The sequence below is a fragment of the Sarcophilus harrisii genome, chromosome 2 (genome assembly GCF_902635505.1).
Source record: "Sarcophilus harrisii chromosome 2, mSarHar1.11, whole genome shotgun sequence".
In the NCBI taxonomy this organism is placed as follows: Eukaryota; Metazoa; Chordata; class Mammalia; order Dasyuromorphia; family Dasyuridae; genus Sarcophilus; species Sarcophilus harrisii.
The window spans coordinates 147,364,447-147,508,625 of NC_045427.1; the positions used below are offsets into that span (position 1 = coordinate 147,364,447).

At 35.8% G+C, this 144,179-nt stretch overlaps 1 protein-coding gene and 1 long non-coding RNA gene across 7 annotated transcripts; both read left to right on the forward strand.

Moving 5' to 3' along the window:
* Nucleotides 1-48,362: 48,362 nt before the first annotated feature.
* FOXA2 (forkhead box A2) lies at nucleotides 48,363-55,711 on the forward strand. 6 transcript variants are annotated; one of them, XM_031951031.1, is made up of 4 exons: nucleotides 48,363-48,709; nucleotides 50,503-50,718; nucleotides 52,374-52,443; nucleotides 53,736-55,711. In XM_031951031.1, the coding sequence occupies exons 3-4, from the start codon at nucleotides 52,375-52,377 to the stop codon at nucleotides 55,047-55,049; spliced, it is 1,383 nt and encodes a 460-aa protein (XP_031806891.1). In that variant the 5' UTR covers nucleotides 48,363-48,709; nucleotides 50,503-50,718; nucleotide 52,374; the 3' UTR covers nucleotides 55,050-55,711. The 6 variants fall into 6 exon arrangements, with proteins under 6 accessions (XP_031806891.1, XP_023350619.1, XP_023350618.1 ...); XM_023494851.2 differs by lacking the exon at nucleotides 48,363-48,709 and having other exon boundaries at nucleotides 49,090-50,766; XM_023494850.2 differs by lacking the exon at nucleotides 48,363-48,709 and having other exon boundaries at nucleotides 49,090-50,718.
* A 2,902-nt stretch (nucleotides 55,712-58,613) lies between these two features.
* Nucleotides 58,614-107,546, forward strand: LOC111718644. The gene is made up of 4 exons (XR_002769173.2): nucleotides 58,614-58,885; nucleotides 73,247-73,305; nucleotides 101,230-101,282; nucleotides 107,231-107,546. It is a non-coding gene; the product is annotated as an uncharacterized LOC111718644 (long non-coding RNA).
* The last annotated feature ends 36,633 nt before the right edge of the window (nucleotides 107,547-144,179 follow it).

Below are 144,179 nucleotides of genomic sequence, written 5' to 3' on the forward strand. Positions count from 1 at the left end.
GTTTGGACGTATTTTGAAAAATAAAAGGTCATTATAAAAAAGGAAGATATGAGTTCAAATCTCATCTCTGGCACATACTAGCTGGGCAGATCACTTGGCCTTTCAAATTCTTCCAAACAACTCTCTAAGCCTTTAATTTGTGAAGAAGTTTCTAGGTTCAGTTGGAGTATTTTCTCATAATTCCCTGAATTAGATAGACAATTCTGGGAAATTACTAACCCAGGCCCACTGCTCAAAAAGTTCTATTAGCTCCTTATTTACATTCAATACTTTCTAATCATAAATGAACAAGTAGTATTGAGCTGAGAAAAAAAAAAACTGAATAGATAATCTTGGCTCTAATGACTTCAAGTTGCATTATTCCTTCTTCCACCAACTTGTAAATAGAAAAATGACAACAAGGATTGCCACTGAGGTTCGTGGGCATCCAAGTTTTGATCTTTCACACGAGGCAGCTATGTGTCTCAGTAAATAGGGTGCAGAACCTGGGAGTTGTGGAGATGTATATTTGAATCCTGCCACAGATTCTTACTAGTTGTGTTACTCCTTGGGCAAGTCACTTTTCCAGGCTGCCTTAATTTTCACATCTGCAAAACAAGGACTTTCCAAGGATTATTTGAGGTAAAGTGAAGTAAATCATTTTGCAAATCTTCAGACACTTAGTAAGTCCATGCTATTATTCATTGATGTCTGTGAATTCCTTGAAAGCTGTAGCTTTTTCTCAGTCTGGCTTTTGCATGTTAGTGGTAGCTGCTGCTGTCCTTCACACTGTTAAATACAAGGTTCTCCCAGTAAGGCTGAGCACAAAGGTGCATGGGAGAAAATGGGGGAGGGAGCAAGTAGAGCATAATAGACATTACGAAATAGCCTTCTGGAATGAAAATCATCAGTTATGCCTACTTTTTTTTTTTTTTTTTTTTTTTTTTACCAGTTTAACATCCCTGCTGAGAAATGGTTTGTTTGCATATGAAGATAGGACAAGTTGAATGATGGAGACAAACAAAGAGTCATGGATTGTTAAGAGTTTCAAAAAATCATTTAATTCAAACTCCTAATGTTACAGATGAGGAAACTGGCCTGAAGAGATTAAATTACTTTCCTATCATGAAAGATATAATAATATATTGAAAGCATCTTCAAGACACTCTCTGATTCAGCCACTTCATTTTACAGTTGAGGAAAATGATTGCCTGGACAAGGAAATAAATTTTCCAAGATCATACAGGTAGTAAATATCAGAAGTAGGATTTGAACTCAGGATATCCCAATTCTAGAGTCAATGATCTTTCCACTAGGAAGCAAGATTTGGATTCCTATCTGCTTAGCATGAATCCAGATTTTTACTATACTCCAAATCACACAAGCACTTAATGGCAAAGCCAGTGATACCCAGAGCTCCTGACTCACAATGTAATCCATTACATAATGCTGTTTCTCATAAAGTGAGACTTGTCCAACTTTAACCCTTCCCCTCTTCTGCTATTAACTCCATATAATATCCTAAATTTATTTGTAAAATTTAGACAAAATGTACATTAATTTAATTCAATAAAAATTTATTAAGTACCTACTGCGTGAGAAGCATTGATCTAGGCCTGGTAACAAAAACCAAAGTAAAAAAGTATTTACCATCAATGACCTTACACAATCAGTTAAGAAAGGTGAGAAACATTGAGTTAGAATCTTTAAATTTGAGGGGTTATAGGATAGAAGAGGAAATATGTAAAGAGTAGAAAACTGAGAATAGAAGGCTCATTTCCCATTTCCAATGCTAATGAGATTCCTGAAGAATTTGGAAATTTTTCATTTTGCCCCTCCCTACAACAGAATCTGTAACAAAATCCAATTTATTAAAATTCCAGGCAAGGTTTCCAACTTTCAGTATTGGAAGGACTCAAAAAGTTTGAACAAACTGGCAGCAAAGTTGGCCTACAGGTTGTCTTTGGCAAACTTTGTGCAGTATTTCCTTTCCCCTGCCCTTAAGAATTGTTGAAGAGAAGGAGAGTTAGCTAGGTTTAGTCTGATCACCTGCCCCTTGTATAGTCCAAGGTTTCCCAGCTTGTAGTACATGGCTCCCTCCCCATTTCCCGCTAAAAATTCCATTCCTGCCAACACAAAATTATTCAGGACATGGAGAAAAGTACAACTACCTGACTGTCCATTTTATTGACAGGCAGGGAAAGAAAGTATGTATAATTGGAATTTACTGATCATCTCAATCACTTATTTAAGAAACTATTTAAAATCAATACTGTCATCATCTTTCAAATCACTTCTTAGACTTTAGAGACAAAATCTATCCCTTTTGTTTTATAGATGAGTAAAACCGAGGTTCAGAGTAAAGTAACTTGCCCGAGATCACCCAAGTAGCAAGTATCAGACTTCCCACAAATGAACAAAATTATATCTGTTTTAGATATTCTACTCATTTTTGGAAGAAGTAAAAAAGAAAAGAAGAAAAAGAAAAAATAAGACCCTCAAAACATTAGGATTTATTGAAATTCACATAAAGAGAACCTGAAATATACTTAAGCCTTTATATACCCAAAAATCTTCATTTTCTCCTCTAGACCTGTGTTAAAATGCTGTTAAGTTTAGCAGTTTGGACAAAGTCCAACTTAAACTCTAACTTAGGATAGGCAAACAGGTTTGGATAAGAACTGACTTTCATCAACTCGGAGACTTTTTTTTTCCCCGAGGTTATAAAAGTTCAGCTAATTTTGTTTGTCAGTTTGCATTTTTCATTTCTGGGCAACTTTACACTTCCTGGTTTTAACCAGACCTGGCAATTCAAGCCACCTGATCCCACAGAGAGGAAGCTTTCTTGTGGCGTGGTCAGCTCCAGCAGAATCTGGATGAGAGAAAATACCCTCAAATGTTGAATCTAAAGAGGTTGCCACATCGTTGAGTAAATGTTAGGTCTGGAACATTCAGAGCAGTTAATGAATGGAGCTTGGGAGTTGAAGTCAGACAACCTGGGCCGAATTGCTAGCTGGTCTATTGTGGCCATCTTAGACAACTCATTCCACTACTCAGTGCTAATAATGGGCTGATGATTTGCAGTCTGCAGACCTCAGAAGCGTATTTGGTATGGGGGTGGGGAAAGAGAGCTGATGTCTGAAAGTGCTTTAGTAGAAAGGTCTGCACTCCTAAGAATCTCCATAAATGTTGTTGACTGACTGCCTGCCTAGCTTTGACCCTCTCTGAAAAGGGGCTAAATAAACTCAAGGTATTATCATAATAATACCTGCCTGCCTACCAGGAATGCTGTGAAGATAAATGAGTTCTCTTTGTATGGCATCCCGAGCCCCCTGAAAGAATGAAAATGAAGTTTAACATCATTTGAGTGAAACTTTATGTCCCTTATAGTACCCCCTGATTCCAGATCCAGATAGAGGCCTCCCAACCAAACTTGTTGAGGCTTTTGAGCCAAAATTTGACCTATCTTGACACTGTTGATTTTGCTGTCTTCCAATTATCCTAGAATCATAGGAATAGACTACATCTGGAAAAGTCTTCAACAAGTCTACTCTCTAAGGAAAAATAATATCTAAATCATATAGAAAAGGGACTATTACATTCTTTCAGGGCCTCGAAGAGGAAAAAATTGTCAGCTTTACTTTGTAACTCATTCCAGTATTTCTCAGCTTCACAGCCAGAATGATCTTTTTTTGTTTAATCAAAATCCCTCACAGCATACCAAGCAGTTAATTTCCCCTTTCTTTTCAACATGTTCTTAATGGAAATAGAATTGGGGATGTATTTTCTGCATTAAAACAAAATTTTTAATGCAGAATGTGTATTCTGCATTAAAATTGGAGAATTTAAGAATCATTAAAATAGAGCAAAAAGAGACTTATTTTAAGAAATATTGTGGGCCAATCCTCTTATATTACAATGAAGAAATTAAGACTCAGAGTGAAGTAGTCTTGTCCCAGATCACATAGGGAACAAGTAGCAAAGTCAGGATTCAAATCTAGAGTCTCTTTGGACATTCTAATCCCTTCTAAAGCAATTCTAGCTCCTCATCTTAAAAATAATTTTTTGGGGTGTCTAGGTGGTGCAGTTGGTGGAGCATCAGCTTTAAAGTCAGGAGGATCGGAGTTCAAATCTAACCTTAGACACTCAACACTTACTAGCTGCATGATGCTGGGTAAATCACTTAACCCTGATTGCCTCAGCAAATAATAATAATAATAATTTTCCCCACCTATCTGCAAGTTTTCAATAATGGTTGTACATAAATTACTTATTAACTGTATTCAATCACATATTTAACTGTATCATCCCAATGGAGCTATGAACAGTGTTTTGCAACAAGCATAACAGTAACATTCATAGTTTGGAAATCAGATACAGTGAACTATTAAGGCATTATATACTTTGTTATGTTGTATTATTGGTTTGGGTTGTTCTTGGGGCTTGGGAACAGAGGTTATGAGAATTTGGGCATATATACTACAGAATAATGCTGTGCTTGTATGTTTAATGATTATGTTGTTTGTCTAGTGAATAATAGTCCCACACTGCAGGGTGTGTATATCTTTTTGGAGAAGCCTATGACTTTGTGATACATCTAAGAATACCCGTTCCAGCAGATAAAAAAATGAAATGTAACCAATTTCTCAGGGTTTTAAAAAAATACATTATTATTAATGGTAATAACAATTTGTCAAAATATATAGAAAGCTAGCCTTGAAACCAATAATACTCCAGTTCATAATAAATTTCTATAAACATATGTCAGAGCAAGGTTTGAATTCAGATTTTGCCTTGATAGATGCATATTAGCTGAATGTCCCTAAGCATGTCACTAAACTTTATAGTTCCACAGGCAACCCTCTTAAAACTATAAGTTATAGATCAGTTTCTAAAGTATATCATATCCAAAACAAGATTTGCCTATATGGGTGCAATCACAAATTTGTACTAAAAATGACAATAATAATAAAATGGCTGAATTTAGTAGTTAATGAAAATGTGTTTCTTATGAAAATTCAGGACCAAGCCAGTGACATCAGAAATTGTAAAAGGAATGTGATTCAGTGAACAATTTAGATAATATAAGGTAAATAGTAGATATTCTGCAACATCAATACAAGTTACAAAAAATAGCACTTACTTGGCAAGATATTTTTATATGAGAAATTTACTAATTTACATGAAATGACATATGACAAATGCTCACATAACAAATACAGACTTTAAAATATTCCAGAGAACTCAACCAGTAAACCACATTGGAATTCAATCATTTATCACAGAACAATCTATTGTCCACAACTCTCTGAATATAACATTAATCCACAGAAATTTAGGAATTGTGACAAAGAACTGGAAATTAAGAGGATGCCCATCAATTAGGGAATGATTGATAAAGAAGGGCATATGCGTTAATGCCATAATCTTTTATTATAAATAATAATGAAAGGAATGGCTTCAGAGAAACCTGTAAAATGTTTTTTGAAATGATACAAAGTGAATTGAGCAGAACTGGATAAACAATTTATGAATAAAAATAATGTGAAAAAAGAAAACATTAAAAAAAACTAAACAACTTTGAAAGTCTTTATAAAATCTGATCAATACGATGACCAATCATAATTCCTGAGTACTCATAATGAAACTGCTACATTTAGAGGTCCCTCCTCCTCTAAAGAGAGGTAGATAGATACAAAGATAGGTGATAGACTTAGAGTAGAGATTGAAGGGTTTTTTTTTTGTTTTGTTTTTTGGACATGGTTAATATGGTTAGCATGACCAAGCATACTTGTAGTAGGTTTTATGTTTCTTGCTTTCTCCTTGGGAATGAAGGGGAACTGAGAGTGAGAGAACTGGAAATAAAAAGAAAATATATTTGAATTTTAAAAATCAATACACTTAAGAACCCAGACCAATACAGTGATCAACTGGGATTCCGATGGGAAAATGATGATGCAAACTATACACCTCCCAAAAGAAGTGATGTACTTAAGGTTTAAGATGAGACATATTTTTAAAAATATGAACAATAGGGTAATTTGTTTTGCATAGCTACTTATTACATACTTGTTACAAGGATTTTATTTTTTGTTTTTGTTTTTTTTTTTTCTTTTTCAAAGGGGAAGGAAATGGGAGGAAGATAAAATGAATTTTTAATTAAAAATTTGTGCCAAAATATCTTACAAGAATGTTGAAATTTTCATTTTAATAAATGATGCCACACTATATTTTCCTAATTTCCAAGCTATATGTAGAGAAAAAAAAATTTTAATAGAGACCTTTAGCAGAGGAGATCAACATGATAACAAGTTGATGCTGAGTTACACATCATCCTTTTTTTTTTGTCCTCTGTGTTACAAATTTCAAGATACTTTCATAAGTCTAAAAAACCTGGGATTCTATTGTAATACCTTTATTTCATCTTTATTTATTTTTTAAAACAATAATTTTACACACTTGTTCATTAACTCATATAAATAATATATATATATAATCAAAAGTTATTATAAATTAATACTAGCAAAAAAAAATCTGAGGACCATTTCTATTTGCTGCCCACAGGAAAAAAAAAAAAAAAGTTGATAATAGTTGTTATCATAAAAATAACTAGAGTTACTCTGAGGATGTTTTCAAAAAGCCAACAAAGAAAGAGCTTTATTATCATATATTATTATATTATTTTAATTATAATACATTAATATAATATATATAATTAAATATATTATAGTATTTTATAGTATTAATTATTATAATATATTATTATAACTTAAAATATAAATTATTCATCTAAAATGTGTTTTCCTGATCCGTGCAATAGCCCATAAAACATTAAATGCAAAGGAATAATATCAAAATAGGGACTTGTCTCAGCAATGTTTGTATTTGTAAAAGATGGCAAGAATGTGAAGATAATACATTTCCATAAGGGTTCCAATATTAGTATACATTGTAACCCTATGTAACAGGCTCCCTTCTTGCTCAAGGGGCCAGATACATTTGGGGGAATTAATTTCTTTTTTTTTTTTTAATTCTTCATTTGTTTAACTGACTGGTTCTATCCAGTTAATAGGGGGATTTCTGAATCTAATATTCCTTTGCCCCATAAGAAGGTCATGACAAGGGCATAAACAAGTTTTGTAAGTAAGGAAATCAAATAGAAAACCATCAAAAGTCATAGAAAATAATATCACCCATCCTTCTCCCAGAGGTCCGCACTTTTTCTTTCATATGCATGGCTCCCTCCACAGTTAACCTTCCTTAACCTGCAGCTGCTTTTTTCTATAGCTCATGACTGCAGTAGCTTATAGCTGCTCAATCTGAAGGTTCTTTTTTCTGTCCTGTATTGCTCTCACTGAAGGTCATAATCTTAATAGCTAAAGGGTTTAGTAAATACAGTTCTGGATCCAGTGTCAGGAAGATCTAACTTTAAATCCTGTCTCAAACATTTAGTAACTTTGTAACTCTAAGTAAATTACTTAACCCCTGTTTGCCTCAGTTTCTTCAACTGTAAAATGGGATAATAGCAGCATCTACCTCAAAGGGTTATTGGGAAGATCAAATGAGTTAATATTTGAAAAGGATTTAGTGCCATGATTGACATATAATAGGCAATATATAAATGCTCATTCCTCCCCATTCCAACCCAAAAAAAATTCTTTCCAGGAAGTAATAGTTTTCCAGTTCCCCACAGAATCTGTTCTCCATCTACAGAATTGCTAACAACCTGTGTCACAATTTTTAAAAATGTAGCACAATTTCTGAAATCTTTCCTTGTTTGGAAAATATTTCCTTGAAGAAACAAGTTTAGAGGGTAAAAAGAGTACTCAATTTGCTAAATGACAGGAAACTTATTTGAAGTTTAAGATAAAAACTTCTAGAAAACAAAAATATAAAGACTTGACAAAGTCTAATTTATATATCTCACATATTAACAACATGTCTGAATTACAAGATTTTTTAAACTCAGAGCAAAAAGTTCATTGCAGAAGCTTCATGGGAAAGTTTAGTGACTTAGGAGCAGGGAATGCAAAGTAAAATACTATTAATGACTTTGGAATCTTCCATTACCAGCAAAAATCTGCCACAAGAAATTTAGTGTAGTCAGAATGTGCTGTTTTAGAATGTTTTGCTGCTAAAGGTCTCTCCAACCTTTCTATTAAAAGTTATGATTCTCATTGATTCTGTTAATATTTTGTATACTAAGCTAGTATTTATGAATTGTTACTTTTAGTATTTCTGAACCAGTAAAACGCTGGTTTTGAATAGAGCCACTTTGATTTCTAGTCTAGACAAAAAGAGAGGTATATCAGAGCAGTTCCATAAACAACAGCAACTCTTATGCATCTGGATCTTTCCCAAAAACATTCAAGTTAGCACAAGGTAAAGAGAACAGCAAAATGGCAAATTATTTCAAAAGAACATTATAATTATATTCAATATATATTTATTAAATTTCCCCTGTATGCAAGTCTTATGAATGCAATACATACCTAAATGCTTCATTTATCTTTGTATTTATATCCCCAGCATTTAGCAGAGTGCTTAGAACAGAAGAGATCTTCATAAAGGCTTATTGATTGAATTTTCTTCCTAAAGTAAAAGCAGTACCCTCCCTGTTTTCAAGAAGATTATAATCTTTCAGAAAGACATACACAAACAAAGATTTCCATTGAGTGGACAATCCAAACAAATTGTGGTAGATAACTGTAATGAAATAGTTCTATCCTGTAAGAAACTATATAGGCACATGAAGAATATCAGGTGGCATGGAAAAACTTGTAGAAATTGATGATAAGTAAAGTAATCAGAACCAAGAAAGTAATATGCACAATGACAACAAAAATGCAAATGAAATGTAAAACCAAAGAATCAATATTCTATAATTATAATGGCCAAACTTGTCCTCAAAGAAAAGAAATGAAAAAAAAATGCATTTTCTTCTTTTGGGAGGATATAGAACATTTCAATATTTACAATGATATTTGATGAGATGATTCATTTTGTTGAACATTTTCATTTTTTTTTCGTATTTTGTTTTTATTGTTCTGAGGAATGGTGCCCTGAGTAGGGGAAAAACAAATAATTTAGAAACAAATTTTACATATTTTTTAAAAATCAATAAAATTAAATTGGTATACATAAATAATTACAATTGTTTAAAGTGAGGTAAGTGCCAAGAAGAGGACTGGAAAAAGCATTATGAGAAAATTGAAGAGAATATTTTCATCTGATGAAAGTGGAATGTTAGAGAAACCTTCATGGAAAGGAACAAATTTGAATGGACAAGGACAAGAATTTCAAAAGCCAGATATGAAATGAAGAGTCAGTTCTAAGCATGGCGGACTATGTTTACAAAGGCAAGGAGAAAGAAATAGACATGATAAGAATAGAAGAATTTGGCTTTACTACTTGCATGAAGCAGAATATTGAGGAGACACTGTTTAGGCAAATGCAAATCAATAGACACTTATTAAGCACCAACTGTGAGGTACCACAAAGACGAAAATAAAATAGTCCATGCTCTCAAGTAACTGACATTACATGGAAGAGTAAAAATAAGAGATATATGAATAGACGACCAAACACAAAGTATGTGCAAAGCTATTGCAAGATGTCTAAGCGTTAACCACTGAGTGAATTAAAAGAAGTCTCATGTAGGAGGAGATGCTACCTGAGATGGAATTGGAAGGAAAGTAGGGATTCTGAAAAAGAAAGATGATGAGCGGAATACATTACAGATATGAGACCATCCATACAAAAAAGATAGAGACAAAACATGAAATACATATCAGCAGGCTGATTTGGCTGGAATAGACTACATAAAAAGAAATAACAAAAAGTCATATTATGCAGATTTTCCAATGGTAGACATATAATTTTATACTTTATCCTAGAAGTTACAGGAGAATTTGGAGTAGGGAAATCTTGTGTTAGATCTGTGTTTTTACAATGTCAAATATAAAAGTTTTAGAATTACTTGGAATTTTATTCACATAAATATTGAAAGAAAGAAAAAAAAAAAGATCACCATCCTTCACTTTATCAAAGTTTCACTTCTATGACTTATCAAAATTTCCTAGCTGATATGGGTCATCACTTTTTGTTTGCAAAGTGCTTTGTAACTTTGGAAAGGAAGGCCAGCACTGTGGAGCCCATTGAATTGATAAGGAAATTGAAGCAGGAGAGTGAAAAATCATTTAGCAGAACAGCACCAACAGTAAGTGGGAAGAGATGAAAAAGCCTCAATTTCTTTATCCAAACTCTTTGTTCTCTTTCTGCTTCTAATACCTACAACTAAAATTTATATATGATAGGCTATCCCTATTTTTACAAAGAGTAAAACAATGAACTAAGATTATGATGGATTTAGTTGAAGCCATTAATGAGATACAAAGGACACTACCCCTCTCTGGTGTTTGTTATGGGCCAGAACTCTGAACTTAAAACAAGGTACTAACTAAGTGGAATTGATGATACAATGGTTATCTAGTTTAGCATGATGTTTAATAGTTCTTTAAATTCAGTATGATTGATTTAATCTTACAACAAATAACAGTTTCCTGTGATATAATGATTGGTTTATACTCAGTGTAAAGCATATACGCTAGGAGCCTCAGCTAGGTTGGAGAGAGGCAGAGAAGGCAAGAGAACTGGAGGCAGGAGCTTAAGCTCTCTGACTGAGAAAGATTTCAAGACAGAGACTGTGATGGTGGTCCTCCTGCCTCCCCCACAGAAACTAAGACCTTAAGAAAGCTGGCTCAGGCCCCAGGCAAGGAGACAATAAAGAATTTGGACTTTGGATTTTAACCCCTGGCTACTCTTGTGGTGATTACTGAACTGAAACAAAGGCTTCTCCCCAAGACCTCAAGAGACCCCAAGATGCTATTCACATAAATCCCAAATCCTTTTGAGCAAAACATAGTAATGCTTAATAATTCAAAAATTATTAAACAGTCTTCATTTCTAAACTGGATCATCCCCCCATTGTGGAATAAATGGCAGGTTGAAAAAAATATTAGATTTGCAAGGAAAACTTGGCTCTATTATGAGCTTTGTCACCAACTCGCTTTGTGATGTTTGGTAACTCAGTTAAATTACTTGAGTCTCAATATCTTTAAATACAGGCAGTTGGATTAAAAATTCTGTAAAGTTCTCACTAACTCTGGCATTCTCTAAGTCTGTTATTCACTGTAGGATAATGTGTATTACTAATTTTAGGGCTTATAAGGAGCCATTTGCCAGGTGTCAAAAGAGAAAATAAATTAGTCATGAGAATGCTGATTTTATTGATTACTTACTGTCTGTTTGGGAGGGCATACTGGTTTTTTTTTCACACCAGTAAAGTAAACTTGTTCTGTAAGATATACAACAGGTATTTTGACAAAATATGAAAAGAGAGGTATATAAAACCACACTTGCTATATGATTAGATGATTTTAGCTTAGATAGCACCATCTATTCATTGGAAGAAACTCCAGAAATCTAGTTAACAGAAGGTTACATATTTGGCCCAGAGCAGCTGAATCATGAGCAAAGGACTCTGATTTGAGGCATAGCAATTAAGGGAATGTTAAAATAGTCTCTGATATGATGGGGGAGAGGGAGCTGCCATTGACAAGGCAGGTCAAGAACTTCAGAGTGTCAAGATAGAAGAGAAGTGTGTGAAATAGTATTTCAATGACATTCCCAAACCTATGAGTTGCAGAAGGATTCTAACAACTCTAGAGTCCAGGAAAAAGCCTTAAGCCAGCCTGTAAAGACTCCTGAAGATCTCCTTTTAGCTAATAACACAGAATTCCCTGAGGAAAATTTTAAATATTTGTTTATATTTGTGCATAGAAGACGGAAAACAATCTTGATGCTTTTGTTATTGTTATTCAGTTGTATCAGTGGTGTTCAATCCTTCCTGACCCTGTTTAGGGTTTTCTTGGCAAAGATACTTAAGTGGTTTACATTTCCTTCTCCAGTTAATTTTACAGATGAGGAACTGAGGTAAACAGAATTAAGTGACTTGCCACATAATTAAGTGACAGAATCATACAATAAGTGTGATAAGTGTCTGAAGCCAAATTTGAACATAGGAAAATGAGTCTTCTTCACTTCAGGCCAAAGAAACTATCCATTGTACCATCTAGATGCTCTGTTCGGCTCTATCCTCTTGTTAATTACTGTATTATTCTATCTTCACTAAATATGTTATTAATTTTTAGTTCCTGCCTAGATGAATGGGAATAGGATTTATAGATGCAATTTGAACAATTACCCTTACTCAAAATTCCTTGAACTGAACCTATAGTTATAAACAAGTTCCAAAACTGAGACCCTTGTGATATATCTATATAAGTATTTTTTGAATATTATAGTAAAAAGGTTTTTTAAATTTTCAATAGTATTTTATTTTCCAAATACATGTAAAGATAGTTTTCAACATTCATTTTTGTATGACTTTGTATTCCAGATTTTTCTCCCTCCCTCTCTCACCACCCCCCTCCCTAAGAGAGCAAGCAATCTAATATAGATCAAACATGTGCAATTCTTTTAAACATATTATCATATTTGTCCATGTTGTGCAAGAAAAATCAGACCAAAAGGGAAAAATCCATTAGAAAGGAAAAAAAAAACAATAAAAAATTGAAAATCACCATGCTTCAATCCACATTATCTCCATAGTTCTTTTTCTGGCTGCTTTCTGGATGAAGTTGCCTTGAGTCATAGCATTGTTGATAAGAGCAACATCCATCACAATTGAGCATCACATTTGTTATTAGCTAGTAAAGATTTTTGTTGAATAAAAAATGCAAAATGTTTTCCATCATATTCTTATCATTTTCTAGAACTGACTAACAAAATATTCTTTTCCTATACACAATTAAAATAATTGTTTTAGGTTTATTTGCATATCAGAGTCAAGGAGACCTGAGTCCAAATCTAGCCACAGACATTTACTAGCTGTGTGACCCTGGGCAAGTAATTTCACCTCCACTTGTTTTAATTTTTTCAACTACAAAATGAGGGTAATAATAACCATCTCACAAGGTTGTTGATAAGATAAAATAAAATACTTGCTTAACACAGTTTTTTGGGACATGGTAGGAGATATATAAATGCTAGCTACTGTTATTGTTGTTACAAATAACATAGAATTTTTAAATAGTTTTTTCTAAAATTTCATGTCTTTGCTATTCAGTAATACCATCACCACCACTCCAGTTTCCAGTAGCATTTTGAAACCTAATTAATGATTCTGCTCACTATTATCAACAAACATTTGCAGAGTATCTATTTGTGCAAATCACTGTGGCTAATTCTAGGATTAAAGAGGCATAAGGTTTAGATCCCATCTTCAATTCAATTCATTAAATATTTATTAAGTGTTTGTTGATTTCCAGGCCATGGTGGAAAGTGCTGGGGAGCCAAAGCAAGAGGGGGAAAGAGAGAGAGAGAGAGAGAGAGAGAGAGAGAGAGAGAGAGAGAGAGAGAGATGTGTGAAGATAAGAAAGCATGGCAGTTTTGCTGGAATATAGAGTATATGTAACAAGGATAATATGTAACCAAACTAAAAAGGTAGATGGCTACATATTGCTAAAATCTTTAAATGAAAAGTAAGAACCTTGCATTTTATTTTGGAAGCAATGGGGAGTCACTGAATTTTCTTGAATGAAGGAGTTATATGATCACAACTATACTTAAAATTTTTTAAAACAATTAATTTACCTCTGTATGGAGGATGAATTAGACAAAGGAAAAGACAGATCCAATGTTTTCTGAACTCTGTTTAGACTTTGTATACTTATACTTGTACTTTCAAAACTATTAAATTTGTTATTCACATTTGTTCCCCAATGTGAAAAAATAGATTAGTTGAACATATATCTTTATAGATAGATAGATAGATTAGATTATAGAATTTAAAGGGGACAGTAGAAATACAGAATGTTGTTTCTAACTCTGAAAATTCTTACTTCAATATAGATTAGAAAAAATAAATGTAAAAATTCATTCCAATACTATCATACTGTGAACTGGCTTTTCACCCCTTCCAATTCCTGCCCCAGTTTTGGGATTCACATGGCCCAATATTGATCCTGCAGGCCAGATGCTCAAGGAATCGGTTTAATTCAGGAAAAGCTTTGGATTAATGTTGAAGCTCATGTCTAGGACTTCCCACAAGAGTGTAACCAGCAACCCTTCCACTCAATGTTCAATATAAGTATCAAGTACAAAACAGCTTTTATTTCACCCAGATCAGAAAAATTCATATGAAACACAAAGCTTTCAGGTATCCATGCATAAATGTAAAAGCAGAAAATCCTCACCTAGTGCTTTAGTTTCATTTAATTCTTTTCTCTTTAATTCAAAGGCTAAGTACTTTGTGGGATCCTGAGATTCTACAGTGAGCTAGTCCAGAGATTACACTGTTTCATCTTGTATCAGCTCATACAGGTTTTTTCATTCTTCTTTGTATTCAACACTTCCATAATTTCTTACCACTTGATAATATTCCATTATATTTCTGTAACATAACTAGTTCATGAACTCTCCAATCTATGGACATACATTTTGTTTCCTGTTCTTTGCTAGAAGGTGAGGGGCCCTTTAATTTTTAGGAAAACCATTGCTCCTGGTTTTGCTATCTAAAGATAAACTGGAATAATCTAATATTGTACCCATATTGCAGCTTTTCATATATTTGAAAAGACCTTTCATGTTCCCTGTGAACTTTCTCTTCTTCAGGTTAACTATTCTAAATTCCTTCAGTTACCCCTTATATAACTTGCACTTAAGACCCTTCAATACCTAGGCTGTTTTCCTCTGAATGTTCTCTAGCTTATCAATGTTCTTCTCGAACTATAGCATACAGACTTGAAAACAATAACAATAAAATAATGACCAAGTCAGACTTAAGCATGTCTATCATCTTCTTATTCCTGAAAACTATGTTTTCATTAGTCTAAGTTTACATTAGCCATTTTTGCTTCTATATCACTTTAAATTTCTAGTCCCATTAAGATTATGATTTATTGAAACCCTAGATTTCTGTTAAACAAATGGATTTGAACCTCACAACAATCCTATATTATGATGTGATTATATCAATAGATGAATAAAAAGCTTTTGATAAGATACAGCATAGATTTCTATTAAAAACAACAGAAAATAAAGTACCAATGTTCTTTTTCTTAATGTAGCAAGTAGTATCTGCTAAAACACGAGACAACATTAATGGAGATAAGCTAGATACCTTGCCAATAGGATCAGATAAAAGCACAGATGACCATTATCACCACTATTAATTGACATAATGTTAGAAATGCTAACTACAGCAATATGACAAAAAAGAAAAAATGAGGGAATAGTTACATAGGTGGGAGATAAATATCTTTTTGTAGATGATATGATGACTCAACTAAAATAATTTTGAAAATTAATAATTTCAATAAAACTGTAGGATAGAAAATAATTTCACAGATAGCATTTTTAATATTACCAAAAATATCATAAAAAGAGAAAGATAAATTCTGTTTTAAACAACTGCATATCTGAGTCACTATTGATCAGAGAAATACAAATTAAGACAACTCTGAGATACTACAACACACCTCTCAGATTGGCTAGGATGATAGGAAAAGATAACAATGAATGTAGGAGGGGATGTGGGAAAACTGGGACACTGATACATTGTTGGTAGAATTGTGAATGCACCCAACCATTCTGGAGAACAATCTGGAACTGTGCTCAAAAAGTTATCAAACTGTGCATACCCTTTGATCCAGCAGTGTTACTACTGGGCTTATATCCCAAAGAGATCTTAAAGAAGGAAAAGGAACCCACATGTGCAAAAATTTTTGTGGCAGTCCTTTTTTGTAGTGGCAAGAAACTGGAAACTGAGTGGATACCCATCAGGTGGAGAATGGCTGAATAAGTTTTGATATATGAATGCTGTGAAATATTATTGTTTTGTAAGAAAAGACCAGCAGGATGATTTCAGAAAGGCCTGGAGATGCTTACATGAACTGATGCTAAGTGAAGTGAACAGAACCAGGAGATCATTGTACATGACAAGAAGATTACACAATGATCATTTCTGATGGATGTGGCTCTCTTCAACAATGAGATGATTCAGACCAGTTCCAATGATCTTGTATGAAGAGAAAAACATCTGCCCCCAGAGAGAGGACTATGGGAACTGAATGTGGTTTACAACATAACATTTTTATTCTTTTTGTTGTTGTTTGCTTGCATTTTATTTTCTTTCTCATTTTTTCCTGTTGCATTTGATTTTTCTTGTGCAACAAGATAATTGAATAAATATTTCTATCATGTTTCACATATACTGGACTACTTGCCATCTAGGAAAGGGGATGGGGGATGTTGGGGGGGTTGGAATACAAGGTTTTGCAAGGGTTAATGTTGAAAAATTATCTATGCATATGTTTTGAAAATAAAAATCTTAAAAAAAACTGCAAGATGTTTAAAATACATAGTAGAATATTTATTTATACAGAGTGAAACTATATGACTACAACTACAAAATATTATTTGTTTCTTCAATTTATTTTATTTTTAATTTATGGAATAAAACAAGCATTTCTGTAACATTAAAAAGATAATTGTACATGAAACTTCAAATCTATTGTGTACAACTTCTTATTCCTTTTAAATATATAATAAAGTGGGGCAGCTAGATGGAACAGTGCTAGATAGCATGCTCACCATGAAGTCAGGAGGAAATGAGTGCAAATCCAGCCTTAGATACTTAATACTTCCTAGCTTTGTGACCCTGGGCAAGACATACATACACACACAGACACACACACACACACACACACACATATATATATATATATATATATATATATATATATATGTATATACATATGCATATACATATATATATAAAGTTATAATGTAAATTTCTTCATTTTTCTTCTCCTCTCTACTCAAGAGATGGCTACCATTACATGCAATTATCCACACACACATACATATGCACACATGCACTTACACAGATATATGTTTTATATATATAAATCATTTTATACGTACTTCTATTTATCCGTTATTTGTTTGGATGCAAGATAGTATCTTCCTTCACATGTCCTTTATAGTTAATTTGAGTATATATCATAGTAAAATGACAGTCACTCAAAGTTTTTCTTAAAACAATACTGTTGAAGAGAAGATCTAACTCAGTTCCAGTTGATCAATGATGGACAGAAGCAGCTATACCCAAAGAAAGAACACTGGGAAATGAGTGTAAACTGTTTGCATTTTTGTTTTTCTTCCCAGGCTATTTTTACCTTCTGAATCCAATTCTTCCTGTGCAACAAGAGAACTGTTTGGTTCTGCACACATATATTATACCTAGGATATACTATAACATATTTAATATGTATAAGACTGCTTGACATCTAGGAGGGGGTGGAGGGAGGGAAGGGAAAAGTCGGAACAGAAGTGAGTGCAAGGGATAATGTTGTAAAAAATTACCCAGTCATATGTTCTGTCAATAAAAAGTTACAATTAAAAAAATACTTTTGTTATTATATACAGTATTCTTTTGGTTCTGTTCATTTGCTGTTTGTTATTTTTGCTAGTCTATCCATGTTTTTCTAAGATCATCAAACTCATCATTTCTTAGGCATAACAGTATTGCATCATAATCATATATCACAACTTTTTTAGCCATTCCCCAATTGAAAGGCACCCCCTACAGTTTCCAGTTATTTGTTGCTATAAATATTTTAGAACATATAGGTTCTTTTCCTTTTTACCTAATCATTTTTGGAGATATTCCTACTAGTGATATTGCTAAGTAAAAAGATATAAGAACTTTAATAACTCTAGGAGCATAAGTTCAGGTTGTTCTCTAAAATGATTGGATCAGTTCACAATTACTCCAGCAATGAATTGGTGTTCCAATTATTCCACTTTCCCTGCAACATTTGTCACTTTCCCCTTCACAATCATTTTGAACAATCTGATAAATGTAAAGTGATACTTCAAAGTTGTTTAACTTGTATTTATCTAATCAAAACATTATATCTTGAAATAAAGATGCATCTAAATAGTTGGGTACATATTAATTAATCATAGATAAGTAAAGCCAACATAGTAAAACTGACAAAACTTCCTAAATGTATTACCAACTCAACTAGCTCTCTGAATTACTCTACCTCCTCCCCAGTGGCCTTACCCTTCCCAGCCTCTTTCAACTCCTTTTTTTGCTTCTGTTTTCTGTTATTGGAAAATAATACTCCTTGAGAATAGGCACTGTCCTTTTTTTCCTATTTTTGTGTCCTCAGCACTTAACATTTTCTGAAACATAACAAGAATTTATGAATGCCTTATATACTTAAATTATTTATGCAATATCATACCAATCAAACTATCAAATTGTTACTTATATAGAAAAAAATAAAAATTAATTAGGAAAATCAAATGATCAAGAATTCAAAAAGAATGATAAAAAAGTGAAAAGGAAGGTGGGGTAGCAAGACCATATCTTAAACTATGCTATAACCATCAAAATTATATGAAATTGCTTAAGAAAAAAGAAAGTCCATTCAGTGGGACAGATTAAGTATACATACAGTATACAGAAGTATACAACAACACTATAGCCAATGTTTGATAAATCCTGAGGCTCCAATGGCTGGAGTATGAACTCACCCCTGGACAAAAGCTGCTGAGTAACCTAAAAATAGTCTGGGAGAAATAAAGTTTAGACCAATGTCTTTGTATATGAAGGAAATTTCTGAATGGCTACATTACTTAGACATAAAAAGTGACATGTGTCAACAGTATGAAAAGCAAGTGGTTATTACCCTTCAGGCTCAGGAATAGAGGAATAAATTATAACTCAACAAAGGATAAATAGTATCATGGGGAGGGAAATTAGAATATTTTAATCACATAAAATTATAAAGTTTTTATACAAACAAAACCAATGTTAAAATTAGAATCAAAAGAGAAAAGTATGGGGCAGATAGGTGGCGTGGTGGATAGAGCACCAGCCCTGAAGTCAAGAGGACCTGAGTTCAAATGTGATCTCAGACACTTAACACTTCTTAACTGTGTGACCCTGGGCAAGTTACTTAACCCTAATTGCCTCAGCAAAATAGAAAAGTATGAGGAAATTTTTTACAGTAATTTATCTTGGATAAAAGTCTCATTTCTCTGTTATTTAGAGACTTGATTCAAATTTTTAAAGATAAAAGGTATTTCTCAGGTGATCAAAAGATATAAACAGATAATTGTTCTAAGTAACTAATAATTAGAAAAATAAAAATTAAGACATCAATGAAATTTCATTCCCAGAAGATTAGCAAAGATTAGAAAGATGGGAAGATGGCAAATTTTAGAGGGACTGGTAGGTAAACAGGTACTCTAGTACACTTGTATTGGATCTGAAAATTGTTTCAGCCATTCTAAAAAGCAATTTAAAGCTATGTTCAAAAATTTACTAAGCTGCAAATACTTGCAAGAACACCTCTAGACCTAACCTCAAAGATAGAATTTTTTAACAAAGGAAAAGGACTCTAGTACATAAAAATCTCTAAAATGGTTCTTAAACTGGCATAGTGCTGAAGACTAAAGAAATATCCATTTATGGGAAATGCCTGAAAAAAAATGTTGTTATATAAATGTAGTGAAATGTTCTTGTATTGTAAGAAATGATAAAAGGGAAAATTTCAGAAAAACCTAGGAAAACATGTCAAGTTGGAATGAAGTTAGTAGAATCAGAAGAACAATTTATATAATGACCACAACACAAATAAAACCAATTTGGAAAGACTTAAGAAATCTGATCAATTCAGTGACCAACCAGAAGATTTTTAACATGGTCAAAACAGGTATTTGTTTTGCTTAATCATGCATATTTGTTAGAAAGTGTTTTTTGTTTTTATTTTTATAATAGGGAGAGAAGAGAATAGATTTTTATTAATTGAAGTAAAACATTTTGTTCAAAACTCTGTGAATTAGGACTACAGGTACAGGTATCTCCATGTTACAGTGGCAAATTAAAGCTCAGAGCAATCAAATGATTTACCAGTATTCAAACAGCTAAAAAATGTCAGAGGTGGATTTTTGAATTACACTATTCCTGAGTCTAATTCCATTATAAATATGGCTCTCCAGACAAATGAGTATTTACATATATGTGTGTATACACAGACACACATATATGCATGTGTATATACATATATGTATATGTGCATATCCATATTTTATGTGTATAAATCCATATTATTTTCATGCTCCAAAAATGTGAAAACTATATAAAACATCTTTCTTAGCACAAAGGATAAATAAGCCACCCTCCCTTAGAAGGCTTCTCTCTTAAAAGAAACCTGATAGTAGAAAAGATTTGTTTATTTCAATCAGAGTATAATGTTCCCCTATGCATGACTACCTGAGAGGAAACTAGCTAGATGGCAATTCTACTATTGCTACACCCTTGTTTCTTACTTTACACACCCTGGGAACATATTCCCATTTGGGATTGCTAAAGCCTCTTATACCTAGAGCAAAGTTTTCTTTCTGGCATTAGGCAACCTTTTGTGTTTATATAACAACCCTAAATGTTACTATTTCTTATGTGAGATACTGCCTAAGATCTCTCTTCCCTACTCTCTGCTTCAGTAGCATAGAGAAATGAGGGCTTAGCGTGCAAACCCATTTATATAAAGACTACATTATCTGTCATATATTACCCCCATAATAATTACTGAATTTTTTTTAAAAATCATAAAAGGCAAATTTCCAACCTTAGATTGATCCCCAAGTGATTTAATTTTCTATGCTAAAAGAACAGAGAATTGAATACAGATTCTTAAAGTAGGAAAGGTCTTCTGTCATCATGAAGTTTAGCTTGTAATTATCAAAAATCCATTATATAACAAGTTTAATAAATGGTCATCTATTTTTTTTTCTTAAAGACCCTAATGAGGGGAAAGTGATTCCCTACTGAAGCAACCAAATCTCCTTTAGACTGTCTTCATTGTTCAATTTTCCCTTTATATCAGATCTTAATTCACCTCTCCAATTTCTACCCATTGTTCCTAGCTAGACTTTATATCAGACTTTTATTCATCTCTGTAACCTCTGCCTATTTCTATTTCTGCCTTTTGTAGCCTAATAGAAAAAAAGAAATCTAATGTCCCCTCTATAAGTCAGCTCTTCAAAAAAATAGTTTAAAACAATTATTATTTCAACCCTTCTACCCCAAGTTTCTCTTCTCCATTTTTTACATTCTCACTTCATTCAACCAGAAACCATTACAATAAATGTTCCCTCACACTAGATGTTATTCTGCCTACCGATGTCTTTCTTAAACATAGTCCCTAAACTCAACCAACACTCCAGGATTGTTGTATGCCTCCTCCTGTATCTTATTCTTTTTTGAGTGCAATTTAATATTGTTTTGAATAATAGGTAGTTATATAACACTGTCAACTCACACAGGTCTTGAAATCCATTAAAAACCCAAAATTTTTTTCAGGGAACTTCTATCTAATCATAATTAAACCTATCTTATTCTTATAAAATAGTTTTTTGAAATAAAACTCAAAGAAACTAGGTCAAATAAAATATGCCAGATTTAGATTAGTGGAATATCACAGCCTTTTAAAAAATATCTTTCTTCTAAAATATCATTATGCTAGAGTAATGAAAATTGTATTGGCATAATGAGTCACACAAAGCAAATAAAAATTAATGGTAAGAATTAAATTTTTGAATAATATTCAGAAAATTCAAATATTAGAAATTCATTTCTTAAAAGCCTACAATATTTCTTTGTCAACTTACCAGACGAGTTGAATGAAGATTTTTGATTACACATAAAAGGCTAACCCTTTTAATTTTAACACAACTACATCACATTTTTAGTAGCAGCCTTTCTTAGCTCAGTAAGTCACAGGAGCCTTTTGAAATAGTTTTCATTTTTGTTCATTTTAATAACTTGATTTAGACATCCACTTAAATAAGATGGGGATAAAGGAAAATAAGGTTTAAATAATTTCTTTAAGTGGATTTGGAAGTGGAGGCAGTAGCTCCTATCCAAAAGTACATGCCCTTACGACTAACATCAACAATAATTGAGCTGAATGCAATAGGAGAAACATTCTTTTTGTATTACTGATTCTGAATATCTGTACTGATATCCAGGATCTGCCTATCAATGGGACCAAAAGATTTTGATCTCTTTTTACAAGTCCTTATTCTAGGAATGGGAGGTAAACAGCAATTCTCACAGAAATAGAATCATAGGATGTTAAACTTGGAAAAGACATCAGAAAACCATCTGAACAGACCTGAACAGAAATTCTTTCTTTTGCTGTTCACAATGTATTATGGCTTTTCTGTAACTGGTTTTTTCATGGGAAAGGAAGTCAAGTTATTGGATACAGTTTGGAAAACTCCTTGATTAAAAGAGAAACTAAGACAAACACTATTTAATGAGAAAGATAGATATAATTCTAGTTCAATATCTCCCCACTGAGGAAAGCACCATAGAACAGCCTTATGGACATAATCTGCTGCTTCTCTCCTGACAGGAAAAATCATCCCTAGAGAGGAGTAGGGGAGTTTCTAGAGATATCTATATATCCCTTCCTTTAAGCTGAATTTTGAGAGATTTTTCTGGACATATACATAATCTTAATGGGCATCTCACACACACACACACACACATATATATATAGTGTAAATATATTTGCATGTGTCATGTGTATATATACCTTACACCTAACTTATTGCCTCTCAGGGATACTTCAAGCATGCTTCTTTTTCAATTTGAGACATAAGGAACTTTTGATGAAGAAATTCTCTACTCAATGCATGTCAGCAACTTCTCTGAAAATTCATGTCAGAGAGATGACTGGGGTACTGAGAATATAGTGACCCCAAAAGAGTCATTCAACCAATATGTATCAGTGGCACAATTTGAACCTAGGTCTTCTTGATTCTTAGACTGGCTCGGTGATCACTCTTTGAGAATACTTTAAGTGTGGTCTTACCTGAAAGCAAAGAGAAAGAGGTACAAATATCTCAAAGTCCATTCAAGGACTATGATTTTAAACTCTGAAGCTTAACTCCAGTGGAGGATGAAAAGCCTTACTAAAAACCGTTCTTTAAATATTATTGGGTGTCCAATGGGAAGAAAGTTCATCGCCAAGTTTTAATAGCTTTCTTTTTAAACTACATGGAGCCTCCTCATTACTTAACCTGTTTGTTCACATACCTGAGAAGTCACTGATACTAATGTAATATCACAGTGGAAGCAGTGGAATTAACTATTCAATTCTGAAAGTCACAGGAGACGCTTGACCAATGACAAGAATTTTTTTATTACTATTTTTGTAATGAAATGGAACCACAGGCATCTACAAGTTGCCTCCCCCACTCCCCTCCCAAATCTGGCTGGGGCATGAAGAGACCCTTCTGGGACTGTAATTTAGGAATTGGGACTGCTTCAAGGTGAAAGTTTTTTTAGCCTCTTCTTTGGGGAATTTTTTTCCCTCCAAAGGACACCATGTGCCTGTCTTTCTCTCCACCCTCTCTTCTGGATGTCCCAAAATACAAATCAAGATTCAGTTTTCTAAAGACTAAATGTCTGTTTAGTATATTTTGGTTTTCTCACAGCGATATTTCCTACCTTTGCCAAGATAAATGAGTGTGTCCATTTATTTTTTAAAAACCTCCTACAAGTCCCGGTGGGTCTTTTGGCATGAAATATTCATAATCTAGCTCCAAATTACAGTTTGGAACATAACCACCTGAATTACTTTTAGTCCAAATTCATTTTGGATTCATATATGAGGGGGAAGAAAACCTGGACGACACAGAGTGTCCTTTGAAGGAAAGAAATCCTGAATGAAGAAGTAGGTGGGAAAACACTCTCTCATCCCAAACCAAACCAAATTCCCATGTTGTTTGTACCTCCAGACTCATTTAGGGGAGGAGGAACAGGGTTTGGCAGAGAGAGGGGATACTGAGAGTCAGAGGCCAATGAGTATGCTTTATTTTTCTTCATTAATGCTAATTTGGGTAATTAAGGTGAATAAAATGCTGTAACTATGATAACTATGCTTCATCTATAAATTTTAAAATTATTCAGATTTTTCAGTTACTATTCAGATCATTTGGTCACATTAAGACATGATGTATAGTTGATTGGTTTGATTTTAGATTTGGGAATTTAGAAGAGGATCTTTCTATTCAAAACCTACTGTTTGATGTCGCTGAAGTGTTACCTGGCTGATCTGTTTGCAAATCTATTTGCAAATGCAAATCTATTTCCCAAAAGGTATTGATTTTTTGTCTAATTCGGATGTAAATAATTTTGAGAAGCAAAATATTGCTTCTCTATGCACTTTCTAGAACTTGGATCCAAATACTACAATAAAAATTGTTAGAAAATCAAACCAATTATCTGTATGTATCTCAGGAAATGAACTCCTGACTTGGATTCACACTGAACAAAATTATACTAGGGATAAAGGGATTCCCAGAGAGAAGAGTCAGGTTTTTATCACATTCTCTAAATTTTTATGTGCCCAATTCAGAGTAGAATTCCAGGGAAAAAAATTTCTAAAATAAAGCCTAGGAGTGATTCATGTTGAGGGTCACCCTAAAGTTAATAATCTCTAAAATATGGCTACAGCAAAGCTATTTATGTCCTTTGCCACAAATGAAATGCTTTTAAAAAAGAAGACATATAATATACAATTAAAAAAGCTTAAAATATAAAGCAATAAGCCCTCACCATCATTATATAGTCTGTAATAGACAAGGTACTTTGTGTGACTGCTGAGCAGGTATTTCACTTTTGCTGGGCTTGCTTGACAAATCCACTCACAAAATTCTTGTCTTCTGGCTTGCAAGACAAGGCTCTTGAATTATTTTAGGTTAAAAATGAAACTTTCAGTGGATATTTTCTCTGAGAAAAATGTATAGTTGCTGGAAGTATCTCCCATTAGCTAACTGGAACAATTCAATAATTCTGGAACTCCCAAACTCACAAGGGAGATATCAAGGATGGGAACAACAGAGACACTTTAAGAATTGGTAATCACACATCATTTTCGATCAAGAAACACAAAGTCAGAAGAAGGAAATTAGAGGCTCAGGCTCATCTAGGCAAGCATAAGTTTTACAGATGATGAAAATGACCATTTAAAAACTGACACATGAATAAATGACTGGCATAATGCTTAGATAATTATAAAATTGGTATTAGTAACATATCCATGATGTTTCCTTTGCAAATAAAATAGCAATGTTCTAATTGCAAGTGTGAAGTAGATGATAATCGTTTATTCTGTCACCCATCTTTCAGAAGCTCTTCACCTCCTCTTTTGTCCCTTTAAGCCTGCTTTCAATAAGTTGTCAAATAATACCTGCTGATTTTGAGTCAATTTGTGACCTTTATTATTTCATTTATTCATTCACTAAAGGCCTAAAGTAAGAAAGGAAGAATCTCACAGAATCTTAGAATGGGAAGGAATCTCTCATTCTAAGCCAACATGAACTTACAAAAGAAAGACACAGAGTCTGCTTGAAGATGTCCAATTCCAAGGGAGCTGATAATAGGTAATTCTAATTGTAAAAAAGGAAAAAAAATAATTCTTCCTTATATGCAATCTAACTTGCTTTGTAACTTCCTTTCATCTTTCATAGTTCATCCCTTTCAAAACAAACAGATCAAGTCCAATTCCATCAAATACTTGAAGATAGCTCTTATGTGCCCTCACCTTCCATTTTCCACATTAAATTTGGTTCAATCAAACCTAATAATTAGTGATCTCAAGCCCTTCTCAATACAACTTGCAGAGTAAAAACAGCAGTGGTTCTATAATTGAAATACCTAGGTTCAAAAGACATTTGTGTCACTTATTACCTGTATAACACCAAGTAAGCATAGTTTTCTCTTTTATAAAATTATACAGTTGAACCAAATGTTCTCTAAATTTCCTTCCAGGCCTAAATCTATGTTTCATAAGTTGTGGGAGGATCAATACATCTCTAACCTTTCTAAGTGGAATCCTCTCTTACACTAAATTTACTTATGTCATTACCATGGGAAAAGTTATTAAATTACCAATTTTGTTATTACCTAGTCTTTATGCCAGTTACTTAATCATTTGTGTGTTTTACCATCTGAAAAATGGGTATGATCCCTGCCCTCTTGAAACTTTTAATCCTAGCAGAATAGAACACATACTCAAATACACAAAGTCATATAATAACTATAGTACAGAATAGACTAACATATGTGTAAGAGTATACTAGATAAGTTTAGAGAAAGAAATAATCATCTGAGACTTGGACTAGTCATCAAAAAGTAACTCCTAATTGATGCCCATTCTATTTTCAGGCATCAAAACAGAAAGCAAGGTAGAACATTTTGGGTAGTGACCTAATGGCCCCATCAAATCATGACATGTATGATCACCTATTCCACCAGTCATACTTGAAGCCTTGTGTATAATTGTTGTATTTAATCTCTTTTCCTGAACTGACTCACTCATTTCTAATCAGTCACAGATTTCTAAACAAAATGAGCCACCTCCTATATCCTTACATGCAACTGATGTTGGTATTGCTTCTCAACCTGAGAAGTGAGATATCACAAGTATTTTAAGAGAAACTATATACTTCTCTTTCTTTAATCCAAAACTTTTGATCCATGAAAGCAGAAGCTCAAAATATTTTAGCAGGATTCATGGCATTAAATTTTAAAGTTAGATTGGTATGCTGAACATAAAATAACTGATAAAATAGAAAATTAGCAATGAGGTCATAGAATTAGATAGGATAAAGCATTTTAAAGGCAACTAATCTCAACTCTTCTAATATACAGATAAGGAAATTGGGTCCTGAAAGGATAAATGATTTGCCAAGGTCTTCCAAATAGCAAAGCAGAATCAAAATCAGGATTTGAATGCTGTTCTTTAGCCCCCAGACCCAATTCTCTTGTCATATACAATGCTGACTTCAGCTGTAGCATCTCTCTTTCTCCAGTCTTTATCAGAATCGTTCGATTAATAGTAGAACACTAAAATGTTAGAACTTGAAGAGAATTCAGAGATTATATAGTTCAGCCTTTTCATGTTACAGATGAAGAAACAAATGCATCCTAGAGTGAAGTTTTTTTTTTTTTCTTTTCTAAGGCAAAGAAGACCTGCTGAAATTTTAAAATCTTTACAAGTAAAATAAGCTTTAAAATAATACCTTTTAATGAAAATGTAAAAACAGCCTTGAAAATAGCATTTTCTGATTCATCTAAGACCATTCTTTCTCAAACTGGAGAGAGAGTAGGAATTTAGAATCCCAGCTTAGTGTTAGGCATTACTCATTCAGCAAACTTTTCTTCTCTGAAATTCTGTCAACACTATGAGCAGTGCCTTCCTCCCTTACTTACTTATCACCATCTGCTGTCTGGTGGGCTCTATTCCACCCCCCTATTCCCTGATTATCAACTTGTTCCTGACTTGTCCTCCCTTTCAGTCCTACATTAAGCCATCCATTATAACTTTTCCTTCCTGAGAGAACGCAAATCTTCAAGACAAATTCCCCAAAGTTGGTTCAGGTTTAAAATAAAAATATTTATCAATATCTAATATCAATATCCAAGGATCCATGATTTCACCATTCCTTGCATTGATCACATGCCAGAAGAGGAGTGTAATATAGTTATAATGGAAAAAGAAGATAGAGTTCAAGTTAGCAGAAACCTATATTCAAATCTAGGCTTACCATTTGTGTGACCATGAGCAAATTACATAACCTCTCTGAGCATAAATATTCTTTTCTGTTAAATTCCTAGCTGTTAGTGTCTTCCTCTCCAATTCAATTTGTTGTGTGCGCATCTATCTATACATTTCTTTCAACTAGATTACAGGCTTCTTAAAGGGCAGAGATTGGTGTTTTATTATTGCTGTTGTTTAATCCTCATCTTTGTATGCCAAGGTCTACTGAAATGCCTGGTACAAAGAAAGTGTTTAATAAATGCTTTTTTTTTAACTAACTTACTGATCAATTAGTATCTCTCTGACAGGGTTATTAGGGAAATGAATGAGAATACATACATAAAGCATTTTGAAAACCTTGCAGTGCAATTATTAATATCATTCTATCTCAACTTTAATACACTGTTTTCATTAAGCCAGCCTTCTAGTGATAGACCCCTCTAAATTTAGCTAGACTAATGCTTGGATAATGTATGGAATCTGTGTGAATTGCATATTTTATCTCCCTTTCCTATTGGCACGTGAAGCTTCTTTTGTTGTCAGCCCATTCTCATAAAATTTACTGAAGACAAAAATTAACAAAAGACCCATGCAATTCCCTACTTATATAGCATGAAACAAAGATAATAAATGAAATTTCAAATATTTATAATAAAAAATCTATTAGTATATTTTATGGAGAACAATACTGTGAAAAAATAAAAAGAAACTTAGATAAGAATTCTTAAATGGTAGAGGCTAAAGTCTAGTGGAAGATATTATTTACACAATACCTCAATAGCAATAATACAAAATAACATAAGACAAATGTATAGAAGTAAAAAGCAAAGGTTTCTTTAATTAGATTGGAAAGACATTGTCAATTGGAATTATCTGGTAAGACTTTACTGAGGAAATGATTTTTGTGTTTAAAGCAGGGGTCTGTAATCCAGGAAGAGTCAATTTCAAAGGATCCAGGATCTTAGATGGGAAAAACAAACATTTTATTTCAACATAGTTTCCTTTGTATTTGTATGTATTTTATTTCAAGCATTTAAACAAAACACTGTTCCAAAAATGGATTCATAGGTTTTAATCAGACACATACACACACACACACACTCACACACACAGGCTGAGAACCTATGCTTTAGAGTATAGATAGAAATTGATCAGGCAAAAAAAGGAAAAAGGATGTTCTAGGACAATGTGAGGGAAGATAGGGAAGAAAATGGTAATATGAATGAGAAAGGGAAAAGAGTAAATAGTTTATTTGACTGAAATACAGAATATATTGCAATAAAAAAGATGGGCATTTATGAAGTTGTCATTCATGAAGAGGATAGATAAAATTATAGGTGACTTGCTTGTGAACTGGATTTAAATGAGGCAGAAGTGAATAACATCATCAGCCTTACTCTCTCTTCCAGAGTCTCTGAAGTACAGTGGCAAAACAAGTCAAGACAAATGGAAACGGCCAAGGATGCAGTGTATAACCTTGGTGTTTTCACTGTCTGACCAAACAGTAAACACTCCATATGCTTACTTTCAATTGTTTTCACAACCATTGAAATAAATTATTCTCATCCATACATTCCTCTTGGGAAAGTCTTCATATGTTTGGGGTAGACATCTCCCTAATTCACTGATGGGTCTGAATCTTTGTTGGTTATTCTCAACCAGGTTTAACCCAACACCTGGACAGTTTACCAGGGTGTGGTTACTGTGCATGCTATAGCTTCTTGGAGCCACAGGTGACAGTTGGGTAAAGATGAATGTCAAAGGCAGATAAGCAGCCCTGAAAAAGGCTCATTAAGCTCTAACCTCAGAAGTGCTTTATCACCCCATAGGAAAAAGTAGGGTGGTGCCAGATTGTGAAGTGCATTGAATGCTAGGCAAAGGAGTTTTAATTTTATATAAAGAGTCAGAGAATATCTCTGAATAGAGGCATAGCATAATCAGATCGGTGAATGAAAAATATCAATTTGATAGAAGTATGGAATATGAATTAAAATAAAAGAAGGGGACAGACAAGATTACCTTTTAGGAGACTCTTGTCATAATCTAGGCAAACGACAGTGAGAGCTTGGAATATGATGTTAATGGTAGAAATAGAAAGGAGGAATCATAGAATCACAGAGCTAGAAAAAAAAACTTTAAGAATTATTTAATGTCTTGGTTTTCTAGATAAGTGAACTAAGGTAAAGGCAGGTTAAATGATTTTCACAGAGCCACACAAATGACAAAAGACAGAACTAGTGATCTGATTCAATATTCACTGAATGAAGTGAAAGTGTCATATATTGTCAAGTTATAAACAAGAAGACTATACAAGTGATTAAATGTGAGTAGTGAGAAATAGGAAAGAGTCAAAGATAACTCTGAAGTATCCAATATGGAAGCTGAATAAATGTCAATATGTCATTTAGAATTTGTGAAACTAGAAGACTTCATTTGGGGGCATGATTAACTTGAGCTTATATCAAATTGTCCAGGTGAAGATATTGTGGGAAGTTGGAAATATAGGCCCAGAGCTCAGAAAAAAAATAGACTAAATACATAAATTTAGTAGTTATACTAATGATTATTGAATTATTGATTATTGAAGCCCCCAAAATGTAAATGACTGACAAAAAAGAGAAAATTTAGAGAAAAAACATCAAGGACAGAACCTCAGAGAATTCACTCCTTAAAAGATATATAAATTCAGTCATCCCAAGCCATCAAATTATAGAGAAGAAAAGTCACAGAAGTATAGATCTATAGCTAGAAGGGAATTCAGAAGCCATCTAGCCCAACCTGTTCATTTTATAGTTGAAGAAACTGAGGCACAAGAAATCTAAATTTCTCAGAGTTATGCAAGAAATAAGTATAAGGGATTTTCTTCCTCAAGTGATAGAATTCTTAATAATCTTATTGCCTCCCTTCAGTGTCCTGTCCATGAAATTAAAATATTGTGAATTTTTTAACCATTAGGTATTCAACAAGCCCTATATCAAAATGAAACAAGAACCTATAGTTTTATTCTTTTCAACTGGGTCCTTCTGATCATTTCCATTTGATCCTTTTGCTCAAAATTAAAAGAGAATACAGAAATAGTGGCTGAACACAGTGATTTAAATGAATTCCAAGTCACCACTCCAGAATCCCTGGAGAATACATTATTTGGGTTTGTTCCCTGGAAGTACTATTTTAAGCATGCAAATCCTGTCAGTGTTTCTGTATTTGTGATCGAATTGAATATGAATCAAAGGCTTAGGCCATCTTTTTCATTCTTCTCAGATTATAAAGTCTGAAACGGCTAAAAATGTTTTACCCCATGGAAGTTTAGACTTTGCTTGTATTCATCACTGTCACAAATGAGCTCAGGGAAAGAGAAAGTCCTGGCCCATCAGATGCTATCTAGATCTGGAAATTAGAAATTAAAATGATTAATGTCTAGAACATAAAACTCAATTATAGAAGAGGTCATTGGGGTAGTGATAACACACAGTGAGAATGATGGGATTACATACAAATTCTGAAGCCTCTTGTGACTGATTTTTAAGTCATTTTATCCTCATGGGCAACTAATCAAAGAATTTCTCTTTTAAAAAAGCTCCTTTGACTCTTGGTTGAGATTTCTTGCATTGTTAGAAGAAATTCTATCAGTGCATTGTTGAGATGACTTGGTGTCCTGTGGAGAGCTCTTCTCACACTTCATCTGAATCATCATCCTCACTAAATCATTTTACACAATATTGTAGGACACATTATTAAATTTCCACCTCTCTAAATCAGGCTGGCTCCTCCTTTAAGTACCTGACTCTTGTTTCCTGGTTTCTGTTGTCTCCAGAGCACAGCATTCTAACATTCTTCTATGTTTGTCCCTTGAAACCCATTTAATGTGGGGGTTTTCATGACTTAAGATTTTATCCACAGTGTCCATTCATTTTAAGTGAGTCACCTTACCTGGAATCTAAAAACCCTCCCTCTATCCAAGAAGAGAACAGAAGTAATTTATCTTTTGTTTAATAGGGAACAAAGTTCATCTCTCAGACTTAATTTGTTTAAGTATTTGGAATACATAGGGTCCAAAATATTTTTATCTGCCATTTTGAAAGTATTATAAATATACTTCTGGCCAAATAGGCAAAGGAATGGATCTTCAAATTCTTTTCATCCTCTGTTGGTCTTGAGTCGATTAGTAATGTCTGGCATTTCATGACCTGTTTAGGGCTTTTCTTGGCAAAGATATAGAAAAGGTTTGTCATTTCCTTCTCTAGCTTCTGAGGAAACCAAGACAAACAGGGTTAAGTGATTTGGCCACAACCACACAGCTAGGAATTGCCTGGGGCCAGATTTGAACTCAGGAAGAGGAGTATTCCTGACTCCAGGGATCAGTGCTCTATTAACTGTGCCACCTAGCTGCCCTTCCATCCTCTTTCTATTAGTAACTTACTGAGTGACATACACTTCAATATGCCTTTCTACTCATCAATAAAATAAGGGACTATATTAATGAATTAGGTTGAGTCTGTGTTAAATAATTATAAAATAAAAAATGTTTTAAAACATTTCAAGAAAAAAAAATCCCTGTAAAATAATAAATTTGATTGGCTCATGAAGGTGCATTCTTTCCTTTGGGGAAATGCAATCTTATTGCCATGTAGCAGACAAATCAGGGAACTGAAAATCCAATGTGGAACAATAAAAAGGACATTTGCTTTGCAATGAGAAGAACTAGGTTTCAAGTGCCATTTTGGTCACCTACTACCTGGGTGATTCTTGACAATTCACCTCCAGGGACCTCCTTCTGTTTACAATTCAAACACATGCATCTACCAATAACTGCAGGAATGGGGCTGAGGTTATATACTGACGAGGTATTCCAATTGGCTTGCCACCTAGTGAAACCAATAACTTAGGAAGCTCTAAGAAAGAACTGAGTCTGAATACAAAGTTTAATGTGATTGACCCTCAAGTAACTCTCTTCTGAGCTTTTCCTTCCCTTCAGCAAGTGAAACGGCACATGAAATCCAGGTAGAAGAATAATAGCTGCCTTATTTTCCACCCAACTACTATGTGTATAAATACAGGTGTCACTAGGTTTCTATTTCTTTTGTATGTTTTTTCTCCAATCTTAGATGAACATGTATGTGGAAATATAATCAACCAGCTTTCATCTTATTAACTCTGAAAGGTGGAAGGTGCCATTAGAAGTCTTCCACTCTGATTCAAGGCAATACCAGTAGACTTGTGATAGAAAGAGCTATCCACGTCCAGAGAGAGAACTTTGGAGACTAAATGTGGATCAAAATATAATATTTTCATCTTTTTTGGTGTTATTGCTTGTTTGCTCGTTTTTTTTTCTTTCTTGTGATTTTTTTCTACTTCTGATCCAATTTTTCTTGCATTGCATGACAAAAATGGAAATATATTCAAAAGAGTTGCATATGTTTAACCCATACCAGATTACTTGTTGTCTGGGGGAAATGGGGGAGGAGAGAAAATTTGGAACACAAGATTTTGTAAAGGTGAATGTTGAAAACTATCTTTGCAAGTATTTGGAAAAATAAAAATGTATTATTTAACAAAAAATAGAAATTTTCCATCCCCTCCTAGCAACTGTAGTTGGAAGCAGTCTACCAGAAATGGTAGTACAGCTTAATGTCAGAGGAAGCTCCTGATGATAAAAGTGGAAAGACAATCATCCAAGGACCAGCAGCAGCATCAGAGTTTTGACAAAGAGTTAACTATAGTCTCTCTAATTGCACAGGTAGTTGATTCTCAGTCCTTTCTTCCCCAAGAAGTATACTTAAGGAGACTATGATAAGTTCTTAAGAAAGAAAGAAAATTGCCCCACTCCAGGGAGTGGAAAATGACTCCCGTGGGCCCTGACTCCATATTAGTTACCTGTATTTAAGTTTAATCATGCTTTCCTCAGGTATCTTATGAATGCAAAGGGAGAGTTTGTGCCTCTTGGTTTGGAAGCACTCTTTCCTAGAAGTTAATTGATATTTTATGGTTGATTGATACTGGGGAGGATGTCTAATGGGACCTTATAATAAACAATATTAGAAGACACAACCACTCAGATTTACTTTCTAGGAGTCAAAGTAGGGAGAAGTAGGAGGCATTTTCCTTCAAGAATCCAACTTATTACTATGATTGGTGAATTGGAAGCATGAACTCAGGAGATGCTATTCTACTGCCAAATGAAAACCAAAGAGTCCTCTAACATCTCTTGGGGATTATATTTTCTTTTATAAGGTCATTTGACTGGATATCTTGGATAGAGAAGAGATTTTCCTTTACTGTGAGTGAGATTTCAATATTCCTATGGAAATAAGTAGTTACAACCTTCATCAAGAAAGAGACTTTTCAATTTTTTCTGAAAGTGATCCAAGAGGAAGTCTTTATCAAAATGAGTGAAACTTGGCAAGAGGACTATCACTTAGGGCAGGTCCACCAAGTTGGACTGAATTCAAGATAGCAAAGTGAAACTAGATGGCAGAAGGAAGATTGGTAAAGCTAGCTCAAAATTTTGAAGACAAATGTACAAAGACAAATGTGGGTGGACAGAGGGCTGGTGGGTAACTTATATAGCATATCTCCCAGGGACAACTATTTAGCAGCTGGGAGGACAAGTGAAAAAAACTTTAAAAAGTACTTTCAAACTTTACAAATTATTGGGATATTTTGGTTGGGGGAGTTCAAAAGTTTTGAGTCACTGGAAGAGGTTGGGTATCTATTGCCAGTCAGGATACTCAATACAGGAAAAACTGAAACAAAAGGAGACCAATTTAGCATATTATCAATGGTAGGGAGTAAGGAAGATCCAAAAACTGAAAGAGGTTAAGGGTTATTATCATTAGGAAAGCTGAAATCATACATTTAGCCTTCAAAGGGTCAGGAAAAAATAAAGTAGAACATTGAAGTCAAAATGTTTTCTAAGAAGGGTGGTAATTGAGCAGATCCTCTCAGCTTAGTTTAATCTAGTCTTTGTCCTAAAACTACACATGACTGTGCTCTCTGTTACAGAGCCTGAGGGTAGGTAGCTCTTTATAGTAAAGAACTTGTCTATTTATAACACATTTCTTCCAAAAAAGACCATGCAAATTAATTACCACCTATTAGAAATATATGGAAAACTACATTGTTCAAATTTAGATTGAGAACAAAAGGAGAGAAAAGAAATTGAGTAAAAATTCAGGATTTTTAGGATTTTCAGGATTCAGGATCTCCCAAGTAGCACTAAGATAATAACCCTACTCTTTCAACTCCCAGTGCTATAATAATCCACTAGACTAGATAATAGAGTAAAAACTCCACATAGGAACTGATTTTTCAGCTTTATGCACAATTAATTTGAAAGGTGGTTTGGCATAGTGAGAAGAAAGGCTTTCCTCAAAGTCAGAAAAGCCTAGATATAAGTTTTGCTTCTTATGAACACTTGCTATTTGATTGTGGACGGACCATTTAATTTCTCAGTAACTCAGACAATTCTGTAAGACTTAAGTTATTGAGAAAAAGCAATATGACTTATGACTAAGTCAGGAAGACTAGAATTTGAATCCTGTCACACATTTAACCCATCTATCTTCTTCAATAATTAGTTTGTCCATCTGCAAAATAAAAAAAAAAATAACACCTGACACAGTTGTTGTGTAAAGCACATAGGATATGATTTGCAAATCTTAAATTGACACCTCACTATCACCTTTTATTATGATCTGCTTTGGTGGGGGAAGTTTCCACACACAAGATGCTGACCATCCTAGTGAAACTTCAAGTTCATACTAGGGATGTGCTGGAGCCAGCTCCTACTGATTTTCTAGAGTATGAAAATTTACACCTCTATACAAATCAGGGCTTGATTTTTTTTGTTTGTATATGTTGATTTTGAGATGTAAGAAATAATGAAGAAATAATAATGCAGATAAAACTTAAAAGTTTGATATGCATAGTTTGTTTGAAGAGCTATAAGACAAACATTTATCAGAATACTCCTGGTTTCCACTGTATTTTTTAATACATGCATAACCCCAGAACCTGGGGAACTAGGTGGCTCAGTGGATAAAGTTCCACATCTGAAATCAGGAAGACTCATCATTCTCACCATTCTTAGCCACTTCCTATCTTTGTGGTCTCAAACAAGTACTTAACCCTGTTTGACTCAGTTTCCTTATCTGCAACATGATCTGGAGAAGGAAATGACAAACACTCCAGTATCTTTGTCAAATGGGATCACACAGAGTCTGACTTGAACTGAAAATAACCAAACACCAACAACTTAGTCCCAAAACCCAATGGTATGGGTACTCTTTGTAATAGCATCTATATCATTAGCAAATTAAAATTCAGTCACAAGGTCTTGGCAAGCAAAAAGTGCCAAAGAGATGTCTGAAAGTAATTATTCCCTCATCTCTTTTGGCGATGTCAAGAGTGGGATTTTCATCCAACATTAAGGACTAAAACCAGGTGAGGAAAAGAACTTAAGTTGTAATCAATGGTGAGGGCTCACTTCCTGCCTCTGGATATGTCTAAGCCCTTCTAACCAAGTCCACAGCCTGTTTGAAATTATACCATTTGCTTTATTAATTTTGTTCTGCACCCATAAATATTAATTAGGCTAAAACACATACAGCTTGTATTTCAATTCTCAAACTTCATGAGGATTCTAAGTAATTAAGATCTCTTACAATGCAAGAATTAGGATACTTCTTCAATCTTCAGTCCTTCAATCCTCATGTTCCTATTTGTTAAATTGGGTTAAATCAGGACAATCTTAACATTCTACTGATTTCTAGTGACTTCCAACATGTGATTTTATCTTGAATACCTTGTTTTTTGTGTAAGCTACTAGAGGACAGGAATCACCTCTACGTTTGCAAAAGTACAAAGCAGTACTAATAAGATTGATAGGATAATATAGAGTTGGAAGGCACTTTTAAAGCCTTTGAAATCATTAATTTATCCCTCTCATTTTTCACAGAAGTGAAGATTGGATAAAAGATTTGTACAATCACACAGTTACTTTAAATGCCTGAAGCAAGATTTGAATGAAGGGCTTCCTTTCCACTAGTCCAGTGCTTTACCACTACACCATAAAATCTGTACTTAAACTATTTCAATTCAACAAACACGTGTTAATTGCATACCATTTGCAAAGCACTACCCTCTCTAGAAGCTCAACAGTAAAAGTAAAATGTCAGTGCTTTCATGAACTTTTCATTCTACTTGGGATATAACATGTACATAAGTAAATAAATACAAAATGTATGCAAATAAACTTTCAAGATCACAGAATTAGAGTAGATGCAAGTTACAAGAAAGGGCATTAAAGGGCATCTGGTTCAACCTCCCCACACACTTTATAATTAAGGGAAATGATGACTTGGTACAAAATATCCTTGCCTATATTTCCACAGGTTATGTCAAAAGGAGTGTTTGAACACCAGCCTGCTGAATGGAGACTGTTCTTTTTCCACAGTATCATAACCAAGCATAAGGATCCAATGTCTTATAGAATGTGTTATCTTTAGAGTAGAAAAGATTATCTCTCCCTTTTTTTGGAACTCAAATTTATATAACAATTAAAGATAGGCAAAACTCTTTCCTTAGCACAATGCTGTGGAATAAATAGTGCAAGTCATTTTACAGATGAAGAAACAGAGGTTTTAGAAATGATTTGTCCATGGCTAAGCAGTTAGTAAGTATCTAGTAGGATTGGAAGCTGGGTCTTCTGACAGATTCCAAGTATGTTGATACTTCTCAGCAGATGATGGCAAAATTTATACTTTCACTGCTGACCTGGACATTTAACCCCTAGGCATTTTTTTTATCATTACCATCCAAGTCACTTCTTCATCTATCTGTAATTCCTATACTTATTTTTTTTGTTTATAAGTTAGTAACTGTAATGATAGTATGATTTTTAATGCTAGAATGTATACTTGTTAATCAAATTATTTTGCTATGTGGACTGTGAGTGGAAAAGAAGCTGGGTAATAAGTGATCCAACTTTTTTTTAGTAGTATATTATTTTTCCAAATACATGTAAAGATAGTTTTCAACATTCACTTTTGCAAAACTTGATGTCCCAAGTGGTTCTCCCTCTCTCCTTCCCTTCCCAAGACAGCAAGCAATCCAATATAGGTTAAACATGTGCAATTCTTCTAAATATATTTACACTAGAAACTGTGTGAATGCCCATCAGTTGGAGAATGGCTGAATAAATTATGGTATATGAATGTTATGGAATATTATTGTTTTATAAGAAACTATTAGCAGGATGATTTCAAAAAGAACCGGAGAGGCTTAAATGAACTGATGCTAAGAGAAGTGAGTTGAACCAGGAGAACACTACACACAGCAATAGCAAGATTGTAAAATGATCTATTCGGATGGGTGTGGCTCTTTTCCACAGCAAGGTGATTCAGGCCACTTCCAATAGTCTTGTGATGAAGAGCGCCATCTGCACCCAGAGAGAGCACTATGGGGACCGAGTGTGGATCACAACATAGTATTTTCACTTTTTTGTTGTTGTTTGCCTGCATTTTGTTTTCTTTCTCATGCAGCATGATAATTGTGGAAATATGTATAGAAAAATTGCACGTGGTTAACATATATTGGATTAGTTGCCCTCTAGGGGACGGATGGAAGGTAGGGGAAAATTTTTGGAACATAATGTTTTGCAATGGTGAATGCTGAAAATTATCTCTTAATTTGTTTTGAAAATAAAAAGCTTTAATTTAAAGAAAAGAAATAAAAAATAAATTAATGTATTTTCATATTCGTCATGCTGCACAAGAAAAATCTGACCAAAAGGAAAAAAAATAAGAAAGAAGAAAAAAACAAACAACAAAAAAAGTAAAAATGCTATATTTCAATCCACATTTGGTTCCCATAATACTCTCTCTGGATGCAGATGGCACAAATCTATTGGAATTGTCTTGGACTACTTCACTGTTCTTCACATAATCTTATTGTTACTGTGTGTAGTTTTGGTTCTTTTGGTTCTGGTAACTTCGTTTATATCAGTTCATGTAAGTCTTTCCAGGCTTTTCTGAAATCAGCCTGCTCATCATTTTTTATAGAACAATAATATTCCATTACATTCATATTCACCCATTCCTCAAGTGATGGACATACACTCAATTTCCTGTGCTTTGTCACTACAAAAAGAATTGCTAAAAACATTTTTGCACATGTGGATCCTTTTCCTTCTTATGATCTCTTTGGGATACAGATCCAATAGAGACACTGCTAATAATCCAATCTTCTTACAGAAGGAAGACTTCTCTGCTCTGAATTCCCCTGTGCTTGACAACTTGGAGGAACAGATTTTTGTTTTAACTTAGAAATAGGGTCTGGCCAACAGTTAGCAGCTATTTTAGAAAGACATGTCCATCAATTGGGGAATGGCTGAACAAGTTGTAGTATATTGTTGTGATGAAATACTACTATGCTATATTATGCTAAGAGAAATGATGAGTTTAATTATCTTAGAAAAACAAGGCAAGACTTGCAAAACCAAGAAAATATTGTATATTGTAACAATAATATTATTTTAAGAATGATTTTGAATGAATGAGTCATTTTTCTATTATAAATACTTCAATTAACCATAAAGGAGATATAAAGAAAGACCCTATATGCATCCAAAGAAAGAACTGATAAATAGATGTACAGAATAATTTTACATAAACACACACATATTTGCATCTAATGGTAACTAAAATGCGAGGGGAAGAAAAAAAGAATTGTATATGATAACCTTATATATTTAAAAGTAATAAGTCTTACACAATTGATTTGTAGTTTCATATGCCATCATCATTTTATTATACTATGTTATGGAAAAGCCTGTTTTGTTCCACAATTTTTAAAAGACATATGATGTATCTGTTCATCTAAGACTATTCTGTGACATCTTGAGTAAGAAAGATTTTTGTTATTAAAGAGTTTTTCCCCTCTTTTTCAGGGAAAAGTTCAATGTATAAAATATATCTGAAGCACAAAACCCTGATTTTTTTTTTCATAGACACTAACAATTCCTTCAGCAATTTTCATTCTTTGAAAAGGATCCACATCATATGTTTCTTTTTTATTATTTATTTAATAGCCTTTTATTTACAGGTTATATGTATGGGTAACTTTACAGTATTAACAATTGCCAAACCTCTTGTTCCAATTTTTCACCTCTTACCCCCATCTCCTCCCCCAGAGGGCAGGATGACCAGTAGATGTTAAATATATTAAAATATAAATTAGATACACAATAAGTATACATGACCAAAACGTTATTTTGCTGTACAAAAAGAATCAGACTCTGAAATATTGTACAATTAGCTTGTGAAGGAAATCAAAAATGCAGGTGGGAATAAATATAGGGATTGGGAATTCAATGTAATGGTTTTTAGTCATCACCCAGAGTTCTTTCTCTGGGCATAGCTGGTTCAGTTCATTACTGCTCCATTGGAAATGATTTGGTTGATCTCACTGCTAAGGATGGCCAGGTCCATCAGAACTGGTCATCATATAGTATTGTTGTTGAAGTATATAATGATCTCCTGGTTCTGCTCATTTCACTCAGCATCAGTTCGTGTAAGTCTCTCCAGGCCTTTCTGAAATCATCCTGTTGGTCATTTCTTACAGAACAATAATATTCCATAATATTCATATACCACAATTTATTCAGCCATTCTCCAACTGATGGACATCCATTCAGTTTCCAGTTTCTAGCAACTACAAAAAGGACTGCCACAAACATTTTGGCGCATACAGGTCCCTTTTCCTTCTTTATGATCTCTTTGGGATATAAGTCCAGTAGTAACACTGCTGGATCAAAGGGTATGCACAGTTTGATAACTTTTTGAGCATAGTTCCAAAATACTCTCCAGAATGGTTGGATTCGTTCACAACTCCACCAACAATGCATCAATGTCCCAGTTTCCCTGCATCCCCTCCAACAATCATCATTATTTTTTCCTGTCATCTTAGCCAATCTGACAGGTGTGTAGTGGTATCTTAGAGTTGTCTTAATTTGCATTTCTCTGATTAATAATGACTTGGAGCATCTTTTCATATGACTAGAAATAGTTTCAATTTCTTCATCTGAGAATTGTCTGTTCATATCCTTTGACCATTTTCCAATTGGAGAATGGCTTGCACATCATATGTTTCAACATTAGGTTCAAGAGAAATAACAATGATGTTAATTTAGTAGTTAATAGAATGTCTTGTAAGAAATCTGACCAGTATTAAGCTCTGAAGAGTTTAATACTATTACTTTGAGAACATTATTAATTCCCATACAGTTGGGAGAAAATGAATTAGAGAAGCATTCTCTATTCCCTTTAAACAAGGTAAAGATGAAAAAAAATGACAACAGAACTAGGAAGAATTCAATGTGAGAATCCTTTCAAGAAGGATTCTCACATTGAATTCTTCCTAGTTCTGTTGAATTCTTCCTAGTTCTTATTTAAATTTCCCAAAGGAGAAATGGATTGGTATAAATAACAGAAGCAGCAAAAAAGAAAAAGGGCTAAGAGAAGAGTGAGGGGAATGCTTATTTAAAATTCTAAAAGCTACTATAGTTTTACATAAAAATACAAGAAATGATCCAGATTCTTTTGTACAGATGGAATTTTAATGATTTATAGGGAAAATTCTGTAGTGAAAAGAGTGAAAGACGGAAGATAGTTGACTCTGTAGTCAAAGATTCTGGGTTTCTTATTACCCAAGTAATCTTGGGCACATTTGACTTCTGTCCTGATGCTAAAATTAGGAGATGGGAATAAATGACTTCTAAGGTCCTTTCCAAACTAAATATATAATTATATTAAGACAATCATTATTGTTTAAAAACTGTGAAAATTTATTTAGATTTCAGGGTGGGGAGAAAGAGCATTATTTTTTTCCTCATGGTTCTAGATATATGTATCTCCTCACTACTATTAAGGATTCCCCTCTATATCTTAAGATGTCTAAGTTCTTTCAAAAGAGAAAGTTCAAACTTCATTTGAAATATGAATTCATAACCAAAGAATAAGTTTGTCTTTTTTCAAATGCACGATGGGATCTATCAAAAGGTATAGGTAACATTGAGGAGATATCCATTATAGACGTCCTTCACTTGTCAACAGAGTTCCTAGAGCTGCTTTTATGGACCAGCATGAGAATAAATATTAGCATTTTCTACTCCCAAGAGGACACTTCCTTAAGAAACATTTTTGAAAGAACTTGATTGGACATTTCCTGATAAATCTGTTTTTCATCCAACATGTTTTTCATTTTCTTAGAAGATAATTAATTTCTGGCTTCTAATTTATATCATTTCAGCACCATACCTTGTTCCCACCTAAAGTCTGGGAGGTCATAAAATCACTGTAGCACAGAATTAGAAGAGTCCTTAGAGACAGGATTTTTTATTTGGAGTTCATTCACTTTAAAGATAAGTGAGAGATAAAGAGAGACAGAGACACAGACAGAGATACAGAGACATAAAGAGAGAGACAGACAGAGACAAAGAGAAAGATAGAGACAGAGAAAGACAGACAGACACAGACAGAGACAGAGATAGGCAGAGACAGAGAGAAACTATTTCAATATCATTGACTTCCTTTGTAAACCTATATATTTCCATCTTTGATACTGATTTCGTACATCTCTGCTTCACTCAAATTCAATTCATTCATAAGTCAAAATATTTCCTTCCCAATGTCATTGGTCCTCTTCAACAGCCAAGGTCAGACAATAACAATATTTTACCTTATACATTTAAAAACATTATTTGTATTAAGATGTCCATAGACTTTATTACCAAAGGAGTTCCATGACACAAAACTTGGCTGTAGAATTAGTCTACTTCAACTGCCTACCTCCAGTAGAATCCAATGTACAAAAAATGTATTGGTAACAACACTTCATTTATGTAAGAGTATTTAGATTTACAAAGATTAAATGACTCACCCTAGATCATAATGCCAAAAGTGATAGAATTAGAACTGAACTCCATGTTTTTAGACTTCTAATTATTTTGCATTACTTTTCAGCAACTTGATGCTTACTTATATTTTTCCCAACATAGAGTTAGTTCCTTGAAAAGAGGAGTTGTTTCATTATATTGCTATCTCCCCATACCATCTGGTACCTTGCATATAGTAGGCTCTTAACAAATGTTTTCTGAATGGAATTAAGTTGAATTTTGACTTATGTTCTTATGGTTACCTATTAGATACAGAGACAGAGTGATAATAGCAAAAGAAGGATAGACAGCAAAATACTTGCTAGCTTAAACTCTTTAAGCCTCAGTTCTTTCATCCATAAAATGGACCAGATAGTCTTTAAAAATCCCCTCCAAATCCATATTTCTATGTAATCTTATAATCAGAGATCTACAGAATGAAAGTATTTTGGTTTCTATCAGCTTTTAACAGCTGAGAAAAAGATCACACATATAATGAAAAACTACATTCAGAAAGACCAAGCATCCACTCATTTCTGGGAACAAGGCCTGAAACAGAAAATGTGGAGATTTATTTTGAACCTTCACTTAGCCAAAATTAATAAACATCCCTTGTGACCCTGAAAAAATGAGGATCTTGCTCTCTCAATGTCTCTCTGACTCTGTCCTTCCTTCCATATTCTGTTAGCCCTACCCTACCTCTCCCTCTTCTCTCTTTATGTATCTCTGTGTGTGTCTCTTTTTGTCTGTTTCTCCATTTCTGTCTCTTTCTATGTCTCTCTCTCTCTCTCATAATTTCCCTCTCAGTGTCTATCTCCCAGGTCCTGTCTCTGTCTCTCTGTTTCTTTCTATCTCTGTCTGTCTGCTTGTGTCTCTGTGTATGTCTGTCTTTCTATATCTCTCTCTCAATCATTTCCCTGTCTCTCTGTTTCTGTCTCTGTCTCTCTCTGTCTCTGTCTCTCTGTTTCTGTCTGTCTCTGTCTGTATGTCTGTCTGTCTCTCTCTATTTCTCTGTATGTGTATGTGTCTCTTTTTGTATCTCTCTCTCTGTTTTTCTGACTCTGCTTTTTTCTGTCTCTATCTGTCCATCTGTGTCTATCTATGTCTCTTTCTGTTGTCTCTATTTCTCTCCCTTTATGTGTCTCACTGTGTCTCTTTCTGTCTGTTATCTGTCTGTGTTTCTCTGTTTCTTTATCTCTGCCTCTGTTTCTGTCTCTGCCTCTCTCGAAATCTGTCTCTCTGTCTCTGTCTGTCTCTGCCTGTGTCTCTGTGTCTGTCTATAACTGTGTGTCTTTATCTATCTGTGTCTGTGTCTGTCCCTTCTCTCTCTCTCTCTCTCTCTCTCTCTCTCTCTCTCTCTCTCTCTCTCTCTCTGTCTTATTCTGTTTTTTCTGTCTGCCTTTGTCTCTCCCTCTCCCTTTTCTTCTCCCCCTCCATTTCTCCTTTTCCGTCTTCCTCTTCCTCTTCCCCCACACCCTCCTTCTCTTTCTCTCCCTTTCCTTCTCCCTCTCTCTTTCTCTCTTTCCGTCTCTCTTCCTCTCCCTCTTTCTCTCTCCCTCTTCCTCCTTTTCTTCCTCTCTCTCTCTCTTCCTCTCTTGCTCCCTCTCTCCCTCTCCCCCTCCCTCTCTCCTTCTACCCCTCTGTTTTCCCCTCCCATACCTCCCTCTCTCCTTTTCCTACCAAACCTTCCCCTCCCCCATCCAAACTGCCTTCACTGTAGTACTCTTTAATTTCCCCTATCCTCTGCCTCAGTCACAGCTATGGGAATAGCTCCTTAACTCACACAGCTGGAAGCTGGGGCGGGGATTTGAGGTGATGGTATTGAGAAGGGGAGACAATGATGATTGAGATGCACAAGGTGGCACGTAGCCAAGATACTACATTGCCCTCAGAGACAATTTACTCCCAACTATATGTAAGAAGAAAGGAAGACTTGTTTGGGGATAAATTGAATATAAGGAGTAAAAGGCAGCTGTGGAAGCATCCCTTAATCCTTAAGAAAAGGGGAAAGGTACACACACATACACACTCACACCAGAGGAAAGGGAAACCCTTTAGTTTAAATCAATTCCTTGGGGTTACATGTAGAATGGATTTGACAATCAACAATCCCTGCTTCCTGGCTTAAGATATTCAAAATATATGATATTCCCAAGGAATCTCCTATCAGGATAGTCTGGAAATGATACCTGATTTATTTAGGAGCTTCAATAAATAATCATCTTGAAACTCATCTTATAATAAAATCTGTCTTTTTCTCTTTAAGATACACTCCTGTACTTGAAATCAGAACATTAGAACTCCCTAGGTCTTTGGAGTTTGCAAGGGCTAGAAGTATAGGAATATAATCTGAGAGAGTGGACTGCACAGTGGACACACTCAAAAGACTTTAATTCTAATGTTTCACTCTTTGAGAGTCTATAGATCCATAAATGAAGTCCATAAATTACTTGATTCAACAAACATTTATTAAACCTTTGCTGTATACAGGACATTGTGTTAGACCCTAGGAAGAAGACACAAATGAAATGCTGTACGTTCTCAAGGAGCTTACAGGTTTATTTTGAGAATAGGGGAAGAGAATAGCTATTTACCTACTATGCCTACTCTATGCAAGGCACTCTATTAAGAGCTTTATAAACATTATCTCATTTTATCCTCACAATAACTCTGAAAAGTAGGTGCTATTAGTTCTCCATTTTATAGGTGAGAAAACTGAAGCAGTTTTTATATGATTAACTTAGAATCACACAACTAGTGTCTGAGGAGAGATTTGAACTATCTTCCTAACTTTAAACCTAGCACCCTATTCGCATTATATATATGGGTGGGGGGGATATCCCAGACCAGTTGGACTAGCTGTCCAAAGTCTAGCTGAACCTCAGTGGTAAGGTATCATTTGTTAAGTAAGGATAAATTTGCAATACTTCTCATATAGTTTTATTATAAGGAATTTGATTTTGAAAGTGCTATATAAATGAGTTACTTGGAATTGCAAGGAAACTCAAAGTTTTTTTGGATCTTTAGGCTAGCACCTTAAAAAAGAGAGAGAGAAAGAAAGGAATCACATCCTATTCTGATCATTTCCCAAAAGTACAAGAAAATACATTGTTTTAACTTATTCTTAGGCCCGGTTTCTCTCCAAGATGAAGAAAAAGAATTAGTCGCTTCCAGCACTAAGTATTCTGAATGAGCTAGATACAAGAGACATGACACATCCTTTGATATTCGATGAGAATACCTGAATTTCTTATTTGAGTTAGAAATCTGCTTTTCAATCAGTCCAGTGTTGAAAAGCAAAGATGCCTCAGGTAAACCTCTAAGATATCCTGCTTCTGCTATGCATTTTAGACATCTTAATGAATCCTTCTAACTTGGTGCAATAAAAATAAATAAGTAAAATGAAAATTGGTGGATCTTGGTTTCCTATTCCAGTTTTGCCACTTTCTACCTGTGTGATTTTTGGTCATGTTAATTAACCTCTCTACACCTCAGTTTCCCCAAGAAAATGAAGACTTTAGACTAGATAATTTCCACTTCCATCACCCTCTGGTCTTTAGTAACTTAAGTTTAATTTAAAAAAATAAAAATTCAGTACCTTGTATGTTCCAAGACAACATAGTAGGCACTGGGGATGTAAGGACAAAATGAAAAATAGTTCCTTCAAAACTTAATATTATATACATATATATGCATGTGTGTATATGTATATATGCAAGAATATACACACATACATGCATACATATATAATATAGAGATATATATTTCTTGTACTTTTCACAATGAATCACATAAACACAACTACTCTGCTCAACATTTTGGGCTCTACTTTACTGACATGCGATAAGGAAATACTTTTAGTTGTTTCTTTTCTAGGGAAAAAAAAAGCCTCATCGATTGAGGCTTTATTTGTCTATTATGAAACTTTTCTGTTTTGTTTTTCAGTCATTTCAGTCCAGCTCTTCATTTCAGGTTGAAAAAAGGTACTAATGAGATTTTTCAACTCCTTCAACTTATTTTACAGATGAAGAAAATGAGGCAAATAGGATCAAGTGACTTGCCAGGGTCACACAGCTAGGAAGTGTCTGAGGCTAGATTTGAATTCAAGAAGGTAAGTCTTCCTGCCTCTAGATCCACACTCTATTTTGCCATACAGCTATATAATTTGCAATGAAAGGATTTAATAAACACTCAAAACAGACAGAAATAGCTACAACTATAATTTCATCAGACTTTTTCCAAGAGCCAATTCTAAGTGAATGAAATTGTTTGGTACCACAAGTGAAATTAATAGATAATTTTGATATCTGTATAGATATCATGCAACTTAAGCCAACACAACTTAACATTTTATTATTGCTTCCTTGAGAGTCAGTCAACAATCATTTACCAAACACCCAGTATATGCTAAGCATTATGCTAAATTCTGGAGATACAAAGAATGGCCAAAAAGTCCCTGACCTCAAGGTGATTACAATACTATGTCTAGTTCTTGATTTTAACCTTTTCTAATTTTTCTAATTATTTACTAGAATTGATTCACATATCCAGTTGTGCACAAGACTTCATGGAGAGATGGGCATATGTCACAAATATTCCATAAATACTTGCCAGAAAACTAAGTCATGAAGGAATAATATTATGCCATTGTTATGTGCAGAAAGGTAGTACTCAAAAAAATATTTTCTCTCTTTCTACTCAAAATGAAACCACATCCTACTTTAAGTGTCCAATTGTCAAACAATGTTTATTGGAAAGTTTGAAGGTGTTTTTCATGAGAATTCAGCAAATTATTATTGTCTTCTTTGCCTAACATCAACTGCAGAAGTGACAACCATAAAAGTGCCTCACTATCTAAAAAAAAAAAATCCTTCTGAAACTTCCAATAACATTTTCTTGAAATTTATTTATCTATCATTGATCAATAGAAATTATTTGAACAATGTTTTAAGTAATTATATCCTGCAAAAAGGCTCCAGGAGCAAAGAGATAAAAAAGAATGATAGATATTTTTATTTACAATGTAGATATAAAATGAGATGTTATCTCATAAGTTCTTTGAATTTATGGGAAAATTAAGATTGAAAACATATAAAATCATGAATATAGTCAGTTCAGTGTTTCCTCTAAGGTATTGGATATTATAAGACATTTTGGAATTAATTAGAATAGAGAAGAGAAGAAAAATGAAGGAAGGGAGGGAGGAAGGAAGGAAAGAAGGAAAGAAGGAAGGAAGGAAGGAAGGAAGGAAGGAAGGAAGGAAGGAAGGAAGGAAGGAAGGAAGGAAGGAAGGAAGGAAGGAAAGAAGGAAGGAGAGGAGAGGAAAGAAAGAGAAAAGGCAAGTGGAAAGAAAGGAAAGAAAGAAAGAAAAGAAGTAGGTAGATTAGTCACTCTGAACAGTAAATAAGGTGGGGTAAATTTGTCTGTTCATTGCTTACTTCCAGAGAAATATTTCCTGGATAGAAAGTCGATGGAGGAAGTCATTTGCAAGTTTCAGACAGAGACTTTCGAGCCAGACACTGAATAAAGCTTCCGAAACCAAAACCAGAGAAAGGGGGAGTAGACTACCGTGAAAGACTGTCGGTTCCAAAAACATAGTGTATTTGGGGAAGAAACAAGGTTCAGAACTTTTTTTTCTCCTCCCTTTCATTCACACGAGATATTTATTCCCTGAACAGCATTCATTAACCAACAACCTTGTTTTCCTTTAGGAAGAGAGGATACATTTTATTACCTCCCTGCCTGCTCTGCTTGCCGGCGGTAACCCTCAGGACTCAAGGTCCCCTCTGCCAATTCCTCCACTGCAGGAGGGTGGAGTAGGGTGGGGTGGGGGCTGGAATTCCCCTGGCCACAAGAACCGCCAGGAGGGTTCTGGTTCTGGCCTGCACAGGATTCCAACAACCTACAAAGAAGCACCAGGAAATAGCGGATATCTTAAGAGCCTACGAAAGAGAGCTGATCATCTTGGGTGGGAGGAGCCGGTCCCCCCACATAAACCTAATCAGTTTCCCTAAACCAGTCTTCAAGCCAGTAGCCAGTGGTGAGTATGAAACACTGTGTCCAGAGAGAATGGACGAAAGGGGGCGCTAGACCTCTATTTTTAAGCCTTTTTCTCTGGGGTTGCTGAAAAATATCTGCCCTGGGAATTCAACAAGACTCCCAAAGAGCGCCGAACTGGTAGTGGTCTGTTCCTTCACTTCTGAGTTTTCTTTCGTAGTGCCTCTCTTCATGACTCCTTCTCTTTTCTAACTTATAGGATGTAGGAAAGAGGTAGAGGGAAGGGGAAAATCAAAAAGCGTTCCCAAATAGAGCAAATGGATTTTGATAGGGGTAGGCTTTTTTTTTTTTTTTTTTTTAACTAGAAGCCAGTAAGAAAAGTTTAGCAGCCAATTTTAAGTAATTATATTTATTTTCTTTTATAAGAGCGAGTCTACTAATGTTTCAAGTTTCTGAATACACAAGCATAGTGTAATGTAAAGAGAAACTTTGTCTGGGAGTCGAAAAATTCGGAATTGTCTTGATTCTGATTGGTCCAAGAAGCATTATTTTCTCAGTACCGGGAGACAACTCTCCAATTTTGAATTATAGAGGAGCTGCAAGTGTGCATACTTGGAGGGAGTTTCCTCAAGGACAATTCCCTAAACCAAAGACATCATTTACTTACTGAGAGCTATGCATATAACATGGCTATGTTTAGCTAGGTTTTCATCACGTGTATAAATATTATGTCATCTCACCATTTTGAATCCTTAACACACATTGTTATCCATTCCCTTTCAAAATTCTTTGGAGAGGCCCTATGATTCGAGAATAACACAAGGAATCCCCAAAGTGTTAGTGCACCTTTAAGAGCTAGTGGCTCCTAACTGCACTAAAGATTTTTGAGATCCCGGTACAGAGCTTTTAAAAGTACACCAAGCTCCTGCATGTGCATTATTTTATTTGTTCTCACAATCTAATGAGATAATACCATTGTTCCGATCTGACAGAAGAGGAAATTAAGACTCGGGGAAATTAAGTGTCTTTTCCCATGGTCACATTACTTGCAAGTGTATCACAAGCGACATTTGGATCCAACTTTGCCCTGACTCCAATTCCATCATCATTTCCAGTAGATCTCCTGGTTTCACTCTTTAACCTCTGGTAACTGAATAGTAGGAGTGTGGCTATCTGTTCCCTTTCTGTTCTCCAGCCATCCACTCTAAAGGGTCAGCTAGTGCCATCCCCTCTGGCACTCCCAGGCTCGGGGAAGAATGCCCAATGCTAAGGCTGCAAAGAGAGTCGCTTATCCGCACAGCTTTAGAAGGGACCTTGGACTTTTCTGGGGCCAACGGATTGGTCCTCGCCTAGCAGCTCTCCTAGAAATGTACGCAGATGTTCAAATATACTGGGCAAACTGCATTTGGTTTAAATATTTCCGACTGCAAACTTGTCCTGTGGCAATGGTGTAGGTCCCAAGTTGACTAGGATCTGTACACTGCAAGCGGGAGAGCGGTTAAGGGTGTGTGGGTTGAGCAGACGAGTATTTGTCCTTCTGCTTTTGCTGGCCACTTGGCTTAAGGGCTTTTCTCCGTGTCGTCCTCTTGTCCGTCTTATTTTCTGTTCATCTATATACAGTGTCTATATCTAGCAAACCCTCTTTTTTATCCACCATCTGTCTGACTCTACCTCTGTGTAACCTACTACAGTATATCTGTCGGTACTAGCTGTACACTTATATCAATGAGATGTCTCCCAGTTCGTCTGTCTGCTGGCGTCTGTCTATCTCTTCACCTGTCTATCTCTTAACTGCCTATCACCGATTGATCTCCATTTGTCTTCGACTCTTGGCAGGGACTGCAGAAATTGGCCGCGACGACCATAGGCGGATTTTCAGACCTTGGGGTTCTGGGAGGGGTGGATGTGAAAGCAGAGGCTTATGAGGAATCCCCTCTTCCTCGACTGGACTGTAGTCTGGACTCCAAAGAATGAGTTTCCGTGGACTGGCTGAACTGGGCTGGTTCCTGCTACTCCAGGGCTGACTGTCTGACCTGGTAAACCTAAAGAATAGTACGTACTGCCAAGGGTCGACTGGAACAGAGAGCAAAGAAGGCGTGTGTAAGAGAGATCTGGGTGTTTTTCTTTCTTTCACTCTCTCTTTTTAATCTCTGTTGGTTGGAAGGGAGGAGAGAACACCAGAGGGAAGAACATTCCTATGGCCCCAGTCTATTTCCGTGAGATTTGTTTGCTTATTTATTTATTTCTTCCCCTTGTCGGTTTGTTTTAGTTACGAAACTCTGTGGGTACCTTGGTTGTAACTGGGTAGTAACCTTGCAACCGACTTTTCTGAGTGTCAGATTCAATCGAAGATTCCAAAACCCAGGGACTTTTGCCTCTCTACCCAGCACCAGACCTTTCCCCCTGGCCTTCTGCAGCCGCCGGGTTCCGAGGCAGAAAATGTTCCCACCATGCACCATAAATGGCTGCTTGGGGTCTTAATTGTAATAGGGAGGTCCCTCCAAGGAGCAGCAGCAGGAGAGTTAAAGGTGTGTAAACAGTTTTTCTAAATATGACAGGGCTTTGCAAATTTACTCCTTAGTCGGGTTGTTTTGACAGGGAATGATCGCCCAGAGCAAAGAAACCCGGAATAAATAAATCCAGGGTTTATAAGCCGCTTCTGAGAGAAGCCCGGGAGCCAGTCTCTGTGGCTGGCAAGCGCAAACCAGCCGTGCCAAGTAGCCTAGAGAAGCATGACCGTGGAACTGCTGCCCAGGGACCAGACACTAGCTCCCGGGGGCACTGACCCCCCTTTTCCCGCTACCTTGTCCCCTTATTCACAGCCAGCGTACAAATGGAGAGGGAAGAAAGAAAATGGGCAGTCAAAATTTTTCTCTCTCTCTCTTTCCCTCTCTCTCCCTCTCTCTCCTTCCCTCCCTCCTTCCCTCTCCCCCTCTCTCTTTTTCCATTTCCTCTTGATTATCTCCTCTCCCCCTCTCTTCTTCCCCTTTCCTGCCTCTGGGATAGTTCCTTGTAGCAAGGAATGGTGTCTGTTCAGGCGGTCCGGTTTTTGCGAAGGGGCAGGTGTAGGATAGGGGGGCAGAAGCTCTCAGCCTCACGCCTAGGTGTGAGCTGATTATTCAAATAGGCTGCCGGGGACCTGGGGATTGGAGGCCAGCCCCAGCGCGCTGTGCTATATCACCAGGCACTAACGTCACTGCAGCACTCGTCCTCCTCCTCCTCTTTCTACACCTCCTCTTAGTCCTCCTCCTCCTCCTCCTCCTCCTGGTCGTCCTCCCCCTCTTCATGTAGAAGGTTTTCCGTCGCCTTAGGGCATCTTTTCACTGCTAGCCACTGCCACCCACCCAGGCAGCAGCAGCAAGAGCCGGGAGAACAGCAGCAGCCTCAATACCTACAGCAGCACACTTCCCCCCCCCCCCCCCACTTTCCCCCTCCCCCTCTTCCTCCTCCTCTTCCTCCTCTCCCTCCTCCACCCTCCCTGCTAGCCCACCCCTCCCATCCCCTTCAAACCACCACCTCCGGCAGAGGGAGAAAGAGGGAGTGAACCAGAGAGAGTGTGTGTGTGAGGGAGAGGGAGGGGAGGGTGGCTTGCCTGTGTTTTTTTTTTTTTTTTTTTTTTTTTTAGGGGTGGGGTGGGGGTGGGGGGGTGATTGCTCGTCGTTTGTTGTGGCTGTTAAATTTTAAACTGCCATGCACTCTGCTTCCAGTATGCTGGGAGCTGTGAAAATGGAAGGGCACGAGCACTCAGACTGGAGCAGCTACTATGGAGAACCCGAGGTAAGAACTTGTCTCCTCTCTCACACTTTTTTCTTTCTTTATTTTTTCTTCCTTTTTTGGATTCTGTGGGATGGTGGTAGTTGCTGGTGGTTGGTGGCGGTGGCGGTAGTGGTTTCTTTTCCCAATTTAGGCGGCTGCCGCCACCACCACTACCTCCACCCCCCTTCCCAGCCTCCCCCACCCCCAACTTCTCGCTACAGCCTCCTTTTCCTCCCTTCTTAGGCTAAAATGGGTCTCTTTTTTATACGACACTGTGTTAGCCTTGAGATAATATTAACTTTGTGATCAAATATTGACTTGTGGCGCCTCCAAATCCTCTTCCGTGGCTGAGCCACACTATCCTAACAAAGTTGTGTTTGGCAGAGATCGGTTGGGGAGGGGGTGGGAGGGTGAATAAGGGGAGGGGAGGGGAAGGTGGGTAGTTGGAAAAGAAAAGGACTGGAAGAGGAATGGAGAAAGAAAAAAAAAAGAAAGTTTTAAGATTTCTAAGTAGAGAAAGAGTTCGCATTATTCACCATACCCCGGATTAAGTGCAATTTGATTGTTTTCAGATTTGAATTATCTAACTTCAACCCCGGGGGGAGGGGGAGAGGAGGGGAAAGACTTCGGATTGTTTCTAAATCAGGTAACCCCAAATCTGTGCTTGTGGCCCCGGCCAAGTGGCGTTTTGCAGGCTTCCGTTGCTGGGTAGCGAAATGTGAATCTTCCCCCTTCCCTCTCCCCCACCCCCGCCCAATTCAAGTTGGGAGCCGAGTTTCTAGATGTGATTCAATGAGTTTGGGGCGACTTTAAGAAGAGGAGGAAATGTTAAAAGAAGTTTAAGTGGGAAATAAAGAATCTCTGTGCTAAATTTGGGGCGATTGGCCTGACCAACCCGAAGTGTAAAAAGTCTCAGGCCACTGCTCGCGGCTCCCACACCTCTCTCCACACACCACTCCCGGGCGATCAAGGGACGCTTTGTGGGATTGAAGTTGGAGAAGCAGGTCTGGAGGTGGCTGCCCTAGATAGTCGCCTAGCATTCTTTCTGGGCTGGAGGAGAGGGAAGGGAAGGGAACTGAACGCACGGAACCGGGAAGCTCAACTGCCTAGTTGGCACTTTACTTAAGTGACCTGGGGTGGGGAGGGAAAAGGGTCCTTCTAGTGCTGTGGGGGAGAACATCGCCTGTACAGTCCATTTCTGTGTTAATACTCTGTCCCCTTCTCCCCCTCCCTCATTTTTTCTTCATTCCTCTATTCCCCTGTTCTCTTTATCTCCCTCCCTCCCTCCCTGCCTTACCCTGGTGTCTCCACAGGGCTACTCCTCGGTGAGCAATATGAATGCGGGCCTGGGCATGAACGGCATGAACACTTACATGAGTATGTCGGCTGCCATGGGCAGCAGCTCGGCCAACATGAGTGCCAGCTCCATGAATATGTCTTCTTATGTGGGAACTGGCATGAGTCCCTCCCTGGCAGGCATGTCCCCAGGGGCTGGGGCCATGGCAGGCATGGGGGGCACAGCCGCCCCAGGGGTTACTGGTATGGCTCCCCATCTGAGCCCCAGCATGAGTCCACTGGGGGGACAGGCCCCTGGGAGCATGAACAGTCTGGCTCCCTATGCCAACATGAACTCTATGAGTCCCATGTATGGGCAGGCCAGCCTCAACCGATCCAGAGACCCCAAGACTTACCGGCGGAGTTACACACATGCCAAGCCTCCCTATTCCTACATCTCCCTCATCACTATGGCCATTCAGCAGAGTCCCAACAAGATGCTGACACTTAGCGAGATCTACCAGTGGATCATGGACTTGTTCCCCTTCTACCGACAGAACCAGCAGCGCTGGCAGAATTCCATTCGCCACTCACTCTCCTTCAATGACTGTTTTCTGAAGGTGCCTCGCTCACCCGACAAGCCTGGCAAGGGCTCCTTTTGGACTTTGCACCCAGATTCTGGTAACATGTTTGAGAATGGCTGCTACCTGCGTCGGCAGAAGCGCTTCAAGTGCGAGAAACAGTTGGCACTGAAGGAGGGAGGGGGAGGCCCAGGGGGTGGAGGCAAGAAGCCAGGTGGAGGAAGTGGTGGAGCTGGAGGGCAGCAAGCACCATTAGGGGAGGGCAGTGGGGGTTTGCCCCCCACTAGTGGCTCTGACAGTTCTGCTGGCACAGAGTCCCCTCACTCCAGCGCCTCCCCCTGCCAAGAGCACAAACGAGGTGGTTTGGGGGAACTGAAGGGCACCCCCGCAGCCCTGAGTCCTCCTGAGCCTGCCCCATCCCCAGTCCAGCAGGCACACCTGCTGGGTCCACCCCACCACCCAGGCCTGCCCCCAGAGGCACACTTGAAGCCGGAGCACCACTACGCCTTTAATCACCCCTTCTCCATTAACAATCTCATGTCATCTGAGCAACAGCATCACCACAGCCATCATCACCATCACCACCACCACAAAATGGACCTTAAGGCCTATGAACAGGTGATGCACTACTCTGGCTACAGCTCCCCCATGCCTGGCAGCCTGGCCATGGGCCCCATTACGAACAAAGGGGGCTTAGAATCCACACCCCTGACTGGAGACACAACTTACTATCAAGGGGTATATTCTCGGCCCATTATGAACTCTTCCTAAGAGTTGGGGTTTGGGGGTGGGCAGAAGGACCTCTGCCTATGGAGGTGGGAAAAGAAGAGAAGGGATGACTATGGACTTTTTGGTTGTTTTCTGAGAGGAGAAGGGTGGAGTGGGAGAATCAAGGACATGTTGTCCATATCTGCAGAGAACACCAGTTCCTGTCCCCTAGCTTTTGGCTCCCTGGCTCCCCATTATTGTGTAGGGAGGAAAAGGAAAATGTTTTTAAAGTCTCCAGTTTTCCACTACTGTTTAGACGCCCCGTTTCTCCCAGCATCGTTTGAATTTTGATTTTTGTTGTTGTTGCAGGGAAGTCTTACCTGTTTTTTCTTTGTGAGAGAGTGATGATAAAAAAAAAAAAAAAAAGCAAAAAAAAAAACTGATTTTGGTGTAAAAACTTGTAGTTTTAACTAAGAACCAAAAGGTTGTGCCTGTTGTTTTGTTTAAAAAAAAAAATAGAGGGAAAAAAAAGCAAATAGAAAAAGTAAGGGTCTGTTGTTGTAATTGACCCACCCCTCATTCATGTTCCTGGGAGAGTGAAATACAGTACTTGGCTCTGATTAATTTATGGTTTCTGTATGCTTTATTTATGGCTTATAAATGTGTATTCTGGTGGTAAAGAGCCAGATTTTTCATAAATCTCTATTAAAGTGTTATTGCCAGTTTTCCCCACTGAATTTTTTCTTCCCCCTCTTCATTACATTAAATAAAATTTAAATGTTGGCATCTAGAAATAAGTTTTTAAAGTGTTGGGAAAGAAACAAGGAGCGCCTTTTTAATCCTGCACTCATAATCTGTGCCAGTGCTCAGGTGTACACAATACCCTAGCAGCCCAAAATACCAACAACAGAAAAGGACAACCACATCTATAGATTATTTGCCAGGAAATTGTTGGGGGGGGGGGTATTTGTGTGTGTATGTGTTTTTAACCGGCCAAAGGCTATTTAAACATGTCAAAGCCACTGAGCACTAAATGTGGGAACCTTTAAAATATTTTTAGATAGAAGAAGGCTCGTTTATTTTTTGTTCATCTCAGTACATAAAAGAGAAAGGCTGGCAAGTTTTAGACCATCTTATTTCCCAGTTCATTTATTACAAAGTTGGCTTAGCATATAGGGAGTTTTAAAGGTATGGTTGGAAAGTAGACTCCCCTATTCTTCTCCCCCCTCCTCCCTCCCCTCACTATCCAAAGGAGTCCTTTTATTGGGAGTGAAGCTAGTCAGATCTACCGAATGTCCACCAGGTTAAAAAAAAAAAATTCAAAGACCTTTGTAAAACCCTGACTCTCAGTCTTGCTGGCGCCAGGATGAAATTTCGGAGCTTTCTCCACATACATCTCTCCCTTCTTACCCCACCTCCCCAATTCTCCAACTATCACAACCTTGAAAGTATTGCTTAGTCTGGGAGGGGAGAGGTGACTGATGCAAATCCTGTTTTGCAATCCCTCAAACGATTAGCCTTGAGAAACCGAAGTACTTATTAGAGTCATTTCGGTTGGAGCACAATGAATTGATGACTTTGATTTTTAAATAAATTTCGAGAAATATTGATAAAAATCAACTTCCTAATAGTAGATTAAGTGGGAGAGTGGGGAAGAGGTATTTGCCTATAAACCACCTAAAAGATTACAATTGGGTAGTTTCTGGATTTTACTAAAAAATCACCAGGCATCCCTGAGTGTGGGGGTGGGTGGGCGGGGACGATGGGGAGAAGAGGGAGAAGAATTGATTCCAAAGACGATCAGAATTTGGCTTTCCTCTTCAAGACTGGATTACATCAGATACCTGGAATGGGCTTTCGAATCCCCTGAGAGAGTAGACTGGCTTGCGAAGATACGGGAAAATAGTAGGGCATTCTCTGTTCCTGATTCCAGAAGTCCAAACGGATCATAATGAACAAATCCTTACAAATCTGCTCTGTTACCTCTAGACACACAGCCCTAGGGGAAAGGAAAAAAAAAAAAAAAAAAAAGATTGACTATATTTTGAGCTGAAAAATGAGAGCAAACTATGCCCAGAATCCTTTTAGCTGCCACTAGCTCGTTTCTGCTAATTTTGGGCTGGTGAAGGGAGAATTAGTGCTAAGAGATATTATGGTTCTCTTTCAGAACCCAATCTTCTTGCATGTTTCTTGGAAACAGAGAAAAGGTAGGTGTTTCTGTTTCTCCACTGTACCCATACACTGGGGCTACCATTCTAGCATTACTTCAGTTAAGGCCAAATCTCAGAACTGACTTTTATCAAGTCTCAGAAGATTGTCCCTGTTACAGACAGGACAGTCAGCAAAAATCTGAGTAAGAAAAAACCTTTTTCTTTTATGTCCTGAGATGAGCAAAAAATTATGTGTGGTAATCACATACATCAATCTAATGATAAAAGAACCGAGGCAGCAGACTTAAAATCAAGACGTAGGTTCAAACACACTCTTGTCATTTGCTAGTTGTGTGATCCTGGGCACATCATTTAACTTGGGGGGGGGGTATTGCTTTCATCTGGAATATGGGGATCAAAATAGCTCTCACGTTCTTACTTTGTTGTGAGACTCAAATGAGATGACAAAGCACTATGTATCCTCCCTTATTAGGATTTGATCCTCTGAGCCAGTTTTAATTGAAAAGAAGCCAAAGACTTAGTAACTTTACTTTCTTAGATTATTCGAAGGTAGGCCTTAGGTCAGTTTCTGAAAAAGCTGGGCATCTCAGTTCGTAAGCCCAATTAAGTGACTACCTCTGTAGTCAGAAAAAGAGAAGACTCCAGCTCTGCGCCCAAACCCCTTCTTATGTTCCCACGCGTTTAGGGGGAGTCCTAGCTCTGCTGTCCCCCAAACCACCTTTAAATCCCTTCTTAACATGCTACATTGTCCTACGAACAAGGAAGGGAAAAAAATGTAAAAAGGAGGCTCTAGCCAGAAATCTGTCCTGTCTCTATATGGCAAGGACACACACGTTGTGAGCCAAAGCATAAAATGTGTTTCATTATCACATAAAAGGCTCCCGTGGCGAAGCAGCAGAGAGGCAGGGAATGGGGCTGATTTGGAAACAATGGGGCCTGAATGCGATGCTCTAACCTGCTATGTTCCATATCACAGGCCCATTGTTGGCTGGCCGTTTTAAACTACTTAGTGTTCTCCCCTCCACTGATCCCAGTAGATAAGATATAGTTGGACCCTAATACATAAAAAGGATGTCATTGGGGATGGCTGCCATAGAAGCTGAGCTTTTTCTGTCCCTGTTGTCTCCTTATTCACATCCCCCCAAGTCCCTACACACCCACATATCCACAAACCATCTCCCCTTCCGTTTCTTCTCCTAGCTAGAACGCACTCTAAAAATCTCACAGATCCAAAGACTACAGGAAAATAATTTCAGCGCCCTTCCCCCCCCAAAAAAAAATTTTACTCCATGTATTGTTTGGGGGTGGATTTTCCCCCCTCCAAGTGCTTTCTGCCGCTGCCGGTTTAAGCAACCGTGATCTGTGAATAAACAAAGTCAGTAAACAACGAAAAAAAAAATCTAGATCCGAATTCCAGGAGGGTAAACTTTGCAGCCACGTCACACGTCAGCAAATTTGCACAGATATTATATTGCCTCCCCCCCTTTTTTATTTTTTTTTCGGAGCCCATTGTACTTAACTGAATTTTATAACGCTGATCGATATCTTGGTAAAATATTCATTTTTAAACTAGCGGGCAGTGAAATCTTTGCTTTGTGTGCTAAAGTCAACAGTCGCACAGTTCGGGCTCCAATAAATGCGGCGATGCTGCGGCTTGGAGCAGTCAGGGCGTCTCCCAACGCAAGACAGTCCTCGCCGGGCCGTGGGCTGAGGAGGGCCCCGCACCAGGTAGGGATCGCGCCCACCTGCAGGGCCAGCTGAGAACTCCGACGGGTGGCGCCTTTATTCGGAGCCGCGTGGCCCCCACACCCTCGCCCTTTCCGCCTGTGCGGAGGGCCTGGGCTCTAGGGAGAGTTGAGGGCCTTGAGGAGCTGGGATTTGTGAAGAGGTTAGGTGTAGGGAGCCCTAGACTGAAAAGTCCCTTGAATTTCGGTGAGGAGAAGGAAGGAAGAGCGCGCGTGATGTGGGGGGGGGGGGGGGGGGGGGGGGGGGGGGGGGGGGGGGGGGGGGGGGGAGCGCGAGAGGAGAGGGAAGAGTTCGAATTTCTTACTAAAGGGGGGAAAAAAGGCGGTTGCTTGGGTCCAAAGCTATCTAAAAGCAACCCCGAGCTAGGAAGGAGCACTATTAGGAGCCGTGAAGGCCAGAACTAGCGAAAACCGGTCATTCAGCTGGCTTGGGAAAACTCTAAAAGGGCAAGAAGTCTCTGCAGAACAGGCCCGAGGCTGAGGTCCCGGAGACTTCCCTAGAATGGCACTGCCAGTTCGATTGGGAGGGGCAAGGAGAAGGGACCTGATTTAGTTTCCGAAATCGTCTGGGCAAGTTATACACTGAGCAGGTTAAATCGTTTGGGGGAAACAGGCTTGAATTTAAGGACTAGCTGAGAGACAAAAGGTGCCCCATCCTTCTGCACAAACCGAAGTCCCTTGCCCCTCCCATCTGTTGCCCAAAATCTAAATCTTCGCTGTTGTCTTTGCCCCAGTAGTCCTGGGTCAGTTCCGATCTGCCTCTCAGGGGTCAGGATTGCCTAATTTGGGGGAGGCGGGGAATAGATCCACTGAAACCCGAACCGAGAGGGTTCTGAACCCTTTGTTAGAAATTGGGGGAAAAAACCCGACTGCCGCCCTAACTAGACCTTTACTGCTGGGTTGATCGCTTCACTTATGTCTGGGCCTCGGTTTCCTCACCTGTAATATGAATAGATCAGACTAGATCATCTAAATCCTCTAACGTTCTAGATTCTTTTTCACCTAGACAAGTTATCAGATTGTATTTATAAGAGATTGTAGGATTCAGTGCACTCCCACCACTCCCTATTTTTCCTCTTTTTATTTTCATTTAGCAAATAAGCTCAGTGTGCAAAATTCCTTTTCCTCCTTTCTGCAGGTTAGTCAGAGCCCTGGGGCTTAAATATAGTTCCGTCATTTTTCTGCAGCCCCCACAAGGTTTGAGGGCACACTTTTTTTTCTGCATTCTCTTCCAACTAAAATAACATAAAAGGTGACTCCCTTCTCTCTTCCTTCCCACATCTTCAACACTCAGGAGGAGCAACTTAATACTAAAGGATTCTGGGTCTGAATAGGAGCAGGTGCCTGTTTTGTGGTCACAAATGACACCCACAAAGGCACATTGCAGAAGAGTTTTGCATAGTCTTGTATATCTCCCAAATGATAAAGAAAAACCCGGCAGGGTGATAGGTAGAACCAGCTACTAGGATAATCCGACTCTGCAATTGTTTCTCATATTAGATTAAATAAAGGGAGATATCTTCCCTCCCCCCCATCCTATCATTATCAGCAGCTCCCTTCACCCCCACCTCCATTCTCTTCTCTCTGACACCACCACTCCCAAAGCCTCAATCCTTAAAGAGAATTCCTGACTTTGGGGCAGCTGGGACTACTTTTGGAGTGTGGAAAGGCTGGCTTTTCCTGCTAATCACTGGTTTGGAAAGCGAATTATCAGTAACAAGAAAGAGAGGTTCTGTTTGTTATATCCCTCTGAAATATGAGGGTACTGTATTTTGTGATTGAAATAGTCTTCTGGTTGGTTTGGTTACCTCCTCCCAGTAACTGGAAGGTGGGAAAGCAAGATGTTAAAATGTTAGCTTTCTTCCTGGAAGGACATAGTAGAGGCCATATGGTCCAATTCCCTTAAGTTTACAGATAACAAAACTAAGGCCCAGAGGGTTATGCGACTTAACACTGGTAGTAAGTGAGCAAAGACAGAGAGATATGAAACCAACACTTCTGACTCCAGACACAACACTTACAGTTCCACCAAAGCACTCCTGCCTTCCACTCCCTTGTTACCTCTCTGAGGGAGGGGTAGATGTGCAGGTATGAAAAAGTTATAGCCTCGTGTGTATACTAACCTCCACAGGCATCCAGCTGTGCTCATGGGCCCTTGGTCAATGGATCCTGTGTATTTTTTCCTGAGCTCTCAGAAATGGCCATGAACGTGCTCTGCAGAAGCTAGGGAGGGAGAGAGGGCAAACTGCAGGGTGGCTGGTGGCTGGCCTGGCCACTCAGCTCCCCATCTCTGCTGCCTCGACAGGTTATATGTATTTCCCGAACAAGATGGAATCTGTGCAGGACACACAGAAAGGCTAATCGTTTTTAAATAATTAATACCTTCCTATTCCCCTAGTAATGCGAGGCCGGGATTTGTCAATTACTTGTCATTAAATGAGTGTCTTTCCTTCTAGGCTTTTGATAGGGGTTGGGGTGGGGGTGGGGGAAATAACCTCTGGCAAGTCCACTCCAAGTCTAAATTCAAAGCGGATGGCCTTTTGATATCTAGGTTCAGAGTGGCTGGGGGGGGGGCTTTAATTCAGTAGGACTTTTGAAAGAAAGCTCGGCGTGTTAGAGAGATGTAATCTGCCAAATGACCAATTTAAACTCCTGATCTTTATCGTTTGGGTGCTCTTTTAGTTTATAAAGAATAGGAGGCGTGAGGACGGAGTCGGGGTGGGGAAGTGGGTGAAGAAAGTCAACCTTTCCTCGCTCACAGCTTTGCAAGATCAAGGAGTGGAAAATGAGTTGAAACCGTTTCCATTGTGGACCACCTCGTCCAAAAGCTTCTATCTACCCTGTGGAGACTTTGGAGTCGCCTGGTGAACTGGCCTTGGGGATTGAGGTTGGATGGCTATAAATTGTGGGCTCTTTTATAGATTATATTAAAAAAACAACAACAACAAAAACAAACAACAACAAAAACCCAAGTATCCGGATGATTGAGGTGTGGTGAACTGGAGTTCAAACGGATGGACCAGGGCTTGGAGGGTCGGTGGGATCAGTGATTAGATTCTTCACTGGGCTAGAAGAAAAAAAAAATTTCCCAGTGTATCAGCGACACTGCTCCCTCGTCCCCCCTCCCCATTTTCTCTCTTGTCCTCTCCCAAATAGAAAACAGGATTGCAAACCTGCAATGATTAGTCTGGTTTAACAAACTCAAGATGAGACAGCCCGGGTCTCTTTTTACACCCCCTCACACACGCACACAACTCCCCCACTCAACTCTACCCCCAACTCCATCCGTCTCCCTCTGCCCCAGCCCCCCACCCGCCCGGCCTGAATTAGACAGTGAGTTCACAGGCTGCCGGTGCCGCCTCCGCAACTGCAGAAGAAAAAGGTTTCAAATGTCACCTCGGAGCCCCACATGCCTTTGGTGTGGGTTGGAGTACATCACCCACGGTCGCGTCCCCAGCACCATGGCAACCCAGGCCAGCACTGGACTAGCAGCTACCAGGTTTTTGTTTTGGGGTTTTTGTTTTTGTTTTTGTTTTTTGTTGTTTTGGTTTGGTTTTGGGTGGGGTTTTTGTTTTGTTTTATTTTTTTTGTTTTGTTTTGTTTTGCTTTGTTTTTTACTTTGTATCTCAATTTAATTACATTTCTTGCCAAATCCCGCTTCCTCTCTTCTCAAATTTGCATGATCTAGTAAACACAATCTGGACCTCCCCTATCCTTTCTGCCTTCTTTTGGCTGAAACAATGCCGGATATATTTAACCCTGTTTGACTGCAGAGCCACCTCCCTCCATGAGTTCAGTAGGAGCTTCAAAACAAGATTTTTGCTTTGCCACCTCCTCTGCCACCCACTCAGAATCTTAACAAGCTCATTTTATTCTTCGAGAAGGGAAATTTTTTTTTTAAATTCAGAGAAGTGGGGAAAAGATGGTAGATAAACAAAAGGAAGTAACAGTAAAAGAGAAAAAAAATTGAAGAGGAGGATTTCAGTAAAGGGGATATTGTGAATGTTGTGGTGAGGGTATACAAATATCTGAACTAAGCTTTTAGAGCAGCCTTAAGTATTAACTTGGTTTGCTAGAAACCCTTTTGGTTCCTATACATTTTGTGATTAGTAATCTTTGAAAAATGCCTCAAATAACTTACCATTATCATCTAGAAAGACATCAAAGAAATAAGATGTGATCCCTCTACCTGTGGTGGAGTAGAAAAGTGGTCAGAGAACCCTCCCCCCTTTTTAGGTCTGATCGTCACCACCTAGTACAGAAGGAAGAAGCAAATCATATTTCTCTAGGTTTTGATTACTAATATATAAGATAAGGGGGGGTGTGCTGGTGGACTAAATGATCTTTATGTGAGCTAAAGCTCCTATTATTATAAGATGACACCTCATCTCCTGTCCTCAGTAGACCTAACCTTGCCTCTTCTGCCTTGAACAAAATTGGCATCATCATTATACTCTGTTTATCTAGTACTTTGTGTTAAGCAATTGCCTCCCCCTTCCCTTCATCATCTTCCTGCCTACTGTTTTATCCTTCCCCCCTTTCTTCCTTAAAACAATCATATGGAGGGAGAGAATGCATGTGTTGATGACCTAGCACACAAATGCACACCAAACACACCCCCCACATACAAAACCAACAACAACTTGGGAAGGGAGGGGAGACTAATTATTACTGCTGCTAACAAGGCCTGGAACACCCAAGTAGATCCGAGCTGTCTCCAGGGAGACTGATGGAGTCCTATTTTACAAGCTGTAATTCTGTCTTAGTCCCTATTGCAAGAATCCAGGCCGTTCACACTCTCCTGATTTAGTCCTCCTCTCCCCCCACCCCATCCCTTTTCAACCTTCCTAATATTCCTAATCCTAAATTTCATTCAGTTGGAGAAGCTGCTACCCAGAACCAGAAGGCACTTCTAAAATACAGGTGGAGGGGAAAAGAACATGTCTTAGAAATCCCAAATTTAAAATCACCTTTTCTCTTTTTTCTTTTGGGAACTCTGTAATTAACCTTCAGATAAATAATTATTCTGTCAATTTTCTGAAATAATTTATGTGAGCCTGTGGCTCTGTTATTGATTTAACAGTAGGGATGACTTCTCTTCATTCATGCTTCCTGGAAAGGAGGTGGTCAGTTTTGTCGCATTTCACTTATCCTTTCTCCTCTTCTCCTTTTGACATAAATTCTCTTTGAACCTCAGAGTACAGAAAGATTTAATAAATAAAAAAGAGAAGAAATTATTCTGATCTATATACTTGTATTTTAAATGCCATAAACAAAATACACACACACACTAACACACACACACACACACACACACACCACACCACACAACTCAGCTGAACTCCAGAATTGAGAACCACTTGGATTTTGACTCTTTCTGCCTTTTAGGCCACAATAAAGTAAGAAAATTTCCCACAAAATGCCAGTGGCCAACTCTTCCCTCTTCTTCTAATCAATTATTGAATTTTATGGTAGGAATGAAATTTTATGCTCATATAAACTTTTTGGAGAAAGGAATACAGAACAAACTATAAATATATGTGAAAGGGAAATTTTATTTGGTTATTTTAATGAGATCTTTTTATGTTATACTTTCTCCTACACATGAATACTTTTAAATTCATTTACTTTGATAGTTCTACTTGATTAAAATAATTAATGAACAGAGCACTTTTGTGGGGAAAATAGGCAGAGAGGCTATTCTTTCCCAATACCGTTTCATAGAAAGTAGCCACAAAAATAAGCAAAATGAAAGTCTCATCATATTAATCTGGCATATTAATTAGTGAGATCAGATTTGGTAGATCGCTTCTTCACTCAATACATTTTTACTCTGTCCTTCCTTTTATGCAACTTAATAATGGTTTTAATCTGATAGAATATTTGACTTACTGCAGGGGAAGGGGAGAAGGGGAGAAGAAAGGGGGGTTGGAGAGAGAAAGAGAGACAGAGACAGAGAGAGACAGAGACAGAGAGACAGAGAGAGACAGACAGAGAGAGACAGAGAGAGAGAGAGATCAACTATGTTGAAAACACATGAGTTGCAAATATAATTTAGTTCTGATGTCTTCAATATAGGTGAATGTGAGAATACACAAGGTGGGGGAATTAAAAATAAATGAAAAACTACTGAGAATTTGGGAATTGAGAAATATTTAATTACATTTCAGTGGGGAGGGGCATAAAGTTAGAAGAAATATGGATATGGAGCAGTTGTTGGAAGGTTGAATGTAAGGTAGGATACTAACTCTGAAACAAAAATACTTCACTCCTATTCATTTTATACTTTTATACTTTAAAACCTCATCTTTAGAAACAAATAACGAAAATAACCTCAAGAATACCTTTTTTATGCATTTAGCTAAACTCTTTCCCCAATGATGATGTCATACATTTTTATGGATTATCTTTTTCTTTCAAAGGACTCATATTTTATCATTGTTTACATCCACTTAATATTCATATTCCATTCATTTTAGGATAAAGGTATGTTAGAGTTGAAAGGGATTTTATTTGACCTGTCTGAAGGAAGTTGGACCAAATCATCTATAAAGACCCCTCCAATTTATGATCTTCTGATCTCTAAATGATTTGTCTAAAGTCATATAAGTGTTAAATAGAAGAGCTACAGCTTCCTATTCTAAATCCAGAGCACTTTTTTGCTGTAATCTGTTGTTTCCCTCCATTTCTTCCCCTACACATACCCAGGAAAGGAGACAATCAAATATTTGGGTTCAGCAATTTATCCCCAAAAAGTGAGTTAGGTTCTCAGAAAACAGGTCATTATTTTCAGGCCCATTTCTTTCGTTCAAGTTTAGATATAGTTCAAATAAGCAGTTACTGAGCACCCAATATTTGTCAAAATTGTTTAAAACATTAGACAAAATGAAAGACAAAAAAAGACAAAGATGGAGGAATTTCTGCCTTTTAAGGAGCTTCCATCATCATGGGGGAGGTGGGGATGACAATTTCCGTGTGTGTGTACATACATTATATAGATATATTAATTCTGGAAGGAGATGAGTAACAACTGGGAGAAGAAAGATTCTTCGAAGGAGGAAACATTTGAAATTTATCTGAAGGAAACTAGGCTAGATATGCCATGAAATGGAATTGAATACAGTGAGTATCCTAGATATGGTGGACAGCCCATACAATGACATAGATTTGGTAGATGGAATGATAGATATAGGAAATAGTAAGTAATCTATATTTGGTCAGAATGTTAGGATGTGTGAAGGGTAGTACTGAGATAAATTTGAAAAGATTGGTTGAGGCCAGTTTGTAAAGGGCTTTAAAATGAAAGGGTTTCATTGTATTTAAAAACAGCATCATCAACTACAACAATACTTAAAGCCTCTTTTCCTCACGTTTGTTTTTTTCTCAGTGCCTTCCCTTTCCATTTTGCCTATCCTGGTTCCAAACTTAGAGGACCAAAAGAGCTAGAATTTATCTAATAATTTATTTCAGCCTCTTTCTCCAGCTCTCCCCATGAAAAGGAAGCGGTGGCTAATAGAGATGGAATGACTTGCTTCATATTTTACACAAGCAGTAAATAGAAAACATAGGGTTGGAAATAGCAAATCCAGTGATTTACACTTATTTATTTCTATCCAAGTCAAGAGTTCTTCCAGAAACTAAAATCATCTAAAGAGTTGATTTGTTTTGTTTAAAAAGGAAAAAAAAAAACAGGTTCCAAAGACAGAAAGCCTAATTTCTTCCAACTAAAAGAACTAGATCTGACAAGCTGATCTAAGCCATGTATTAGAGAAAGTCAGAAAGCATTGCTAAGAGATCTGAAGGGAGACAAGGTGTCATTGTGAGAACAAGTGAATGAATCCCATTCTATAGGATACAAGACAGCATGACTCCTGGCTTCTAAGAAGACTGAGGTAATGTAATAGGCTAGATTATTTCTCTTCATATTTTTGTCCCTTTCTAGACTGGCCCACTGCTAATTCTTATGATTGACTCATTTCTGTCTTAAGAATCTCATCCTTATTCCTTTGTGAAATTAGCCTTATTTCTGGGGCTACTTAGGAAAAACTCCCAGGTATTCTGGACAGAGTTCTGTCCCTGCTTCTGGGGAGATCTTTGACAATAGGGTGATTGGGGAAGAGATAAAATACAAATCCATATTAATAAAATGGCCTCAGAGTGATTTTTGCAACAAAGTGCAGGACCAAGGAAAAGTTGAAGGAGAGAGGAAAAGATAGTCTCTACCTTTCCTTTGGAGCAGGAACAATCACATTTTAACTATACATGAATGAATTATGTATTCAATACATGCTTTTATTTATTAGGACTAAAGGAAGGTTTTAGGTCAATTTGTTCCTTATATCTAATGGAATTTGTTTTAATAAGTGACATGAAAGAACCTTGCCTCTGAACTCCCCCTGACCTGCACCTGAAGGGCTGGACAAACCGAAGTCATACCTTTTGTTGGAGTTGCTAGAATGAAATCTCTAGCTAACTTGCACTCCCTCCCCCAATACGACTTTCTGTTAATTCCAAGGTATACACTGTTTTTCTCATAGCATATATGCATGTACTTGTCTGTTCATACATCTGTCTGTATGAATATATATATTTATATATTCATTGTATGAACACTAACAACTTGATACAAATCAACAACTAGACTAAAAGAATGGTGTGTGTACTGGAATGGGGGGGGGATAACAATACAAAATAACAAATCAATTTAGCATCTTGAAGATTCTAAACCCCATAAAAATGAATTAAGGACAAGTAAAGGCTCTCACTTGCACATCATTCCAGCTGGATTCCCTCAGGCACAGGTTATTCTCAAGGTATTACCTTTTTATTTTCCTCCCCAAACCCTTAAAGAATAGAACTCCTTAGTCCCTTATCACTACTGTTTCAGTCATCACTATCATTTAAAGTATACAAATTTCTGCAAAAACTAGTCAGTCCCACTATTTTCCCTCACAAGACCAGTATTTATTTCAGGGACTAAATTCTTAGTATTAAAGATTTGGATAGAATCTTTTTTACCTTGGTTTGAGAAATCAAAGTTTGGTAGCTTGAAAAATTATTGATAATTTGATAGTCTAACCCTGGGCTAGAGATGAATTTTTAGAAATAATCTCTTTGGGGTGAGGAGAGAGACTAAGAGTTTTCAAGTATATCAATAATTCTCTTTGTGTTTTTTTTAAACGGGAGTTTATACAAGTATTTTTCAGTATATAACTTTCTTCCAAGCTCAGCTTTAATGAACATTCCACTCTTTCTTGCTGTACAGCCCAGGCTCCTTCTATTTCTTCTATTTCCTTAGACATAAGTACAGGGGAAAGGCAATTAAGTCTCCCTTCAACAGCTCCTGTACAAGGCGCTTCCCTATCTCTAAGCATCAAGCCATTTGGAGGAGTTTATCTCAGGTGCCTAACCTGCAGTTATCAGAATGCCAGACTAATTTAGGGAGCTCAGCTCTGTAACCCAAGGCGATCCCTTCATTGATTGTTTAAAGTGCTGTTTAGATTCTGCTCTTCCTTGGTAAACAACTAAAAGTAACTGCCCTTATTTGTGGTCCCTTGCACACAAACCCTATTAAGTCATTCTCTCCCTCTCCCTCTTTCTCTCCTCTCCCTCTTTCTCTCCCTCTCCCTCTCCCTCTCCCTCTCCCTCTCCCTCATCCTCTTCCTCTCCCTCTTCCTCTCCCTCTCCCTCTCCCTCTCCCTCATCCTCTTCCTCTCCCTCTTCCTCTCCCTCTCCCTCTGCCTCTCCCTTTCCCTCTTCCTCTCTCTCTTCCCACTCTCTTGCTTTCTCTCTTCCTCTCTCTCCTCATCCCCGATTTCTTTATCCTTCCCTCTCCTTTTCTTCCTTCCACTCTATTCCTCCCCTACCCTCCCCCATGTTCACTTTGATAGACTAAGGGAAACTGAGATCTCTCCATGACATCTTCTTGGAATGAGACTGCAGTATTATTAAGAAATTTGAACATCTGAGTCAGAGATTGGGCCAGTGATTGTCAAATCCCCAATTCCTCTGTGTGGCCAAGAGATGCTACACCTTCTCTAAATCTGCTTTTTTTTTTCCTTAAAGAGATTGCCATAGCAATCAGTATTATATTACAAAGATCTCTCCTAGAAGATTTACTTTTCCTTTATGATTTCCACAGTTGCAGTGCATTCTTATAGAAAGGCTAATATTATAACTAGTTATATGGCATGGGGCATTCTGCTTTCTTCTCTCCTTTCTTCAACCTACCTTTTCTTTTTTTTACTTTCTGCATCCCAGCCACAAGTGCTCTCACCAACTCTAGCAGGTGACCCCAAAATGAAATGATATTTCTTATTTAAAATTTTATTCTGCTTTCCCCCTATTCAGAAATACAAATAATTTTATTTTTAAACCAGAGTTAAAAGAGAGAGAATGTATACAACCTGTGACTCAATCTAAAGTGACCTAATATTAGGGGAACAAAATCTTGATTAATAAATTATAATGGATATACCAGAATTGGAAGATTTTATAGACTAAGGGGCATATTATATTGAATAGATATTTTATTGAAACATTCTTTTAATGAAGTTTGTAATATTGAACTAAGGAATATATTAATACACATCTGCATGCACACATTTCACTAAATACGTAATATATGCATAATATATACATGTATGTCTTTCAGATATTATGATTTATTACTTGTTTTATATTTATAAAAAATGAAATGTGAAATTATGGTTAACCTGTCTTTTTTGTATAAAAAATTTTAAACTAATAATTGTTTATGCTAATTGGAGAAGAGAATATGAATCCCTAATATTTTATACTCAACAAATATATGCAGTAGCTAATTTAAAATGGTAGGCAGAGAAAGGCTAGATTTTACAGAGTGGTATTATTTCTGTTTTTAGAAATCACTTTTAAAAGCAGCCTTTTCTTTTAATGTCTTATTTCAAGTGAAATTTCTTTATTATTTGTCCTTAGGATTCCATTAGCTAGATAATATTTTGAAACATCATCTGAATTTCTAAATCAATTCCTTATTACCTTTGTCTCTTACCCGTCCATCCTCTCAAGCTAATTCCAGGAGCTTCCTTTACAATTTGATGTCACCTATCTCTCGCTCTTGAAAATAAGAAAATGCATCAAAATCGAACGAATTAAATCTCCGTAGTACTTAAGCGCGAAGGGACTAGAGGTTGAAACTTTTTCTTCATTTTGGTGCTGCAGAATCTTCTCTTTTGGGGAAGTAAGGAGGAGAAAGCCGGGAAGCTATAGACTAGAAGGATTTGTTAAACCTCAGGGAAAGAACTGAAGGGTGTAAAATGCAATTTGATTATGTAATTTCCCCAACACCAGTTCCCAAACAAACCAATAAAAACTCACCTGTCGTTTTCCCTTCCTTTTCTAATGTTCTTTTGCAAAGATTTTATGTACAAAATCACATCTGTCGGAAATATTATATTTATCTTTTACAAAACAATCTACAGATTTGGTGAGAATCATTCATAAGAACAAAGTAAAGATTATATTTTTTATGAAGGATACTGAGAAAAATGTAGAAAAATAATGGTCACGAGTATTACATATGGGCTGTTGATTACTATGGACTGTTAATATCAACTAAGATTTATGTTCGTCATTCTCATTATTAACATTGTTGCTTCAAATATCAAAATGAATGTAATGCAATCCAAAAGTTATGCAAACTTCCACTGTTATTATTTTGTTCATTAAGAGTGCTGCTTTCAACTAAATCATACTCGAATTCATATATATATATATATATATATATATATATAAAGATTCCAGCGGTGGAGAATTAAGGGAATAAGGAATATTGACGTGAAAGTGCCAATTTAAAACGTCTTCCGATTTTGGATTATTTCTCGATATTTCTTAAATTTTGTTGTGTATTTTATTTCTAATCATAATATTAATTACCTTAGAAAATCTCTCTCATAGAGGAAGGTAAAATCTTCCAGTAGGATTTGTATTGTTTTGAAGTTGTTAATATGAAGAAGAAAATATTCCTGGGTTCTTGCGAGATTCTACACGGTTTGCACCTGAATTGTTTCTACGTAGAGACGGCATTCATTTAACTCTCCGCCTCTGCCCACATATGGATTAAGTGTGGTTTTACCCTTTTTATATATATCCAAATCTCATCATTATTGACTAATGAGCAGAGTTAATGCCAGTGTGGAGGAGGGTGGGGAAAGTTGGGGACCAGTTTGAATGTGCTAAATTTTCAGGTCTTCAGTTAACTATTCGATTCGTGTGTGCCCGTTGTTCCTTAAGCTCAAATCCCCGAGCTCGGGCTCGGGTGCGGGTTCACATTCATACTCACAGGCACGGCCCACGGTAATTCGGGGGCAGGGTGGTGATGGGGGTTAGGTGTGTGTTATGTATGAGAGAGGTAGGGGCAGAGAGGTCTGGTGAAGGGAGAAAACGACCTAACGGTATTTACATGTGTATTCAGCCATGAAATTGAATGTTACCAAAGTTGAAAAAAAAAATCAAATTAAAACCGGTAAATTGTCTTTTGATTTGCAGTAGCGTTGGGCCCACAAGTGTTTGCTTAGAAGTAGATTTTTTTTAATTAAAAAAAAATCCAGGGGAGGGGGGGTTGTGTAGATCCAAGGAATAGATACTCGCTCTTTAATTCCAGATTAAAACGTTTGGGGACGGCTCTTCAGCAATTCTCAGGATCAGATGAAGTATGAAAGCAATCATTCCTTTTCATGCATTTCTCCCTTAATTCACCGAAATCAAGAGACCTTTTAAAACTTCTTAAGTTTTTGCGTTAGGGTTTCTCCGGACGGCATGGACTGGGCTAAAAATGACTAAACTTTTTTTTAAAAATTTATTTATTATTATTTTTAAAATCTAATCCTCTCTCCAATCCGCAGAGTTTTTAATCCTTATCCAGTTATTATAGGAAAAGCTACGAACAGAAAGTTCAACTCAGTCAGCTGTAGCTTGGGGATCTTCCTCTCCCAGAACCCCAGTTCAGAGCCTGGCTCCGCAAAGGACATTGCTACTTGGAACATGGGGAAAGACCGGTCCCAGAGCATTGGTTATTCTTTCACGCAGTCAGCCAAGCTCCCGAGAGCCTTAGATCTCTAGGTGCAACAGCCTGGAGGTGGGGGTGGGAAGCAGAGTGTAGTTAGTTACGCCTGCTTTTCAAAACTGGTTCCTCTTCTAATCTTCTCTCACTCCCTTTGGTCCTAAACTCCCAGAGTGCGTTTGTGCTCAAAATACAATGATGTATGTCAGGTGATTCACAGGTCTGCAAAGAAGCTGACCCAAATGTGGTCCTACACTACTAACATTCTTCCCTCCCCATGTTACCATAATTTCTATAATTCGGGAAGTGGTAGTCGAGGGGGAGAAGGATGCAGTGAAAAAAAACCACGGTATGATTTATATTTTGTGGTTGGGGAACTCAGACTATCAAACCCACCACTAAGCTTTCAGTGTTAATGGCAATATGTCTGCATTTTGAAGAATCTTCTCCATTCATTCTAAATTATTATCCTTCCTTCAGCCCACTACATCGCCCAAATCGAAATCCAACCAAAGCCATCTGCTTTTTTCGGATACCAACATTTGTTCGTACTGGAATGGACAACAGGTTTAACCAACCTACCCTTAGGTCCAGACCAATGGGGAAAGGGGAAGGAGGGAGGAGAGCCAGTAGAACAACAAGAAAAAGAAAAATAACAACAACAACAACAATTGTACTCCTTGAGGGAAACAATTTGGTCATGAATGGAATAGGGCAGAATTCTCAGTATAATGTAAGGATCTTAAACTCCTTTATTTTGGGGGATTTTGTCTTTTCATCCCCATATTCTTTCCCGATGCTTTGCACGTAGTGGGTACTTAATAGTAAACATCTGTTGAATGGATCCCAATTGAAACGATAAGAAGCAACCTTAAGGGGGCAATAAAACTCAGGCCAGAAATGTCTGCATCCAAAAACCTCTAGTTACTTTAGAATATGGAAGGCATTATTCCTGTTCCAAGGAAAGGAACGCCTGTGAAATACATTGTTTGACAAAATTGGTAGGGAGAATTTGTCTGACTTGGTTAGATTTTATTTTTTTTTCCTTTGAGTGGATTTTTTGTTCAATTTTTCTATTGCTATTGCTCTTCACTGCTCCCTCCATCCCTTCCTCTCCTCCCTCCCCTCCCCATTTATGGAGAAAGTGAGAAGATGCTGAGGACAAATTTACTCAGCATTAATCTGTGTTCCTGTCCTGTTATTTTTCTCAAAGAAGCAATTCAATCACCTTAGCCCAGGATTTTGAAATCCAGCAGAAAGAAAATCACTTTTTGACTCCCTTTCCCCATTTTTCTTTTCCAGGCACCTACTGGTAAGGAGCAACCTATTCAGTAGTCGGATAATTGTGGCAGCAAAACAAGGTGTGCTGTGATTTTCATATTCCACCTTGGGCTACATGGGGTGTAAGTTTTTATTTCAGGACAAGGTTTCGTAGGATGAGAGAAAAGACTGGGGCATTGGGTGTGTGTGTGTGTGTGTGTGTGTGTGTGTGTGTGTGTGTGTGTGAGAGAGAGAGAGAGAGAGAGTTCTGCTGCTGTTTTAGCTTTTAAACTGTTGATTATTAAATGCAAAGAAAGATAGCAGCAAATTAAAATGAAATATAAAATATACTTCTTCACTTACCATGTTGTCTGTGATTTCTTGAACAGGCTCCCTGGGGACCCACAATTTTCCCAAGCCTGTTAACGGGTGACAATGAATGAGTGCCTGGTTTAATTTAATTTTCCTGTCAGACTAAATAGAGCTACTTTGTAAACCTTAGATCTACTCCAGCAGATAGGATCTCCTTGTTTTGCCATTTGCACCATAAAGACCCCCCAAAAGGGACACTGTATTGTGACCTCTGGTCTTGCATAATTCAAGAACTTAATGACATTTTCCATTTAAAAAAGGGAACTAATTGCTACTGATGCATAGCTTGTGACCTTATTCCAATCCAGTATGAGAATGTAACCATCTGCAGAGGAATAAAGGCTTCAGGGAAAGTAGGTAAAAATAGCTAAGTGGAAAGGAAATGGGTGATACCACAGTGAACATTGCACCATATATCTGGTATTCAAATAGAGCAAACATTATGAAAAGTTTCTTGGGGTTTCTCTTTCCGCCAACCTACAATCCATATTCCAGATAGCAATCCCCCCCTTTTTTTAAATCACGTAGTCCACTTTGTAAAAACAAGAAAACAATTTGAAATTGTGGCATCTGATAACCTCTTTTTTTCCCAAAGTTATGAAAAAATATTTATGATATGGCAAGCAGAATAATTCATGAGGAGGTTAATTTTTTCTTTTTTGTAAAATTGATCACTTTCTTCTGGGGAGGGGGACAGGAAATCACATAGCAGAGAAACACCATTTCAGTGTTTGCTATTTGAATCAGTCCGATTTTCCAGGAAGGTGATGTTGACATTTGTTCCCTACCAGCATTCTCACTCTTCAAATTAGTTGAAAATTGAAGCTTATCAGGTGTTTTTATTTTTCCCAAATAAAAATGGTCAGCAGCAAAGACATTGTTACTTCATCACTTAGAGCTCAGCATTATCTCTAAGAAGAAAATAGAAAAAGAAATTAGGGAGAATAAAAACAATCACCACTTTCCATGATAAACACAAAGAGCGAAGTCCTCGGATGTTCTCATCATATTTCCTAAACTTTCTGAATGAATCCACAACCAATTTGCACCCTTTAAAGAGCGTGAATGAAGTTAGGAAGTTAGGGAACACAACAATTTCCTGTCCTGTAGGTTCAAGATATTTCCTCTGCATCTCCTAAATGATACTTGGTGGCAGGGAGCCTCATCTCAGCAGAGAATTTGTTCATTTAAATGACATCCATAACAGACATACTTGTGCTTAATGAATTCATTAAACATCTCTGTGTATTAGGCTGGAAAAGTAGTCAGTCCTGCCTTGGGAAACGTCTAGAAAACAAAATACAGGATATTGGAATACAATTCTTTCTAAAGACATTCTCATTATATGAACAATTTTGGCAAAATTATAAAAACATTTCTGAATTACTGAATAATGTGCAAGTGAAAATGGAGATCCCATTTGGTGTAATTTGATCATATTTAAGAGAAGATTTTTAAAATAATCATAAAATGTTCAGATGTAAGGAAACACAACTTCAATGCTCTAAATTTTTTGGAAAAGAATCTCCTTTTCCCATTTTGACTTGTGAAAATTAACATGACAGAAGAAAGAGTAATGAAACATCATGCATCTTCTTTTAAACATTCCTTTAGCACATATATGCAAAAGAATACAAAACTGAAATGATATATTCTTACTCAGAAATAATATTTTTAGGACAAAAGAGAAAAAGGTCAAAACTATTTTTGGCAGATAAAGATATTGACATATACATATTTATAGAGAAGCATATGTAGAGAAGTGAAATCAATCCTATTAGAGATTTTTATATGAACAATGTCTTCTAAATAAATTCTCATATTTAGTTTTATTTGTCTCTGCTCATACTTACATGTGAATAGTTTTGATGGAAAGCAAAAAGATTCTGAAAAAATAATACCAACTCCTGCCATTGAATGTCTCTGTTATTTATCAATTTTATTTTCTTTCCTATTTAAATATAACATTTCTTGCTGCTTTCCTCTGTTATTTTGGTCAATTAAATTTCTCCCCTTTTCTCTCTCTCTCTGTCTCTCTCCCTTTTTCTTTGCATAACAAATCTAGGTCAATAAATAAGACTATCATTGAGTTTGTTCCAAATTGTTAGTTATTTTTCACAATTTTGGCTGGAAAATAAATATTTAAGATAGTATCAGTGACTTAAAAGATGGAAAGAATTATACTTTCAACATTGCTGTCTAATTATTACACTTAAACTGCTACCATGGACAGGACTCTGTTTCTCTCTCTCTCTCTCTCTCTCTCTCTCTCTCTCTCTCTCTCTCTCTCTTTCTCTCTCTCTCTCTCTCTCGCTCTCTCTCTCTCTCTCTCTCTCTCTCTCTTTCTTATTTCACCTTTTTCACCTCTTGGGGAAATTTTTATTTTAATTCATATGGAAAATTTAAAGATTATTTGCTGGCAAGGGACTAATGCCTTCCTCCTTTCAAAGATGCTGCAGCTAAAGTATCTGAACTGATTTCCTTTGCAGTTTTTGAGATATGGGAAGGGGGAGTGAAAGAAGGTATAATAAACCCTGTTCTAGATTTTTCTTTCAGATTCACACTAGTAATATTAAAATCTAAAAAAATTTAGATTTTAACAAAATCTACCGTTACTTCCATAACTAATAAATACAAAAAGTATCCCTTTAAATGCCATTTTCATGTGTTTTCAAATATCTGATGTGAAAAATAAATAAATTTATTACTATAAATAAAATATCATTTTGCTCAATTTTTCTGTATTATTTAAATGCAAAATATTTTGAGGGAAGATATAAAAAGAACAATGTACAAATTCTACTCATAGAATGATTAGGGTATTGAATAATATTTTCTTAACTTATGAGACACAGGTTTCAGAAATGTGAAGTAAGTTTCAATTTATAATTGAAGTAAAGATCTACCTCACATTTTTAGTGGGTTTGTGTTTTCAGATTGTTCTTACAGTGGGATTGTTCTGAAAGTCACAGGAAACTCTCATGATACCTAGCTATTGGGTCTACTCTCTTTCCCAAAAGAAAATAGAAACTTAAGATGATGTAATAGAAGAACAAAGAAGACAATATCATCCCCCCAAAATAATCCAAATAAAGGAAGCAAGCTTAAAATTATGCTTCTCAAATATCTAGGTAAATGAATCAAAATTTTACTTCTTACATATGAACATAACCTGGGAGACATGGAGCAGGGGAAATGATAGATGCTTTGCTTTTCATCCATTCCTTGGGGGCTATTTGAAGAAATTTTGCACCAAATGAGACCCTACAAAGATTTGTAATTGTAACTGGAAAGGGGTGGATTTCTATTTGGGATTCAAGAGTGTCCAAAGACAACTTCTTCCAAAACATCAATATGGATACAAATCTGTTCTTATTATATCTAGTGATGTGTGCATGTATCCTCTTTTCTTTCTGCCCCTTTAAAAAATATTTTCTTTCTCTCCCTTAAAAATGTTACCTCAAGGACTACACTTCAAATGTGAGAGCTAATGAAAGTCTCAACACATTTTTGTTCATTAGTTTCCCTACACAATTAAAGGGTTGTTTTCTAAACTTCCATTGTCTCCCATAGAAGTTGCAATAAAATATGTTCACACTGGATCAAAATAAAGTTTGTTAGGGATGTATATAGAAAAGTCATTCTGCTTTTAGCCCTGGCTAGATTTATGTCACTCCTCTGATAGCTGAGTGTTTCAGTGTGAAAATCTCAGACTAGATCACCTGGAGCAGAGATGCCACTTTTAGGAAAGAGGTTGGGAAAGGAAGGGTGGGAGAGGGAAAGGGAGAGGGGAGGGTGGCAGAGAAGAGAGAGAAACATATCATTGAATATATCCTGGCATAAATATTGACCTCATTTACCTGTACCATATTCCTCTTCCTACATGTTAAAACTGACAAATACTTTCCAAGACCTATTTAATATCATTGTGTAAAGAAGGTAAATGATATCTGGATATCTCTCTGGATATCTACCTGATGTCCACTTCTTTGCCATTAATTTTAACAGCATTCAAGAAGTATTTTGATTTTCCTGGGCATGGAACTGGATTGGGAGGAGAGCCAATGATATCTTGAGGACAGCTGGGTTTAAAAATGTGACTAGGCAATGGACTATATTTGCTTTGTGTGTAAAGAATCTTCAAATAGGTATCTGAACATTTCTTACCAAGCATTGCTGAAAAGCAGCATAATAGCTTCTTTCATCTTGACCTAAATATCTCAGAGAGACAGTGGGATTATGCTTAGCCTATATGTGGCTATTCATATCTTTAACCAAGTAGATGTTAAAAGACAAGAAAATTGTTTCTCCCAGAGCTTCAGATAACTATTAAAAATATAGAGGCTTGTCTAGAAATATGTAGATGAAATGGACCTCAAAGGCTAATGGATACAAATCCAACTTGGCTGAAACATTCTTTTCCAACAAGTGGTCTCTCCTACATTGAACTTTAACCACAAAAAGGTTGCTCTCTCAAGAATGAGCTCCACAGAACAAGACGGCTTTTGGAAGTTTCTGCATTGAAATGAGAAGAGGTGCTATCTGAACAATAACTGCAAGATGGTGAGATACAAAAGTCAGCTCAGTAAAAGATAGGGAATATGTTTGAATGGACATTGTGCATGCAGTAATGACATTCATGATAAGATAAAAGATCTATCTGATAATGTATCATTTAGAAATTCAGATTTGCTGATGATTGATGGAGAGAGCTGCTAAAAATCAATTAAGGTTCATAATTAATAAGATACAATATTTGACTTATCCTATAAAATTTGTTTACCAAGTTATTTGAATAAACAATTAACTTCCTTACAAAGTTATAAAACTATATTGATGAGCAACTAAGACCTAGTGATGCACCAACCCCAGATAACAGACTTAGCAATCTTTATAACTAACTAGCAAACAGAACTTACAAATGACCTGAAAAGTTAATGGACCCAGAGAATTAGAATAAAGTAGCTGTCAGCAGCCAAAACATACATGTTTCAGTTTATCGATATGAGAAAATGTCCAGAAGAGTGTGTGTGTGTGTGTGTGTGTGTGTGTGTGTGTGTGAGAGAGAGAGAGAGAGAGAGAGAGAGAGAGAGAGAGAGAGAGAGAGAGAGAGAGAGAGAGAGAAAGATTGTTTCTTAAGCAGGACCGTTTTTCCTTTTGCTGTGACTATCAGAATCTCACCACTTTGCGAGCCTTATTTTCCTCACTCAAAAAATGCAGAGATCTACCAATCTCCTTCCCAGACCCATGACAAATCTAATACATTTGTGCCCCCTGAACACCAGAGCAGAGTTTGTGGGAAGGAGCCATTCATTCAGTTGTAGGGTATGAAATGCCTATGGATCGTACCAACCTGGGACAGGGCAATAGTGAGGAATATACTTAACGATCATAGCACTCATTTACAAACGGAGGAATATATTTAACTAAAATTTACACCAATTTAGGAGATGTTTATATATTTTAAAATGTTTAAATTATAAATAAATTTATGGAAAAAATGCGACTGTACAAATTATTGGTTTTGTTGTTTTAAATGAACTACTAAATACTCCCAATCTATCATGTTTTTCCTCTAAATTGGTTGGCGTTGGGGGAGGGGGGAACAAGGAGTGGGGAGTGAGTATTATTCATAAACTTTGCATTTCCTGATTGGGTTTTTGTTGCTTCTTTTCAGTCGTGCCCAATTCTTTGTGACTCCATTTGGGGTTTTCTTGGCAAAGATATTGGTTGTACCTAAGCTATAATGTGCTTTTTACAGGCTGCTTTGTATCTGTGAATATAATTTCAGGAGACACTTGAGCAGCTTTGCCTTTCAGCCATTGTTAACAGGGGAAGTTCTATAGGAAGAGAAGGGGGAAAAAATAGACAGACATTGACCCAGACTGCAGGATGGAAAACTAGGGCAAAAGAGCTGATATCTCTTTCCAGTTACTTATTAACCACTGTTCATTTGAGGGAATCGATATTTCCAGCAAAGGAATAAACATTTAGGATACAGAGCTCCCTCCCTCTCTTTCCTTTACAAAATGATTGATTTTATAAATGCATCTGCCTGAGAACAACAGAGAAAATGAAGCATAGTGTCTTTTATCTTGGGGATATGCAAAGCACATCTATTTTCAGCTTTTATCTCCTGAATTGTATGTTGATCCCATACATATAGATTGATTTTGTTCAGGTAGATAATGAAAAGTCAAGTGGAAAATTTACACAATGGCACTCACGATCCTGGCCTTATAGTGGTATATAAATTGGTTTATTATTTCATTCTATTAAGAAGGCTCTTTTGCACTAAGGAAACCATCAAATACCCAGTGTTCAAAACCCAATGTACCTTGGCTGCATTTTCTTGGGGGTGGGGGGAGTACAGACAGGAGCAACAGTACAGAAGTAATGGGGAGGATATGTTTGCTAATTATAGCAATTAAATTAATTTTCAAACTGATTGTTGTGTTACCTTTTCTGTTTCCCTAGTCCCCCTTTTCAGAAGCTTACCACATGAGCTATATAATCCAAGAACCTCTTCTGCACTAGAATGGATGTACATATTTCTCATATAACATAGGCAGGTATTATTTTACCATAAGCAATCATCATTTTGCTGTTGTAACCCAGAGGGGCATACTGCTTAATCAGCAAGCAAGAGGCACAAGGCATGTGGGTGGCAGGAGAAGCAAGCACTATCAGTAGGAGAATAGTAAAGGAACAGCTTGGAACCAAAATACCGGAGGCAACATTATTAATAAACATCTTCTGGACATTTGGTGGCACATCGAGCCTGCTCCGGCTTAAAGCAATTAATTCAGGGTACTGACATAAACTCTCCAGTTCTTTGACAGCTTGGGGCTGAAATAAAAATGCTAGTTCTCCAGGGAAAAGAAGAGGATAGTTGGCTCTTTTCTGGACTGTTTGCTTATAGGCCCAGAGAGCAATCTTCCTTGCAGAATGAAATGCAAGGACACAAACAATGTACCAGGGAGAGAATAGAAGATGGGAATGAACAGTTTGAACTATTTGCTCAGCAGAAGGGCAGCCACAATGGTCGGCCAATGGCTTTCCCATGCATCAACTGGGGCTTCTTAGGCCCTTTTGTTGTTCATCTTCTTCCTCTGGACAGATAAGAGCACAGCTGCAGCAGGGCAGCTAAGTAAGGTCTTCTACTTATTCCCCTAAATCTCAGACCACATTTACTGTAAGGTTTTTAAAGTTGTATTGGGCTTTTAACTAGAGGGGAAAAAAGGAGGGGGAAGACATTCTTAAAAACTGATTTATTTAAAGCAGGATTTTTCTTAAATCAAAGCTGTGTTCACATAGTCTTTATAGGGCATTTACCCTGAAGGGGTACACAGGATTTTGGTTACCAGGCCAAAATACTAGCTCCTCCTTTTTTGGGGGTGCACTTTGATCTGAATAAGCAGACCAAGCTGGTGGTAGAAGTGGGATAGCAAGCTGCTTCATTTTAAATGTGTACTCAGATGCATGTTTTTACCGTTGAAAACATTTTTTCCTACTACCCCAATCATAGATCTACCTCTATTCACAAGTCTCAGAAATGAGAAGCATAAGAGATAATCAAGATAAAGGCTAAGATTTATATTTTAACAAAATCTACCATTACTTCCATAACTAATAAATACAAAAAGTATCCCTTTAAATGCCATTTTCATGTGTTTTCAAATATTTGATGTGAATAAGATTGGCTTAAAATTCTGTAAAAGATAGAAGATATGCTAATTACAGAATTTTAAAGAATGCAGTCAGGTTAAACTGTTAACAAGAAGTTGGTCCTAAAGTCATAATCTCCCCTAAACAATTGGAATATTCAATATCTATTTTTGACACCTCATGTTATGCCCCATATAGTTTTTGGGAACCAAGACACCATGCTTAATTCCATTGTAATAAGGTTTATTTAGCCTGAACGGTTTTATGAGGTGAAAAGGCAGAAAGTTTAACACTGAAGAAAATTAATGGTTTACTAAGATTACATTAAACATTCACAGACAGGAAGCACACCTGCGGTAAATACAAAGTTTAAACACTCCTTTGCTCTCAGACAAAAATCTCAGCAACCTTAGTATGTTTTTCCTACTGGGTGGTCAGAAGGAAAATCTCAAAAGCAAAAGGACTTCCATTGTTTCTATGCTGTCTTAAGAACTGACCTCACGTGTCTCTATAGAAGACAAACACCTGTTTATCTCCAGTGAGCTCCTGCATGTGTGCATGTGTGTGTGTGTGTGAACCAATACACATGTACTGGACTGTCCCGCATGATCCCCTGCCATTATACAGAAAAGATGGATCTTAGGGCTGATGAGAAAGAAATGCTTCTCATTCTCAAAATCTACTTTGTTTTTTAAAACAATTAATGTTTTCTATGTTTTCTTTCCACTCTGTCAATCAATTATTCTATCTAATATATCTATGCAACTTTAATATTTCTTTATTCTAATATGGGAAGATTATTCACTAGCCCACCCCCACCCCCATCAGACATGTACAAATAGTTAATGATGGAAAGGAGGGAGGGCAACAACAATGATTACTCAATGAGATTATGCCTTGTCTTATTGTGGTGTCTGATGTGGTTTATAAATATACTAACTGATTAGATAATCCTTTCCTAAAGGAAAAGAAATGTCTAAAAGATACCTTGGATTTTTTTAAATCACAAAACATCATGCTTCTTATTTAATATAACCTTTCCATCATACAATAAATAAATCCAGTCCTGATCAACTTGTGCCTTTATGAAAACTGGGTCCTCTATTTAGAATCTCCACTTTTTTTAGCTCTAGATGAATTTGATACTTTTTAACTATATGTATTGGGTTATAGAAATACTCACCCCTAAGACATGTGCACGATAGCATTTTGAGTCAGAAAAATCATCTTGAATCAATGAACTAAGTGAAAATCTGATTTTATTAATTTTTTTTCACTTTTAAAACCTGTGTTATTTGCAGGAAAAGAAACACATTAATTATTTTGTGTTTTTATGAACCGGACACATTCAACTGGTGAATGGTAAGAAATATCCCCTCATGTTTCAGATTTTCTGGCTTAGAAGGAGACAAAGGTCACTCTCTGCAAAACAACGCACCCAAATTTAAAAGTGGGTTGGAGAAACACCAGGAGCAAGGGATACCGAACTTCCTTGTAACTCAGCTCTGGACATCACACCAGCTGCCAAGACAGGTTAATTAATGAGACATTAAAGAGACTGAATGACACTTACAACTAGTTACTTATGGTGCTAATTTCAAAACACTTTGCAATAGACAAAGAGACTCGGCTGTTAATGCAAAGTAATTTGGGATGTGTTCTTGCTGAATACATTTAGGGAAGCAAATATAGTTATGCAGAATTTAAATTAAGGTTGACACTAATGTAAACATTGCAATGCAGCCGCATGGCCAAGAAATATGATGAGGGTATGGGTTTTAATCAGGCCTCTTCCACCAAAATAGCATTTTAAATCCCCACCGTTTAAACTGGATAAAACACTTAAGCTATGGCTGGCTGAAAATGAATTTACTAGAGAAAAAAAGAAACACAAACATTTTATTTTATCAAAAGATCTCTGGGGACATTATAACAATATTCTGAGCTAAGGAAAGAAAAGGTAAATGGCCTTAAATATTAGTTTTATTTTTCACTTCAGATGCCAGGTCATATGATCATAGATTTTGAGCTGGAAGGAACCCTAGAGATGATTAAACCAGGAATTTTTTAACTGAAATTTGTGAGCTGGAAAAAAAAAAAAAAAAAGGAGAACTCTATTTCAGTGTAACTGATTTCCTTTGCATTTCCTTTCCATTATAATTTTTATTTAAGTGAAAAAATGTGATTTTGAAAAGGGTCTTTGCCAAAATGACAAAGGAGTAACTGTCCCCAAAAGGCTAAGAAGTGATCTATACCAATCCCCTCATTTTACAGATAGAAAAAAAACTGGAGGTAACAGAGGTCATATGCTTTGCCCAAGGCCAATAGGTAGTGGCCAGCAGGGATATGAATGCAGGTCCTCTTACTCTAAAGCCACTACTCTTCTGATTTGATTTAAACTGATTTATTAGCAGCATATTTTGGAGAGTCACAATCAGTTTTTACTATTTTATAATTTATAATCATTTAGCATTTTTGCATAGCATAGTTAATTGCTATCACTGAACCCATTGGACAGAAAAGGAAAATAAAGAGAGATGAACTCATTTTGCCAAAAGTCATTGAAGGTTGGAGTCTATGGTCTCTTTATGTTGTTTCATCTGTATTAGTAGATGAATGATAAAAAATTCCTTTTATTATTTACAAAGAAAAATCCCAAAGTGATTATATTACTAGACTCTAGGGGGCTAGCCTTTAGATTGACTGTACATGTGTGTGTGTGTGTGTGTGTGTGTGTGTGTGTGTGTATGTGTGTGTGTAAAACTTTAGTATTATTGAGAAAGAATTATACCCAAGTGTTTGTTCAGAGGAAGTTTATTTTTTCAATTTGTAAATATTTTAAAGTTTTAGGAAAGTTTCAGAAAGTTTCAGTCGTTTATTTCCTGGGCTACTGTAGATCAATAAATGGGTAAGTCTGGATGTTAACATTAATTGAAATGCTAGCAATTTGGGGTGAAGTGATGGGAGACACATTATTAAAGATAGAGCAGTTATTAGTCTTACTATTGGGTTTGTGGAGAAAAAGAAATCGAAGGTGACAAGAAGTTACAGTAGGCAGCATTTACTGCTATTACTCCACTCCTGTTTTTTGCCTTCTTTTGCCCTAATTGTCTCTGTGACTGAAAGGAACTTCCTCATTTCCTTTAGCTCTTTAGATTTGTTTCTTCAAAGCTCTGTTTAAATGATCTCTATTACAAAATGTTTTTTGTGGTTATTGTTGTTCTCTTTCAGCTACTACTTCCAGCCTCTCCCAGGTCCAGTTGGTTCTCTCTCTTTTCTCTTTGTTTCTCTACCTTCCTGCTTCTCTCTCTCTCTCTCTCTCTCTCTCTCTCTCTCTCTCTCTCTCTCTCTCTCTCACACACACACACACATCTCTGTCTGTCTGTCTGTCTCTGTCTTTCTGTCTTGTTTGTCTCTCTTGTCTCTCTCTTCTCTGTCCCTGTCTCTCTCTGTCTCTGTCTTTGTCTCTACCTCTTTCTGTCTCTCTCTTTTTCTCTCTCTCCTCTCTCTTTTTCTCTCTCTCCTCTCTCTTTCTCTTTCTCTCTGTCTCTCTCTGTCTCTCATCTCTGTCTGTCTCTCTTTCTCTGTATCTCTCTGTCCCTCTGTCCCTGTCTCTCTCTGGCCCTCTGTCCCCGTCTCTCTCTGTCTCTGTCTCTACCTCTCTGTCTCTCTCTTTCACTCTCTCTCCTCTTTTTCTGTCTCTCTGTCTCTCTCATCTCTGTCTCTCATCTCTGTCTGTCTCTCTTTCTCTGTATCTCTCTGTCCCTCTGTCCCTGTCTCTCTCTGGCCCTCTGTCCCCGTCTCTCTCTGTCTCTGTCTCTACCTCTCTGTCTCTCTGTCTCTTTCTCTCTCTCTCCTCTTTTTCTCTCTTTGTCTCTCTCATCTCTGTCTCTCTCTGTCCCTCTGTCCCCGTCTCTCTCTGTCTCTGTCTCTACCTCTCTGTCTCTCTGTCTCTTTCTCTCTCTTTCCTCTTTTTCTGTCTGTCTCTCTCATCTCTGTCTGTCTCTCTGTCTCTGTCTCTTTTTCTGTCTCTCTCTGTCTCTGTCTCTCTCTCTGTGCCTCTCTCATCTCTGTCTGTCTGTCTGTCTTGTTTGTCTATCTCTCTCGTCTCTGTCTCCATCTCTCTCTGTCCCTCTGTCCCTATCTCTCTCTCCTCTCTCTTTTTCTGTCTCTCTGTCTCTGTCTGTCTGTCTGTCTCTCTCTCACTGTCTATCTGTCTGTCTGTAATATAAATCCTGGCATTGGGTTCAAGATTTGTTGATTGTGGAAAAGGTTCAGCTTCCTGTTGTAGAGATTCTCATTTTAGTGCACATACTAGTGAGAATTCTAAGGAAATTAACCAGAACATCTGAGATGAGGGTGGAGGGTGCATATTATTCACAGCTGCAGAACACAAGTTCTTTTCTAGGGGAGAAAAGCTAAATACATACTTATTGAACTGTGATGATAACATTTATAGATTCTCTACCTTCTTGTTAGGTTGGCAATGGCATACAAGGTTAACAACAAACTAAAGGCTTCATGAAATCACCTTCCCAGTGCAAAATGCAATATGACTTCCTTATTTCAGCTAAGTCTTTAATGTATGTGGTTTTAAGTGTAAACATTAGAAGCCACTTTTCGGGAAATTTAATTTTAGGCATACTTCCTAGTAAAGAAATGAAATCTCTAATTTCTCTTTTTAGTATGGTAGAAAAAAATGCCAAGACCTGAGTCAAGAGAAACTTGTTTCAATCCCACCCCTGAAATTTACTAGCTATGTAACCATAGGTATATAAACTTCTCTTATTCTCAGTTTCTCTTTTGTGAAATGAGGTTTATAACACCAATAGTATCTTCCATATAGAGTTGTAAAGACCAAATGAGATGAAGTATGTTTTGTAAAATTTAAAGTGCTATATAAATGTCAGCTGAGATTATAGCTCTCATCATTAATTCATAAAAAGGAAAGAAACTGAAAATGCGTGATTATATAAACATATGCACATATATATGTATGTATGTATTTTTTGTTCAGTTGTTTTCACTCATGTCCACCTCTTAATGACCCCGTTTGGGATTTCTTTATCAAAGACACTAAGAGTGGTTTATTATTTCCTTCCTTAGCTCATTTTACACATGAAAAGCTCAGCCAAACAGGGTTAAATGACTTGACTAGGATCAGACAGCCAGTGTGTAAGACCAGATTTGGACTCAGGAAAATGAATCTTCCTGACTCCAGATCCCGCACTCTAGCCACACTATACCATTTAGCTTCATACATACAGATGCATGTGTTTCTATGCTTAGATATACATACATATGATACATATATACTATTATGTGTACATGTGTGTTTATGTCTATATGTACATATGTGAATATGTATGCATCTCTCTTCTCTTTTTTTTCTCTTCTTTCTTTTTTTCTCTCTCTCTAATGTAATAGATCCTATTCCTATACAGTAGCATTAAACAGAGGAGACATCCAAACATAAAGCTCTCTACTTCTAGACTTATGATTCGAACTTCCATAAATTGGGTGCTTAGGATTAAGCACAAGCTCTTTTAAGATACCTCAGGGGCCTGTTTACATAATAAGGAATAATTTAATTAGATTTCTATTCCTTTTATATGAAAATGTAACTACAGAATAGAGTTGAGAGGTAGTTAAATGGGGTCAGTAGGCATCAGAGTATGGGATGATAAAGCCAATGTAATGGGGAGGATTAGGTAATTTGGCTGTCACTGTTGACAAAGAATATCATCTCTGGTGGTATTGTAGGAAATGTTTTGCCTACTGCTTTCTTCCTAGGATCTTTCCTCTGATTTCTATGCTAATCTACTTAATTGAAGACTGCTGTTATAACTCAATCTCAATTCCTGTTTAGGCGATGAATTGTGACTAGATTATGAGCATTACTTTGACATTAACTAACCAACTATTTCCCTTCCCAGAATTCAACTTGAAGTATACCTTCTCAGCTCAGGAAGTTCACCCACCCCATCTTAATATCTGTGAACTTCCCTTTGTCACAAAAACATGAATCATTCATACTAGGACAGACAGATCCAATAGTCATAATTAGGTTTTGGGGGTTGAATAATTACATTAATAAGATGCCTCAAATGTAGATTATCATTGTTATCTTCTAAGATCATTATGTTAAATCAAGAAGCGTTTATTAAGCACTTACTTTATGTACTGGGCACTGTGCTAAATATCTCTGATTTAAAGAAAATTGTAAACATGGCTCCTTCCCCAAAAGGAACTCATTCTAAGGCAGGAGCTCACATTCCAATAGCCTCAGCTTTCATTCAGATATTCTTCAGGAAGCTAGTGTTTTCTTTTTTATTTCTTTTTTTTGTGTATGATTTCTTGATTTCTTCTATAATAGTTCCTACCTGATCATTTGAGAGCAATGTAACCATCTCCTTTCTTGTGGTATTTTTGTTTTGTTTTACTAATTTATAAAGCAATTTTAAACTCTAGTGAAACTAAAAAATATATCTTAAAAGCCAAGAATTTCTATTATTGGGAGGTGTTAAGTCAAAGAAAAATCTATTCTTGTCATACCCAATGGAAAGGCAGGTGGTATAAGAGGGCAGTGGTATGTTCCATTGTTCAATTATTTCATTAGTATTTTTTGTCACTTCATCTGGAATTTTGTTGACAGAAATACTGGAGTAACTTGCCCTTTCCTTCTCCAGTTCAATTTACACAAAAGAAAAATGAGACAGATAGGGCTAAATGACTTGACTAGGGTCACACAATTAATAATCATGTGAGGTCAGATTTGAAAACAGGAAGATGAATTTTTCTGACTCCAGGGCTGGTACTTTATTCACTTCACTGCTTAGCTGGGAGAGGGGGATTTAGACTCAGTAAAAATAGCAGAATACCAGAAAACTGTGTTACCCTCATATGGGGATAAAACAATGGCTAGTATACCACAGTTATGATTCTCAGTACATTCATGAAATATTAAAGGAGAAAGAAAAACAAAACAAAGTAAAATACAAATTCCAATCTTAGGTGACTCCTAACTTGGTGAATGACTTTGGGGCATGCAACCTCATATCTCTATGCCTCAGTTTCCTCCTCTGGAAAAAATATAAATACTACTTAAAAGAGCCATTGCAAAAAAAAAAAGTATTAAAAGTGTATACCATACAATGTGTCATAGAAATGAATGATGGCAGTGATGACAAGGATATATTCAGGGCTCGTTTTTTCTTGCTATAGAAACATAGCCAAACATGTGATTTGAACAAATCAAAAGAACAATCTTGAGTTGGCTCTTGTGATCAACTGAAACTTTCACATTCTTTTGCCTACTCTTTGAATGACATTCAAACCTGTTTCTCCTGCCCCACCTCTTAATCCTGAATTTCATTTTGAATCCCAACATAAACAATGTTGCTATGGCTTTTTATGATTATCTTAAGAATTCCTCTCAAGTGAGACTCAAGGACCTTCTCAAGAAGGTGCTGCGATCTTCATTTCTTTCCCTGCACCTCAGCTTAGCTCATATAACATGCCTTCATTCCTGCCTTTCTGTGTCTCTATGTCTTGGTTCTTTTAATAGCAGCAGCAGCAGCAGCAGCACCAACAGCTTGGTCAAAACACAGCATGTATGCTTCCAGGAACTCAGGAATTTGATCATATTATCCTGGTCCTTGGAGACCTTCACTTATTCCATATTAAACAGAAAAGATCACAAAGTTCTCCTTCTCACCTATAAAGCTTTCTTTATATATAGGAATTATTGACACCTTAAACAACAGAACTCATTTTGCTATGTAGAGGAAATTTCTGGCTTCTAACAGAACAGATGAGGCAGAGTGGTGGAAGCCCTTTTCCTTTGGATCTGCTCTTTGGTAGAGTGATAATGAGAGAGTATTGTCAGAGATTCTGTCTAATACGCTTATTTGGAACTTCACAGGTAAAATATAGTTATCAGTAGTTGGTCAACTATTGATTTAAGGTTATAAATAGTTTGAGTGGTGCTGGTAAAAAAAGCAGTGTTTTTTTTTTATTTAATAGCCTTTTATTTATAGGTTATATGTATGGGTAACTTTACAGCATTAACAATTGCCAAACCTCTTGTTCCAATTTTTCACCTCTTACTCCCCACCCCCTCCCCCAGATGGCAGGATGACCAGTAGATGTTAAATATATTAAAATACAAATTAGATACACAATAAGTATACATGACCAAACTGTTATTTTGCTGTACAAAAAGAATCAGACTCTGAAATATTGTACAATTAGCTTGTGAAGGAAATCCAAAATGCAAGTGGGCATAAATATAGGGATTGGGAATTCAATGTAATGGTTTTTAGTCATCTCCCAGAGTTCTTTCTCTGGGCGTAGCTGGTTCAGTTCATTACTGCTCCATTGGAAATGATTTGGTTGATCTCATTGCTGAGGATGGCCAGGTCCATCAGAACTGGTCATCATATAGTATTGTTGTTGAAGTATATAATGATCTCTTGGCCCTGCTCATTTCATTCAGCATCAGTTCGTGTAAGTCTCTCCAGGCCTTTCTGAAATCATCCTGTTGGTCATTTCTTACAGAACAATAATATTCCATAATATTCATATACCACAATTTATTCAGTCATTCTCCAGCTGATGGGCATCCACTCAGTTTCCAGTTTCTAGCTACTACAAAGAGGGAAGCAGTGGTTGTTAAGGATAACTTTTGGTTTGGGCTGACTCACAAACTAGGTGAATACAGATGGGGGAAGGGAGGAGATTTATTATCTCATACTGATTTATTGAAGCAGGTTCCTACTTGCCAACAAAAGATATTAGCATTACAATGGTATGCCCAATTCCATTTTTAGATGGCTTCTCAGGAATGCCCCACATCTCTGCTCTTAGTCTACCCTCTTGGATTTTGGTTTCCTTTTGCCATGCTTGATAGATGAAAGAAGAAAGATGTTTCTTTTCTATCCTCTCCTTGCTTTCCTAATCATCAGTTTTCAGTCATTTTTCAGTTATGTCCGACTCTAGATGGCCCCATTTTTTCTTGGCAGAGGTACTGAAGTGTTTTGCCATTTCCTTCTCCAGCTCATTTTACAGATGAGGAAACTGAAGCAAACAGAATTAAGTAAATTTTCCAGAGTCACACAGCTTATGAGTATCTGAGATCAGATTTGAACTTAAGAACGTGACTGTTCCTGACTCCTGGCCTGGCATTCTATTTACTGCTACAACTAACTGCCCTGAAATCATCAATAATAACACAAAATCACAGAAAGTTAGAGAAGGGACCTTAGAAATTTTAATCTTGCATACTAGTAAAAAATGTTTATACATTCACCTCTAACATGCTTATACTTCTATCTATATGTTTTAAGCATACAAAAAAGAAATGAGATTTCTTAAAAAAAAGAATGAGATAAAGATAAAATAAGTGTTTCTACAATCAATAAAGAGCTATTATAGTTTACTGATTAAGAGAATGTGATGGTCAGATATTCTCTGGCAAATCACATTGGCAACTGTATAGAAGATGAATTAAAGAGAAGAGAAACTATTGAATTGTAATTGTGAATAAAAAGAAGAAAGTAGAAACAAGATTTGACTACTGATTGGACACATATAATGAGGGATCATGAAATCAAGATGATACAGATTCTTATGTACTTGAGTGACTGAAAGGACAGTGGTACTCTTGATAGTAGGGAAGTTTAGAAGATATGTAGTAGTTTGGGAATAAAGGAGACATGTAATCTGTTGTAACATATCCATGCCCCTTTATCCTGTCCCACTTAAACAAATGGAGGTCTGCTCTTACTCACCTGTCATTACCTCAGCTTTACAAGATACTTGACCTTGAGTTGATCTTGAGGACAGGGATGCCCATGCTAGAGGACATTCAGTTTTTCAATGGCATATGCATTATGTTGTGGGTTACTCTTGTGGGTATCTGGGTATTGCCTAAAATAGAATTGTCTTAGAAGAAGATAAGAGTTATAGGCAGGTTGGGAGCTTTCAAATAAAAGGGAAGAGAATATTGAGATAGAAAGGTGGGTTGGTTATTCTGGAGATGAGCTCCATAATTGGCTATTACGGGAAAGGTGGGATGTGATCTGATTTTCCCACTCTTTGATTAATTGATGACACAACTTTTGAGGATCAGGCCCCATCCAGTGTGGCTCTAGCCCTTACTTGGGGAACCACTGATTCATTCTATTTTACAGATGAAAAAAAGGAACCTGGAAGACACTTACCCTGGGTCACCAGGGGCAGGGTCAAGCCTGGAAGCTAGGTCATCTGCATCTCAGACCAGTGAATGTTCGATATTCCCATTACACACCACCCTTATCAGTGTTTGATTGTACTTGCAGTTTTATTCTTTAGCATTTTTTTCTTCATTCAGAGTTGTTTTTTAGCCAAGTTGAGAGCCAAGAACTGGTTATTCAATCTGTCTGTTTTCCAGACAGTCTATTATCCTTGTTCTATCTGGCAATCCCTGTTTGGGGGCTATTTTTTTCAGTTTGTTAGTACAAGTACAAAGGTGAAGAAAGAGTGGCTGAAAAGTAACTGTCTGCTTTGTACTTAATAATAACTGGCATTTATTTAGTACTTTATATACTTATTTTTACCCTCCCAACAATCTTTTGAGGCTCTGAAACTGCAAGTATCACTACCCTTATTTTAAAAGATAAAGATATAGAGGCTCAGACAGTGGGCATTAAAAGAAGAAATTAGAAATAGCTAGGTAGCCCAGTGGATAGAATGCTAGACTTGGAGCCAGGAGGACCTGAGATCAAATGCAGCCTCAGGCATTTGATATATACTAGCTGTTTGATCCTGGGCATATAATTTAACCCCAATTGCCTCACTAAAAAAAACAAAGCAAAAAAAGTAATCCCAGGTCTTCTTGACTATATCTGAAAAGGGCCATCAGTGAAGAAAGTTGAAAATTATGACTTGTGTGACATTAACATTTACAAAACATCTATTATGTGCCAGATACCATGCTTTACAATTATTATCTCACTTGATTTCTATAATTCTGGAAGATAGGTACTGTTATTATTGTTATTATTCCCATTTTACACATGAGGAAATTGAGGCAAAGATTAGGTGACTTGCCACAAGTCATACAGTTAGTAAGCAATCTTAGGCTAGAGGTAAACTCAGCTTTTCATAAGTACATGGCCAGAGACTGGATCAAATACCTCATAGTCTAACCAAAAGTCTATTTTTTCAGCTTCCCATTATTCCTTCATTATAAAATAGCTGTACATTTTAAACTACATATATTTATTTTTAATCGGATTTAACAACATATACTTATTTTGAGTTGAATGAGGGTAGAGACTTCAAAGAGGAAACATTTTAAAAATGCTTAGCTAGATGGTTACAAATGTTTTCCTGTTTCTGTTCTTCTGCTCCTTAGAATTGCTGAGGAACCGTGCAGAACTCAGCTGCTTTGACCCACTACAAATCAAATGCTATTTAATTTTAAATGGGCCCTCACTGGGCCAGAGACATTCTTTATTCATCCCTTGTTGATTCCCAATCTCACTCTCCACAAAGCGTTCTCAGCTACATTCACTTTTTTCAAGCACCGACTCCCATTCCCTGTTCCATCACTCTCAGCTGATGGCCTTGATTCCCACTGGGCTGAGAAGTTTGAGACCATCAGGTGTGAGCTCCCTCATTTCCTCCCTTTGCATCTCAAAAATCTTCATCTCTCTGTACCTACTCCCTCTTCCTTTTCTCTTGAATCAGAGAAAAAGGAATCCTTTCTTTTTTTAAAAACTCTGTTCTGCTATGTCCAAAGGGCTATCAAACTGTGCATATCCTTTGATCCAGCAGTGTATCTACTGGGCTTGTATTCCAAAGAGATCATAAAGGAGGGAAAGGGACCCACATGTACAAAAATATTTGTGACATTCCTTTTTGTAGTGGCAAGAAACTGGAAACTGAGTGGATGCTCATCATCTGGAGAATGGCTGAATAAGTTATGGTATATGAATGTTGTGGAATATTATTGTTCTATAAGAAATGATCAGCAGGATGATTTCAGAGACTTACATGAACTGATGCTAAGGGAAATGAGCAGAACCAGAAGATCATTGAACACAGCAACAGCAAGATTGTACAATGATCACTTCTAATGGATATGGCTCTTTTCAACAGTGAGATGATTCAGGAGAGTTCTAAAGGTCTTGTGATGAAGAGAGCCTTCTGCAACCAGAGAGAGGACCTGAGTATTATCACTCTTTTTGTTATTGTTTGCTTGCATTTTGTTTTCTTTCTCATTTTTTCCCTTTTTGATCTGATTTTTCTTATGCAGCATAATAATTGTGAAAATATGTACAGAAGAATTACACATGTTTAACATATATTGGATTGCTTGCCTTTTAGGGAGGGAGTAGGGGAAGGGAGAGAAAAAATTTGGAACACAAGGTGCAGAAGTGAATGTTGAAAATTATTTATGCATATGTTTTGAAAATAAAAAGCTTTGACAATAAAAAAGTAAAAAAAAAAAAAAAAAGAAAACTCAGTTCTATTAGATCCTATCTATTATCCTAGATATGTCAAATATCTTACCTTCAAACACTCTACATTTCAGCTAAACCAGCCTACCAACTTTTCCCTGAACTCTACATTCTCCTTCCTGTCTCTTTTCCTTCTCATAGGATATCTCTTGGAGGTACCTTCCCTTCACCTAACTTCTTGAAATCTATGGCTTTTTTCAAGACAGAGTTCAGGTTCCATCATAAGAGCCTTTCCCTATTTATATTCTTCCTGCCTAATTCACGATCTCCATCTTCTCAGATTACATTGCCTTTACTAAAGTTGCTCATATGTTGTAACACCCAGTAGAATGGAAACTTCTTGAGGAGCAGGTACCATGTGATCTTTGTATCCCCAGGGTGCAATCAGTAGGTGCTTAATACATACTCATTGAATTCATTCAAATTTGATCCTATAATTTCATTTCTCTAGAATCTTCTCTATTCAAATATTTGATATATCTCCAGCATTTTATTTTTCAATCCTATGTCTTTTGATATTCAATTAAAAAAAATCTTTCTTCTTGGCCCATAACGAGGCACAGATCTGGGCCATATTCAGAAAACCTTCATGGTGCTGATCTGTGATGTCTGATGATTGCCTTTTTATGTCCTTTGCTTTCCTATTAAACTTTTCAAATGAGTAGTCTAAATCTGTTGCCTCTATATCCTTAGCACCCACTTTCTCACACACTTGTAATCTTGCTTCTGAACCACTTTCCACTCTGTAGAAACTTTACCCCAAAATGCCATCAATAACTGTCACTATCAAATTATCTTTTCTCATTCTTTCTTTTGTCTTCTCTGGAGCATATAATACTGATATCTACACATTGTACTCAGGAAGTCTAATTTTATCTTTAAAGACAAACATCTGTTAAATTTTCATCATAAAGAACTTTATTTTCATCAAAGAAAACAAAACAAATTTTAAAAAATGATGAAACATGCTCAGAAAGGAAAAACATTTTACCAGAAGTTTCTGGGCAAGTTCGTAGAACAGTGAAGTCTAGAACCCAGGTCTCTTTATACTCAATCTAATACTCTTTTCACTGTACCATGCTGATTCAATAATATTTATCATCTGTTCTGGGTACTCTAAAAATGTACAGTAACATATTTTGTAAACTTGGTTCACCTGACCTTAATAATAGTTTATTTAAGTTTGTTTAAAATGCCATCTCTTATGTTCATTCTAATATATGAATTACGAGCATATAAAAATTCCTGCTATGTAAAAGACACCTACTGTGAGCCAGGAAAAAAATAACAAAATGAAAATGGGGATTTCAAAGTAGAAACATTTAAGAAAAAAACATAGCTATGTTTTCCTGTTTCTGTTCTTCTGCTCCCTAGAATTTCTGAGGACATATGCAGAACTCAGCTGCTTTGACCCACTACAAATCAAATGCTATCTAATTTTAAATTCCCTTCAAGGAGATTATTTTACTGGGTGGTGAGAAACAAATGTCAACATATATGCCAAATAGTTTGAGGGAATCATGAGCAACAACAACAAATGTCAACATATATACTAAATAATTTGGGGGATAGCAGTAATAAGTGGGGAAATAATGGCCCTATATGGAAGGTGATACTAGAACTGAGCTTTGAAGAGAGTTCAGTATTCCATAGATATGTTAAAAGGAGAGCATCAATTTAGCAAAAGAATGGAAGTCACAAATGGCAAATAAGGCTTGTGTGGATGAAGTGTAGATTGTGGGGATGGAGAGAAAAAAGATAGGAATCAATTTGTGAACTTTAAATGCTAAACAGAGAAGTTTGTATTATAGAAGAAGCAAGCCACTGAAGTTTCTTAAGGAAGAGAATGACATTGATGATGATGATGATGATGATAATGATAAGAATTTATAAAAAAATTAAGGATTTCAAAGTGATTTACAAATATTATCTCATATTAAAAACAACTAAGTAGTTCTGTGGATAGAGCACTGGGTTTGGAATCTGGAAGATTCATCTTCCTGAGTTCAAATCTAAGCTCTGACACGTGTGACCCCTAGCCAAGTCACCTGTTTGCCTCAGTTCTTACTATGTAAAATTGAGCTGGAGAAGGAAATGGCAAACTCTCCAGGATCTTTGTCAAGAAAACCTTCAATATGGAATTATGAAGAGTTGGCAATACTGAATGTCTCATTTCATCTTCCTACAATAACCCCTCGGTGGTATCATTGTCCTTGTTTTTATAGAAGATGACATTGAAGCAAATAGAGGTTAAGTGAGTTGTCATAGTTACTAAGTATCTAAGCTCAAATCTGAACTCTTCTTCCTGATTATAGGTCCAGTGTTCTATCCACTGTGCCTGTTGATCTGATCTGTCTTTAAGGAATATCAATTTGGCAGCTATGTGAAGGATAAATTAAAGAGGAGAGGCTAGAGGCAGGGAGACAAATTAGTATCCCATCATAAAGGTCTAGCTGAAAAATAATGAAGTTTGAACTAGGGAAATAACTGTGAGCAAAGAGGAGGGAATGGATGTGAAGGAGTGATAAGTGTATAGATTTTCATACCATAGTAGCTCACTTTTACATAAAGCATTCATATTTATAAAATGAGTTCAGATTGGTGCAAAGTAGACTAAATAATTGACTGGGAGTCAAGAAGATTCATCTTCATAAGTTCCAGTGTAGTCCCAGACTCTGCGACCCTGGACAAATCACTTAATGTTTGCCTCAGTTTCCTCATCTATAAAATGAACTGGAGAAGGAAATGACAAACCACTTCAGTATCTCACAACTCATACATCATACACAACATTCGTCCCTTATTTGGGACTCTGTGCAGGCCCCAATACACTTCCTTTCCCCCCCAGCTCCTTAGAATCTTAAGCTTCCTTCAAAACTGAAATCAGAAGCCATTTCTGAAACATGAAGCCTGTCCTAATCTCCCCAGCTACTACTGTAATCTCATAGAAATTACTTCATTGTACACACACACACACACACACACACACATTTGTATTTATTTATAAATTGTTTTTAATTGTTTATAAATTTATAAATTTGTTGTTTCTCCTGATAGAATTTAAGTTCTCTGAGGGCAGAGAGAGTATTTTTTTTTCCTTTGTAATCTAACACAATAACTGACAAATAGTAGATGGTTAATAAGTGCTTGTTACATAATCAATTGCATGATAGGTCACTTAAAATGGACAACAAAGTCATTGCAGCACCCAATTCCCCCCCCCCTTTCCTTCCCTTTCTGCCCAATCCCTTCCCCAAGACAGCAAGCAATCTAATAGAGACTATTTCAGACTTAGTTGATTATCACATAATTTTGCCATTACTATGTCCCTAGGTTCTTCCTGCTCAACAAAGGATACTGCCATCACCTTGAATTTTCCTGCTGAGCTCTTCTTCACTTGTGCCTACCCTTCTGAGTACAGGAGTACAGGTCTCCAAAGCAGGACCAAGTCTGATGAAAGTGAAACAATATTTTGCAATTTTTGCTATGTAGTCTCTCCATGTAGTTTTTCTTCAAAAACTGAAACATTGTTTTATTTTGTTTTCAAACATTAAGGAGATGTCCCTAAGACTTTATTTATTGGTCCAGGGCCTTAGGATTTGTAGGTCAATTCTTCTTCCCAGGTGCCTAGAGTATAAAAAACCCAATTTATGAGGACAGTGGTGAGAGGAATTTTAGAACACCCACCTACCCCTACTCCTGTACCATTGTGTAAGCTAGTGTTTTTTTCCTTAAAAGCTATTGAAACCATACTTAAGACTTGATCTGACTTTATAATTGATATCACTTGATATAATTGATATTACTTCCTGGTTGCCTAAGTAAAAAAGCAGGTATGAGGAATAATATACTTCCACTGATGCTTGGCTGGCAGAATATGGAACTTGGAGACAGAGGAGCTTTACTTTCTTAATCAACTTGAGATGTCCTTAATGTCTATCCTTATTAAATATCCTTCTTCTGCTTCGACTGTGTAAATCTCTTTTTGTTAAGTGTTGAAAGGCCTTTACTTGTCTCATTTCATTCCAATATCAAACATAAACCATCAAGGGACTAGCATGAGTCAAGCCCAGACCAGAAAAAAAGAATTAGCACCATTCATATTTAATGGATGTCTCACTGTGCCATGAGTCAATATACTCTTCTGACCAAACATTTCCAAGTAAAGATGAGGAGGAAAGAAATATATCTGAATTAGTTCAATATCTTTGTTGAATATCCATAAACTTCCTTTTTGTTAAATGTTGGGTGGTCCATGAATGTCTCATTTCATTCTAATACTGAGCCTTATCATCAAACTAGAGTTGAATTAGACCTGACCCAGAACATATGGGATTCTGACACACTGGAATTCCTTGCAGGAAGAAAGTATCACCCTTGATATATTTATAGGCAATAGCACATTGAAATCGTCAAAATGGTCACCAAGATTGAATGGAACATGTAATTCAGTCTTCCCATTAACTATAAAATGAGGGTGGGGAGAGAGTGTGAACTAAACAAGTTCTAAATTCAATGGTTATCTGATGCTCTATAATCTTCCCAAATGCTAGAAGTACCCACCTTATTTCCTTATTAAGTTCACCTATAGTTTTTTTTTTTCTCTTCTTCCTTTCCTTATTGTTTGCCTAGTGTTTGTAAGGAAGGGACCTTTTGGTAACTTTATCCTTTGCCTTTATCATTGAAGACTTAATGCTCCTCTATTGTAAAGAATTCTTCTATCTCTTATTAGAAATAACGCATCCCCACCACTTCCCAGAAACCATTAGTTAAGTACTTTAGCATGAAGTCAAGATTTTCATTTTCAAAACCACTAAGTTTAAGACATCTACATATTATCTCTCCTACATCTTCATGTGGTGATCATTTTTATGGGATTGTAGGAAACTATTCACTTGCACAGAAATATATAGGAAAAGACATGTGAGGATCAAGAATGTTTCTTTATTCATGGCTGTTGACATCTATATTTTGATAGTTTTTTTTTCCCTTTCTTCACAGGAAATACTGAGCTTGGATATTAGAAACAAAATAATAGGTAGTTTTCAGTGGTGAAAATAACCTAGGACTAGTAATCTGACAGCCTTTTTCTTCCATTATCTAACTCTGTGACTTTAGACTTCATTTCATGTCTCCCACATATTACAGAACAGGATATGGAGAGAGAGAATTAAAGTGAATTATCCAAGTTTATATAGGAAGTAGTAAAGCTGAAATTTAATAGGTATCTTTACTCTTACTCTATTGCTTTCCCACTTAACTATACTGTACTTTCTTTTGTTGAAACCATAGTTTAAAGGTCTGTTGATCTAGAAAATCATCTAGAAAATAATGAATGCAGCTGTATTATTATTTTTATACAAGATTCTAACTTGAAAAATAAACAATCCCTACCACTACCTACCAAATCTTACAAGCCATGTTTTTCAAATATTGTCAGGTTTGTTTTCCCTTAACAACAAAGTCTTCCATGCCATATACATCTGATTTGTTATGTAATTTTAAAAAGTTTAATAAATCATCTGAAATACTTCTTTTCTCCACTCTGTTATATCAGTTTTTTTCACCACGAACACAGAAATATGAGCATTTTTTTTAGGATCAGGACATCCTGATGAGAAAGATTTTTCTACCAAGTCAGATTGCAACTCATATATGGATTAGTAAATAAGTTTGTCGCATAGCTAATAATTGTTGGAAGACTACTTCGAACTCCTCATTATAATTTTAAGCCTAGCACGCTATCCATTATACCATTGTGTATTTCTAGAAATCATACCTTTAAAACCCTGATGCTAGTGAAAGAAGTATATACAGCAAGAATAACCTAAGATGAAAGTAGAGAATTTTGAACAATATGATAGTTTAGGATACATACTGGATTTAAAAATCAAATTATCTGAATTAGAATCTTAGGCCTTAAAAGTGAGACTGATGATTTAATGTAGGGTCCAGGAAGTAACAGGAAGCCATTGGTACTCTTGAATTGGGAATTATCTGATGTACCCCAGAAATATCACTTTGGCAGCTGAAGGGACAGACTGGAATAGGGAAAGATTTTAGGCAAAGAGACCAAAAAAGCTATTGTAATATTCTAAGTGAGAGATAAAAAGGGTCTAATGTAGACTATGGCTGTGTGACTGGAGAGAAGACATATACAAAAGATGTTAGGAAGGTAGGAAAGCCAAGATTTAACAGTGGATAAATGAACAATTGGATATGTTGGATGGGGGAGAGCCAGGAGTTAAGGAAGACACTGAGATTGAGAATCTGGATGACTGGGAGGATGGTAATACTTTCAACAGGAATAAAGAAGATCAGAAGAGAAATAGGTGTGAAAAATAATGACCACAGTTTTAAACAAGTTGAATTTGAGATGTCTACAGTCAAGCAAATTTGAAAAGTCTAGAAGGTAGCTGGTGATACATGTTTGCAGCTCATGGTAGAAAGTGGTGCTATATACATGTAAATCTCGGAATCATTTACATAGAGATAATTAAATCTATGAAAGCTGATGAGATCACCAACTAAGACATAATAGAGTGAAAAGAGAAGAAGGCAAAGGGCAGAATCTCGAGGAGCATCCTTGTTTAGGGTATATGACATTCATTAAAGAACAAGCAAGAGGGTTAGAATGATTGGTTGGAAATGAAGACTAGAAGAAAAGTTGTAGTTTTAAATCATTTAACCCAGAAAAAAAGGAAAAGCATGTGTACACCTGCTTATTCTCAATGCCAAACATCAGAGACATTCCAAGGGCTCTCAGATTCTGGGCCACCTATTGATGCCAGGTGTTTCTCCCTTCCTTACCTCTAACAGTGTACTTTTGGTTTTCCCTAGTTAAAAAATGCTATATAAGGTGAAGGGAAAGGCTACCCTACCGGGTACCAATTAACACCTCAGTAGGAGGCTCTTTGAACTTCCAGTAACAATCTTCATCTCCTTCCCTCCCACATTACTGCCAACCATGTGCAAATGCCTGAGTATTCACCAAATAATGAAAATGAGTTTTATATATGTATATGTGCATCCATATATAAAATGCATTTCATCATATATACATATATTATCATTTAATGTTTATTAAATGCCTATTATGTGTCAGTCACTCTGCTAAACTTTAGTGGTACAAAAGGAGGCAACACACAACCCATGCCCTGAGGATTTAACAATCTAATGTGTTGACAATAACAACAATAACAACAAAAATCCTAACAATATACATGATAAATATGAAATAATTAACAGAAGTTCCACTTTCTTTAAATTACAATTTCCTCCAGGACTCATGAGGAAATCAATTGTAATGATAATAATTCAAAAAATAAGAGGACAATATATGCATGTGAACCAGTTTAAAACAATAACAATGCTTATGTTGCACATAAACCCACAATAAGGATATTTCTAATTGGTATTCTTAAATTACCTCTTACTTATACTCTTCTAATATAATTCTTTTTTCTTTTTGATTCATAGTGGTTGTAGAGGTAGAAGAAACGTCCAAGATCACAACTGAGTAAGCAACAAAGGTGAGATTTTAAAGTCCAGTTTCCGTACTTCAGCCAAGAAGAAATCCGATGAGAAATTATGATAAATGAATTCACCTACTCTACAACTGTATTGGACATCAGATAGAAGACTGAAAGGCAAAACAAAAGATAAACCCAGAATGGAGTGATCTCTTAGCATGACCCGAGACTAATAGGAACATCTCTAGAATGCCAGACTCTGTGTCCAAAGGCAACCAGAAGAGGTTATCTTAAGAAAGGCCTCAGTGTTTTCCACCTTGGAAATGCTGGAGAATGATACTAATATCTAGCATGCTGTGCAAAGATTGGGACTATCCAAAGTCAGTGATTCTAAGGTCTCTAGCATAGTGTTTTGAGACCACAGAAAAGGGCCAGATGGTCCAATGCTCTAAACTTCAAAGTTTCAGAAATTCCTACCCCAGGACGGTAGAAGTCAGTGAAAGAAATCAGGATACCCAAGGTGGAACCAAGTAGAGCCAACTACTTCCCTCAAAAGTAATAGCAAGTGGGTAGAATAAGGCCCTGACCTAAATCCCCAATTCTGCAACTAAAGTCAGAGAGATGGGGAAATTAAAGAAAACAGTGACTAGTGTCAAAAATTATTGCAAGTTGAAAGATCCTCCAAAAGCAAAAAAAAAAAGTCTCTATAAAAACTGTAAGCAAGAGACTTAAAAGAAAAAAAATTGACTCTCCACAAATGGCATATCATGAAATGAGGAATTAAAAATGAAGTATAATAAAAATTTTAAGGAATAATTAGTTGGAGAATAAATAAATTAGAAGGGAATGTAGTAAATCTTACTCAACTAATGAACTCTTTAAAAACTAGACCAAACAGAAATCAGTAGCTGCATGAAACAAAAGACATGTTAGAACAAAATTAAAGATTAAAAATATAAGAAAATCTAAGATATGTGATATAAAAATTAATCTGGAAAATAGATTGAGAAGGAATTTAAGAATTACTAAACACTGAAAAACCATAATTAAAAAAAGATGCTATATTTCAAGAAATCATAAATTTAAACAACCTATATCTAAATTTTACAATTAAAAAGGCAATGATAAAGGTAATATACCAATTACTTCCTGAAAGAACCCCTCCTCACCCCAAAAGTCCTAGGAATATGATAATCTAACTTTAGAGCTCCCACATCAAAGAAATGTCTATATTGAAAGAAGTTCAAGTCTCAAGTGATCAGAGTTCAGAATCACATAAAACCTGGCAACTTCTTCCAAAAACAAGAGTTCTTAAAAACAATATTTTAAAAGGCTTACAACTATGAATAAATTACCCCACCAAATTGGGTTTAATCTTATGGGGGGGGGGAAGTGATCTTTAATAGAATAGAGGATTTTTCAAGTATTTTGTTTGAAAAGACCAGAATTGAGTAGGAACTTTGAAATCCAAATATAAAAAAGAAGATAAAACTAGAAAAATCTGTGATCTCCTCAGCATGAGGTATTATTGGCAAAGAAAACTCATTCTACCAATAAGGGTTAGCATCTATTATGGATTTAGAGCCTCAGAGTTGCTTAGAAACACAGAGTGGTTAAATGATTTCCCTAGAATCATAGACAATGTATGTGGAGGACAGGACTTAAATAGTGGTCTTCCCAATTCCAAGTTCATTTCTCTTTTGAGTGCTTGGCACAATTCCCGGTACACAGAACTGACTGAAGAAAAGAAAGAAAGGAAGAAAAGAAAAGGAAGGAAAGAAAAAAGGGTAAATGATTTTTACACATCTTTTCTACCAGTTAACCTACTGTGCAAAGTGGTTACAAAGGTCAAAGAATGCATAACTTGCAATAAAATGTGATTTAATAATTATGGGTAAAAGAACTTTGAAAATATACATGGAAGGAAGAAACAATATTGACAAGGAGAGTACTGAAATCTTTGGAGAAGTCATAGCAAATGGAAAGTTGGATAAAACAAATTTTAATAAAAATCAATTTAAAAGTATTTCTTAAATTACAAAGAATTCGTTTGCTTTTGTTTGTTTCTTTGGAAAAGCATATTGACTTACTTGAGGAATATCTAACCAAGTTTTGATACATTAGTGTAATGAAATATTATTTTTCATAAAAGAGGATGAGTATGATGACTATAAAAAAGCAGGAAGGACAAAACAGAATAAGAACAAGGAAAACAATATTACAGTGACTCCAACAATGAAATGGAAAAAACAACACATTCAAAACTGAATGCTGCAAAAATTGAACAAGCTTGGTCATACATTTATCCATATATATCCATATACACATACATATAGAATGCATATATGTATATATATACATATATATATATATATATATATATATATAATACAGCCTATTTCTATCTCTATGGGTATAAAAATTACATAGAAAAGTTAGACTTTTTAATATAATATTATATTATGCCATAATATAATATAATATAATAATATAGGTACCCTAAAGACAAAAAATATCAACCACTTTTTAAAAATAATAAAATTCAAGTATTCAGACACCAGAAGCAATACTTTATTTATTATAAAGAACAATCATACAACATTACTTTTCTTTGGTTCATGAACTCTGGCTGTTGTCAGTGGAAAAGTGCTTCTAATCCTCCTTCCTCTTTTTATATCCTTTATAAAGGATCTTATTCTAAATCCTTTATTTGCATTTAATTTTGCTTCATATTTTTAGGTACAAATCTTAATTCTTCTTTTCTGCTCTAAACTCCTTGGGAACAAGGTACAGTGTTTTTTTTTTTTTTCACCATACTTCCATTCCCAATGTCATATATTGAAGTATTTGATAAATATTTGTATAATTGAATTGTGGATCATTTTTTCCAAATTGAAGAATTACCATTTTCACTATCAAATCCATATATGACTCAGGGAAATGTATGTCACCTGGTGCTATAAGGATAATAGTAATGTCTTCATAGCCTCTGACTCATGAACATATGGTGCTCCTAAGCATTATATTTGTTTACTGTACCCTGATAGATTAGTCAACCCTAGTTGTAGAATGGATCTATATGCCACCTGGCCCTTTACTACTTAGAGTTGGGATTTAAAAATCAGCTGAATATACCATGATAGCTAGAGAAGGAGTATGATTATTGATAGAGGTTATTTCAAGTTAAAGCAAATTGTCTGCAGACCAAAGGCATGTATGCCTTTCCTAAACTCCTCCCATGCAAAATTAGATGAGGATTTTTCCTTTTTCAGCATACCCAGCACCACAAGAGAATTGAACCTAGGATTCATACTTTACAATTCAGGATAAGGTGTAGAAAATGTTTCAGGGTTCAAATTTTCCCAACTCTCATTTTTTTTTACTATCCAAGATTATTAAATAAAAGTTAATATATTTTATATATCTTCTATGCCAAGAAGTCTTGACTTGAAAGGTATACATATGAGAGGTATTTTAGATTTATGCAAAGATGAAATCAACAGTCATTCATTAATCATTTAACACATAGCAGAAACTGTCCTAAGAGCTTGGAAAATAAAGAAAATGAAAAAAAATGAAAATTTTACATTGTAATAGAGAGAATATGTGTTGATCAGTCTTTTTATTTTCTTTTAATCGTTCCTGATACTTTGTGACCCTATTTGGGATTTTCTTGGCAAAGATATTGAAGTGGTTTGCCATTTCCTCCTTCAACTCATTTTTACAGATGAAGAAACCAAGACAAACAGAATTAAGTGATTTGTCTAAGGTTTCGGCTAATAAGTATCTGAGTCAGGATTTGAACTCAGGAAGATGAGTTTTCTTGATTGTAATCCCAGGGCTCTATCCACTAGACCATCTAAATGCCCCATATCCATATTAATAAATATATGCAAGTCAGATGAACCTGGATTAGAAGTGGGTTGATTTACCTATTTTCTATTAAGGGGTCTCTACTCTGGACCTAGGTATATGGTCTATAAGACATATCAAGTTCAAATAGAAAAGGAAAGTCAGTAAATGGTATAAAAGAATTTGGTGGGTACATATTGACTTTAAAAATCACATATTAACATTATGTTTTATTGTATTTTTATTTATTTTGTTAAATATTTACCAATTATATTTTAATCTGGTTCTGGTCTAATTTGGAACTGTTGTAAACTGCAATGATTAAAATTTAATTTGGAAATAACTAACAAAATAAAAAAAGATGTAGATAATAGATATCTATTTTTTACATCTCACATCTTCACTTTTTGATACTCTTTACTACTCAAGATCACTAAATAAAGATTAATACCCTTTATTCATCCTCTGTGTCAAGGAGTATTAACCTCTGATCTATATCATGTTTGATTTTGGAGGAAACTAGCCTCTACTGATCTAAATCCAGCCTCTGACATTAATTGTGTGATTCTAGGGAAGTCACTTAACTTCTATTTGTCTCAGGTTCATTATTTGTAAAATGAGGATAATATTACCACTATCTCTCTGAGTTGTTATGAGAATCCTATGAGATAATTGTAAAGTGTATTGCCTGGCACATAATAAGCTAATAAGTGCTATTTAAATGTTAGCTATTATTATTGTTATTATTATAACTTTTATTATAAGTAGGTTTGGATCTTTTCTCATTCTCTTCAATTCATTAAATTCCTAATATTTTGATCTTATTGAGACAGGTGATAGAGATCCTGAGACCACATATAGACCACCAAGTAAAATCGATAAGGGCTAGAAACACTGCATTTGTTTTAGTCTTCTTATGCTCAAACGAATATTTTCAGGTTTAAGGAACTGACTGTTCCAAAAATCAAACCCATTGATTTTTCTAAAGGGTAAGTGTATGCAGATAGTTACAGTAAACATGACAGTCCTAAGCTAGAATCTTTGTATTTCAACTAGGAAAAACACCAACTCTGCCAGAAGCTAAACAAGGTTTAGAAATGAAATCTGGAAAAATTATGTCGAGGTGGGCACCTAAGGTTGGCAGGCTACAGGTATTTCCTAGGGAAATGTACTATTTTGGGAAGTGAAACCTGGATATGAGAGTGGGAGGAAAGGCACATAAGGGGTGGCAGTACAAGCATGTCATCAGTATAAATTGACTAATGCCCAGATTGTTTAGTTATAGCTAAATATCTCTCTGCTTATGACCTCTGCTTCTGATTTTGATCTGAAATCATCACCTTGGTCCTTATATTGTAAAGACTTCCAGTTACTTTAGAAGGAAAGCTTGTTAAGGGCAAAAGCATGATGTCACAGATGTCAGTGCTATACAACAAGAAGGAAAGAACCAGGGTTTGAATCCTGCCTCTATTAACAGCTGTGAAAGGAATAGCAAATTATTGAAGCTGTCTCAATTTTCTCATCTATAAAATGATAATAGGAATAGCTATCTCACAAGCTAAAGTTCTTTGTAAACTTCACAGTATGATAGAGTGTATAAGCTCCATCTCTACCTTTTCTATAAGAATATATGTTTATATAGGTCAGAGATTTGGAGTTATGTCATGGAAGAAAGAGGTGACCAAGGGAATAGCTTGGACTAGTAGAGTTATATAAAACATTTCTCCTCCCTTTGGAATAGGCTCTTCAAGGTCAAGCTTTGAGCCCTTGGGCCCCTTAGTATCTGAAGCATGATTTCCCTAAGAAAAATGTCCAAATAAGTAACTTAAGGCTGATTTTTAAAATGACCAATTAAAAAGGAGAAGATTGTTGTCCTTTTCTTATTCACTCATTCTTGTCTGGAATGAATCCCCAAATTCTAAAAGTGAGTTCATCCTTATACTCCTTGAGCATTGTGGCTAAGAACTGTAGTTTAAATTTGCTTTTCTATTGTAGAATACTATGAAAGTCTTTTCATGGAGAGAGTTTGGAGGTCTGTTACTGAACAGCAAGCAATAATCTAGTCAGCTATTGTGACTGCCTTTGTTTTTAGTTCCATGAAGTGTTTCTCTAACACTAATGATGTAATAACTATTTTCTCTTTGAATCAACTCCAGATGGAATTGACAATGAAGATACTCTTCACGGGGGAAAGAGAAGTGGACCTAAAGTCAAAAAGGCTGGAGATCAATTCTTCATTCTTGTATTTAAAGCCAGTGGGACCATAAAAAGTCATGTGAGCTCTCTGAGGCTTTATTTTTCTCATCTGTAAAATATGGAGAAGAATTCTACTGCTACCTTCCTTATAGGCATGTTATGATCAACACACTTTGGGAAATTCAAAGTACTATGGAAATGTAATCTGGTGGTAGTAGGGCAAGGATAGGGATTATTCCTATTATTAAATTGGTACAGTGAATTTGGGTGAGAAAACTATAGCAGTCTCCTTTTCTCTCATTTATAGTCCTGGAGAGTTGGCTAGAGCACAGAGAAGACCTGCTTAGGATTTACATTTAGGTTTCCTTGACTTTGAGATCAGATTTCTATTCCCTCAGCCATGTTACTTTTTTAAAAAATAATTATGAAAAGAATACATTTACAATCAACTCATGGGGTCACAGAATGTTAGAACTGGAAGGTAGTTACGAGCTATAACCATAATAATGATTATTAAAGGTCACACTCATAGGGTTGATAGATCATTTTCCTTTCAACTTCAAATGAGCACACAGTGCAAATTTCATCTCCTTTTCCCAGAAAAGAAAAACAAAATTATAGAAGTTGAATGACTTGCCTACTTTATATAATGAATAAATAAAAATGATGGTGGAAAGCAGGTTTTCTGATTCTGAATCCAATGTTTTTCCCATTGCATCAAGCTGTCTAAAATGTCTGTTAAGTTAAAGTCAATCTTTATAAAGTGCTTTCTGTATACAGGGCATTGGGAAAACAGACAAATTGAAATAGTCCTTGCCTTTATTTACAAATGAAGAAGCAGATTTAGAATGGTAAACTACGATGGCACTTTCCTTTGAAATGGGTGGGAAAAGTTAAGGAAGGCAACAATAGCACCCTCTGGAATTGAGGAACTCACTATAGGAGATAGTATGTTGTTATAGCAAAAAGAGAACTCAGTGAGAATTTCAAGATCTGAGTTCTAATTTCATCCAGCTCTGCCACCAACTACCTATGGAACAATGATCAAGGTATCTCACCTTCCTTTCCCCCATCTTTAAAGTGAGATTCATATCTGCTCTGCTTGCTCCACAGGGTTGCTGACAATCAGCTGAGATAATAGATCTGATATCTTGGCTTATAATGCTAAAACCTAGATTCAAAGCCAGACTGTGATATCTACTACTTCTATGATCCAGAGCAATTCCCTTAACCTCACTCAGTCTTAGTTTCCTCATTTGTAAAAGGAAAGGAGCTAGACAACATGATTTTGGAACTCCCTTCCAATTCCAAATCTGTAATCTACTGTACAAACACTTTAAGGGTATTAAGCATTATTCTAACTGTAAGAAACAATATTTATGGCTGCCCTTGTATGTATGTTATTTCTATGGGGCAACAGGAAGAAAAGAGCTCTTTTTGCTCTTTTCTGATAAGACTTGAATTTGAATCCAGACTCTGACTTATCTAAGTAACTGGATAAATCACTTTTCCGCTCTGGGTCTCATTTTTTTTTTTTTCATCCATAAAATGGGAAAAGTGAGCTAGATAATCTTGAGTTCATCCAGTCCTGCTTTAAATCCCATTTGTCTATGACTATCAAAGATGTATTAGACCCCTGATTAAATGCTGCCTTGAGCCTGGAAAGACCAATGTGGGTCATTTCTTCATCCAAGTCCTCAATTGGACACATTTGGCAAGACCTAAATTACTTTAGAAGACTAATGACTTGAATTGTCAGATGTATTGTTTAGGTGCCCGAAGAGCAATGACTTTGTTCATAAGAGGTGCCAGGTTAAGGAGCTCCAGTTAAGTAGCCCCTGCTGGGCTGCAGTTAATACCCATTGTATTACTGACAGTCACTGTAGGGCCAGTCCCTATCACCTGGCTTTGAAGTGGGTTAAACAAGGCTTTCTTCTTTCCTCTGAACCGGAAGCTGTGTTGGAGTTGGGGTCAGATGGAGGAGGGGTGGAGGGAAGACACCACCCCCAAAAGCAAAGAGCCTCAGAGGACCATAGGAAGAATGAAGGAATCAAAGGATGATTTTTAAAAACCAAGACAGCCCCTCCATCCCATCCCCCATTTTTGGAAGTACATTTAAAACTGGGAAACTTGAGCTGGGCTTTCTCAGTCTTTATAGAAACAACCTTTTCCTTCACTTTAAACAACCTCTTACAAAAGGGCCATAAATTGCACTTTGTTCTTAGGGCAGAAAAAGTCAGGGTCAAATCTCCTAATGACCACATCTAAAGCTTCTAGTTTTCCAAACGAAGAGGGAGTGGAGCAGAAGTGAATGGAAGGTCTTTCCTTTTTAAATTCTAAGAAAGGCTGTTCAATATTCTTTGCCTGTTGTGTACTCTGTAGACTGCTAACCTGAGGCCTCAAAATATAGACATTGCCTCTGAAACTTTCCACTTTAAATTCCATACATCATAGTACTGGCTCTCAAACTGCAGTATAGATTTCTCAGTGTTTTACCAAAGATAGGACCTTGATTTTCTAGCATGGAGTTTCTTAACCTCCAATATTCAGCTCCACACTAAAGGTCAGAAGTCATTTGAAATATTTTTCAGGAGAATGATTGAAGACTAAGGACAAATTTCTGTACTCATTTAAAACCTCCTTTCCTTCTTTCTCCCCCAACATTCAAAAGTGTATTGTTGTGGTCATATTAGTTATATCTCTAGGATAGTCTGTCTGGTATTTATTCTTAATATTAGCATATTAACATGCTTTGATTGATAAAGTTTGATTGCTAGAATGAAGAAGTGCAAATCTAATTAGGTTTTTAAAAATTATGTTAGAATATGTAGACTATGATATGGATTTGCACATATAACAGGCATTAAAGGAGCTTAATATATAAAGTATGAGACAGAATTCATTCATTCACTTATTCATTCAGCAAACCTTTATTTAGTTTCTACCTGGTGCAGAGTTTGAACTTCACCAACTACTGGGCCCATCTAGAAGGTCAAACTTCCCAGTCTAGAGATAGGGAACCTTAAAAGAGTTATTGAAATACAACTTTATCATTTAGTTTGAGAGGCAGGGGATTATCAGTGTAACATGTAGCATATATGTAGCAAGTATAGTCACTGGGTTAAGGTGAATTCACTTACTCTAACTATTGGTGTTCCAGTCTCACTGAGAAGTATGACTTTGAGCTACTTGATGGGGGTAAGAAGTGACATGTGCTCTACATTCTTGTGGGAAAGTTCATGATCCCCTTACAGTAAGGGCAACCCAACACTATCTGCATGCACTTTGTGGTCTGTTAACCAGGAAATTCTAAAATCCTGAACTTGCACTTGAAACCCCAACTTTAAATCTCAGGAGTTTTAGGACAGATTCTCAATCTGCAGTGAGGGGATAGAGACTTCCTCATACTCGCTACAATATGAGGCAAAGGTCACTAGCTCCTCCCTGTCCTTCCATTTCCTTCTTGAGGATTTTTGAGGTTTTAAAGTAATTTTCATGGTTCTGATTCCAACAATAAGGGGTACAACAATTATACTTTAAAAAGAATCCTCACCCTATCAAGGAGGCTAAGGGGATTTTTTCCTTAAGGTTGGAAAATGAAATGGTACAAAAGTCACCTGAGAGACTCATATATATGCTGCCAAGTGATTGTGCCCTGATTAACCAATTAACCAAATAACTGAAAATACATTTATTAGTTGTATAGGCATGTTGCTCATACAATCTGTCTGTCTGTCTCTCTCTTTGTCCCCTCAACCCCACCCTCTTTCCCCTCCTCTCCCCCACCCCTCCTCCTCACCCCACCATGTACACACAGAGTTGAAAGAAACCTAAATATTAGATGACAGTTCTAGGCAATGGTAGCAACAGCTTACAGACAATCAGCCAATTTATATACGGAACTGCAGCAAAACAACAGTGAAATACAGAAGCTGCTAATGGAGCCTGAAGATTGTTCAAGCCAAGCCATGAAGGAAAAACAAAAGTGTGAGATGACTATAAGGTGTACCTTCTTATATCAGCATGGGAAACTGTGGGAGATTATTTTCCTTTGTCATGAAGAAGAGAAAATTATTCAATGAGATTTTTCTTTGTTATCTGGTATTCTGAACTAATTAAAAGTAATATATTTGATACATTTTGAGATTCCTATTTTGTTAATAAAGAATGTAACAATTGGAGTTTGTCACATTTATCTAATTATGATTATTCTGAGTACTTTTAAAATAGCTTGGGGTTCCAGATCACGGGAGATCCATGTAACAAATAGATGCTCTTTCGTGTATTCTATGCTATTACATAAATCACACATTATGATTGAGAATCATAGTAAAATAAGTTTGTTGCCTTGATATTAACTGGCACTGTTTTATATTAGGCTTCTGCTTGTTTATGATGAAAAATTTGATGTTTGTTTTTTATAACATGTTTTCCAATATAATGATAAATATTATGTAAAATAGATATGTAATATTCACTAGAAGAGAATTGATGGATCTTATGGATTCTACCCTGGTCACCCCATTTGAAAAAAGTATGCTCCATTCAAAATATTACATCTTGGAAAGAAAATTGATAAGTTGGAGCATTTCTATTCATTAGAAGATGGTGAGGATGATGAAGGGTTTCAAGGATCACTTGAATGAACTAGGGAAAAAGGGAATAAAAGATTTAGGAATGACATAATATAGGGTGGTAAACAACACACATAAGTTCCTAAACATATGGGATCCCTACACTAATAAGCAAATTTGGTAAATATCATCATCTTTACCTTATGTCCTCACATATCAATCCAATTAATTGGTAAACTTAATGAAATGGCTGGCCACCAGTCAAAGTTTTAGTGCAATTAAACAATACCCATAAATATAGCTATTAAAAAACCACCAGAAGTTCCTATCTTTACTTTCTTCCTAGATTTTGATTGGGACTAAATCCTATCTTTCTCTCCTCCCATTCTCAACTGAAACTGAAGTAAGACTTTGCTTGAGAGCCATAATCAATTGACAGCATTCAATTTTCCAGATGTTCCAACTTGGAGAGGCATATAAGCCTATGAATGGTCAGAAAAGGAGTGCTGCTCTTAAGTACTAGTTGGAAATATATTTATTGAGAAGCAGGAAAGCAGGTTTGTTGGTTGTTCCTAGAGGGATGTATTGTCAAATAGATAATTAACTAATGTTAGTATGATTAGTAAAGTTTGACTGCTAGCAATAAAACGTATAAATCTAATTGCTTTCTATTGCATTCATTGACATATGTAACAGTAAAGTGGATTTGTACGCAAGCCATGCATTATACAGTTTAATTTCTTACCAAGCCTGTTATCCAAAAATATGTGAAAAACTTGAGCTAAATTTTTCAGATTTCGTCTCTGCCTCTATCAGAATAACCTTGTGCATAGATGGAAAGTTGCGCCTTCTGTAGTGATTTGAATATGTTATCACAACTTGGACACTTATTATCTGGGCACGTGGATGGGGAAGTCCATAACAGGATCATTGAATTGGAAATGAAGGACTGTAATATCTTGAAGGCAAGGATTTTACCTTTCCAAAATGGGGAAATGTTGAAGTATTCAGTTTGGAGGTAAGAAATGGTTCAAGGTTCTTATTGCTTTCTCTTATTATATAGTTTAGTTTCTTTGATTAGCTGAGTGTAACCTTTAAAGTAATAAAATGCTAGAAAAGAAGAAATGTCGGAGAAACAAGAAGATGAGCATTATCTATTACATTTGTTTTTGTTCAGTTATATCTGACACTTTGTGACCTATTTGGGGAAGTTTTCTTGGTAAAGATGTTGGAGTAGTTTTGCCATTCTCTTCTCCAGCTCATTTTATGGGATGAGGACACTGAATCAAACAATTTAAAAAAAAACTTGCCTAGAGGGTCATTTGCCCAGTAAGTGTCTGAGAACAGATTTGGATTGATGAAGATGAGTCTTCATGATTCTAAACCCAGTGCTCTATCTACTATACCACTTAGCTGCCCTATCAGTCATCATTACTGATCTCTAATACCAAGTTCTTTCCTATGAGTAGATAATTAATCATCTGTTGTGGTGTGCTTTGAAGGATTCTGAGTTTATAAACTCACTGTATTACAAAAACTTGAATGTAAAATGATGTCTTAGCAAATACTAGGAGGGATGGAAGGCCATTGGGAACTGAGGTGAGCTCCCTATTACTCCTGTATAGTCTGCTTTTTGATGTAGTATAAAGTTCTCTTCTTTCAACCTCCAGTTGTTCCAATAACACTTATCTGAGCTCTGTGAATATCACTATTACTCCCCCCACTCTTTTCAATTTATACTTGTTCTCCTCACTTCAGAACCTACTTCCTGGGTCCTAGGAACCAATTAGCTCTGACCTCCACCCAAGGATTTATTCCAATGTTCACAACTGTCACACTTGCCTAGAAAAGAATATTATACTCTGATAACTCTCTAAAATATTCTTCACAAAGTTGCTAAAGGTTCTGAAATTTCACCCTTAGAAATGAATTTCTTTGGGTTAAACACATTTTTCTTTAAGAGGTTCCTTCAGAAAACAAATAACCAGCGTTTCTAATACCTTTATATGTCAGTTAAGTAAAATCTCTTTCTGAAGATAAAACAGTTCCTAAGGGAATACTGAGTTGTTTGGTTGGTAAGTGAGGGAGATGCAAAGGTCATAGAAATGTGAAGGGAGGAGGATGCCAAAAGCAAACCACCTACTTCACAGTTTTGCCAAGAATAGATCTTGTCTACCAAAAAGAAGGATGATATCCCTCTGTACTAAAACCAGCCTCAGTAATCCTAAAGCTTGAATGCATAAACTCAAAGCATTCTGGGCCTGTCATCTTCTAACCTTCTCCAATTACATAGTTGAGGTTTTATGATTAGCTAATTGTCATCATAAAAACAACAGATCTCTGGCTGGGGAGAGGCACCCAGACAGGAGAAACAGGAAGATGAGGGAGAAACAAGGAAGAGGAGTAATTTATGTGGGAATTCAATGTAGACAAGTGAAGAAGGGAGTGGGGGATGGAAGAAACAGTGAAGCAGTGTTTCAAAGGTTTATTGCCAGCATTAATTCAATTCATAAAAAAAACCCACAACTTTTTAGATAATTACTGTTTCTTACAAGGCACCATGCTAGGTGAGGAGGACACAGTGATACAAATAATAATAATTTTATTCCAAAGAAACTAATATTCTATTAGGGATATGGAGTGCAGTTTACAGATGACATTATATAAATATATAAATAAGTATAATGCAATCTTATATATGTTAATCATATGTTAATCACCTCTGGTGCCAATCACTGTGACAAAACACTGATGATACAAAGAAAGCATAATCTATTGGTGGAGACAATATGCAAATAAATAAATAAATATTTTATGATTTTATATATATATATGTAAATAAATGCTTATTTATTTATTTTTTGCTGAGGCAATTGGGGTTAAGTGACTTGCCCAAACAAACTATTTATAAAAGGTTTAAATATCTATAATGTTTATATATAAAAATATAATTATAAAAACTAGCAGGGGAAAGGCATTATCATTAAGAAGAATTGGGAAAACTTATAGAATGTAAGATTTTGAGTGAAGCAGTAGGATGAAAGGTGGGACTTGAACAAAGTTAGGAGAAAGGATAAAAGGGAAAGGGAATTCCAGAAATGGGGGACAGCCAGTGAAAAACCCTAGTTGGGAGTTGGAATATTTTGTTGGAGGAATAGCAAGGAGGCCCATGTCACCAAATTGCAAAGTACGCAGGAAATAAGTGTAAATAATTTAGAAAGGTAGAAGACCAAGTCATGAAAGGCTTTGAATGTCAAAAGATTTTATGTTTTATTCTGCAGGTGATAGGGAACCACTGGCATTTATTGAGAGAAGGGGAGAGGAATGTAGAAAAGAATATGGTTAGATATGTGCTTTAGGAAGATCGCTTTTGAATAGGAGGTAAGGAGGAGTGAGGAGGGGGGGGACCTATGGAAGGCAGACCAACAAAAAGGATTTTATATTTAATTCTAGCGATAACAGGGAATTATTGTAATTTATTGAATGGGAGAAGTAGAGTTGGCATTCAAAGCCTTTCATAACCTTTTTCATTCATTGCTTTGTTTTGTCAGTGTAGACCCAACTCAGATTGTTGTCACAATGATGAAATCCACCCCACTTGAGAATTTAAAATTAAATCAACCAAAAAGCTAATGGGTTGCATAAAAAGAGAGCGGTAGTGTTCATGATCAGAGAATACATGGATCTAATGGATTCTGCCCTGGTCACCCATCTGAAGAAGTATGTTCCATTCAAAACACTACATCTTGGAAATGAAATTGATAAGTTGGAGTCTATTCATTGGAAGATAGTGAGAATGATGAAGAACCTTAAGCATCACTTTAAGAAACTAGGAAAAAAAAGGAGAAAAAAAAAGATTTAGGAATGATGTAATAGTCTTTTTTTCTATATTTGACTAGCTGTTTTGGAGATATTCTACTTTTATTTACTCCAGAAGGCAGAGGTAGGAACAATTCTTAAAAGTAGCAAGCAGGTAGATTAAATGATGTAGTAAAATTTTTTTAAACAGAATTGTCTAAAAGTATATGTGCTGCCTCACAAGAAAATGGGCTTCTTTCTCCTACGAGTCTGAATAATGAATAATCACTTGTTGGAGATGTCAAAGAAAGGATGCTAGGACAGTTATGGATAGGATTACATAAATTATGACTCTCTGAGATCTACTAAAACTCAAAGATTCTATGAAACAAATTGAAGCCTGATTTAAATCCATCTGGGAATTAGGTATTAGATCTGAACAAAATGTGAAATTTCTGTTCCATAGGATTTCTATGACTTCACATGACCAAAGAACTAGTAAGGACAAAGAGTCCAAGAGAAATGTTACCTAGGCTCAATTGCAAAGTGTAGTACCCTTCCATCTATATAACTAGCTAATTTTGAAGATATTGCTAATAAAGTCATTAGTTCCAGACTAAGCTTTCTTAACTACTTTATGTGTGTCATGGACCCCTTTGTTAATCTGACAAATGCAGTAAGACCCCATATCTGAATAATATTTTTTCTTTCCATATTCATCATTGAAGGAAAGGTTAGGTTTTTTTAGAGCTTAGTGAAAATAAAGATGTATTTTTCCCACTTAAATTCACAGTTCTTCTGAAATCTACCAGTGAATCTCAATTTAGGACTCCCTGTTCTAGATTCAGAGATTAGTAACTTTGGAAGAAAACAAATGTGAAAAAAATGTGCCATTTACTTTTCACAGAAAAGAAAAAAAAAGACTAGAATAGTGTGGATGAATGAGTTCATAAATCACTACTATAGGAAAAATAACTAAAATTAATCATTTGTAACCTTGGATGATATGGGCTGTGGACATTTGAATCATAGAATTTTGTTTATATATTCCAACTGCTAGTTGGAATATGGACTTAGAAAAATTTGGGATAGAAAATGTCACCCCCACTTCACCCCCCTCCACCTCACCTCACATACATGTATCCTACTTTCCAATTATCAAATCCCCTAGAAGAAAAACTAAGTCCCAGCCCCCACACCAACTAGGTTATTGAGTGCTGTGCCAATTGTCCTCCCTGACTTTGGGGCCTGCTAATTAACCTTTGAGTTGAAGTAGTTCTGTGAATTAACAAAGGAAGGGGTGAAAATGGAACCTTCTTCAATTATATGAGGTAATTTTTTAGACTTTTGCACTTAGAAAACAAAGTTTGGAGGGACATTCAAAAAAGTCATCACTCTTTTGGAATTCCTGCTTTTAATATATAGGCCTTTATATAAAAGTTCCTTAAACCATTGACTAAAGCAATTCTACATAGTCTTTCTGGAGTAAAAGACACCATTCTCCCCAAAATAATTCCTCATATCCTCTTCCAGTATCAATGTATGTACCATGACTTTCTTATCTGAAACATCATGCAGTTGGTTGGACTGAGATAATCTCTAATGTACCTTCCAGCTCTGCTTTGACTCCCAAGCTCAATCAACATCATGTTACTTGGTATCAAAATGAAAAGAAATGAGTGATAACTCAGTTTCCTGACCTAATAGGGGCTTAAAATTATATTAATTTTATCCATATATTACATATTATATGTGTATATATATATATATATATATATACACCTGAATATTCAAATATACATATGTGTGTGTATGAATACACAAGTCCACCCCATACCCATCATGAAGCAATATTTTTTATTGGATTGGACAGAGACAGGTTTTGAAATCTGATGAAACAAAAAGTTATATCAACTCCTGATCTAGGAATTATTTTCTTAAAATTCCTGTCCCACTGAGACAATTATCTTGCTGCACAAGAAAAATCCGATCAAAAAGGAAAAAGTCTGATGGAACTCTTCTGAGCTGAAAAAAGCTGAATCTCAAGAGAAAGCATCTTTAATTCTTCCTTCCTTCCTCCCTCTCTCCCTCTCCCCTTCTCCCCCTCTCTTCCTCTCTCCCTTCCTCCTTCTCTCCTTCTCCTCCTCTCCCCCTTCCCCTCCCCTCTTCCCCTCCTCCCTTTCTTTCTTTCTTTCTTTCTTTCTTTCTTTCTTTCTTTCTTTCTTTCTTTCTTTCTTCCTTCCTTCCTTCCTTCCTTCCTTCCTTCCTCTTTCTTTCTTTCTTTCTTTCTTTCTTTCTTTCTTTCTTTCTTTCTTTCTTTCTTTCTTTCTTTCTTTCTTTCTTTCTTTCTTTCTTCCTTCCTTCCTTCCTTCCTTCCTTCCTTCCTTCTTTCCTTCCTTCCTCTTTCTTTCTTTTCTTTTCTTTTGTTTTCTTCCTTCCTTCCTTCCTTCCTTCCTTCCTTCCTTCCTTCCTTCTTTCCTTCCTCTTTCTTTCTTTTCTTTTGTTTTCTTTCTTTCTTCCATCTTTCCTTCCTCTTTCTTTTCTTCCTTCCTCTTTCTCTTTCTTTCTTTCTTCTTTCTATCTATCTTTTTTTTCTTTCTTTCCCCTTACAGGCAACATCCCACACCAATTTCTTAAAACTTCAGTTATCAAGACATCCAGGGCAAACTCCTTTGTCTTATTCTTTCATTTCCCAGCCATATAATGGAAGATTCAAGAATGTGGAATATCCTTTTCCTCATTTCCTTCCCAGCATTTTTGATAATCATTCAATTCTAGCTACTCCTTGAGTGAAAGAAGGGCAAACTCTGATCATATTTCAGACTTCCAAACTGGTCAGTAATATTGACTAGATATCGTTAATCATGAAAAGAGACCTGAAGACATTATCCATTCTGCATCATCACCTGGGTTACCTCTTTCCTTGACATATAGATTGGGATTTATTTTCTGGTTTACAATTTGGGTAACTCTGTGACTGTTTGAATATACCCCTACTTCCTTCTCATTTGTTATTGATTCTTTTCATCACTTTGTAACTTCTTAACCCTTCCTTTTGAAAGTCTCTCTAGGTTTCATTCCCTGTGTATTTGAAGTATATCACATAAGGATAAACATATTCATGAATTATAGAGAACATATTTTTAGCTTTCCCCTCCCAGAGTAGAAATTCTTTAAATAACATTTCTAATGTAAAGTCATCACTCTCTGCTTATGAACAGTGATGGAGGACTGAATAAGTAGTCTGCTCCATTATTGGATGGCTCTAATAGTTAAAAAAAGTTCTTATAATATATTGAAACAAAAGTTATCTCTTTTTAATTTTTGCGAGTCCTAATTATGTGTGTATCATCTTCTATGCAATCTCTCTTCAAATTACTTGATTTTTTTTTGTTTTGTTTTGTTTTGTTTTTTGGGAAAGAAGGAGTCCTATCAAATTCCTTCAAATTACTTGAAGACAGCATTAATTTCATCCCTTTTCCACCCAAGTCTTCTCTTTTCCTGAATTAATGTCCCTAGTTTCCTCAAATGCTCTTGGCATAACATGTTATTCAGACTCTTTGATATCATTTGTATATCCTCCGACCAATAGATGTGTCCAGATCAGTATAGAAGGCAGGTAAAATTTTATTTTGTCCTGACACTAGATTTTTTAAATTAATAAATTCATTCATTCATTCATGAATTAAAAGATTGAATTATATTTTCTTCTGTTCTTAGCAGCTTCACCAACAGTATTGGTTCAAATTGAGCATATGGTTGATTAATGCCATATGGTCTTTTTCCTATGAAAGACTGTCAAATCAGGTCTCTCTGAATCCAGGCCCTGATCTAAATAATGAAGAGATTGGAGTTAAAGATAGAGCCCTGTTCTACCAAATTGCGCATTTAATCCAGCAGTGTCTCTACTGTATCTATATCCCAAAGAGATCATAAAAAAGAAGAAAAGGACCCACATGCAAAAATGTCTATAGTAGCCTTTTTGGTGGTGACAAAGAACTGGAAAGTGAGGGGTTGTCTATCAGTTGGGAAATGGTTGAATAAGTTATGGTATATGAATGTTATGGAATATTATTGTTCTATAAGAAATGATCAGCAGAATGATTTCTTTTTTATTAAGCCTTTTATTTTTAAAACACATGTATGGACAATTTTTAAACATTGACACTTGCAAAACTTGGTGTTACAATTTACCCCCCTTCCCTCCTTTCCTCTCCCCCAGACAGCAAATAATCCAATATATGTTAAACATGATAAAAATATATATGTTAAATCTAATATATACATATATATTTATACAATTATCTTGCTGCACAAGAAAAATCTGATCAAAAAGGAAAAAAATGGAGAAAAAATAAAATGCAAGCAAACAACAACAAAAAGAATGACAATTCTATGTTGTGATCCATACCCAATTCCCACAATTTTCTCTCTGAGTGTGAATGGCTCTCTTCATCACAAGATCATTGAAACTGGTATGAATCATCTTATTGTTGAAAAGAGCCACGGCCATCAGAATTAATTATTATATAATCTTGTTGTTGCCATGTATCTCCTAGTTCTATTCATTTCACTTAGCATCAGTTTATGTAAGTCTCTCCAGGCCTCTCTAAAATCATCATGCTGATCATTTCTTAGAGAACAATAATATTTCATAATATTCATATACAACAACTTATTCAATTGTTCTCCAAGTGATAGACATCCACTCAGTTTCCAGTTTCTTGACACTACAAAAAGGGCTGCCACAAACATTTTTGCACATGTGGGTCCCTTTGGGATCTCTTTGGGATATAAGCTCAGTAGAAATACCACCAGAATTATTTCAGGAAGGCTTGATGCTTATATGAACTAATGCTAAGTGATGTTAGTGGAATCAAGAGAATATTGTACACAGCAACAATAGAAGTATGTGATGGATGATCAATTCTGGTGGACATTGCTCTTTCCAACAATGAAGTGACTCAAGTTAATTCCAATAGATTTCTGATGGAAAGAATGCGGATCACAATACAGTATTTTCACTTTTTTGTTGTTGTTTGCTTGCTTTTTGTATTTTTCTCATTTTTCCTTTTTTTGAGCTGATTTTTCTTATACCGCATGATAAATGTGGAAATATGTATACAAGAATTATACATGTTTAACATATATTTGAGTACCTGCTGTCTAGGGGAGGGATAAGAAAGGGAGGGAGAAAATTTGGAACACAAAGTTTTACAAGGGAGAATGTTGAAAACTATCTTTGCATATAAAATAAAAAAGAAATTATTTTAAAAAAATAAAAGGAAATAGTTGTGTCAAATTAAAAAAAAAAAAAAACTTTACTCTAGCTTAGTCAGCATTTTGAGCCACCTATGAATCCATTTAAATGTCCTAATACCTGGTTCACATGTTTTCTACTTTACAAACAAAGATATCCTTTCCCTCAAAATAACTAAAAATAAGTTATTAGGGTCCTAATGTGTACAAGTTAAAGCTCTAAACACTGGGAAGTTGAAGATTAATTGGTAAGAAATGATTCCTATCTAGGAAATTACCCTAAACTAAAAAGCCTAAGATATACAAAAAGTAAACAAAACTATAAGGCTAAGTGCAATAAGGAAGGCTAAAAAATGCCATAACTTAGAAGAAGGAAATGTACAATTCTATTCAACTTTAACAAACTGGATTCAATTTTAAAAAATATTAAGAACCTGCTCTATGTCTGGCACTGAACTCCATATTGAAGAAAAAAAAGTGTTGTTGAAAAAGTGAGAATGTGAGCTACCCTCAGCGAACTTTTCATCTAGGCAGAGGGTGAGATATAAAAACAAAAAAAAGTATGAAACCAAAATCAATCAATAAGTACTTATTAAAAACCTACTATGTGTCAGGTATTTTTCTAGGTGCTGAAGATTAAAAGTTAAAAATCAAATAATTCCTGCTCTTAAGGATCTTACATTCTTCAGAAGGAAACAGCATGTACATAAAAGAAATATACCTAGAGTATATATATATCATAAATATAAGGTAATTTTCAAGTAAGATATGTGCTAAGTGTTGAAGAATCGGGAAAAGTTTTAGGTAGAAAAAGATGTTTAATCTAAATCTTAAAAAAAAAGAAAGTTTACAAGTGATAGAGGCCTAAAAGGTTTCAAGCAACTCAAGCATGAAGAACAGGCAATTAAAAGGGTTAGTGATGGAAGATATAAAGTTATATAGGAGAAACAGTAAAAAGAGTAGGTGAGAGATGTAAGAAAGAGACTAATTAGGAAGTTATTGCCATAGTTTGAGTAAATGTTAATGAGAGTTTGAACAATGGAGGTGGATGTGTGAGTAGAGATAGGAGCCAGATAGAAGAAATTCTAGAGGCAGAAAGAATCCATTTTGACCAATGAATTGATAAGTGCAGTGAAGGAGAGTGAAGAGTCAAGAATAAAGTTGAGGTTATGACTAAGAGATTGGGAGATCAATGGTGTCCCAGAGAAAAATGGGAAAGTTTGGTAGAGAGATCAATTTGGGAGAAAGGATAATGAATTTTATTTTAGACATGTTTGATTTTGAAATCTCTTGGTGTTCCAGTTTTAAATGTCCAATTAAACAGTGGTTTAATTGTTAGAGTTAAAGAGGGAGAGTAGAGCTATCTGTATATCTGAGTTATATGGATATAAATTATAATAATGCCTGATACATACATGTATGAGCTGAGAAGGCAAAGAGCCACATGACTTCTGGGGATGAAAAAGCTGTTTCAGTGGTAGGCTTTCTGGAAGAGAGATAGTATTCAAGAATAGTATAATGGATATAGTGATGGACTTGGAGTCTAGAAGACCTGGATTCGAATCCTAATTCAGACTTTTGCTAACTTTGTGCATCTGACTTTTGTTGTTGTTATTCTTGTTGTTCATTCAAGTCTAACTTTTCATCATCCCATGGACATGCAAATACTGTCCATGAGATTTTCTTGGCAACAATACTAGAATGATTTACATTTCCTTCTTCAGTAGATCAAGACAAACGGAGGTTGTAGACTCCGAAGTCAAATTTGAACCTGGGTCTTTTTGATTCCAGGTTTAGAGCTCTATTCACTATCCTATCTGGGCTCCATGTGAATCTGAGCAAGTTGTTTAATTCCTAATTACCTCAGTTTCCTCATCTGTAAAGTAAAGAAGTTGGATTCCATAGCCTCTAAGATTCCTTCCACCTATAAACATATGAGACTAAGAATGGAATGAGAGGAATGGAGGAAAGGAGAGAGAAGGGTCGGAGGAGTTCAGAAATAGCAACACGAGCAGTCACAAAGAAAAAGGAGGAAAAGATATCTGTGGGACAGAAAATAAGGCAATTTTACTAGAGTGTACAGTTTGTAAAAGGGAATAATGAGATTAAAATACCATGCACAAAAACATGATCCTTAGGTCTAGAGATGCAAAGTCAGATTAGGAAACAGTCCCTTCCCTCAATGAACTTACATTTTACTGGGAGAAGCAACATAGAAATAGAGAAGTAAATTCAACGTATTTTAAAGAGCAAGAGATAATTTAGAGATCAGGAAAAGCTTTCCTTGGGAAGTGAAACCTGATTTGAACCTTGAAGGAAATAGCAGCTTCTAAGTGATGGAAGTAAGAAGGAAGTGCATTCTAATGACAGTAAACAACCTCTGGAAGGTCACAGAGGCACGAGATGGTATGTCGTGTTTGATGAATAGAAAATAGTACAATTTGTCTGGAACAAAAGATGGATGAAGAGGAAAGCTATAAAATGTTTGAAATGTTAGACTGGAGCCAGGCTATGTAGAGTTTTAAATAACAAGTTTGTGTTTTATTATGGAAGAAATAGAAAGTCCTTGATGATTCTTGAAGTTTGGAATGATATTTTCTGGGCTTTAGGAAACTTAGTCTGGCAGCTATGTGATGGTTCGTTCAATGGAGAGAAAAGGAACTGGAGGCAGATCTATATTAGAGCTGGTGATTGAGAAAGAATTTTTTTTCAGGTTTGGGATATATTATATGGCCATTGAATTCCCTTCCAACTCTGCGATTTGGTGATCTGGTCAATTGAATGATAATCTGTTTGATAGTCTCTAAGTTTCTGATCCTTTTCCTCTTTTCTGATATTTCAAAATATTCTTGACAATAGTTTTACGATCTTACTTGCAAATCGTATTTTTTTTGTCCCAGGCACACGTCTGGATCTAGGAACTTAAATTCAATCCATCTTTCTAATTGTGCTACTGTTTTGTCCTCTGCAATTTGCATCCTCAAGTCTCTCGTTAACATTGTTTAATATTTTCTTACTAGTTTGAAGAACTTCCTTAATGATGGAGACAGAAGATACAAATCGATATCATCTTTTGAATTCATTAAAATTAAGTCATCTTCACTTCTTCCCCTCTCCCATGTTCAACACTGTGCCAAGTCCCATTAAGTCTACTCCATAAAACTCTCCCATCTCTATCTTTACTCTTCACTTCTTAATAAGCAGATTTCTTAGACTGGAATTCAAGTTCTTCCACACTGACACTGACCTATTTTTAATTTTTAAACTCTGTCATACTACTCTCCTTTCATTCTTCTTTGCCACCAAATTAGACAACTCCATTTCCTTCCCTCTCCAGTTCTGACACTATTACTGGTATATTCAATTCTACACTGTCTTTTATTCTTTAATCTTTTGCTTCATTCCCCTATCAATACATAACTCTTTCTGGACTTCAGCTTTAGTTTACTCTCATGATTTAATTCCTCTGCTCCTACTTATATACTGCTCATTGAAACTGGAGAAAGTTACATGATGATACTGAATGAGTACGCTAAACTCATGTTATCCAACTTTGACTATGTCCTCACAGTGACCAATCAATTTTTCTTTCTTCTCCCCTAATTTATTCACCATATCACTGCCTACAAAAGTTTTTTTAAACCCTTTCTTCTCTCCTCAAGTTTTCCACACTTCTCTACCTATTCCTTATCTTGTCTCTTCCTTTTAGTTAAGGACCTTGCCTCTTACTTTACTGAGAAAATTGAGGCTATTCAATATTAGATAAATATTCTAAGTACTGGGAATACAAAGAAAAATAAAAGACGTTCCTACTTATACCAGTAATTTTTTCATAAGAACATAATATTATACAATAAACCAGGCATTGTGATCATTAGAGCATTGGGCTTGGAATCAGGAATCAGTATCTTTGCCAAGAAAACCCCCAAATAGGGTCATGAAGAGTCAGACAAGACTGAACGTAACTGAACAACAACATTATTGTATGGTTTTTTTGTATTTTTCAATATATGTTCACTTACATTTCTTATTTAATCCCCAGAACAACACTTTGGAGAAGTGTTATTTCTATTCCATGGAAAAACAAACTAAGATCAGGTTTAAGTGACTTGTCTAAATTCATACAACTTATGTCTACTGTCTTTTTGATAAATGCTCTAATATGCCACAGGGCCTGTGAAAGTGTTCATTTAGGTACTTCCCTGGGAATGTCATGAACTGAAGGACTGAGCTAAAGAACAATGGATGTCTTTTTAATATTCTAAAAGCTTCACAACATTGTTGCTATATTGTTGATTAAGTTTTTCTTTTCAAATATATATATATATATTTATACATATGTTGTATACAATACATGTATACATAATATATACATATATTATATATATATTAAAAAGGGTTTATGAGAAGTGCATGGTAATGGGGCACAGGCATGCTGTGGCATGTTGGAGCCAGCTCTTCCTGTTGAGCTAATTGCTAAATTTTCAGTGTCAGAATTTACATTCAGAAACAGGAAAATGGGAACTTCCAGGATTGTTTCTAAGTGGAGAACACTCAGGAAGTACCTTGAAATGAGCCTGATGTTTTAGAGAATCATCTCAACAATCCTGTAAGGTAGATGCTATCATTATTCTTATTTTAGAGAGAAGAAACTAAAAGAACAAGTGAATGACTTACTCAGGATCATATAGATAATAAATATCTTTAAGGAAGCCTTGGAATTCAAGTCTTGCTCATTGCAAGTCCTGTTCCAGCCACTGCTTCATCCTATAATAGTAGCTGACATTTATCTAACAGTGTCTGGAGCTTTATTAAATAGGTCACAGGAAGAATTTTGTAAAGAGGTAGGAACAGATAGAATGGGGAATGATCTTGATTTTCAGAGAGCCAAATAGTGTTACTGATCATAAGGGACCTTGGGGATCATGTAGTCTAATTCCTAATTTTTAATTTCATTTAAAATTTTTAAAAATTATTTTAAAAATTTCCCCTCTTAATTTTCCTTATTTCTCCATTCCTTCTCCCCTTCTCCCCTCTTTCCTTAAGTTTGTAGATGAAGAAGCCAAGGTCTAGAAAGATGATGGTGAATAATTATTATTGTCTAAAGGCTTCTAGTAAATTAGCTGGTTTTTCCCTACCTCTCTGTTTTGTCCTTATAGACTCAGATTAAAAGACTGATTTCCAGAGGGGTACTACTAAGTTTCTTTTGACTAAAAATTGCACAAAAATTGGATATGGAAGGGCCTTCAAAAATTATCAGGTCCAATCCTGATTTGGTCAAGAACCTTCTCCACAGCAACCCCCAAAATGGGTCATTCAGTCTCTTCTGGAGACCTCCAGGCTGGGAGCCTGCCACCTCATAAAGCCACCTCCCCCACCATTAGATTGACTCACATTCTCTTCTGTGATTAAATCTGGAAAAGTTCACATTTAGGTGAAAGGAACTCTGACTTAAGTAAATAAAATGCTTGTTGACTGAGCCTGCATCCCCACAAACAAAGCAAAGTGGGGCATTGACACAACAGTCTAGGTAATTCAGTTTAAGAGAATTTCACCCGAAATATGTGGCTCCTTAAAGCATTGTTTTTCTTGTGAAATACCTGGACAATTGCTTCCCTTCTCAGCTTACTTGGGCTTTGGTGGTATAGCCAATGGGTCAGGTTCCTGCTCGCTCAGCATAAGCCACAACACCCTCTCTATTTCCAAGTAAACAAACAAGGAAGAGGGGGCTAGCATTGGGAACAGGACTAGTATAGAACAGACTGAGCAAATGACAATAGCAGGGGCTTTTTCATTGGCTGAAAGGGACAGCAGAACAGGCCTCGGCTCCATTTTTCTTCTGTACATAAAGATAAGAAGCAGATGGCCCCCTTCCAAGAGCAAACACCTTTAATTTGAAGCACATCTTCATCATGATCCACGGGACAGAATTCACAATTGTGTTTATCTGCTTGGGCCATGGTGGTCGCTGGCTGGGGAGGAGTCTTAATAGCAGGTATAAATCTGCAGCAAATTTGACTATGCTTGGGCTGTGTGATGGGGCAGGTTTCATTGCAGAGACCACTGTGACTTGGTCATTTCGAGCACACAATTAAAAACAGCGCCGATCCCAAGCTCCAGAAGCCAGGGGAGACACTGCAAGTTATTGCATGTGGAGTTCTGCTTTACAGTTTGCTGTGTGCACATCAGGAGACCCTCAGGAATGCATAGCAGGGCAGCTTCGGTGCATTCAAAACAGAGAGACTGCCTTAATCTTTGCAAAACTAACAAAGATAAGCAGCTATAGCATTGAGTTGGCTGAAATTAGCAAATGGGGCTGCTACACAATGCCCTTGTTACCATTAGCCAGGCAGTGACCGCTGAATGGCACTGCTCAAGTATGCTGGCAATGTTTAACAAACCATCTGTCTTTTTTACCTGTTCTTACTAAACAGGAACCTTTGTTTGAACCGAGGGACCCATCCAGCAGGGCTGTTATCTGCTTATCGGCAAGATTAATCTGCTACCCATCATCCTGTTAATTTTAGAGTTGCCTTTATTATTCCATGGGATCTTACAGGATGGCTCATGTTGGGTACAAGTTTGGAAGGAGAATGGAGGTGTTTTGCTTTCTAATTGTAACCTCTATATCTAATTCTGAGTTATAAAGAACAAAACAAGGAAAAATCTAGTCAAAACTTTCCTGACTGCAAATGGTGTTTTAATATCCATTTGACTATTGATTCTAATGCCATTTCCCTTAATTTGCATCTCTTTCCCTCCCTTCCTCCTTCCCTCCCTCCTTCCTTCCTTCCTTCCTTCCTTCCTTCCTTCCTTCCTTCCTTCCTTCCTTCCTTCCTTCCTTCCTTCCTTCCTTCCTTCCTTCCTTCCTTCTTTCCTTTCTTCCTTTTTTTCTCCTTCCCTTTCTCCTTCCTTCCCTCTCTTTCATGTTCAAACCTCAAAGGAAAGGAAATGGTTGTATCCAAGTAGCAGATTTCCTACTTCCAAAACAAACAAACAAACAAAAACTCTCCAGAGATTAATTTTCATGGTTATTTGGTACTTGTAAGGTAATCAAAACCAGTTGTTTTAATTATTTTAAAAAAGGATTTTGAGAAGAGGACTGTGATTATTCACAAACATTATTTATGAGGGACACTGCTTTTGATGGGAGGAAAGATCTATCAAAATTCCTGCAGTAAGAAATCATTCCACTTCATTTCTCCACCAATGATTGTCTTCTTTCTATAGAATGAAAAAAAAAATTCACCGTTTTCTTTTTTGATGTGAAAGAAAACAAAACTTTTCATTCACTCATGTATTGTCTCAAGCTTACCTTTGCAATGACTATAACAGAGTTTGGCTTTGAACTCAGGGTTCTTTGTACTTGTTATGAATGCCCAGATTGGCTTTTGGATTTACTAGTAGCACTCTGTGAGCAGCCAGCTGGTATAGTAAATGGAATCCTAGGTCTTGAGTCAGGAAGACCTGAGTTCAAATCCAGCTTCAAACATTTATTAGCTGTGTGAACCTGGACAAGTCATTTAACTCTGCCTCAGTTACCTCATCTGTAAGAATATCTGGAGAAAGAAATGGAAAACCATTCTTAGTAACTTTGCCAAAAAAAAAAATTCCAAATGGGGTCACAAAGAGTAGGACATGACTGAACAACAGCAACCTTGTAGAAAGAATATTTGACTAAGAATTAGGAGACCTGGGATATAGTTTCAATACTATGGCCTACTAGTTGAGGAAAAAGCGTTCCAGAAACATTACTGGGCCTCAAAGTTTCCTCACTTATAAAATGAGAATATTAGATTACATGGTTTTCTATCTCTCCAAGGAAATGCAAATATCCTCATGTTTCTCTAAATATCTTCTATTCATAATTTCTTAACAGTAAAAGAATATTCTATCATATTTCTATGCCATAATTTACTAATCATTCTGCATTTGATAGACACTCTATTTACAATTATTTGCTATTCTTAAAAGTACTATTATGAATATTTTACTTAATAAAGGATAATGTGGTTTTTTTCCCTGAGAGTACATTTCTTAGTAATCAGTAGAAATTCCAGAAAATAGAAGGCAACATCCATAAGAATTGTTATTATTATGTAAGAATGGACTTGGTTGACCACATCTCTAATGTATAAGTGGTAACCCTTTAAATCCTCTATTTGTATTAATTTTTTTTATCAATTACTGCATGCTTTTTTGAGCATTTACTATATAAAAACATTACGCTAAGTTCTAGGAGGATACTAAGAATATAATATTTGATCTCTTCCCTCAAGAAAGATGAACTGATATTTCAAGATTAGGCAGTCTGTCTCTATGTTAGAGTGATCACTGACTCTTTCTGAATACAGTTTCGTTTTTCTAAAATGTACAATTAGATAGGAGATATTCCAATCTACATTCTTTTAATCCAGTTTAAAACAATCTGACAAATAGAATGAACTCTTCAATAAACATTAATATCAATAAGGGTTTTCAATTTCTATCAAGACAAAACTCCTCAGTTATAAAAAAAGAAAAAAAAAGAAAAATCTCTTGAGATGTTATCTATTCTTGGTAACATGTGTTATTAGCTCTGACACTTACTGTATAAGGGTAAGGCATTTGCGTTCTCTTTGGGCAGGGTGGAGGAGGCTACATAATGCGTAAGATTTCTTATAGGTTTCATATTCTATTAGTATGAGATTTAATGACACATAAAAGGCTGTGGTGACACATAAAAGGCTAGACTAATTAATCCAGCTTTGGGGGTAGGGAGGTCTTAGTTTAACTATTTAGTGACCCTGGACAAGTCACTTAACTCAGTATTCTGACCTGGGAAATGGAAACAACTAATATTATTACCATTCTGGGGAGGCTAATGCAGTAATAATGGTCTCTGAGAATCCCAATCATGAGGCATCAGACACGCATATTTGGAGGACTACAAAGAGAGTCATTGTTGAGGGTCTAAATTAGATTTATGATCAGGGTAAACAGAATATTGTAAAAAAATTGAGTATACCATCTTGGATATATTATGGGATGTCATATCCATGCCACTGAATTATGATGATTTCTGATCACAAAAAAATCTAAGATTATTTTGGCTTTACTTATTCCCTGTTTTTTGAGGGGAAAGAGTTCATACGAAAATTCATAGAGTGAGGCAGGGTGTTTCTTAGTACAGATTGCTGAACAGAGTGGGTCATTTTAGAAAGTCCTTAGAGATATAACATTTTACAACATGAGTAATCCCTTCCCCATCTAGTTCATTAGAAGTATACGATTTTTTTATTGAGTTAGAAGAAATCTGATGTCTCCTACACAAGTCTCTCTTTTTTAAACAAATGAGAAAACTGAGGTCCAAAGTTTTGGAATGAGTTGTTCACTTTCCTCAGACATTAACAAGCAAAGCCTGATTTTGAACAAGGATTAATTGATCACAAATCTAGGACTCTTTCCACTATGACACAATAAGAGGCTTCTAGGTGACTGATATTCTACTCTCCAAATGGCAAAAAATCAGAAGGAAATGGATTAGAATGCCAAAGTACATTATTTCTAAGAAGTTGGCAATATGCTCTTTGGAGGCGGGTCCTAGGTCCCTAATTAACCATCAGAATCCAAACTATCGGAACCAGACACTATCCACTCCAATCCTTTTAGTTTACTAATAGGCAAGTCTGTTAACTCCCATTAGATTCAATTTCCTCTATGTATAAAGAGAGAATTGGACTAGAAGACCTCTAAGATGCCTTCTATCTCTGAAACTATAATCCTATGAAATAATGGAACTAGTTCCCAGAGATGGAGAATGGCTATCCCAGAATCACAAAGTTGTTTAGTGAATGAGCTAGAACCACTTGAATTCTCCTTCCAGCCTCTCTTTTTAGAAATAATGTGCCTCACTTTAGGAAGGTATCCTCAATATATCAAAAAGTAATGTGTTAGAATCTTATCTTACAACTTTTAAAAAGTGGCTATTCCCTCTTAGGAGTTATCTTTGAATAACAAGAAATAGTTGTGCCATTTATCTGTATATTCCCATTACTTCTATGGCTTATATATGGCTTACAGATCCTTCAAGATGGAAAACTTCTGACTCTTGGTTTAGCAGTGAACATGCAAACCATCAAGTCAAATTAACATGTATTTATTAAGCTTCTGCCCTGTGTCCAGTATGGTTCAAAGTGCCATGGGGGAGAGAGGAAAAAAGTGTGCTGCATAATCTCTATCTTTGAAGAGCTGACAATGTCTAATTTGAATCCATATTACAGTAATAATAAGTTCATAATGATCGCAGTACATTGTTGATCTCTGCCTGCCTGTGCATGTACAGGTACATGCTTGTGCACATGTACGTGTGTTAAACATGCTAAACGAACCCAGGAAAACTCGAAGAGTCTTTCTCTGGCCACCAGGGTGGCTCTTTCTTATCTTTATTAATACTGTGGAATGTAATTGTCATGTCACTTCCTTACTAAAAAACATCTAAAAGGAATAATCAGAAAGTAAATAAGACAGGTTGCCTAGTGTTACCCAGACTCTACAGAGTGATCACAAGGAAAGCAGGGAATGAACAACCTCTCTGTTGTGTACTCAGTCAGTTTACAAAAACCCTCCAAGCTTAGGAGCCCAAGGGGAGATTGAAACTATTTAATCTCTAAAGTGAAGTGGAAAGAACACTAGTCTAGGCCTCTAAAGGATTGGAGTTGTTCTGGCACTGTCCCTTGGTAGTTCTGTGACCTTAAGCAACCTTTCATAATCTTAGTTTCTTCTTTTGTTACATGGGGATAATAATACACCTATAAGATTGTTGGAAGGATCAAATAAGACAATTTATAAAATGCAAATAAAAATTACCAATAATAATTGTTACTATGATCAATATTAGCACTGTTTGTTGCTAGCTATTTTCCTTAGTTTAGAGTTTTGAAGGCATTGATACATAATACTAGGAGAGAGAGCATTTTGCATTTTACATGACATTACACATCAAGATAGTAGTAAGGTAATCTGGTTTCTTGACTAGAATGTACAATTGAACTCCTCTGTGATGTTGGGCAAATCATTTGCTCTTTTTCTTTTTTCCCCACTTATAAAATGGAGACAGCAATACCTTTCCTGCCTACTATCTTGTGTTATTATAAGGATGAAATCTGGTAAGGTATGGGAATCAACTTTAAAAAGTTTTTTTTTTTTATTTCAGAATTGAAAAAGAAGAGGATAAAAGGGGATTGTATTTGGAAAACTGCATATAACATTTTCAATGATCTTAAGCTGCTCTGTGAGACAAAATCCCACATTTTTAGTACCAATCATTTCCCAGAAATGATAAGTCACTTTAAATCTCAGAACTCCACACTCTCCAAGGAATCAAAATTTCAGGTCATTCTAAATAAAATGGAAAGAAGCATCAGTGTAAGAACATTGGCTGCATATTACCAGCAATATCTTTCCTGAAATATGTGGCAAAAAATCTAAGTTTATGGATGGAAAAAAATGCAGTCTGATCATACAATGAGATACTTTAGGGGGATAATATATGAGCAGCCTGAATGTTGCTCTATTATCATCTCATTTGATCCTCAGAACAATCCTGCAAGGTTGATGTTGTTATTATGCTCATTTTACAGTTGAGGAAACAGAAGTAAAATGGTTTGCCCAAGGAAAAAAAAGATAATAAATATCTGAGACTGGACTTGCACTCGATTTTTTTGACTTAAGGGCTCCATGCTCTATCCACTGTACTACCTCCCTGACTATGAGGAGTGCAGAGATGAAAATGGCGTAAGATGAAAGGGTATGGATTCATGCAATTTGCATGTAAGTATTCACAAAATTCATCAAAAGATTGAAATATTGTTCCAAATGGACAGCAAGTATCTTTTTTCTATTACTGGAATTTAAACTCTTCCTCTCCCATCGTCTTCTTATACCTTTTGCATTCCTCTCTGTATTGGTCTAATATCCTTTTCTCCATTTCTCTTAGGGTGCTTAGGCTGTCTTCTCTCTTTGAGCTCTTGGGCAAAGTTCACTTTGGATTACTCAAGTTTGCACAATGATGGAACTGGGACATAGCTTGTGTCCCCTGACTCTCAGCCTTGCTTTCATTCCATTAGATTACACTGCCTGTCTGTGACAAGCTGTTGACTTTGAATTCATTGAATCATCACCAATCCTTCAGTTTCCTTTGTGCTGGGTCTACACAGAATTAGGCACAGAGAGTGTGGTCAGAGTCACACAACATAAGACTTGCTTGGTAGCTGGAATCTCAGTTTCCCATTTCTTATCAATTACTAAGCCTTTTTTATAGCCATTTTGTATTTAGTGTCTGTTGCCTTACATATAATGGCTATTAAAAATACAGAGTTATCAGTCTTTAGGTTTTAAGCAACGTGAATCTATTTTAAAATATACTGAACATTTGCATATATTTAAAACCCTTGAAGAATTAAATTACTAGACTAAATGATACTGGGCAGAAAAAAAACAACAGATAGGCATTAAAATTAGTACCTTGATTTTAATATTAATTAACTATGAATGTTACAAGACTCTCCAAGTGTTTAGATATATAACTATACATATGAACCAGGACTACTCAGGTGCCATTTTCTGTTAATTTTTCCTTGATTCCTACTTTCATTAGTGTTCTTTGTTCAATTTCCTCTGTGTCCCACAAGGATGAGTTGACTGATTGGAACACTTGAACCTCACTCTCATCTGAATTGATTAGAGGAAGGAAGAATATACATAGAAATACATTTGGATACATAATTTCATCTTATCCACAAGAGAATTAGGAGGGAAGGGGATAACAGAGAGGGGGTAAAAAAAACAGTAGATTAAGATTGGTAGTGTTCAAAAATAAAATAGACTTCTGAGGAGGGTACAGGGTAATATAAGGCAGGAGCAAGTGAAATATATAGTCAGCAATCATGTAAACGTACATGGGATAAACTCTTACATAAAATGGAAGAAGACAGCAGAACAAATTAGAAACCAGAATCCCACAATATGGTAGTAAGAGATATACTTGAAATAGAAAGATATACATGGAGTTAAATAATAGCCTAGTCCCAAATCTATTATGCTTCAGCTGAGGCTAAAATAAAATACATAGTAACCATCATGATTTCAGATAAGGAACAAACAAAAATAGACCTAATTAGTCAGAAAACTACATTTTGCTAATAAAATACTATAAGTAATGAATTGTAATCAGCATCGATATATGTGCACTAAATGCCATTAGCTTTCAAATTCTTTCAAAAAAGTAAATGTTATAGGAAAAAGTATGGGAAGTTTCAATTTACCCCTCCCAGCTCTAGATAAATCTAACTATAAAATAAACTAAAAAGAAGGAAAGAAGTATGACATTTTTTATAAAAACTAGATATGATAGAGCTTTGGAGAATATTAAATGGGAATACAAAGGACTATTCTTAATATTTGCTAGGTATATGTATCTTCACAAAAATTGAGCATTAGGACATAAAATACTTACAAAAATGAGAAAGAATAAATATTAAATTCTACCTTTATCAGATGACAGTGAACTAAAATTACATTCAATGAACAATTTTTGAAGCCCAAATTGAAAATTAACTGGAACCATTTAATAATCTAAATGATTTAATCTTAAAGAATGAGTGAATCAAAGAACAAATCAGATAAGTAATCAACAATTTCATTTAAGATAATTATGAGACAACATAACAAAATTTGTGGGATGCAGGCAAAGGAAAATTTAGCCAAAACAATACAAAATTTCTATCTCTAAACCCTAAAATTCTAAACCACACATCAGTAAAAGAGAAAAAAAGGCAGATCAGTGAATTGGGCATGAAACTAAAAAAAAAGAAAAAAAAGTAGGAAAACAACAAATTAAAACCTCAAACTAAAGACTATAACAGAAACTCTGAAAAAAATGATTAATAAATTGATAATCAAAATTAAAACTAATATCTAGTTTTATTAAAAAATAAAGCAATTAGTTAATATTTTTAAAGAAGATAATCAAATTACCCAAATCAAAAATGAAAAGGGAAAATTTGCAAAGCAACAAAGTTGAAATAAAGCCAGTTATTAGGAGTCACTTTGGCCAATTGCAAGTCTATAAAACTGACAATGTAAATCAAATGTATGAAGATTTACAAAGATATAAATTGCTCAGATTAACAGAAAAAGAAATAAAATAATTGAGCAATCCTAACAAGCCAGATACAAATTCCTTGAGGAAAAAAAAAAGACAAAACAAAAACCTAGGAACAGATAGGTTTACAAGTGAATTTTATCAAACATTTAAAGAATAATTAATTCCAATACTAAATAAAGTATTAGAAAAGGTATGTAAAGGAGGAGTCCTACCTAATTCCTTCAATGACACCCATATGATTTCTATACCTAAATCAGAAAGAACAAAAACAGAGAAAGAAAACTATAGGCTGATATCTCTAAAGAATTTTGATGTGAATTTCTCAGGAAAATACTAGCAAAGAGATTATCACAACATGTCACAAAGCAAATACAAGAAATTCCATGTCAAATCTTTGGATAGGAAAGAGTTTATGATCAAATAAGAGACATATTAATGAGGTTAAAAGAAAAATTTTAATTATCTAAAATTAATGAGTTGTTCCACAAACTAAATCAAAGTTAAAATTAGAAGAAAAGCAGAAAACATGGGAAAATTTTTAACAAGTTTCATTGATCAAATTAATTTTTCTTAAATATGTGAGAAATTGAGACAAATTTATAGGAATAAGAGGAATTCTCCAACTGATAGTCAAGGGATATGATTAGGAAGTTTTCATAGGATGAAATCAAAGCTACCAATTTATCTATCCATCCTTTTTTCCTTCCTTCCTTTCTTCCTTCTTTTCTTCCTTCCTTCCTTCCTTCTTTCCTTCCTTCCTTCCTTCCTTCCTTCCTTCCTTCCTTCCTTCCTTCCTTCCTTCTATATGTAAACATTATATTTGTAATAATTGGAAAAATACAAATTAAAAAAAACTCTTCGTTACCATTTCACAACGATTAAATTGACTAAGATAACAGAAAAGGAAAATGACAAATGCTGAGGAGGATGTGTGGAAAGAGGTATAGCAATGCATAGTTAGTAAAACTATGAATTGATGCAACCATTCTGGAAAACAATTTGGAAGTATATAAAAGAAGATATTAAATTGTGTATACATTTTGACCTAAAGATACCATAAAGGTCCATGGATCAAAGAAAGAGGAAAAAGAAACAAAGAGATGAAAATATTTATAATGGCTTTTTTCATGTTGGCAAGGGATTGCAAACTGAGTGGTTACTCATTAATTGTGGAATGGCTGGACAAATTGTAGTATATGAATATAATGGAATACTATTTTGTTAAAATGATAAAATGTATGATTTTAGGAAAATCTGGGAGGATATGTATAAAATGATGCAGTGAAATGAGTAAATAGAGAACAATTTAGAAAGTCATAGCAATATTGTAAAGATAATTAACTATTAAATACTTAGTAACTCTCATCAATACAATGATCCGCTACAACTCCAAAGAATTCATGATTAAAAAAAAATGCTACCCACCTTCAGATAGAGAATTGATGAACTCAAAATGTAGATTGAACCATTTCTTTTTTTTTTCTCAGAAAATGATTAGTGTGGAAGTAGGCTTTCCATGACTTTATATGTATATGTATAATGGATATTATAATTCTTGTCTCCTTTATGGATGGGTGAGTGAATAAGGGGAAGAAGATTATTTGAAAATGAAAACAAAAAAAACTAAAGAAAACTCCCCAAATTTCTCCATTTTTATTCATCTATGTACATTTCTTTTCCCATGGCTTGTTGCCCTCCTCCACACCTCCCAAGAAGAACTTAAGCTCTTTGTAAGAAGGGGCTTTTTTCCCTTTTGTCTCTGTAGTTCCACCCTTCCCCCACCTATCATAGTAAAATCAGTGAGTTTTAAATTGTAGTCATTTAATAAAGATTCGATGAATTGAATTAAATGTGTCTTTCTCACACACATAACTATAAGTTCTTGAAAACAGAAATTGTCTCTTAGACATACCTTTATTTTCCATATATCCAGAATAATATCTTGCAGATATTTGTTGGATGTTAAATATTGCTGAAGATCTTGTGCTAGCCTTTATTTTTTCCTATTTATACCATATAACAACAATTCGTATTTAGCCCTTTGTTTTCTATATCACTTTTTTTTTTCAGAAAAATTAGTCATGACTGTTTAGCAGATATTGAAACCATAACCAAGTTGTGGCCAAAGGCAAGGGAGGAAGGCTTTCAATTTCACTTCAGAGAGTTTAATGAAGATTCTGTCTCCATCACATAAGCAACAAGAAATGTCATTTCGTACTTCTCTGTTCATCAGTCTTTCAGTAATCAGCAGAGAATAAAGAAATCAATCCTTCACCTTGAATGTAATTGTAATTTATATGTAATAGTTACAGAAGATAAAGAGTAGAGAACATACTGTTGCAAAGAAACCAAAAGACAAACAAACAAATAAAAGCTTCATTGGAATCTTCAAAATTCAAGAAAAAGACTGTGATACAAGGACTTCATTGTGAAAGTGAGTTTGAAGGAGAGTGATAAAAACACAGTTGGAAAAATGGGAATTAGAATATATAAGATGAAAAACTCCTGACCCCTATGGAAAGCTATGAAGGGCAAATAATAGTAAGAGTTAATACCCTATAGTACTTGGAAATTTGTAAAATGTTTTAACACATTTTATTTGGCTCTCACAATCCCTGTGTAACCAGTTCTACAGGGGATACTACTATTCTCATTTCTTAGGTAAGAAAATTTAGGGAGATGATTAAATGACTTGCTCATATCACACATCAAACATTATCCAAAGTCACATTTGAACTCAAATCTCTCTAACTTCAAGTCCAACACTTAATCTCTCCCTCATACTGCTTTTCTTAGGGAAAGAAAGATATAATATTAGACATGATTAAAAGATCATCTGTTTATGGATTTGTGTTGTAAGGGACCTTAAAGGTCATCTAGTTCAGTGGTTTTCAAAGTGTGGTCCAGAGAATTCTTTTGCAAACTTTTCAGAGGGTCTACAAATGCAAAATTAGTTTTTATTTCTAATATGGTAAATACTATATATATATATATATAATACATGCAAAATTTTCTTTGCATAGATAGATCCTCAATAATTTTTTTAAGTACAAAAGTTACTGAGAACAAAATTTGAGAACAGTAATCTAGTCAAAACTCCTCATTTTAGAGATAAGTTAATGTGGATCTAGGAAAGTTAAGTGATTTGTTCAAAGACCTAAGATAATAATAGCAAGAACCAACATTTGAATTTAGGCTCTCTGACTACAAATCAACACATTTTCCACTATAATATGTTGAGGATGGGAACTAAAGTCCCTAAAATAGAATCTGTTCTGGGTGAATCCAAAAGAGATAGTCAACCTGGGTAACCTTCAACAATCTGAATCAAAATGGAAAAAAAAACCAACTTCATTTTTTATCTTTATTTTTAACATTTGTTTAAAACATTTTTTGTGTTCCAAATAGTTTCTCTTCTAATCCTTCTATACTTATTTAGAAGGCAAGCATATATAATATATAATGTAAATTATATATGTGAAGTTATGCAAAACATATTTCCATATGGGTCATGTTACAAAAAAATAATAAAAAGAACATAATTTTTTAATGTCTTCATTTTGAATAGCATTTTTATCTTGGGTTCTTTGAAATTGTCTTAGATCATTGCCTTGATTATAGTAGCTAAATCTTACATAATTCAAATTTCAATATTGCTATTACTGTGTAAAAAATTCTTATGGTTCTTCTCAGTTCACTTTGCATCACTTCTCATTGGTCTTCCCAAGTTATTCTGAATATTTCTTGCTTCTTATTTCTTATAACACAATAGTATTTCATCAAATCATACACCCCAACTTGTTTAGCTATTTGGCAATTGATGGGCATCCCCTTATTTTCCAATTCTTTGTCACTACAAAAAAGAACTTTTGTAACTATTTTTGTACATATGGTTCCTTTCCCTTTTCTTTGATTACTTTGATATAGACATAATAATGGTATTGCTGGGTCAAAGAGTATATGCACAATTTTGCATCCTTTTATGCACAGTTCCAAATAGTTTTCCAGAGTATTTGGACCAATTCACAACTCTACCTACAATGCACTTGTGTACCTATTTTCCCCCCATAGCCCTTCAAGTATTTATCATTTTGCTTTTGCTATCATGTCAATCAGTTTAATGATGTGAGATGGTACTGTAGTTATTTTAATTTGCATTTCTCTAATCAGTAGAGATTTACAGGAATTTATCATATAGCAATTGATAATTTTGATGTCTACTTCTTAAAACTGCCTATTTATATTCTTTGTATAACTTGAGAAAATGGCTCTTATTTTAAAATTTTGGATCAGTTATTTATATATTTGAGAAATGAGACCTTTTATTAGAGAAATATCTTGTAAAATTTTTCCCAGCTTTGCTTTTTCTGTCTAATTTTGGCTTTATTGAATTATTTTGTGCAAAAATATTTTAATTTAATGTTATCATGTGGGTCTATGCCTAGTTTCTGACTAACTAATCTCCAGTTTTCCTATTAATCCTTTTTTTTTCAGTTAGTCAGTTATGGTTCCAAAAGTTTGAATCTTTGGATCTGTCAAACATTAGATTATTATTGTAATTAACTACTGTGCATTATGTCTGTAATCTAGTTTACTGATCCTTTGTTCTATTTCTTAGCCATTAATAGATTGTTTTTGATGATTTTCACTTTATATTATAGTTTGAAATCTGTTACTGCAAGTTCACCTTTTTTCACATTTTTCCATCAATTTCTTTTGTACTTTTGAACTTTTGTTTTTCCAGATGATTTTGTTATTTTTTTCAAGCTCCATAAAATTATTCTTTGGTAGTTCAACTGGTTATGAAGGTTATGAATAAGTAAATTGATTTAGGTAAAAATTTTATTTTGTTGGCTCAGCCTACCTACCCGTGTGTGAACAATGACCATTTCTCCAATTGTTTATATCTGTCTTTATGTATGTGAGAAGTGCTTTATTATTGTGCTTATATATAAGTCCATAGGTTTGTTTGAGGAGGTATATTCCAAAGTATTTTATGTTTTCGGCAGTTATTTTAAATAGGATTTATTTCTTCCTGCTGGATTTTGTTGGAAATAAGTAGACATAGTGATGACATCGATGTCCTACTTTATGTCTTTCAACTTTGCTAAAACTGTTAATTCTTTCAATTAGTTTTTGGTTCATTCTCTAGGGTTCTCTATGTATGTCATTATATTATCTGCCAAGTATGATAGTTTTGTTTCCTTACTGATTATTTTTATTCTTCTAATTATTTTTTTCTTATTTCATTATAATAGTATTTCTAATCCAATACTGAGTAATAATGGTGATTTTTGGACATCCTTACTTCAAACTTAATCTTATTGGAAAAACTTGAGTCTTATTCCATCATGGCTTACTCTTGGTTTTAGATAATTATTATGTATCATCTTAATCCTATTTTTCCTAGTATTTTAAGAAGAATGAAGTGTATTTTAGCAAAGGTTTTTTCTTTATCTATTGATATAATCATCTGAATTTTGTTGTTTATATTATTTGTATAGTCAATTATACTTAAAGTTTGCCTAATTTTGAACTAATTTTTCATTCCTGTTGTAAATCTTACCTGATTATAGTATATTATCTTTGCAATATATTGCTGTTACTAGTATTATATTTACAATTTTGTATCAATAATCATGAAAGAACTTGGTCTACAATTTTATTTCTGTTTTTGTTCACTGGCTTAGATATTAAAATTATATATTTATGTGATAAAAAGAATTAGAAATCATTTATCTATTTTTTCAAATAATTTATTTTGCATTGGGATTAATTATTCCTTAAATGTTTGGTAGAATTTACTTGTAAATCCATCTGGTTCTGGGGAATTTTTTCTTAGAAAACTCATATGGCTGATTCAATTACTTTTTCTAAGAGAGGGTGGTTTAAGTATATTATATCCTCTACTATTAATCAGAGCAAATTATATCTTTGTAAATATTTATCCATTTCGTTTACATAGTCAGCTTTACTGGTATATAATAGGATAAAACATCTCCAAATAATTGCCTTTATTTCATCTACATTGGAAGTATATTCACTCCTTTTATTTTTAATATTGGTAGTTTTTTTCTTTTTTTTTAAATCAAATTATCCAATAATTTATCTATTTTATTATTTTCCCCCATAAAACTAGCTCCTAGTTTTGTTAGTTCAATGGCTTTTTTATTTTCAATGTTACAAATCTGTCCTCTGAGTTTCAGGATTTTCATCAATTTATTTAATGAAGTTTAAATTTGTTCTTTTTCCTAGATTTTTTAGTAGCATGCCTAATACATTGATTTGCTGTTTCTCTCTCTCTTGTTGTTGTATGTATATATTTAGCAATGTGAATTTTACCTGTAGTACTACTTTGGCTGCATCCCACAAATTTTAGTATGTTGTCTCATTGTTGCCATTCTCTTAAATGAAATTACTGATTGTTTCTATGATGTGTTCTTTGACTCACTCATTCTTTAGGACTAGATTATTTAATTTTCAATTAACTTTTAATCTGTGTTTCAGTGAAATTTTTAAAGGCAATTTTTATTGTATTGTGTTCTCAAAAGGATGTATTTAATATTTCTATTTTTCTGATTGTGGGGGTTTTATGCTCTAAATGTTTGGTTTTTGTAAGACTGAAATGAATAGCTGAAAAAAAGGCATAATTTTTTTCTACTCTCACTAATTTCTTTTCAGAGTTCTATCATTTCTAAATTTTCTAAAAAATCTATTTATCTCCTTAACTTCTTATTTATTTTATGGTTAGATTTTTTTTTTTTTGTTTAGTTCTGAGAGGAAAAAGCTGAGGTTCCCCAGTAGTATAGTTTTATAGTCTATTTTGTTCAATAAGTATTTAACTTTTCCTTTATACTCTTTAGTGGATATATTTTTAGTATTGATATTACTTGAACGTCTTTGGTGCCTTTCAGCAAGATGTAGTTTCCCTGCTTATGCTTTTTCTGAGATCATGATTGTTTTTTCTGCTTTCTTTTACTTCACCTGAAACATAATAGTACTCTATATAAACACAATACTTTATTTTACTCTGTGTCTTTCTCTCAAGTATGTTTCTAATAAACAACATGTTATTGATTTCTGGTTTCTAATTTATTCAGCTACCAGCTTCCATTTAATAGGAGTATTTATCTCATTTACATTCACAGTTATTATGACTAATTGTTCATTTTCTTTTATCATAGTTCCTTGTGTTTTATCCTTTCTTTCTTTTTTACCCTGTCCTTTCTCAAAGGTCTGTTTTGCTTCTGACCACTTCCTCCCTTAACTTTCCCTCCCATTTTGTCACACATATGCCTTTTATCATCTTCCCTTCCCACTCCTATGGGTAAGATAGATATATCTATACTCAATTGAGTTTGTGTGTATAGGTATGTGTGCATGTATGTATGTATATGTATATTCTTCTCATTTTGACTCCATTTGAATGAAAGCATTCATACATTGCTTTCCCAACTTTTCATCCATTGTAAAAACTCTCCCCTCAGTGCTTCTTTTATGTAAGGTGACTTTCTTCTTCTCCCATTCTTCATTTCTTTCCCCTCTTCTTTCAACACATCTCTGTTTTAGATCATCCAAATATAAATTATTCCTGTGTCCACTGTCTAAGCAGAGTCCTTCTAACTGCTCTAATAATGACAAAGATCTTAGGAGTTATATATATCATCTTCCCATGTAGGAATGGAAACAAATTAATATTATTAAGTTTCTTATTATTTCTCTTTCATTTTCGTTTCTTAAGTTTTATATTTGAAAGTCAATCTTTCTATTCATTTCTGGGCTTTTTGTTGGATATGCTTGAATGTTCTCTATTTTCCTCCTGAAGAATTTTACTCAGTTTTGCTGGGTAAGTTATTTTGAGTTATCATTCTACTCCTTTGTCTTCTGAAATATCACATTCTAAGCCCTTCATGCCTTTAATATGTTTGTGGTGTCTTCATCATATTTGAATATTTGAATTGTTTTCCCTGACTGCTTGAAGTATTTTTTCTTAGACAAAGGAGATCTGAAATTTGGCTATAATATTCCTGGGAGGTTTCACTTTGGAGTCTCTTTTAAGAGATAATTACTGGGTTCTTTCAATTTTGGTTTTACCTTCTTGTTCTAGGATACCAGGGTTTTTTTTTTTTTATAATTTATTGAAATGTAATATCTAGACTCTGTGTGATATTTACTTTTAGGTAGTTCTATAATTTTTAAATTCTCTCTCCTAGATTTCTTTTCCAGGTTAATTGCTCTTCCAATTAAATATTTCATGTTTTATTCTTTTTTCATTCTTTTGTCTTTGTTTTTACTGTTTCTTTTTGTTATTATAACTTTTTATTGATAAAACATATGCATGAGTAATTTTTCAACATTTACCCAAGCAAAAACTTTTGTTCCAACTTTTCCCCTCCTTCCCTCCACCCCCTCCCCCAGATGGCAGGTAGTCCCATACATGTTAAATATATTAAAATTTATGTTAAATATAATATATGTATACATGGTTATACATATAACAAATAGTTATATAGTTATATCAGTTATAAATTGTATTTATACAATTATCTAAATAAAATTTAGAAAGAAGGTAAAAATAACCTGGGAAGAAAAACAAAAATGCAATAACAGAAAGAGTGTAAATGCTATGTTGTAGTCCCAACTCATTTTCCAATGTTCTTTCACTGGGTGTATCTGGTTCTGTTCATCACTGATACATTGGAACTGATTTGGATCCTCTCACCTCTCATTGTTGAAGATAGCCACTTCCATCAGAATTGATCCTCATATAGTATTGTTGCTGAAGTATATAATGATCTCCTGGTTCTGCTCAATTCACTTAATATCAGTTCATGTAAGTCTCTCCAAGCCTCTCTGTATTCACCCTGCTGGTCATTTCTTACAGAATATTCTATATTCTATAGCATTCATATACCACAATTTATTCAGCATTCTCCAATTGATGGGCTTCCATTCAATTTCCAGTTTCTAGCCACTACAAAAAGGGCTGCCACAAACATTTTGGCACATACAGGTCCCTTTCCCTTCTTTAAACTCTCTTTGGGATATAAGCTCAGTAGTAATACTGTTGGATCAAAGGGTAAGCACAGTTTGATAACTTTTTGAGTATAGTTCCAAATTGCTCTTCAGAAT

Coding starts and splice junctions, on each gene's coding strand:
- FOXA2 (XM_003758138.3), top strand. CDS start 52,357: ATGCACTCTGCTTCCAGTATGCTGGGAGCTGTGAAAATGGAAGGGCAC. Junction 52,444..53,735: donor GCTACTATGGAGAACCCGAG/GTAAGAACTTGT, acceptor GTGTCTCCACAG/GGCTACTCCTCGGTGAGCAA.